Genomic DNA, 125,919 nt, shown 5'->3' on the forward strand with positions numbered 1-125,919 from the left:
ACAACAGCACGTGAAAGACAGATGTCCCATGCAGCTTGTGGCAACTGGACACTGGCAGTTGTCAGTCGGTTCCGATGGACTTGGAGCACAAGATATCGGTCATCGGCCCTTGGTGGTTTTTTCTGGGTCTTCCTGGGCGAGGTCTGTCCTGTACCAGTCACCTGGAATCTGTCAATCAGTCTGTAAGTGACAGAGGAACACCTGAAGACGGTGAGCAAGACTTCTTATGGATTCGCCACCCTATAACCATGCCATGACCCTCCTTCAGTCGTAACGGTCTGCGCTGTGGCATGGTGAACAGGTTGTGAGGCTTAAATACTGTCTATAGCTTTCTTTAAAGGAAACATTGCTACAGGGTGTATGAAAAGTCTTCCACATGCACTCTGTTGTTACGCTTGTTTGAATCAAACCTGATAGTGGTGAGTCTCAGCACCCTCGCATTTCACTGTTTTTGACAATGTTTCGTCTCTCTAAAAGTCGACGAATCTTGAATCAACTGCTTCACTGTATGTTCTAACATGTGTACGTTCATGCAAAATATAATCGTGTTATTATACATCATAATCCAAGTTAAATGTATATTGTAATCAGTAATACACTTGAACAGTGTATCTATCCGGAAAAGGAAGAGTTCAGCATATAAGAATGATATACGTAAATGTACATATGCACACGTTTATAATGCTGGACAATTGACATCCTGGACAGTAGCCATTCTGGACAATTGACATCCTGGACAGTAGCCATTCTGGATAATGACCACCCTCTACAGTTGACACCCAGGAGAGTAGCCACCCTGGACAATTGACATCCTGGACAGTAGCCATTCTGGATAATGACCACCCTCTACAGTTGACACCCAGGAGAGTAGCCACCCTGGACAATTGACATCCTGGACAGTAGCCATTCTGGATAATGACCACCCTCTACAGTTGACACCCAGGAGAGTAGCCACCCTGGACAATTGACATCCTGGACAGTAGCCATTCTGGATAATGACCACCCTGTACAGTTGACACCCAGGAGAGTAGCCACCCTGGACAATTGACATCCTGGACAGTAGCCATTCTGGATAATGACCACCCTCTACAGTTGACACCCAGGAGAGTAGCCACCCTGGACAATTGACATCCTGGACAGTAGCCATTCTGGATAATGACCACCCTGTACAGTTGACACCCTGTACAGTAGCCTCCCTGGATATTTGACACCCAGGAGAGTAGCCGCCCTGCACAGTAGCCTCCCTGGACAATTAACACCCTGTACAGTAGCCTCCCTGGATATTTGACACCCAGGAGAGTAGCCGCCCTGGACAATAGCCTCCCTGGACACTTAGCACCCTGCACAGTAGCCTCCCTGGACAATTAACACCCTGCACAGTAGCCTCCCTGGGCAATTGACGCCCAGGAGAGTAGTCGCCCTGGACAATAGCCTCCCTGGACAATTAACACCCTGCACAGTAGCCTCCCGGACAATTGACGCCCAGGAGAGTAGCCGCCCTGGACAACTGACACCCTGGACAGTAACCACCCTCGAACATAGTGTCATTTTGTATCACATTTCAAATAAACAGAGCTTCTACAAATGATACCAAAGATGTACTCATGGAAACGAATCGGGAAACACACGAAGGTACAAGTGTTCTTAGGTTTCCCTACGAGGTATGTATTACACTGTGAGTGAAATTGAAGGAATAAAGGAACACTTGTACTTTCACGTGTTCCTTTATTTGTTTCCGTGAGTATATCAAATGACGCATGGCTTATGGAACTCTCTATGGATTGATTATAAAAAATATCACATCAATCCCAAAGATGTCGTTGAACCTCTGATCACAATTAACCTACTTCCGTGAGTGACTATCAGGAATGGAAATGCTACTGCAGATTCAATGCCTCGTCTCGTAAATAGCCAAACCCTCTATTAAGTATTCTTTGTTGGGCATTTTAAGTCAGAGATTGCAAATTTCAAAGTTTTGACGTATGATCGGCACTGCGTTGCAATTATATGTATTTCTGTAGATGGTTCCGTTTTGCATTTCTCGGCTAAGAAGTACTTCGTCTGAACTCGCCGGTTTGAAAAGATGTTTCGGTCTGCAAAGTAACATAAATTTAACACTACTCGAAGGACCGTTTATAGACTCGCGTTTTTGATTGCGATGGCACAAATTGTGAACCGAAGCCCCCGGACCCGTGAAGGTCCGGGGTAGAAAAGGCCTTCAGGAACCCATGCTTGCCATAATAGGCGACTAGATTTGTCGTAAGAGGCGACTAACGTGATCGGGTGGTCAGACTCGCTGACTTGGCTGACATTTACCGCAACCGTGACCTACAAGAAGACTCGTATCCCTATCGTACGTCATTATTGCCAAGAATCGTGGCAAACCAATCAAATAGCGCATAGTAAAACGTATTTCAATTCATGAGCATGACTGAACCGTTGAACTTAGCTAAACTAAACCAAGCGCAGTTTGAACATAAACCTTCACCTAAAGGATGAACAACTTTCAACACTGAAACATAAATGTATTTGCAAAGGGACTGACTGTTCGGTTGTTTTGCCAACGGGATGTAGGATATTCTAAGAACCATGTTTGGAAATTCAAAGTTATCTTTCCTTGCTAATAGTACAAGACCATTTTCATCTCCATGCCCGTTTGCGCTTACACAGGACCCAGTCGTAAGATGGCCACGAGAGGAGGACGCCATCCGGCTTGCCGGAATGAAACTAGTAGTTACGAATCATGTCATCGATTCCCCTTTGCGCAGACCGATGCTCATGCTGTTGGTCACTGGATTGTCTGGTCCAGACTTGATTATTTACAGACCGCCGCCATATAGCGGCGTGAAACTAACTCACTCACTCACTCCTGAAGCCCCTCCAGCTGAACGTATGTTGCAGCTTCTGACCTAATTCTGCTCAAAGATCACAGACATGCAGCAGGAGGGACACCTGTGAAGATCCGGGTTCTTCAGCAACCCATGCTTGTAAGAGGCGACTAACGGAATCAGGTGGTCAGACTCGCAGACTTGGTTGGCAGATGCCATCGTATTCTCTTACTGCGTAGATCGATGTCCATGATGTTGATCACTGGATTGTCTGGTCCAAAATCTGGTGGTATACGGACACCTTCATATCACGTGAAAAAAACTGCACTTTAATCTAAATTGATATCAAACTAAACATTAATGAAAAGTAATCAGCATTATCCAATTATATTTTTATGAATTCATGAGAAGTTGGCATGATGCTGTACATGTGGTTTTACAGATCACCAGAACTAAAATACGAAATACACGTATATATCTATATATCTAATAGTTTATTTGATTTTGAATATTATGTATCAAAAAACGTGTTGGTCCCTGCATGACGCTCCACATTAATGGTACAAGAAGGACTGGTCGGCTCGGAGTCAGTATTATATTCCTGAGTGGGGTACTCGTGCTTAACTGCGTCATGTGGTATCTGTGTATAACAGCCCAATACCTTGGCACGTTGGAAATCTGACATAGCAGAGGAGGTGGATAATGTGAGTCGTCAGAGAATTCAAAGTCACAAAGGAATGTATCATGACTGTTTCTTGTCTTACAGCATTCTTACCATCGACACTTTCTCATAGCTTGCCGACGTGACTGTCTCAAGGTCAAATATTTTGGTCAGTGTCGAGTGGTCAGACTCGTTGACTTGGTTGACACATGTCATCGGTTCCCATTTGTGCTGAACGATATTCATGTTGTTGATCACTGGATTGTTTGGTCCAGACTTGCTTATTTACAGACCGCCGCCACATGGACGGAATATGGTTGAATGCAGTGTAAAACTAAACACACTCACTCACTCTGATTGGAAGTCAAGAACCCATGCTTTACCTATGTCTAAAAACTGAAAGAACCTTTCTGGATCGGCTACCAAATGCGCTGAGACGATTGGCTAGCCATGTGTTTAAAATTCGCTCGTCACGCTGAACACCCCGGTTCAATTCCTCACACAGATGCAATGTGGGAAGCCTATTTCTTGTGTCCCCCGCCGTGATTTTACTGGTATGGCGTAAATCCATATTACCCCACTCACTCACGCACTCTCTCACCAGTTTATTCTATTGGGATGTTGTGTTTTCCTTTCTAACTTCCTTTCTCTCATGATACATGGCCATCGATATTCTGTAAATTAACTACATTTTTCAATTGTTTTTTCTTGTAAATGTGCTAGATTAGGCTTTTGATGTTGTATCATCAATTTTACAGTATCTGTTACATAGTCTAGTGTGTCTAAAATTACTAATTACCCTTTAAATTTAAAAATTTGAAACATGTTTCAAGATCGTATAAGTATAGAAAAATAAGCACATATCCCATTACGTCAATGTTCGACCTTTCGAATTCCAGATTTGACCATATATCCCTGATAGATTAAGATTTTTATGATCATCTTTTATTTGATAACAGTGTTTGAAACTACCCCAAAACGTCACATCCATTGCAAGAAAAAAGTTGCATATCCATAAACGGCTTCATCCTCATACAATCTGACATAGACGAGTTTTTTCTCATTCTTCGTTAATATGATAAATAGCACTACAAGGCCACAATACTATTGTTGAAATCCACTTTCGAATAAGTAATTCTTTGAATACCTGTCCTTTGCAGTACACTTTGAGATGAAAACAATTTGGGATATATGCATATATTTTTGCATGAGCTTATAAATGCTGCTTTTGAAATACATTTTGACAGTCTTGGTTAGACTGGATCTTCAGTAACCTATATCTGACGTTATATTGCGACTAATGGGATCCAACGGCTCGTAGGCTTAGTTGATGCATATCTCTGTATTCCATCTGGGACGATCGGTACTCATGATGTCAGTCACTGGAATAACCAGCTTTGTTATTAAGAGGCCTCCGCCACGTAGCTGACGTGCGGCCGTAAACACCAAACAAATACGTTTTGACTTAATACAATTACTTATCAATACAATCCCTGCATCGTACAATTTGATACATAAATTATTTATGTTTCTACGGACAAAATACAAGGACGTTTACCTTAAAACCTGTAAATAGCTATTAGTCTAATTTCGGATCTTAACCATACAATCCAGGGATCAACGGCATGAACATGTTTCTACTCAACTGGGAACCGATGACATGTGTCAATCAAGTTAGCGAGCCTGACCAGCCGATCCCGTTAGTCGCCCGCCTCTTACGACAAGCTTGGATTACTGAAGATCTGTCCTAACCCCGACCTTCACGGGTCCTAGGGCGAAGAACATCCTCTTGAATATTTTTTTATGCAAACTGCGTATGTCTTGGGTACTGTCGGTATCGCGAAATATACGGAACGCTTTGGCGAAATCCGGCATTTACACAGCATTCTTCACTAGATTTCTTTGGAATGGATTCAGTTTCAGCAGAGAGTCTAGATGAATTAATTATTCTCTGATTTTTTCTTCTTCTGGATGCTTATTATCAAAATTTATTATGATATTATCTACAATTTTGTTAGAAAATATTCAGTTGTCACCCAATGTCTTGGCATTTGGGACCGCCTCCATGATATAGTAGTTAGAGTGTCCGCCGCGGAAGGTCGCGGGTTCGATCCCCGGCCGCGTCATACCAAAAGACGTTAAAATATGATACTTGATGGACCCTGCCAGTCGCGCAGCAGTAATGGATACAATAAGGACTGGTCGGCTCGGAATCAGTATAACATACCGTAGTGGGGTATTCATGTCTAACTACGGCATGGTATCCAAGAAAGCTAGTACTAAGAAACCAACAGCAGTCTTGGCTAGTGCAAACAACCGCACATGACACACACATATACGTCATCAAATGAGCGAAGTATTCTCATGTGCGACGTCAAACCCCATTTTGCCTCATCTCTTTCCATTTGTGATGTGTCTGCAGTTATTTATTTCACCAGAGAGGCCATATTAATCATGCTCTGACTTTTATCTTCTTGACTCTTAATATCAAAAATAATTATAATATTTTCTACAAGTCTGTTTGAAAATATTCAGTTGTCATTCAACCTTTTGGCATTTGGGACCGCCTTCGTGGCTTAGTGCTTAGAGGGTACACATAACTTCCATATGAACGTCACCATATGAGCGAAACATCTTGACGTGCGACGTTAAACACTATTTCACCTGATCTCTTGGCATTATTGATGTGTCTGCCGTTATTTATAGCATCATCAGTACAAGAAAGACATTGGCATCCATAAATTCTCAACTTTTATGATTATCAGTTTTACAGCCGTCCAAAGTTTTCATTCTTAATATAAAATGTCAACATGACAATATGCTAATATAGGTGCATTTAGCTTCTCATATGTCAGGACATCACGAATCTTCAATTCAATAAGCCGTTAACATGGATATGTAGTAACAGTTAATTTGTATCCAGCTTCAATGCATCGTTTAATATACCCGTTCAGGGCGTAAGATAGATTAGTATGCTATTTTGGGGCATTGACGTTGGCTGGGCTGTTCTTTTCTGTTTCTTCATCATACCTACTTTGACGTTTGTTATACTGGGGTCACATCGCTGGTTGTTTCAACACTGTGCAATGTTTTCTGCTTTAATCCAGTGGGGGAAAGTCGCATAGTGTTAAAAATGGAAATCCTTGAGTTTGGACGGCCATCTTGGACGCCATCTTCGATTTTCCGGAAAGAGCGCCCCAAACATCGGGCACCCCCTAGAAATATGTTGTATCATGATATTCCCCAGCACTTTGCAAAAATTCATGCTATAATCCGCCAAGTATCTATTTTCACCACTACCCACTGCACTATTCACACTGCTTTGACAAATATCCCCAGCACTTTGTCGAGAACTGGTCACGTTTTCCACAGGTGCACCGAGGACGTTGACGTTTGCTGAGGACTTCACGCTGATACGTCGGCCCGCGCTGTTGACGTCAGGGTTGTCCCACTCAGTGTTCACCGTGGTGGTCACAGCAGTGTCGGTATTATGTCAAAGATAAAAAAGAACTGATGTAGGGCAGTACCGTCCAGACTTCGCTTGTCCTTGTCTCAACCGGCATAACACTATCTTTCCCTTCATATGTCTGATTGGAGGATTAGACGAATTTTCATCCGCGTGGACGCTTCTTCTTAACCTGTATGCTTCTAATTGTATGGTTCGGTGCGGTAGCTTAGTAGTTAAAGCGTTCGCTCGTCACGCCAAAGGCCCGGGGTCGAATCCCGACATGGGCACAATGTTGTATATCACTGGATTGTCTGGTCCATTACAGACCGCCTCCATATAGCTGGAATATTGCTGAGTGCGGCGTAGAACTAAACTCACTCACTTCAATGTGTGAAGTCCATTTCCGATGTCCCACGCGAAATATTGCTATAGTATTGCTAAAAGCAGCTTAAAACCCAACTCACTCACTGATTGCATGGATCCGTGAAGATGCGGTTTAGAATTGGTCTTCATCAACCCATGCATGTCGTAAGAGGCAACTAATGAGATCAGGTGGTCAGGCTTACTGACCTGGTTGACACATATCGTCGGTTATGACGGCACATTGCACAGATCGATGCTCATACTGTTTAGCACTGGATTGTCAGGTCCAGGCTCCAATATTTACAGACCGCCGCCATATAGCTGGAACATTCCTGAGTGCGGCGTAAAATTAAACTCGCTCACTCACATGTCTTCGTATCCCAAATGCGCAGGTGGGCGCCCATGATGTTGATCACGGGTTTGCCTAGCTTGGACTCTTCATATAGTGAATAGTTTAGGTGGCCTCGCTCTTACATTTCAAGTATGTTTTAGGTATGCTAAGTCACTAAATCGGTGAATGAGTGAGTGAGTGAGTTTAATGACGCTTTTTAGCAATGGCAATATTCCAGCAAAATGATTCCGGTCCATTTCACACCAGAAATGGGCTTCACACATTGCACCCATGTGGGGACTCGAACCCGTGTCCCAAATGTGACGAGCGGACGCTTTAATCAGTGAGGAATTTTTGGGAGTAACTCTCATTTAACGATATCAAGCCGTCCATGCTTTTAACACGTCGTTATTTACCTATACACACAACACAATAGTCACAATAACAACTATCTGCTTTCTAACGAGATAAAGTTAGCCAAATCGAGGAGATAAATAAAATCTGTTTGTACATCATTGAAATATTGCCCCAGAAAACGTCACCGCCAAAGTGTTTTGAAAAAGGGAAAAGCAAAGTTAACAAACACGAGCGCACGGCTCCGTGATATAGCTGAATTTGCTGACTGGCGCAAAACGCTAATTTGTTTGTTTATTATTTAACGCCGCATTCACCAGAATGACTTGAAACGACCAAGTCAGCAAGTCTGACCTGATCCCGATCGTAGCCCCACAAACATGTGTTCCTGGAGACATTGTGGTTCTTCTCTCGGCGGCCCCTAGACAAATAAGCTGCTTTTCCATGCACTGATTTACTTACAGGAGTATGTTTACGTATCTTAGTAAATTTACTGATGGTAAGTAAAAAACTGACCATGTAAACGTCACAAAACGAATTTACTCACGTAGGTATATATACTCCTTGAGTAAATTTACACCAGAAGAAAAGTAAAAGTATATTTGCTCCTGTAGTACTTTACTCCAGGAGCAAAATAATCTTGTAAATAATATTTTAGTCCCTGAATGTATACAATTTTAAGAAAACAAATAACTGTTTTGAAACTGAAAAGGAACTTCTGCGATATGGGAGATACTGACTAGCAACATCTGCATTGGGGCTTCTTGTGCTGCTGCCGTTATCAGTTTAAAATTATATGGCACTATTATCAGATATCATATCAAATGAAGTCTATTTATTGGCCATCTTGTCATGCTTAGTCCTGAATCGGAGGAAATCTAGACTTGCTTCATTTAGGACTTTAGCATTGCAGAAGGGCTGGGAGAAAGGGAAATATAGTAATTCAGAGACTGAGACAGACTGTTTGACCCCCAGTGTCGATAATACAAAGAACTGTTCCGATCAGGTAACTCTTGCGTGCGATGGGAAATATATGCATTTTCCAATCTCAGTCTCCCAACGTGTTTGCCTCTGCTGTAGATATGAAAAAGCATTAAACGACGCGAGAAGAGTAGCACTCGCTGAATCGAAAAACACGACAGTTAAGGGTCATTAACCATAAGGAACCAAATACACCCGTCCAAGTAGCAAGATATCTAATGCTGCCCCTCCACCCACGCAACCAACACTCACTGCGTGGGCTGCGAGTCAGATTAAACGAGATATTGCAAGCTCTTAGCAATTGGGCCCTGGTCAATTGTCTCCGACTGCAGCGAAATCGGAGACCGGCTTCGACGCGGGATTTTCATCAAATCGGTTTACCGCAGGCAGGATGATGGTGTGTGGACGGTGTTCTGGCAGCAGCATGGCACGGCTCGTATCCAATAGCAATATTATTTTAAATCCAAAACTCAAAGGTTTTGACGAATGCTTACAATGTCAAACGGCACGGATAGATTGACACCTGGTGTTGACAATGGGTGTTCGGATCCTGCAGGCAACGATGTATGTCCATGTTCGACACATCCATGGTGAGCGTGAAGTGTGAGTTGATGACATCTTGTTCCTTCTCTTTCTCTGGAAATCCAGTATGGCCGCCAGTGGCCCCCGGAAACATACTTTATCGGTTATAAACGTAAAATGATATCGGGGACATCGGGACACTATTTTCTACACGACTGTCTTCTACCCAACCTAAACTAGCTTACGTTAATGGTGTCAAGGAATCCATTTGAGAATTAATCCATTTTAGTCGCCAAGGTGCAACATCGTACATCGGAAATGCGAAGCTGTGAACAGACACATATTGCTTTCTTGGAACCACACTCTCGAGGGCACTTTATTAAGCATATTCGATCATGAGGGAAGACAATGCTATGTAGTGGAGTCGGCAGTCTAGTGGATGAAGCGTTTGCTTGTCACGCTGAAGACTAGATTTCGATTCTCATCATGGTGTATCCCGCCATGATATTGCTAGAGTATTGTTAAGTGCAGCTTGAAGCCATACTCACTAACTCATCTCATGAGCAATATATTGACGTTGACGTTGGACAGCGTGAGTGTTTAAACCTAAGGTAAGTGTATCGGGTGGCGTTATAATCAGTGGCCGAATTGCGCTCCATATCGTGAACGGTACAGTCCCGAATTCAAGCTGCCAAATACGGTTACGGTCAACCATCCCAGGACTCTCAGCTGTTTAACTTCATCTGATTTGTGACGTGGACTCAATGCACATGAACCCACACCACCACTATCGGGACTATCGGACAAAGACCTTTTAAGGTGACACTCGCTCTTGGTACCCAACTTCAGATCAGAAGGACTGCGGTTCGAACCCAAGCACGGGAATTATACGGCCGCTACAGTCATTTCATGACACCGAGCATTAAAACCAGGGGTGACTATTGAGGTTGACTATTGCAGTAGTCTATTGTGACGTAATATTGCTATTGAATAGTCCATGGCGAACAACTATTGCAATACCCTTTTTTGTCTTTGAATTGTCTCATTTCGTGTCTTTTCCCAAATGAAGTTCAAGTAAACAGTTGGAACATAAACCTAATAAAGGTGCAAGTCTGCACGGAACCATCCTGCATTTTACACTGCGTATTTATCAGCGGAAGTCAATTACTAAACTATCGATACACACATACTATCGATGCATTGATCGTTTTGCGTTACTATCATCGATTAAATGTTGTTGGAGACTCAACAATTGCAATCCATCGATAGTTCGGTGCATCGTTACAGCACTAATTAATACCTGAGAGACTCCTGCAGTTGTAGGGGATCCCGGTTAAAACCCTAAGATCTGACCGCTAGACTAACACTTTGTCTCTCAATTCATACATTTGTGATAGTAACAAACTAAACCATATAAATTGAAAAGTAGCCCCAGGGAGACCAGAGATTCAGAATTCCTGAACCTGAGGAAATCTATATGTGCGTCATTTAAGGCTTAGCACTGAAGAGAGGAAGTGGCAGTAGGGAAAATGATCTTCAGGGACTGGGAGACACTCACCGTCTACTCTCTACGATCATATCAGGGTATTTTGTCAAGTCTATGAAGATCAACAGCTGACGTCATATCACCCTTCCTCAACAAACTCATCTAGATTTGGTAACACAATTCCTGTTCAGTTTCTCATTTCTAATTGCAATAACAGCTGATCTGTTTGACGATCCTTTCCCCAGAGAACGATCATACCGATCTCTGCCTTAGCTGACATTTTAATGGAGAACATTTTCTTCATAAAAACGCACAGGAAAGGCAAGGAAATTAGCATGCAGAAAAAAAACTGTGAAGGTCGGCGGTGATGAAAAAAGAAATATTTTTGTTGGGACTAAGTGGGAATGCTATTGCTGTCTTTTGAGTCTTAGACGACGAATGGACAAATGAGGACCACGATTATGTTAGTGTCTGCTCTCTACAGACAGTAGCTTGTCACGTGATTTCGAAACATCCGAGGTCCAAGGCACATACATGTTGAGAATTTAGTGGCGTTTAAGCATCCTCTGTTCCCCATGGTTTTGCATGTATTGGCATCTATTTTTTTATTTTTTTTAAGAAAGGGGCACGACAGTGTCAGATACCATTTACTTAAGGAGTTTAACATATATACTGAACAGCAAAAGAAATGCAAGACTATTTTTGTCACGTTTTTAAACGCTTATTTTTATGAGATTTATTTTTTTAAACTTGCGTTTCTATTGCAGTTCAGTATACTATATTTGGGATTCACTTTGGGTGAGGGTCTGTGTTCGAATCTCGTATGGAACTCTATCCCCAAAAGTACTAGAATCTGTACTTTACTGAGAAAGTATAATTCCCAAATATAACATCATAATGTAACATTTTACCATGTTCTGGTTGTCATTTTGTCGTCATCACAACGAGTTGTGATGTAAGACTTTACACTCAGACATGACGGGGCGGTGGGGTAACCTAGTGGTTAAAGTGTTCGCTTGTCACACTGAAGACCCGAGTTCGATTCTGCACATAGAAACAATGTGTGAAGACCATTTCGGATGTACCCCGTCGTGATATTGCTGAAATATTGCTACAAGCGGCGTAAAACTAAACTCACTCATTCGTTTAGTCATCGCGCCGTTTTAGCATCGATTCGGCGGACGTTTTGTCTATTTTCAAAACCACATTGGCAATTCGCCGTATCACAGTGGTCATTTGTGACGTCATTTGGTTCTCTATTAACTACTCAGACCAAATATGACGCGCCACTCAAAGGTTTCCGTCTTACCTGTGAAACATTACAGCAAAGGTGACAATACAAACTAGATAAGATCTAAGGACATTTATTAATATTCTAAAACCACAATGTTTGTTCACTGGCATCACTGGTTCGACCGAAGCACGACTAACTAATCAATACATTCCAATCAGGAAAGTAGTCCGCTACGATCAGACCGAAGGTCATCAAGATGGCGACAACTTGGAGTTCGATCTCACACATGTCTGAAACACGTTATCTCATATGGGGTCTCATTTTAACGCGTGCTTGTCTCATGTGTGGATTTAAGGGTAAATTCGACAAATTGTACTCAATGCTCGTCTCAATTGGGGAAATTCAGGGTAGAATAGATCCTTGAATCTCATGTTTGTCTCCTTGTATGCAGTGTTCGAAATAACCGCCGACCCGGAGACTCAGCGCCGGTTGCTATTGTGACGGGTCGGCAGTTTCAAATATTGTGACATTCAGTAAATTGTCAATTATTTTTCAACTGGAATGTTTCCCTTCTTTTCTTTATTACCGTTTGGGAATCATCCACGATGTATCATGTTACCACATCTTACAGTTTCACTCCCTGGTACTTCAGTGCTTTGGCGTAGGAATGCCAACACCCGTCTTCGTTTGATTTTGTAGAAACAGTGTGAAACTGTACAGTGTAGTCTATTTTGTTTTTATTAGTTTGACTTTAATCGAATGGGCCTGAAGATTTCATTCAGGACCTACAGATTTTAAAACTTGCAGATAGCAGTAGGCCCTGAACAGGCCAAGCTTTTAGTTAGAGTATTGCAGACACTGCTCGTAGGAAGTCCGGGGTAGAGCAGATCCTTGAACGCAATGCACGTCTACTTGAAGGAAATCCAGGGAGAACAAATTCCTTGTACTCATGTATGTCCACTCGGAAGAATTCCATTGCAGTATGCCAGTATCCTCGTTCTTGTTCTTTGTGCTCATGATTGTCTAACAACGTGAAAACAATGGTTACCATTATCTTCTGTGTCTCCCTGGATACCCGAACGTTCTGTATGTCTCCCGTTAGGATTCCTGGATTTGAAATATTCTGTATGTCTCCCGTTAGGATTTCTGATTTAGAAAAGATCTGTGCGTCTCCCATTAGGATTCCTGAGGTCTGTATGTCTCCATCAGGAGTCTGAGATGTTCTGAGCGTCTCTCTTTAATGATTCTTGGGACCGAAATGCTCTGTGCGTCTCCTGTTAGGGTTCCTGGACCCTAGAATATTTTGTGTTCTTGACGTGAAGCCCGAATTGACAATTGTTGCCCCATGAGGAGAAGTTGATCGTCAGCAATATTGAGTAGATTTGCTACAGTCATACACTGGAAACGAACCCGGGTCTTTGAACTTCTTACAAACTACAGTTTCCCTTTGTCCCAACGTTGGCACTGCAATCCGCATAGTCTGTCTGTGTGACAACACTGGCTGGATGGCAGAGGCCATGACTTAGAGTGGGAGAACATAGCTGTTGAATGTTGGGGAGTTGAAGAGAAGGAGCGCCATATGTGGGAAAGTCTGAAAGTTCTTGGCATGTAAGGTTAACTGAATGATCTTACTGTTTGCAATGATGTTTGTTTCTTCATATGAAGATCACAATCTTCGTATTTAACTGATTATGTCAAGGTGATTGTGAGCCGCGGTCGTTTGCCTTTGTTCCCCTTTCGTCTCTTCGATTGTCCACGAGACTTGAAATAAAACTCTCTTTCTCGATACTATCACTTGTATATGTTTTTTTGGTTTACTCTGCACTTGTCACAGAACATGTTCTTGACATTTCACGTTTATACGCTGCCAGAAGCTAGGGCCTGGACTGATAAAAATGATGTTCTCAGTGATGGGATGAAATACTTTTTAAAAGTGTGTCCTTTCAACGATGTTGTGGAAATGTCACGAGAGTATTAAACATGATATACATGCAACCATGCTATTCAAATGTTGTATTTCTAGAATAGACTGTAGTACGTGAATTTTTGCATCTGTTTAGAAGAAGGAAATGTGCATACAAGCAAGTGAAGAAATTTAGATTCCGGAGACGTTGAGCGGTGACAACGTAGCACGGGCCCGACGTCGGATCTCCTGTCTGTCGGTCCAGTCTCTCTCAACCTATTCTGTGCAGATATCCTCCGAGGTCCAAACATCCTGGCTGACGTGCTCTCATCCGTGGCAGTGCGATCACGCAAATGTAGTACCCGGATGTACCGATTTGGGGCTAACATTAGTGACTCGAGCACGGGAACGGTCATTTGTTATACCTGTTTGGTTGCAGTGCCAACGTTGGGACAGATGCAAACCGTGATATCGTGCTCAATCTAACATTCAGACACCTGGCAACAGAATATTTGTAATCTGCAACATGCATTCTTTCAGTGATGTTTAATCTCGTAGCGTCAAGACGTGACGTAGTGATTTGACCTTGAAACTCCTTCAAAACGAATGCCGATTTCCGAAAGCAATCAGGATTTTTATTGCCAGACAGTGAATGCTCTATGCTGCACAGGTTCAGCTGGAAGGCGATTTCTGTTGCGTTGTGGCTATGCCTTTTTAATCCTTGCAAGAAATCTCATCAAAATCATAATTCTTTACTTGTGCAAATGTGTAAAATCATGTTATCAACACTTTTGTTGCATATTCTGACGATTGCTTGAACACAGACGGTAATTAATAGACTTTTCAAAATACAAAATGCCTATGCGTTTCTTTTTTGATAGTATATATGTCATCGAAACAGAGGAACTGGGGTTGTTTTGGCATCAGACAAAGACTTCTTATATCAACTTCTTCGCTTGCCGAACACAACATTTCAGAGTTAATTCTTACCTCATCTGAAGAAAGGGAAAGGACACAAGAAGTGAAACGCCGTGCTTTTCACCAATAAAGAATATACAAGGTGAATATAAAAATGCCTTCACTCTTGTTCATATTCATCATTTGGAAACGTCCTTCTAATTTCGTGTTTGCACATAAGCAGACCGATCCACTTTAGATAACACGTGAGGCATATGTTCACCGTATTCAAGTCGTTAAAGCGTTCGCATCGTCACGCCGAAACACCGGGCAACGTTGTTCAATGAGATAAGCCAGTTTCTGATGTCATGTTGCTGGATTATCGCTAAACGTGACGTAAAATCATACTCCTAAGGTTTAACTGTGATAAGGGTTTCTGTAAAAAGGTTTCACTGTGATAACAATACACTGTAACAAGATTTCACTGTGGCAAGATTTCACTGTATCAAAGTTCACTGTGGTAAAGGTTCTCTGTAACACGGTTTCACTGTGGTAAGGGTTCAGTGTAACATGGCTTCACTGTGGTAAAGGTTCATTGTAACAAGGTTTCACTCTGGTAGAGGTTTCACTAAAATAACGTTTCACTACAGCAGAGGTAAAATCTGTAACACGGCTTCACTGTGATAAGAATTCTCAGTAACAAGGTTTCACTGCAACAAGATTTCACAGTGGTAAGGTTTCACTGCAACGATGATTAACTGTGGTAAAGATCTCTGTAACAAGGTTTCACTGTGGAAAGGGTTTTCTGGAACATGATTTCAATGTAGTGAGGGTTCTCTGTAACTGGGTTTCACTGTGGTATGTGTTCACTGTAACAGGGTTTTATTGTTGTAATGAATCTCTGTAACGTGGTTTTACTGTGGTAAGAGTTCTCTGTAATAAAATTTCACTGTGGTAAAGACTCACTGTAACAGGATCTCATTGATGTAAAGGTTTTCGAGATTCACTGTAAAGGGGTGTCACTGTTGTAATGGTTCTTTTTAACAAGGTTTCACTATGGCAAAGATTCACTGTAGCAATGTTTCACTGTGGTAAAGATTCACTGTAACAGTGTTATACAGTGGTAAAGATTTACTGTAACAGAGGTTTACTGCGGTAAATATTCACTGTAACAGGGTTTCACTGTGGTAAAGATTCACTGTAACAAGGTTTTACTGTGGTAATGATTCACTGTAACAGGGTTTCACTGTGGTGAAGATTCACTGTAACAAGGTTATACTGATGGTAAAGATTCACTGTAACTGGGTTTCACTCAGGTAAAGATTCACTGTAGCAGGGTTTTACTGTGGCAAAGATTTACTGTAACAGAGGTTTAATGTGGTAAAGATTCACTGTACCAAGGTTTTACTATGGTAAAGATTCACAGTAACAGGGTTCCACTGTGGTAAAGATTCACTGTAACGCAGTTTCACTGTGGTGACGATTCACTGTAACAAGGTTTCACTGTGGTAAAGATTCAATGTAACAGGGTTTCACTGTGGTAAAGGTTCACTGTAAGAGGGATTTACTGGGGCAAAGATTCACTGTAACAGGGTTTTCTGTGGTAAAGATTCACTGTAGCAAAGATTCACTATGCAAGGTTTCACTGTGGTAAATATTCACTGTAACAGAGTTTTACTGTGGTAAAGATTCAATGTAACAGGGTTTTACTGTGGTAAAGATTCAATGTAACAAGGTTTCACTGTGATGGAACAAGTTTTATGGGTGGTCAACTTCTATATTTTCACAATGGCGACGTTTTGGTATGGATTCTTATACCGTTTTCAAACACCTTTAGCTCAGCAACTTCTAAAATGCCTGTAAAACAGTTTAAGGTTTCACTGTGGTAAAGATTCAGTGTAACAAGGTTTCACTCAGGTAAAGATTCAATGTAACAGGGTTTTACTATGGTAAAGATTCAGTGTAAAGGGGTTTTGCTGTAGTAAGGGTTCATTGTATGACAATCAATGCGTCTGAGGAATATGATGAATATCGGTCTAATCGCTGCAGAATTTGCGGCTTTGCGTGACGTTGGCGGAAACGTCTGTCTGGTCAGTCCCACAGATGCTTTAGTGAATTGAAAGACGGTGACCTTGACGATGACGGCAACACGTTATGTTCTGAGCGTTATGTTCCACACAGAGATCCGTTTAGAGCTGACAATTCACACCTATTATGTTGCCTTATTATGAACACGTCCATGCCCACCCATTTCCTCCTCTGGATATGTCGATTTTTATGTAATATCCGTTATACTGCTTATGTCGTCACGCACGGATCCGATCTATACTTTAATGCAGGAAATGGGATTCGCCACTACACCAAACGCTACGTCAACGTTGGAAGAAATCACTGATGATGTAATCGACACCAATGCAGTGCCTGAAGTCAATTACGTTGAGGTGAAACAACATCCACCTAGAGCCCTCTCGGTCGGATTCTGGCAAGACGTAAACGGTAATTTGCGTTTTCGTGATGTCGCAATGTATGTCCTGTGTCACAAGTAAAGGACCCGAAAGTAACAGTCCTGGGTTTCCATGGCGACCCAATATCTCATGATCTAGGACAATCTCTTATGGTACCACCTTGCCCTCGCGAAGACCTGGATTAGAATTTGTCTTCAGCATCGTGTCGTTAGAGGCGACTACCACGATCTGGAGGTGTCGTTCGTTAACTACGTTGACACATGTTATTTCATTCTTATTGCTTAAGGGGCGGTGGGGTAGCCTAGTGGTTAAAGCGTTCGCTCGTCACGCCGAAGGCCCGGGTTCGATTCCTCACATGGGTACAATGTGTGAGGCCCATTTTCTGGTGTCCCCCGCCGTGATATCGCTGGAATATTGCTAAAAGCGGCGTAAAACCACACTCACTCACTCATTGCTTAATTCGATGTTCATGTTGTTGATCACTGAATGACCTGGTCCAGATCGACTATTAACAGACCGGCGTTAAATAGATGACATATTGCGGAAAGCGGCATTAAACGTGAAACAGTGCGTAATTGCGTAATATCTCTTAGTATTATTTCGTCTTGGTGTGATTTTTAAAATTCACTTCGTTTACTTTAAATGGTGTGACCTTGCCCAAGAAACCTTTCAGAAATCTCATCACTTGTACGCAGAAGTTGATCTTCGTTTCCCAAGAAAATGAATAATGCGTCATAAAAGCATCCTCGATAATCTCCAGGGTATGTGGTGTGGAGTAGAGATTTATCGGAATGTATACCCTGGAGATTATCGAGGATAATCTCCAGGGTATGTGGTGTGGAGTAGAGATTTATCGGAATGTATACCCTGGAGATTATCGAGGATAATCTCCAGGGTATGTGGTGTGGAGTAGAGATTTATCGGAATGTATACCCTGGAGATTATCGAGCATAATGTCCAAGATGTTAAATCTACGAAAATATAACCATTTAGTGACGCATTAAAAGAAAAAGTCTAGAATATCTACAATATATTTTAGTGGACAACGTAGAATATGTGTACTACAGAAGCGTAGAAGGGCCACGGTGATTATTTTTAGTCTCATTGTTTCCTTTGTAGTTCATAGTATCTCCTACGAAGGCCGTAGTATCTCCTACGTAGGTCATAGTATCTCCTACATAGGGCTTCGTACTTAGCATCTCTTATGAAGGATTTAGTACTTAGTATCTCCTACGTAGTACATAGTATCTCTTACGTAGACGATATCAAGGAAATAGTAAGTCCTACGTAGGTGATTGTAATCCCCACGTAGGAGATATCAAGTACTACGTAGGAGAGAGGACATTTTTGTTCACCGTGGACTGAGTACGCTTCCGTACCATCCACGTATGCTTTTTTTTTCTTTCTATGGATTTTTTGTACAACCAGGGCCCCGTTTCATAAAACTCTCGTCAGGCTAAGGTCTCGTAACTTTTCTCGTAGCATTCGTACCTCCTATACTGTAACATAGGAAGCAGGAATGATACGAGAAAACTTGCTAGACCTTAGGCTCACGAGAGTTTTGTGAAAGGGGGCCCAGGTTCATAAATCCAGACTCAGCTAATTATTGCATGTTGAGAAGGTACACTTGAGTCCGAGTCCAATAGTTTTGTATTTCTCATTGCCTGATGGTCCATTTGGTAGCTCAAAGAACGCCACATGCTTTCCGTTTCTCTGGTCGCTTTCCATTTATTGCTCTACTTTTGTTGGTCATTCCAACTTGAACGATTCACATTTCTAGGCCACAAATGGAAAATGTGAATCAAATGGACGTGTCACATTTCCAGCTTATCAGCTCCACGTGACCCTTGATATTTTGCAAGTGAAAGGTTATGGCGAACATTATAATCTTATAACAATCTTGTACATAATCCCCAGGGGCATTGAAGAACATCCTGAAACACAACTGAAGGTGAGGTGAAAATGGAATTTAACGTCTCGCTTAAGAATATTTCACTCATATGACGACGGTGATCTGTAACACTACATGTACAACATGAAGCCAACCTCTCAATTCACAAAAAAATATATAAAACTGGATAATGCTGACTTCTGTGTATTAATGTTTAGTGTGATATAAATTTAAATAAACATGTAGTTTGGTTCACATGAAATCGGCATCACATTTCAAATGTTCGTTTTCTCACATTCAAAAATTGATTGAGATTGAGTCCTCGTGTAGACAGTATATATTCATGTAGACAGTATACACTCGTGTAGACAGTATATACTCACGTAGACGGTATATACTCAGGTAGACAGTATATATTCATGTAGATAGTATATACTCATTTAGACAGTATATATTCATGTAGGCAGTATATATTCATGTAGACACTATATATTCGAAATATCTAATATGAACATGGTTGATCATTGGATTGTCTGGTCCTGAATCGATTATTTACAGATTTCCGCCATATAACTGGAATATTGTTATGTGCGGGGTTAAACAACACACCCACAAACATAAGAATGTTTCCTTTACAAGAATTCCTAAACAGTGTATCTGTGAATAATCGAGTTTGGACACGATAGCCCCGTGATCAACAGCATGGTCATCGATCAAGACAATTGGGACACGATGACATGTGTCAACCACGTCAGCATGAACTACTGAAGATCACGAGTGAGTGAGTGAGTTTAGTTTTACGCCGCACTCAGCAATATTACAGCTATATGGCGGCGGTCTGTAAATAACCGAGTCTGGACCAGACAATCCAGTGATCAACAACATGAGCATCGATCTGCGCAATTGGGAACCGATGACATGCGTCAACCAAGTCAGCCAGCCTGACCACCCGATCCCGTTAGTCGCCTCTTACGACAAGCTGAGTCGCCTTTTATGGCAAGCATGGGTTGCTGAAGGCCTATTCTACCCCGGGACCTTCACGGGTCTGAAGATCACGAGGTGGATGAGGTAGCCTAGTGGTTAAAGCGTTCGCTCGTCACGCCGAAGACTCGGTTTCGATTCCCCACATGGGCACAGTGTGTGAAGCCCCTTTCTGGTGTCCCACGATGTGATATTGCTGGAATATTGCTTAAAACTATACTCAATCATTTACAGACATTAATATGATAAACAGACCAAGGCGTAGATCGATGCTCACGCTGTAGATCACTAGTTTGTCTGGTCAAGACTCAATTATTTATGAACCGCCGTCAACTCACCCAGACGACGTGTGTGGTCTACTCCTTCGTAACTAGCGTGATATTTAAAAGCAAACACATATCTGAAATGCACGTGAACACGGATGAAGTACACACCACGTTTTCGGATGGGTGCTTTCTGAAAGTAATGACTGGCGTCTTCTATTGTTTGAATCACGACAATAAATCAGACACCGACAAAAAGACGCCGGATGTTATTGATACCTATTGATTGGTACCTATATCACAGAAGAAGTCGATTCACGAAGGATGAAAAGTATCAGCTCCCAGTCCACATCACAGATCAGACTGTCACATTATGCTATCCAAACGACTTTTGTCAACTCGAAATCTGAATCGCCACGGACTCCAGTGTCGATGGCCAGAGTTTGACGTTCTACAATCTAACACCTTTTGTAGCCTATAGTTACAGCCGGCAGCGTGTGGCGTATTTTCCAATATATCGTCTCTATCTGGTTAGGTATTCATGAAACGTTAATTCAGAAAACATTGTAAATTTATAGCAGATTATTACATTATGTGTAGGGTGGTGGGGTAGCCTAGTGGTTAAAGCGTTCGTTCGTCACGCCGAAGCCCTGGGTTCGATTCCCCACATTGGTACAATGTGTGAAGACCATTTCTGGTGTCCCCGTCGTGATGTTGCTGTAATATTGCTAAAACGGCGTAGAATTAATCTCACTCACTCACTCACTCAGCAGCATTGATGCATGGTGATTCTCAATATGACAGACACACTGTTCAAGGCGCAGATCGATGCTTTAACGATTTAACAGAATTGAGTGAGAGAGTATGGTTCTACGCCGCTTTTAGTAATATTCCAGCAATATCACTGTTTAAATAAATAAATAAATAAATAAATAAATAAATAAATAAATAAATAAATGTAAACAATAGGATATTTTTCGATGACAGTAAAAAATCGAACTAACTACGCACTGACCAACAGAAATTCCATCTAAACCACCCACATGTATATAATATTATATTTGTGTCATATTCTTTGGTTCTTACGCTGACATCGTTCAGCGAACTCTGTATTAGACCAAGCAACAAATCAATAGATGAAAATCCTCAATGAAGCATAAAGTACAAACTATTAAGGAACTAAGAATTGCGTAATTACTGACTGATTATAGTTATTTTTATCGGAGAGACATCGCTCGTATTGCCCGATAATTTAATTGATTCCTGCAAGTTTGGCATATTGAAATAGGAGCATTCCTTTGACTAAATGACAATTATATAATCCAGCCTTTTTTACCGGTGTACATTCCCGTAAAAAGCCATAAACCCGGCCCATGTTCCATTAAGGCACACTGCACAAAATTACACGCACTGTGAGGTTTGAAATGTTCAGTTTTCAAAGTAGTTCGCACATTTCGCTGTTATGTTTACATTTCTGTTATCAGTTACATTTGGCAAATTCTGTCACCTTCTGATACCTTACAGCAATAAATGATCATTTCGTATCGTCAATGGATAACGGATTAGCTAAATCGATAACGCTCGAGAACAATTATTCAAGAGTAATATGACGTAATATCTCAAAGGGGAAAGGAACATTGATAAGTGAATATTTAATTAATGAAATTGTTGGTTTAAAAAACAGTTCAAAACGATCGTCAGACTGTTGAATATAAAGAATATAGAGCGAATTGGGGATTTATTGGAGTAACCTTGAACACAAAGACTTTCTATTGAATATTTTCAGTGTTTAGATAAAAAAAATGTTTTACGTCGCAGCAGTATGGCGTCCCTGTACCACGTTAATTTCCCTCTACTGCCTAGTCCTCCCTCTAATGCTAATGCCTAAAATGAAAATTGTGCACTGTTATCAAAATGGTCGATATGAGGTAAATAAAATGTCGAAATGAGTAGTTTTTTATAACGATGCCAGTAAATGATTTATGCATATATATGTATTTGTACACCCCTGGAGTATATGACTGTGATCTTGCTTTAAGTGTCTAGATTTGCTCAGGTTCAGGTTCTGAATCGCCCTTCTCAACGGACATCCTTTAAAATTTAAATGGATTTATTTGTTACTATCAAAATGATATACGTATATACCTACTAGGCATTCGTCTACTCACAGTTCCTCAAACCTCTCTCGGCGATGCTGAAGCTCAAAATACAATAATTTTTAAGTCTATATTTCCTTAGGTTGACGATCAACCATCTTACTGGGATCTTATCATTTTGAATGGGATTATTTGGTTCTGAAAAATTATGTATAACTCAGTGACCGAGCGTTAGCCCAGATAACCAGTTAGGTAAAATGTTGGCTCCTATATTATGACAGTAATGGGTTTTACAATGCATATTTATGGCAGACTCGTAACTGTGTATCTGTCGAATTTACTAACGAAATAACATTTAAATCAATCTAATGTGTGGCTCTGTATGACATAATAATTATCACAAACTATGGATCCTAATTTATACCCAGGGATTAACTTGGATTGTGGTATGTTAAACAAAATCACTCATATGTTATACATATATGACACATGAAGATCCGGGTTACAATTGATCTTCAGCAATCCATACTTGCAAGAGGAGACTAACAGGATCGGGGGTTCGCTGACTTGTGATATCGTACCTCAATTGTTTAGAGCGGGGTTGATCACCAGATTGTCTGGTCCAGACTCGATTATTTATATTTAACCGAGTGTGCTGTTAAACGACAATCATGTAGTCACAGTTATCGAAGTAAAAAGAAAACCGAATGTTTAGCTTCAGTGTCTGTGCAATATGAAAGTTGTAAATATGCGAAATCGACGTTTTTTAAAGTCGAAATTGATCCATTACAATATATTAGCTTCACACTGAATTTGCCTTTCCATTCTGTAAACTTGTGCATTGAATATAATTTATTGCTCTTTTCTGTCAAAAACCTTGCGTTAATTGAACTATAATAAAACTGATAACCGATAATTGGTAAATACGTTAAAAAGGATGGAAAATGTTGCATTGTACTTTAAGTTTTACGCAAAATTTGAACTAAAAGTAGTCATATTTGTGATGAAATTTCCTGATTTAATAACAAACAAGCAAAATATATTTTGTCTACACAAATGCGTATTTTTCAGTCAGAAAACATCTTTGCAAACGTGCTTCAACAAGTGTTTATTCTTCTAACAGCTCGATAAAAGACAAAGCGGCGTTTTCTCAGGGCAATGAACTTGTGAGCAGCCTCATCCAAGTCGACCCGTCCAACTGACCCACATATTTCATATAGTCTCGGGCAGACCTCCCTCTTGTGTCAAACTGCGAGGGTAGAGGATCTATATCCGGTGACAACATGGCAACCTACCGAGGTAAGATGGTTCCGGACACAATGTCATAGTTGTTGGGGCTTTGAAACGGCCAGTATGGATGAAGTGTGCGCATGTTCCGCTAAACAGCATTATAGTGCAAGTCGAAGTTTTGTGGACGGTTAATTTTCATGAATGATAGCGAACTCGTGACGTCAAACACATGTCAGAGGCATGTGCTATGCCGGCGATATATTATCGGGTAGTTGGGCATGTAACGTCTATTTCCTAAGCCGCAAGTTGTCATAGTACACATATTTGGTAGCGGAGGAAATATCCAGTGGAATCATATGTTTTTCAAGAAGTGCATGTAAAAGTTAACAAAATAATGCCTAATAGCCGGCATCAAGTTTGACCACGTGGGAGACTGAACTGATGGAACTTTAGATGGACTAGTTTAATAGTGACAAGAGGGGAGACGGCTTAGACTGGAACGCCACATTTTTTGTCAAAGCCAACCCACAGTACTGTATACCCCTGGAGACACGTGAACGGAGCATCATGGAGTCATTCGGTAGTTATTGAATTGAATTTGAAGTGAACTGCCTCACAGCTCCTGCCGCTAACTATTCTAATCGTGTTATACTCTCCCCTATTTTGTCAATAATGAACTATTCTTAGTATCACTGCGCCGACCGGCGCTCGTAGTGCAACCCTTTACGACCCAATGTAAGTCATATAGTACTCATTTTCTTTGTAAATTCTCACTACCTCCTTGACTATCACAACATGTTCACTTAGCCCACGTGACTTTTTTCGTTTTTAGAGTTGCCCGATATGTTCAGGCTTTACATCGGAAACTTGTCAACAGATGTGACAGAAGGAACGCTGCGTGGCCTGTTCGAGGAGCAAGGAGTTGCGGTCAACAACATATTGTTGAAAAGAAGCTTTGCATTTGTGGATTGTCCAGATCAAGAAAACGTTGACAAAGCAATAGAGAACTTGAACGGTAAGATGCGCTCTTGCTCGTGCAAATTGAAGCAGTTTTTAATAAAATGTGAACGGGACAAACTCAACTCGTGTGAAGTAATGTACCAAGAACGCCTACATTGATTCAAAATGGCCGGAGTATATGCCTATAAAACTAGATATAATGACTGGTTAGTTGCTAACTGCAAGCTGCATTCCTATCACAAACAGACATATGGTTGCGGTCGTCAGTCATATCACAACGCTCCATTTACAACTGGCACGTGAGCGAGTTGCTCTCGAGCGTTTTTAACCAGCATGTGCGTGGAACGTCATAATGCCACCGGCTCGAATTCTTGTTCTCCCGCACAAACCCATGTGATCATGGCTGCACGACTAGGGTTCCAAATCTTCCCCCATTATATTATCGTGTGTATCCGAACCCCTCTTTGTTGTAGAGACCATGTGGCGTCACCGAAACTGCTTGTGTGACCGTGTCACTGGAGCAAAATGGTGTCAATGTCCTTCACTCATTGCACCGAGTGATTATCACTTGGCTTTGTTTTGGTTCTGTTTTGGTTCTGAAGCTATATAGATCTCATTTTGGAAAAATGTCATAGAATAATCAATGAGAGATGGAGAACACTGCTAATCAGGGTATTAAACACAAGTCTGACCCTTACTCAGTTTTGTTGGCGAAGTATACATTTCTTACTTTATTAACAGTTTAGATGGTTAGGAATGAAAAATCGAATAAGCCAGTGACGGGCTGTTGGGGATGCATATCTGGACTGTTACATTTATTCAACTGTTCATAATGTCTTTCATTTGCTTTCTTGTAAGTTATGCCAAATTCGCACTTCATCAAGTTTTTTTTATTCAGGTGTGAAACAAATAACAAACAGCTGAATCTAAGACTCCGCAACACATTGTCCCCAAACACTGCATCCCATCCCATTTCGGGTCTCCTTTTAGTTCTGGCACTCATCATGTTATAAATTTGTTAAATAATTAGTGCAAAAAAGTGTATTTTGATGAGTCCGGTATCCCTCTTTCCTGCCCAATCCCTCCCCTCTCCCTAAACTCTGGAGTGGAACACACTTTGGGATGTAAATGGATATACTGAACACAAGGGAAATGCTCTTTATCACGAATCTGTAACTTGATACTATGTTGCATATGCACCAGAGGGTGCATTCTATGCCATTTCGTCAAGCTGCATTAGGTAACAATGCATGTGCAGATAAAGTGGTGCATTTGACATGGCTAATGGAGTTCACAATAGTAATTTTGCTGAGATTTCACTTCAAGATAGAAATAAGGAAAGCCCCTTAAAAATGAACTCATGGCTGGTAAGTCCTTTCATTTTCACTGCAGTTCGTAAAATCAAGAGTTATATAACTGGAATAGGTTTTTCTTAACAAGTTCACAAGTTTTGGTTTAAGGTATTGTATATTTAAGTTAATGGCTCAATATGAATGGTTTATCATTTATTTCCGTATCAGTTTTGAAGTGATTCTGGTTATTCTGTCATCTTGCCTTTAGTGACCATGGCAATATCCAGCAAAAACATTGGCATATAACTCTCTATCTGTTACTGACTCTAGTATGAATCTGAATCATGTTAATCATTGTTGTTAACATGCACTGGCTTGAAAAATATACTTGTCAAGTAATGCACTTAATATGTTGACACAAACTTAACTCATTAAACATATTTCAGTGGTTTAGAATTTTTTCAAAATAAGTCTCCTGAAGTTATTCACCACCACCTTTCTCCACCCCTTACTTTTTGTGGATCATGGTCAACATGACTGAGACTAGTAAAAATCCAGTTGGGCAGGGAAATCTTCATTCAATAATCCAACTGGTCATTAAGTTGTTATAAGGTCCTTTTTTGTAAATATATCATTCTCTCAGACATGTTCAGTTTTGATACACTTTTAAATCATTCAAGATTGTGGCCTGATATACATGTTCATTTTGGGAGCTTAATGATGAAACTTGCGGCTGCATTCAAACCTCAAGCTAGTGAATTATTGTGTGGGCGAGTAACACTTAATGATAAACGTCCGTCATCACCAATGAGCTGTTTGCTTGGCTTTGTACTGTGCAGTAATATATCATTAAAAAAGAGCAACACAAATGACTTGTTATCTTGTTGCATTTCAAGTACAATGTTTGAATGATAATTGGAATTTTTAGTTCTAAAATGTCTCAGACATGATATTCAACTATTTTAGACTGACATGTTTTCCCTGTCTTTGAATGTCATTTAGAAGTGTAAATACATAAGAATGAAGATTTTATGGACATCAACTTCTTTATGAGAGAACACAACGTTTCGGAGTTAATGCTTACTCCTTCATCAGGTGATTGAGAAAGGATACAGAGGTGTATTTATATGTACAGGTAAAACAATAACAAAGTAACAAGTGGAATGAGTTAACGAAAGCTAGTATAAACAAGCACTGATAGGAAGCCGATGGTTAAGATAACAATGATGGAAGCCAACGGTAATGCATTACAGTTGATTGGATATGTTTACATAACATGATTGGGGATAAGGATGGAACATGAGGGTTGGTGATGTACAAACACAAGTATGTACTCGGGTAGATAGGCTATACATGAATTACATAGATAGAATGTACACAGGTAGATGAGATCAATTTATCATTATTGACAAATTGATCTCATCTACCTGTGTACATTCTATCTATGTAATTCATGTATAGCCTATCTACCCGAGTACATACTTGTGTTTGTACATCACCAACCCTCATGTAAACATGCTCACCCCCTATCGTGTGTTATGTACATCATCCTATCATGCGTAATGTATCACCATTGGCTTCCATCCTTATCCCCAATCATGTTATGTAAACATATCCAATCAACTGTAATGCATTACCGTTGGCTTCCATCATTGTTATCTTAACCATCGGCTTCCTATCAGTGCTTGTTTATACTAGCTTTCGTTAACTCATTCCACTTGTTACTTTGTTATTGTTTTACCTGTACATATAAATACACCTCTGTATCCCTTTCTCAATCACCTGATGAAGGAGTAAGCATTAACTCCGAAACGTTGTGTTCTCTCATAAAGAAGTTGATATCCATAAAATCTTCATTCTTATGTTTTCCCTGGACTATTTAAACCTTTATCATGTTAAATCTGGCCATCATGACGTATAACTTATCAAAGCAAACTACTTAATTTGGTTGTCATGACTACAGCAACTAAAAATGTTAATGGGTACGAGCGTCAGCTCCAGGATATTCTCCAGAAAAGTATTTCCTTATAGTGTGATTTATGGTTGTCTGTTTAATGAAACACATTACAATATTGGTTACTGCAATGTCAACGTGTGAAATAGATGCTATACTAAAATCCAACTGAGATATAACTTTAACCATTTTTCAAGAAACATGATAAAATCACTGCGTAGTGGAGTCTACTTTGAAAGCTGTTTAAACTGGCATCTATCCAGTCCAATGACATTGCCAACACCGGCATATAATCTCAGTCCCCTCCGTGGCTTGTACGCTTATCACCAGCTCTACAATCTGGAACATTGCATAAACTGGATTGTTTCTTCAGTCCCGATAAGTGCCAGTTTAGACAGCTTCCACTGTATATTTAAAAGATTTAATGCATTGTGGAATAATCCTAGCCAGAAGGAAGTATGATAACAGTAACACAAGTGAAGATTGCCTTTATTGACTTTAGACTTGATGGGGAAAGGGTAATTACTGTAAAAATGCAGAACTGAATATATGTGTTTGATAACCATTTTTGTAAGACTGAAAAGAAAATACTGAAAAGAGTTTTTATAAGAAATTAAGGGTGAACTTCCTTGAAGTTTGCTCATAAAGTATTTTCTGAAGTCCCAATTTGTGAACAGTTAACCTGTGGCAATGACAGGGACCTCCTGACTGTTTTGAACAAGTAGACTCTCTGGGCACTTTCAAACACTTAACAAGATGGTTTGGATAGATAAAGATATCCTCCAATAAATGTATCTAAATGACTGGCATCTCAATCTACTGGATAGGATTCTGCTTCTTTGTAACAATGTCTTAGGACACCATCCAGATCTGTGAGCCATTTATGAAAGGTAATACTTGTTGGCTCTTCTGCTAGAAAATTGATCATGTGGCTGCTGACCTGATTAATGCCATGATTTAATTGAGATGTATTTCTGGCGTAGATCAATTCCTACTAGGTCTAACATGTGTTATTTATTGCAGCGTTGGTAAGTATATACCATAAACCTTAGTCATCACATTGTAGTTGTTGGATTCTTCAAAGAGAGGGTCAAGTTTGAGTAATAAGCTTTCTGCCAACATGTGATTTGAAATGTTTGTTTTATGAAAGTGGTGATTTACACTGAGATCTTAATCTTTTGAAAGAGACTACAATTTGAAATTACTTGATTTCTTCCAGGCTACAACCTTCTTGGCTTTGTTATGCAGGTAGAGCCGTCTGTGTCCCGGCGCAGGTATGTAGCTGGAGTCAAACAGGCACTCCCTTTATAGTCATCTTGTGTAGTCGGTAGCACTAGTATATATGGTGTTGTTGATCTATAGGGTTCTGCTTGATAACAGGTAGATACACAAATGTCATTAACCCAAAGTGTAGGGCATTGTCATATTGGGTCGACAGTTAATTTGAGAGGAGACTGCACAAAAATGTATAGCATTAATGAGTCTGAGACTTAAGCTACCAAGGAGTCCAAAGGCTGAGTCTCAAATCAGCTCATGGTCGTATACGAACATTAAAATTTATAATGTTGCTGAAATGTTTTCAGAGTTATAGACTCGAAACTGTTGTGTTTGGAGTGATTTTTTTTAAGCACTTTATTTTGATTGGTTACCTGGTTACGCCTATAGACTTGACACAATCCTTGCATTAAGGAAATAACCTTTGCTACGTCTGTTTGATTGTACATATAAATCAGTTATTAGTGGTTTATGGTATTCTTGTTGGAACGGTGTTTGTGTCTGTAAGTGCATGGATATTACATGTTGGCAGCACAATGTTAGAAGTTGTGTATGAAATACATTAGGTCCCTTTGGAATGCTGAGTATAAGCTATGTTTGCAATTTGTTATACGTTGATAACACCTGTGAGGTGAGAATGTGGTCTCTGACTTCTGTGATTGTTGTACAGAGTTGGTGATCTCACTGACTGGGTACTGTCATTGTATTTTGATGAAGTGTTCCTTTAGTCATAAACCACTGTTTCATGACCAAGGACATGCAACTCTTTCTTAGTTCGATTTTTACTGGCAGGCACAGTCCTCGACATGTGACGTACGCACAATTTTTGTCTTTGAAAGCATGTTTCTGATTGGATAAATGCCTCAATTTTATGTTATATTGTAAGTAATCTTGAACAGCATTCGATAATGTTCTGATAGTGCAGATGATGGTTTTGAATAATCCGCCCATTTGTTTCAGCCGGAAGACAAATAAAATCCAAATAAAAAATGCTCCAGATCATGTCACAGTTGATGATATTGGCCTCCTAGTCAGCCAGATAGTGGGGAATCCCCAGAAAGTAGAACAAGGTAGATACACATTTTGGACTTGCTTCATGTTTCCACAACGACCCAGAATTCCTTCATAGCATTGTTCTCTGCAATCATGACTTGGGTTTCATAAATCGGTTGATTTGCAGGGCATTATGTCATGATGGCGTGGTTCATTGCATGTGTTAATCACTGGATTATCTGGTCCAGAGTGGATACTTAGTACTGTAGATGGTTTTCATATAGCTGTAATTTTGGGCTTGCAACTTCAACCTTCTTTATTGTCAGTGGTTAAACCGTCATAGGTTTCCATTCCTTGCATCTGCTCAATGTGTGAAACTCATTTCTGGTGTCCCTTGCTGTGATAATGCAGGAATATTGCGACAAAAGCCTTAAACTCATACTTACTCACTCACTGCACACATGCTAAATAGCACATGCCAAACTATGTCTTCATGGTTATAATTTTCAATTGATTCTTCATATTTGTTGAAGAACTTAGATCTTGCGCCAAGCTCACAAGTTTTGGCTGTATACAAAGTATAGGTTTTACGTTTGTTGGAACATTAAATATAAGCTTGTATTTGAAAAGGTCAGCATCTCCACATCTGTCAGTTGTCATGGTAATAGACATTGTTGCATAAGGTTTCTGTCAATATGTCTTTATGGTGTCATTAAAGCTGTTGGCTGTATTTTTCAGTGGGTGCTGAGGGTGCTATGTATGTCACATTTGACTCGCCAGAACAAGCACAAGAGTAAGTGTTTGTAAAGAAAACCTTCAACTCACTTCTTGAGAAAAATAGGCATGAGCTATCCTGCCTCTTTAGTACCTTGTCTACATTATTGTATTACTGATAGTTTTTTTTTATCATTTATCCCTTTTTGTGAAAGATAAGCGTTTGTCATTGCAAATGTCACGGTGTGGGAAAGGGATTCTTGTTCAGAGTTACGGCAGTGGGGTAGCCTGGTGGTTAAAGCATTCACTTGTCATGCAGAAGACCTGGGTTCAGGTACACATGGGTACTTCTCTGGTTTCCTGGCCATGGTACTGTGGGAATTTTGCTAGAAGTGGCATAAAACCGCACTCCCTTGCTCACTTATCAATGTCAGTGCACATGGTCTGGGTTGTTTTTGTGACCTAGCTGATTGCATGTCTGAAAGGCTTCACTTATTCAGTGTGCCACCTGCCACTGACCCAGACACCATTATTTGACACACACTGTTATAAAGCTGGATTATTGTGACGGCTGTGATAAATAAATCTCTGTAATTCTGAGTGAATATCCGCAACATCAGTTATGGCTCCTGATAACTGTAACTGTCGAATGACGTGTTATATCTCAGCTGCCCAAATCAGTGGTCATGGTATCAGTATCTGGTCCATACTTGATCATTACAGACCATAGCTGGAACATACCTGCAATAGTGAATAAATATTGCTGAAATATTTGGGTGCCGTTAAACCACAATCATTATCATGATTATTGCATTATGTTAAATATTTTTATCATGGAAGTTTTATCTTTGCACGAGAACAGAATTTGTTTGTCCCAGTTTGCTGAGACATAATATTGTGCAAAATCTAAGTTCATATTGTGACTTTTGTTCCAGCGCTGCCACAAGATTGAATGGGCGTGACATAGAAGGCAGTTACTTGAAAGTATGTTCACCACTCTTGATTGCTTCATAGTATACTGAACAGCAAGGCTCGTGAAGATCAGGGGTATAATAGGCCTTCAGCAACCCATGCTTGCCATAAAAGGCAGCTATGCTTGTTGTAAGAGACGACTAGAGGGATCGGGTGGTCTGGCTTGCTGACTTGGTTGACATGTCATCGGTTCCCAGTTGTGCAGATCGATGCTCATGATATTGATCACTGGAATGTCAAGTTCAGACTCAGTTATTTAAAGACCACCGCCATGAAACTGTAATATTGCTGAGTGCGGCCTAAAACTCTGACTGAACAGGATAAGAAACACAATTTGTGAAAAATGGAATATCTTAAAAGCATGTAGACTGATATGAATGAATTGAAGACATTCTAACAGTACACTGACCTTAAACAATCTTCTAGCTAGGATCAAATGCATATTTTCTGTTCGCTGTGAAACATTTATGTGAATGGGTGCCAACCCAAAGATAGGCCATTCAGAAGAAATAATAAGATTGTGGTTTAGATTAAATTCATTTTTATCCACCAGATGTAATGTTAGAGATAGTCTTCATGATCACATTTGTATTTTTATACCACCGCTACAAATTAGCGGGGTTATGGAGTGTGCATTCTGTTCGTCCATCCTTCCATCCCAAAACTTTGTCCCTGGCATGTCTCTTAAAGTGCTAGGTTCACACAAACTCCACATGCGTTGATCATGACCCACTGATGTGCCTTTTGCTATTACCTGGCCACAGCATATCACTAACAGTATACATGCCAGGTTCTCCGAACTTGATACTCATGACCCACAGATATGCCATGAGCTGTTTGTTTGCAAGATGTGATTATTCAAAGTATGATGTTAACTTTCCACATTTCATGGTCTTTCTTTGTGTCATATGTACCAATATGTGGCTTATTCTCTATATCCACATGGGTTGTTTTACTCGTGTTTTAAGTACAAGTATAGTTCTGACTGATTCTAAATAGTTAATTTCTTCATTTCATATATGCAAATGGAGGTGTACATGACAAAACTATTATCTTACTTTGTATATAAAGTTTAGTAAAGTCAAGGAGAAAGTTTTGTGAGCTGTGTTCACTTCTACACTTGTTCATTGGCTAGGAGAAGGCAGTAGGGGGTACCTAGTGTTTAAAGCATTTGCACGTCATGGTTATGATATGGGTATTATTCCCCACATGGGTTCTATGTGTGAAGCAAATTTTATGTGTCCTCGGCTGTGACATTGCTGGAATGTTGCTACAAGAGGCATAAAACCATACTGGCTCATTGGCTAGCACATTACTTCGAAGGGAATTCCTTTGTATGAAAATGATCAAATTCCCCCAAAGCAAGTTCTGTTACCTGGAATTGCATCTCACAGCTGGGAAAAAAATGTAAGATGAAAGAAACAATTTGTCTTGGATTTTTTATGCCGGTTTGTTGTATCACAGGTTGAACTCGCAAACAACAGAACACGCCGAGTGAATCGTTCAAACAACAATAACAACTCAGGGATGAATCGGCAGGAGATGCCACTGAGGTAAGTTAGCATCTGTTATATGGGAGGTAATGCAACCAGGATTTCAGGCTGAGCTTGAGGTATATTAAGACAAAAAAGGCGCAGCTTATATTTTTGATTGGAAATAATAATACTTCCAAGGTCCATGGATGTAAAACAAAATTCTTTTGATCGTTTAATTAAAGAATCCAGTTGCCAATCTTAATATGGTTAACACATCAGCTTGGCCAATAAGGTAGCCTTATGTAGTCTTTGAGCAGTTGTCTCCCTTTAATGGCTGAAATGAATTCTATGGTGTATGAATTGTTTGGAAGATTGTGATCAGTGGATACATAACTAAGAATTTCTGACATGAATGTTACTTCTATTTAATCTTCCCAGGGGTTCAAATTTTTTTTTAAAAGTCCCGGACATTGGGCAATGGGATTTTTGAACCCCAGAATGTGTTTTTCCTGTATATGCTTGTTAAAAGAAGCTGTGGAAATGCCAGATTTTTACATGCCATATTATAGTATGAAAGAACTGGGACCCTTCAACATAAGAGTAGAACATAATTAACCTTTCTCCTGTTCAGATCAAATTAGGTTCCTTTAAAAAAAAAGTGTTTTTGTTGTACAAGTCATGTTTAGTCTGGTGTTATATAAGCTCATCCACTAGTGTGAGGAACATGCTTGAAAGTATTTAACATTTGGAGTGGATGTAAGATTTGTCACATTTCAATACTTTGTGTTGGCAGGATAATGGTTGGAAGTGAATATGTTGGAGCCATCATTGGAAAACAAGGTCAAACCATCAAAAACATCACGTCACAAAGTAGAGCAAGGTTTGTTACATGAGCATGTATTTTTCTGTTGAAATGGAATAATTGTCTCTTTGTTAGTACTGATCATTAAGTAACTCAGATTAATTAAGTGTTAGAACTGAATTTAGTTTTGTTGCTAAAACCAAATATTCTGATTGTTACTTGTTGATAAGTTGGATGTTACTGAAATTTTTAATGCTTTCTGAAAATTAGTTTTCTTGTAAACTCAATTGATTTCATCTTATAATCTGTCAGAGTTAAGTTCCTGATTTCTATAATGTGTGTGTGTTGATCAAGTTAATGCATGAACAACTAGTAACTTGTAAATTTACATTCTACAGAGTGGATATTCATCGAAGGGAGAATCACACACAAGAAACAGTAAGTACATCAATTTATTACCTAGGTCTTCAGAGTTCACGAATGTTTTAAGCAACAGGACATTGGTTTCTGTAAGTTTTCAGATGTCTGGCTGACCCACTGAAAATTCACAGGACCCACAGAATGAAAGCTTAACACATATTCTTTATCTAATGTTTCTTATAATTGGCATTGAAATTATCAACAAAGGTAAAGTTAACAAACAGCAAACAAGTGTGATGTGTCACTTCAGTCAAAGTCATTGTGAAATATGATTATAAAGTTGGACATGAGGGCTGGTGTGTGTGTAGACTTCCATCGGGTCATCGTTGAATCTGCCGGATTTGACAGAAGGTCCTACGGTATTTGTCCAGTCATTCTGAAGAGTGTTTCTTAAGATACCTTAGTTATGTCAAGAATTATATTTAGTAACTCTTTTTTAAGTATGTAAGTAACTTGAGTTAGCAGACGATTAATGTGATTCAATGACCCAGGATTCTAGATCACTACAAACTGTAAGCCGTACCTGCCGTTCTACCTGATAAAGTATCTGCATCACTTCAATCTTTTCACTTCATCATTTTTCATTTACAGCTTGTCACAATCAAAGGTAGTCCTGAGAATTGCTCGAAAGCATGTAAAGAAATTATGAAAGTTGTAAGCAAAGAAGCAGAAGCTCTTAACAAAGGGTAAGTGTGGATCATCTGAATTGTTGACATGTTACAGTATTATAGCCTCTCTGGTGTAATATCAAGCTTATTCCCAGCAACCATGTTTCTGCTGTGTGGAGGGAGGTATCATTATTAGAGGATATTTATATAGCGCACATATACACACAGCTATTACATGCTCAAGGCACTGCTGTTTTTCCCTCGATCATTGGATGTCAGTCTGACATCCCAGGGGAGCATACTACAACTCTTGCAGCCGCTAGGGGCACCGAGTTTTTGCAGCTTTACATCCTTACGGGGTACCTATTCATTGCTTTGTAAATTGGGACACATGGTCACAGCAGTTTGTCCAAGTTTCTGTACCTGCAACAAGGTGTTTGCATGCATTCATGTAGCCATCATTACCAGCTGTACTCAAGGGATTGTGACACTGAGAGTCTGGACACAAAGTTGACTCCTCATTTTTTACACCCAGTCAAACCAGTTAAAGATCATGGGTGCTTCTGGAAATTGTTTCAGTGGGTTTTCTTGTTTATAATGTCATCGTAACCAAATGGTGTGGGTCATATTTTCATGATGTTACCTTTGTTTTTCTGGTCCATACTCCGCCACAACATTTAGCTATTCTTATTGCTATTACCTTAAAAAATGTGGTCTTTCATCAGCTTCATGCACTTAAATGTATCTGACAATGTCGTGTAGCTTTTTTACTCTTTCCTTTTTCAGAGAAACGCCACTCAAAATATTGTGTCCAAACAGTATATGTGGACGCATCATTGGTAAAAAAGGTGCAGTCATCAAAAGTTTTATGCAGGAGTCCGATACTCACATAGTTGTTTCTAGGTAAGATTAAATGTGATCATTTATAGACAAACTTGTTTCTTTTTATTTTGATATCTCTACCAATCTGTCCCATTTCCTTTACTGCATATGTTTTTTAATCAGAAAAAGGTCACCAGTCCAGTTCATTTGACAGAAAGCCTTGATATACATGCAAATACATCAGTTCAAAGCACATAACAACGTCAGTGGTAGCATTCTTTTGAGCAGTTAACCAGAATTTAACAGTATGTTCATGCTAAAACTAATATTAATGTCTTGTCTTAAATATGTTGACTTTTTACAAGTTGTCGTTTATCATCCTCATTGACACTGTTTAAGGAGATAGGATCTTTGTCCTTACGTTGTAAAAACAAATCCTGTTTGAGCCATGCTATGTTACAGAAGTTGGACAATGGTAACTCATCTATACAAGATACCATGGTAGCATGGAAAGCAACGTCTTTTAACATTATTTTCATTCATTATTCCCTTGCTATTTTCTTCTTAAGAAGGTAAAATTCTGTTTGCTTTCTTCTGTACCTGCAGTGTCATAACATTCACTCTTGCACAGCTGCATTGCTTAAATTCATACATTTTGCTTGACGAAATCAGTGAGTGATGAATTGTTCTTTCCCTTCTAATTGCACACATCTCATTGAAATCTATTCCAATTCTTTACAGACATCACCATGTGTGACTCTTAACCAAACGTTCCTACTGTGAAATATCTAGCAAAGCTTTCAACATGGTGCATTTTTCAAGGAATAGGCTACCTTGATAGTCCGCACATGCTGACAATATTGGACAAGTTCCCATATTCACTGTTCATTGTTAATGATGTTGCATTGACATAATGCCCTTGCATACAAATTCTGAAATGTAAGTTGCCTTCTACAATATGTAAAAGCCTGTTCCTAGCGCTAACCCCTGATTTGCCCTAACATCACCATTGCAACACATGCTTGCTTGGATCTGACACAGCCTCTCTTCTCTCTCCTTGTTACCAGTGAGGTTTTGTCTGCCTCCAGTCTAACGGATATGAACAATTACTTCATTGATCGAGTGGTCACCGTCACAGGCAACAGTGAGCAGACGGCCAAAGCAGAAGAGCTCATCAGTGAGAAGATGAGGAACTGCATGAACCAAGATGCTCAAAACTATGGGGTTTGTATACCTGGATTTGGGGTTACTTGATTGTCTAATGCACAAGCTATCAGACTGGTTTGTTGCTTGAGCTGCCAACATGAATTTTTGGGTTAAGAATCTGTTTGCCTTGTCTGCCCTGCAGAGAATCATGTTTGTACGGTTGGTATGAAGTGTCAGTTGTTCTGAGAACTTCGCAACTGTTGACGCTTCATTCTGGTTTAGCTCTACTTAGGTTTATTTGGCAGGATATGATCTTTGCATCCAGCTTTAGACATTAGAACTGACTGTAACCATGGCAACAAACAGGGAAGAATGTTTTTCTATGGTCATTTGTGAAAGTAATTTGAGTGTAATAGTCGATGAATCTTGCTGCTGTTAGTAAACCCATTTACCTTATTGAGATTAGATCACTTGCAGGCAGTTATTAGTTATTCTTAATGAAAGGACCACACTCTCTGGGGCAAAATATGCTGAATTGTGTTTTTTCATCAACATGTTCCCTTGCTATTACATGCTTGTTTGACTGATAATCTGTTTTACTTCTACAGCAGCAGATGATGTTCGGGATGCCCCCACCTAACGTACCAATGATGCAAAATATGAACAGTTATCAGGGAATGAGGACACCATACCCAATGATGGTAATAACGGCAAACTTGTCCATTTTTATTCTTGGTCGACAGATGCAGCTTGATGGTTTAAGTGTTCACTCTTCTGCCGAAGACATAGGTTCAATTCAACACATGATTTTGATGTATGAAGCTCATTTCTGGTGTCACATCCCATGATATTGCTGGAATATTGCTGGAATATTGCTGAAAGCAGCATAACAACATAGTCACTCACTCCGTCATAGTAAACGTGGAAGTGTATGAATTCTCTGTGTCAACACAAGCATTTGTGAATCCATTTTGTCTTGTATCAATTTTGGTAGACATTATTACCAGTTTGTAGACTGTAGATTGCACAGTGTCATATCCATACTGCTTGCTGATGTTTTAAAGATCAACGCTTAAGTTATCTGGTCCAAACTTACTTATTTACAGAGTGCCATAACAAGGCTGAGATATTGCTGACTGTAATGTTAGACACAATGTGGAGATGAAAGGGTCGGTGCACTGTTGGTGCATAAGATTCTGATTTATGCACCAGCCCCCAGTAATTGGTGTTTGATGAAAGATATTACTGCTCAGACTGTGGTTATTTGCATGCATCTCTTGTTTAGATGGTATATTTGATGCATTGAGAATAATTGTGACAGTTGACACCTGGGTGTATCATTCTAACTTTTTAATCAACAGGGTAACATGTACCCAGGCCTGTTTGGGGGGCCAGGTCAGCCGATGCAGCAGCAGCAACAACAGCAGCAGCAACAGCCACAGCAACAGATGGAAGTTATCTACCTCTACATCCCAGAAAGCACTGTTGGGGCAGTCATTGGCAGCAAAGGATCCAACATTAAAAATATCATGAGATTGTCAAACGCAAGAATCAAGGTTAGTTCTTAATATAAGTAGTGGGGGTGTGGATGGTGTGACCCCAAAAGTGAGCTTAAAACAGTTAGTAGGTAACCAACCTCGCCCTCTTTCTTGAGCCAGAGTTTTGAACACTGGTGCTGCGTGCAATCAGTGTATGAAATAGCCACTGGCCACTCGCCCCAAGTTATGTTATAAGACATCTTTAATAAGTACAAACTTATGGCTGAATTATTAGCAGCTTAATGCTGAAACCTGCATCATGGCAACAATATCTTATTGTCATCTATTGTGATATTTTTTAGATCTTTTGCATAGTTTCTACATTCAAATTTGGTGGTAGTGAATTATTTTGTGAATTACTGAGCGCCTGACAGTTTTGATTTCAGACAGTGTTGTGATCTCTTTTGAACTTGATGCATACAAAAACTGTCTCTTAGTCTTAGGTTTTCATTTTGCCCTGATAAAAGCATTGTTTTCTAGAGTACTTGAAGATCATTGTCATTACTGTCACATGATGAGCTAAAGTTTACCGCCCCAGTCTGAAATGTAATGACTGATTGGTTGATCTCTGAATGACAGTTATCTTGTTAGATCAAATATTTGAGCAGTATTGTGCATTTATTGTAGTAGGATTAAGACGCTAACATTACACAGTGAAGACATCTTTTTAGGGTTTGTAATTTATTGCTGACGACAATGATTTTGCTGGTCACTTTTTTTAATGTTGAAAAATGGAAATTGTTTTTGCACAATCTTGAAGAAGCCTTGACAGTGGGCACTTAGCATTAAAAAGCATGGAAAAAAGACTGAAAAGCCTTTAAAGGCCTTGAATTTCAAATGAAGGCTTGATGCAGTAAAGATTGTCTGCTAAGTAACATCTGAAGTGTGGGTATTGGTCATATAGATTGCTTACAACTGTTTTTACAAGTTTATTTTAAGAATATGAAGATACTAAATTCCTAGTTTATTCCTTCATTGGTGTTTGGATGGATACAGACTTAGTGAGGTCTACTGCTCTTAAACTTTGGTTTTATCTTATGCTATTTTTGAATTCATATTAAACCTAACATTGCTCAGAAGTCGTTTGTTTATTATTTTTATTAGGTTTACATATATGATCGCTTGTTTTATTGGCCTTAATTTTGCCCAGCAAAGGCACGAAAAAAACTTGAAAAAGCTTTAAATTTTGGTTTTGAAATCCTATGTGAACCCTGGTGTTGCTGCCAAGACATTTGGTCAAAGATATGAAAGAAATCTTGTCTTTCTAGAGAACTGGTGATTTGTCCGAAAATGACAGTAGCTACAGGATTTTATGTTTTCTTAGAGGCATCAATTAAACAGATATGGTTATAGTGGAGTAATAACTTAAACCCGCAGTCAGTATAAGTTAATTATTATGAACTAATTGATAGTTAAAAAGAGGAGCTAATATTAGTATGTAGGTATATAAATATGTAGTTTTTGTCTGAAAAGAATTTCTCTAGTTCACCTGTATCTGAAACTGTTACATGATGAGCTAAAGTTTACCGCCCCAGTCTGATATGTAATGACTGATTGGTTTATATCTGAGTGACATAATTCAAAGAGCTAGACTATGTGTAGATAGCTGTCACAGACCTTAATTAAATAGCATAGACAGTATCCCTTGAAAAGCACTGTTACTCTGCTTTATGCATGGCATTTATGGGAATCTAATGATTGCAAAGGGTGTGTTGTGTTTGATGTGTCTATGTTGAACTGTGGCAGAGTGTCATAGCGAGCTAACTCCATGGAACAGGCATTATTCAGGATAAGTACACAAACAGCTGCTTGTGCATATACATACGTATGCACCTCATTATATAATTACAGAAATATTCAAAATATGAACCCAGTTTCACTTCTGGGTGGGGTTGGATAGTGGTTACGGCATTAAAGACCCAGGATCATTCACCCCCAGTGTGATGACACCTTTTGTGATATTGCTGAAATATTGCTGAAACTAAAAGTGGCAAAAAAACTGAACTCGCTTATTCCCTTACCTCCTGTCTTCGGAGCTTTTTGATTGATATGTGTTTGCCAGCTGTCATATGATGAGATAAAGTTTACCGCCCCAGTCTGAAATGTAATGACTGATTGGTTCATATCTGAGTGACAGTTATTGTGATTCAAATAGTTAAATGACATGCCGTTAGTGTCTTGCCTTATAAGTCACAGACTTCTCAGTACAGTATGAATTCTTGTAGTCCGACAGTGTTGAAAATGTTAATTTGTAATTAAGAGTTAAATGACACAAATGTAAATGATGTACACCATTAGCTGCTGTATTGAACTAGACTAATTATTCAAAGTGTTAGCTTCAGTATATTTCTGTGACTGCAATTCAGTATTGCTAAACAAGGTAGTATTTAATGCTTCTGGGAAATAAATTCTAGTTCAGAATTTTCTACTGTCACATGATAAGCTAAAGTTTACTGCCCCAGTCTGAAATATGATGACTGATTGGTTCATATCTGAATGACAGTTCATTCATTTCTTAAACTCAGAAAATGTTGATGTGAGTGGGTTTGTCAGGTTTAATGTTCAAATTGTTGACTTTAATGGGTGTTGTTCATTCAGGCCAGTTTAAGTAAACTTCGTCTCAGTGTATTTCGTTACACTACATCACTGAGTCTAACAGAACCTAGTAGAGGGTCGCGTCAGGTAAGCTTTGAGCAATCAATGACAGTCCAATCAAATGCGAGACGGTTAAATAGATTTAACCAATCAGACAACGGCTACTATTTAGGGATCGGAGGGACTTTCAAAATATTCAGGTCACCGACACAGATCTCTCCACAAACAAAACTCCGCATGTAACAGTTATTTAACTTGCAGTATATAGGCTTTGGGGTTTCTGTTGACATGGTTACCATTAGCTGATATTTCCGTAAGATAACATCCTTGAATATTGTCAAAAACACTATTTTCAGCGACTGTTTACTCACTGTTGTCATGGCAGTACGTACGCCGTGTGTATCACTTGGAAGCGATCGTACGCTAAATAGCATTCGGAATCGTTCGGGTATAACCTTTCGAGATAAAAAGTTTGTAAGGGATGTGCGAATGTGCACATCCCTTGGTAAGCTGTGTTCTGATTGGTCAATCTCAAAGGTTACCTGACGCGACCTCCCATAAGGTTTTGTTAGACTCAGTGGTGGAGTGTAACGAAAAGTACTGAGGATAAGTTTACTTAGACTGGCATTCAGGCATACAAATTCTGCTGTTAGGTGTTGGACTATTTCAAAATTGAAATATAGCTTTGTTGACATGGTTAATGATAGTGTTTAGTAATATACCTTATGGTTTTGAGCCTTTCACTGAGAAACTATTTCATGATTTCGGGGGTTTTGTTCCTGAGTCTTCAACCCAATCTTATAAGTTCTCACAGCTGACAATGGGACATGTGCAAATTTAATACTTTAACATAGACTTACAAACTATCTCATGAATTTAGTTCCAGCAAGATGTTCAGGTAATTTGGGGGACCTTAGTTTATCCCACCCTGTGTATTGTCACATGATGAGTTAGTTTACCGCCCCAGTCTGATATGTTATGACTGATTGGTTCATATCTGAGTGACAGCGGATACAGTTTAGAGACACTGATGTGGTGTGGTTTTGTCAAATTTTAATGTTTAGATGTGTACACTTTGCTACTTGTTTGCATAAAAAATTCAGCTCTTAAATGTTGGACTATTTCAAACTCAAAGTTAGTGTTATGTTGACATAGTTGATGATAGTATTTAGTAATACACCTGTATAGTTTTTGGACCTTCAACTGAGAAACTAATGCATGATTTGGTGTATCAGAAGAAGTTACGATAACTTTGGGGGGATCTTAGTTTATCTCTCTGTCTGTATACTGTCACATATGAGATTAAGTTTACTGCCCGTCTTTACACGTAATGACATATTGGTTCCTATCTGAATGGCAGGTTTTCATTCGAATAGTTGAACTGTCTTGTGATAAAATTGTTGTTCTGAATCCTCAATGAAAATACTGACTTTGGAAGACTCCACGTTAGTGTATTTGTTCATTGATGGCTTTACAGAAATCCGGTTGAATGAACTTGACCAGTGTCAGTACATAAACAGATGTGATTAATTGAAGTTATGTTACCTACAAGGGGAAAAATATCAGGGTTTGTATTTTTCATGTGATGCCCTAGGCAAAATATGATGTCATGGCGACATCATGCCTCTTCTATGATGTTCTATCTGGGGGTACAGCGGGAAGCCAGCCTTTGTTTAGAAGAAGTTTTGGGTTGATTTTCCTCAATTTAAAAAAACTTGGTAATAAACAGATTATTAAATTCATGCTTAAATCATACTATGTTGCTCGGGAAATTTGGGCACCTGAGTCATAAACATAGTACGACATGGGCACCCACATAGTATCCTCTATTTATTACATTGAGACATTTCTTTAAATTGCACTTTCACCTGCAATGGGTAGTTAAACAGTCTAGTAATGGGGTTTCTGTGACATTTCAAAGTCTCTTGGATCAGAATTAAATTGGGACTGTCACCATATAGTTGGAATATTACTGTTAAACAACAAAGAATGTAATCATGTGCTGTCATATGATGAGATAAAGTTTACCGCCCCAGTCTGATATGTAATGACTGATTGGTTTTGTCTGAGTGACGGCCGTTCTTAATGTTTGACTTGTACAAGTATGACAGTGCAAAGCAAAGCACTTGCCTTTGATGAAGCGTTTTGATAGGAATGTTATTGCACTGAATAACCATTTTAAAATTCATTCCAGGCCTACAAATTAGAACTTGACTTATATATTTCAGACGGAATTGTTTATCACACAAATCCTGTTATACTTGCTTTATATACATCCAGACCTGTGAAGGTACATGGTAGAATAGGCTGTTAACCCATGCTTGCCCAAAAAGGCAACTAAGCTTGTCATGAAAAGTGACTAATGGATTTGTGTGGTCAGGCTCGTTGACGTAGTTGACACGTCATTTGTTCCCATTTGCTCATACTTTGGATCACAGGTTTGATTGTTATAGACTCAATTATTTACAGAGTACCACCATATAGCTTGAATATTGCTGAGTGCGGTGTAAAACTAACCTCACTCACGTATATGCATCCATTCTATGCAACTAAAGAAATGTGTATTGTTTATGCTGTCTTACTTGAGCAGCTTCTGAGAAACCTGCCACAACATTTGTGCCTCCTTCAACACAAGGGAAATTTTTGTGCAATATCAGTTCAGGTGTTTGTATCGTTGCTTCCTGAGAGGTCACATGTATTCTTCCAGAAAACAATTACCTACTGTCACATGATGAAACAAAGCTTACCGCCCCAGTCTGATATGTAATGACGGATTGGTTCATATCTGAATGACAGTTAATTCAATGCTGAAACAATTGAGTAGAGAAAATACTTGCATGCAGAGAAAGGGTTTTTTGTAATTTTTATTCATTTTTTTTTATTTAAATTGTTAATTGATTATAGGTGATAGCTGAATAGTTGAATTTTGGAATATTTCAATGTTATAATGGTCTATTAGTATCTTATCTATGTGTTACAAAAGTGCTCTTTCTTATTCCATTAATGTGAGCGAGAGTGTGAGTTTAATTTTACACAGCACTCAGCAATGTTCCAGCTATATGGCGGCAATCTTAAAATAATCTAGCCTGCACCAGACGATCCAGTGATCAACAGCATGAGCATCAGTCTGCTCAATTGGGAATCGATGGTGTGTCAACCAAGTCAGCAAGCCTGACCACCCAATCCTGTTACTAGTGTTAGTCGCCTCTTACAACAAGCATGGTTTGCTGAAGGCCTATTCTACCCAGGACTCTCATGGTTTTTTTTTACATTAAGGAGCTCACAACCCGTTATATAGGTGTTTCTTCTGTGACTGTTGCAAATCCTAATTTTAACATAGTCTCTGGTATTGATATGTAAGCCTTTTTTTCTTCAGTATTCTTACAACACAGAGTTCTGTATGGCCATATTTGGGAAGGATCCTGGATAGAATTGGCTTTGTGGAAACCAGTGTTGTAAGAAGTGACAAGGGAGACTGCATTTCATTATATCCCAGTTGTTGAAATTATCATGAGGTTGTAAATCACTTGGATTTTCTGCTGTATTTACAGACCTCTTGCGATCTGGGGTTAGAATAGGCCTTCAGCAGCGCATGCTTGCCATAAAAGGCGACTAATGGGATCGGGTGGTCAGGCTTGCTGACTTGGTTGACACATGTCATCGGTTCCCAAATGCGAAGATCTATGCTCATGTTGTTGATCACTGGATTGTCTGGTCCAGGCCTGATTATTTACAGACCGCTGCCATATAGCTGTAATATTGCTGTGTGAGCCATTAAAGTATAAAACAAATGTTTACGCTTAGGAAAATAGTCAGTTTGTTCATGTCATCTGTCACATGATGAGCTCAAGTTTACTGCCTCAGTAGCTGAGAGGTTCATATCTGAGTGACAACATCTGATTCTACAACTTTAAAAAAGTTGATGTTTGAGGGGTGTGTCAATTCTTATTGTTCACGGGTGTAGACTTAAAAGGTTTTTTTTCATCCACTGATGCATACAAATTCAGCCATTAAATGGTGGAAAATTTCAAAATTGAAATAGCTTTTTTGTTCACAAACTGTTTAATATTACACCTTGATGGTTTTCAAGCCCATAACCCACTTGTATCAATTTCTGATGGCTGAAATTTTTGCAAATCCCTTGCCTTCATGTTACATAGACTAAAAAACTGTTTCATTATTTGGGTACCAGCACGATGTTCAGGTAATATGGGCGGACCTTTGTTTATCCCACCCTGTGTACTGTCATGTGATAAGCTATAGTTTACCGCCCCAGTCTGATAAATAATGACTGATTGGTTCATATCTGAATGACATTTCCACATTCGTGTAGTTAAGCTCCACTGTCAGGAACCAGTTTAGGAGACATCAAGGAATATGTTGAACTTCAAAACTACTGTTTAAGTGAATTTGTGATTAGGAGATAAATGATGCAACTCTAAATGATATAGACCATTAGCTGCTGTATTTAACTAGAGTGTTTATGTAAAAGTATTTACTTGAGTATATTTGTGTGATTGCAATTTGGTATTTCTGAACAAGGAAGTATTGAAAGCTCTTACAGGAAATTCATTATTGTTCAGATGGAAATATTTACTGTCATGATAAGATAAAGTTTACCGCCCCAGTCTGAAATGTAATGACTGATTATTTATGTCTGAATGACAGTTCTTTATGTTTGACTTGTCCGGAGATTGACACTGACAAAGCAAATCAGTTTTCATACAAACCTTAGTTGAATAGCATTGGCCATGAGGCAAATCACTTGAAGAGCTGGCAGTTTACACTGCCTGTTGCTTGCATTTTAAGGGTATTAAAGGTATTTAAGGGCATGCGATTTGGTGTTGTTTCCACCCAAATAAGACACATCGTCTGCTTTCCAGGCAACATTTTGTTGCAGCTATCACTCATGTGATCACACTTTTCATTATGCAACCAAACAACCAGTCAAATATGTTCAACATATCACAGTGCATCAGTGTCTATGTTGAACTGTGGCAGGGTGACATAGTGAAGTAACCCCATGGAACAGGCATTATTCAGGACAGGTATGAGCAGCTGCTTGTATGCAGACATTTGTATGCACCGCGTTATTTTAGTACAGAAATCTTCAACATGGAACCCAATTTAACCTCACCTCTGGCCTAGTGCTTAAAATGTTTGTTTTGAAGGCCTGGGTTCGATTCCCCACATGGGTACAATGTGTGAAGCCCATTTCTGGTGGCCCTTGCTGAATATTGCCGAAAGTGGTGTAAAACTAAACTGGTTTATTCATTCACCTTTCTTCTTGGAAAGCCTATGATTGATATGTTGATGCCAACTGTCATATGATGAGATAAAGTTTACCGCCCCAGTCTGATACATAATGACTGATTGGTTTATATCTGAGTGACAGTTAATCCAGTTTTCAAACAGTGAAAAATATTAAGGATATCTTGTGAGATGGACATGAAGATAAGCATATTTCTCTAACTAAGGCATCAAAGATCCACTTGCCTAGTTGTTACTCCTGCTCTGTTGTGATTACAAATATTCTTTGCTCCTCAGTTACAAATTTTCTGCAATCCTCTGACAGCCAGATACTTCAAAAGTTAGAAAACTTGGAGGTTTTGCTGTAGTAAGAAAAAACAAGATTTTCTGCTCCATACTTTGTGTGAAATGTAAGACTTGAGTAGCCACTTCTGATCATGGATCAGCTTATGGTCCAGTCAGCCAGTTGTCTTAAGACTAATGCAGCTAACGGGATCGGGTGGTCAAAATAGATGAGTTTGGGTACCCCAGTGGATAAAGACAGGGTATAAAACTCCACAAAGTTTCATCCGGACCACAGGGCTGGGTATATGTGCAACATGCCGGCCCTGACCAAAATGTGCCTGCCCGCTAAGAAATGCTAATTTTCCTCATATAATTAAATTAAGACTTGTAAGATAATAAGGATTTAAATGTTAAACCCGACCATTGGGCTGTTGAATTTGAGAATCTGGCAGTAATTGTTAAGAATAACCTTTCCGTGTTGGATGAGCAGACAGGCAGGTATTTCAAACACTAACGTGTTTGCTTGTCATGTCGAAGAAGATGTTCATTCCTTACATGAGTACAATGTGTGAAGCCAATTTCTGGTGTCCCCAATATGTTGCTGGAACTTTGCTACCAGCAGTGTAAAACCCAACTTGCCCACCCTCAATTATGTAGACAGCCAGAATACTACTGAATAAAATAAAACCCAAACTTTTAAATCATGTGAAAACTGTTTGTTGTTGTTAGTGTGGTTGATGGGGATCATATGCTTGAAGTGATACATTTGTTTACTCTTTCATCATCAGAAGTTACTTTCATCATCTATTGATTGTCTGCTACTCTTGTTTCATTCAGATCATGCAGGCACCAAAGAACGAGACAAATGGTCAGGATGGACCAGTCCAAATGCCGGCACCACGATTAAATGAACGTAAAGTAATCATCACAGGGAATCCTGAGTCACAATGGAAGGTAGGCATGTCATAGCAGGTGCTCTTTCTTCAGGATGCGACCCATGAAGATCCAGTGTAGCACCCCATGCTTGTTGCAAGAGGTGACTAATGGGATCAGGTGGTCAGGCTCACTGACTTTGTTGACACATCATCAGTTCCCATTTGTGTAGATTGATCCTCATGCTGTTGATCACTGGATTGTCTGGTCCAGACTTGATTGTTTACAGACCGCTGCCATATAGCTGGAATTTTGCTGAGTGCTGCGCTAAAGTCCCTCACTCGTCATGATGCTAATTCCTGGGATGTTTTGTGGGTAATAATTCTTGCTGTTAGTCTAAAAATCTGTGAAAACATTGTTAGCTTCTCACCAAAATATGTTGGCACTTGTTACAATCAAATGAGTCTTGAAAAATGAGCATACAGCTGAGACTAGACTGAAATTCTCTTACAAGTGTAGGAAACACTAAACAAAAAAGTCTATCAATTTCCAAACCTGCGAAGGGAGTCTCTTCAATTTACACTCAATTTGGTAAAGAATCGGTATTCAGATATATCTGAAATTAAGATTTCAAATATTCAGTGTGGATATAAATGAAAAACAAAAATAAATATATGGCATCAAGTAAGACTCGTAGTGGAAGACAGTAAGGTAATTCATCACATTGATTAATAAGCTTTGTTGGTTTCCTTGTAATTGTAATAAATGGATCAGAGTTCATGACCCCTAGTAGGCAGTCCTCTTGGACTTGTAACAACTGTCGCATGATGAGATAAAGTTTACCGCCCCAGTCTGATGTACAATGACTGATTGGTTTATATCTGAGTGACAGTATTGGCAGGACTCAACACTAGACCAAACTGTTATAGTCTCGCCAAATCTAATGCGGTGTTGAATGTTGCAGGCACAATTCTATATCTTTGAGCGAGTGAGAGCTGAGAATATGGTAAGCATAGAAGAGGTCCATCTCAGGTCAGAAGTGATGGTGCCCAAGTCGTCCATTGGAAGAATCATCGGTAAAGGTGGACAAAATGTGAGTAGTTTAACACTGGTACATTTCAGTGTTTGAGGTCTCAACTATTGTTAAAGGTTTATTTTGACAAAACTATTTATATGATGAAGGAAGCTATTATCGATATGCTTCCTTGACAGTTACTTGATGTAGTTGCTCTTGACATAGATTTTCACCTGGTTATTATGGGATATTATATAGCGCACATATAAATAGAACTGGTGCTTGTTCAAAGCACTGGTATTTTTCCCCTGATCATTGAATATCAATCTCAGTGGCACACCATATTATCAGTCTCATCTCCTATGGAGATTATACAACTCTTGCTGCCTGTAGGTGCATATTGCGGCTTTCTCATCCTATTGAGCTATCCATTTACATCTGGGTGGACTGAGACATAGTCACAGTACTTTGTTCAAGTTCACTGAACGTTGCTGTACCTGCAACAGGGTGTTGGCACGCAAGTGTTGCCACCATCTGGTCATAATATTCATGGGTTCATTAGGTGCACAGGGTTGCGGAAGGGGTTGTGAAAACATGAAAGGCTGCACAAGTCGACTCAAGGTTTTACACCCAGTCGCAAGTGGGCTCAATCCAGACACCTTATCCTCTGGATCACTAGCCTATAGCATTAGCAAGCTTGCCCTCTGAGCCCTGTGGTGGGTGTATGACTCATTATTGGGCTTGTTTTTATGGAGCAGTGGGGTAGCCTAGTGGTTAGAGGGGTGTTTCCTCATCATTCGAATCCCTACATGGGTACAATGTTTGAAGCCCATGTCTGGTGTCTGCTGCTCTGATACTGCTGAAAATTTTTGCAAAATGTGTGAAACTAAACTTACTATTAAACTTGTTGAGACATACTGCTGTTTAAGTTAAATGTCTCGCCAGTGTAGCCACTTAGATTGTACATGTCATAAACTATCCAGTTGATGTGTGATTAACCCATTGTTTAATCCTTGCAAATCATCTGAAATTATTCCCCAAATTGTCTGTAATGATCGATCTGGTTTTAAATTTTGAATATTTCTGTTGCAGGTTAAAGAGTTGCAGCGAGTGAGTGGTGCTATTGTCAAGTTGCCAGATGAGCAAGGGGAATGTGAAGAGGTCCCAGTCAACATTATTGGTCATTTCTACGCGAATCAAGCCGCACAGCGACGTATACGCTCCTTGGTAGCACAACAAAGCTCAGGACCTGGAGCAATGCGAGGCGGTCCGCGGAACCCACGACCACAACAAAACGGCAACTAACAAAGACAGCTATATCAAAACTTGCATATACATGGGCATCTAGACACTAAATTGTATTGAATGTTCATACATTATACAGTTGTGTTCTGGTTTGGTGGAAAGATGAGGTGGCATCTTATATGAATGTTACAAATGAAAATATTGCCACTGGAATTGGATCAGGGGAACTTAACTGTATAGGTGTATGGATATTGATTGTACCGTCTTCTGCCCATGTAGATGAACTGCACTGAGCTCGCAGCAATTGAAATGGAGACCGACTGAATTGACCACCTTGCATGACAACCAAAGAACTTTGTTTCTCTCTTCTTGGAGTAATTGTTTAGTTGCACTCATAGCTAGGTCTTTCCCCAAGTAGCTCTCATTTTCTCTCCGTTTTTCTCTCAATGTAAGTGATGAGAAAACTACTCCACTCTTGCAAGTGGAAAATCCTTGTGGCATGGTCTAAGGCATCAAAATGATTCACTATAACTCGTGGCTAGCTATCGGTGGGATTGGCAGCGAGTTGAGATTAACGTTTGATGGTGAATGATTTGCATTGTGCCTCCATCTCTACTGGCAGATGTTATCCAGAAGGCAGGATGGGGGCTTGATGTCCATGTAGATGATATATTTATACTTTATTGAGTTTGAACAAATTTTAGATTTGACCATTGTTGCATGTTTGAAGTATATCATGGTCTTTTTTGTAAAAAAAAATTGAACAGTATGAAAGTTTATTTTTGATACTTGTTGAGATGATTTTTTGTTAGAATTTTTATGATACTATTTGCAGGGTATGTTTCTATTTTGCCCTGTAAGGAGGCAAAATATTGATACAAACTGCCACTGCAGTTAGTCTGTCTCAACAGTATTCACATGGCTGTGTTTGCAATCAGACAGGCCAGAAAAACATTCACTGTTATGCCAGAACCCTCCTAGCTGACCTTGACCTGACTAATCTGTATAATAAGTCAAGGTCAGATAAGGGGAGGTCAGCTGGTGTTGATTCCATCTCTGAAAGATGCCTGACAATGTAGTTGCAATGTCCTGTCTGTATCCTAATGTCTGACTTCCAACGGCAGACCCAGCATCCTGATGCTTGCACACTTGAGAACAGCTCCATTTGATAGCAACTCAACTGACACATGGCGACTGACCAACCGACTGACCGCCTCGGCAGCACATGTGGCTGCTTCTGTCATGGCTATCTGTCTCCAGATCTAAAGGAATGTTTCGCACAGCAGTCAAAGAGATGCCGGTATTGACCGTCTTTGAATGGTGATAACTTGCTTTGAGGAATAGTCCTGTCTGGATGCTCTGAAGGGTGCAGCTCAAAGACGATCAGTAGATCAAAATATATTCTTTTTCCATGAATATGAAGTTATGAAATGAGACCCTATTGTGTCACTGCCTTGAACCTGATTCTAGGAGAAAACGAAAAATCCTATTTATGGGACTAATTTTTTTTATTGGCTTTGAGGGCCAGTGTAATTTAGTATTAAGATGCCATGACAGATTCCAGCTAGATTTGTTTGCCCAATGTTTTGATGCCTTCTTGTGCTAATTATTAGATGTATGTAGACCACCCCACACAAGCCATGGACTCGCACAGTCCAGGGAGAAAATGCAGAACTCTGTGGACTCTCAGTAATGATGATTATGATGATGATTACTATTACAGTTTTTATGCATTCAATAACCTTGTTATGGCGTACTTAACTCTAGACCTGACATATTTCACTGTGTATCGTTCAATAACTCGTCAGTTTATTTTTTTGACTAGATCAGTTTGATTATTGCTGACTCCTAGGAGGTCCCACTGTTTGAAACTGTTTTCTGAAATTGGTTTTGGTGTTGATTCTTACACCTTGCATGGTTAGTCGCCAAGGAAACAGTTTTCCTTTCAAGTTAACCAGCTTGGTTTTCTTGCATTGTATATTATGACAGAGGGATTTGACTTTTTTTGTGTGGACAAATCTCCTCAGAAGTTCCTTTTTTGTTTTTGCTGGGCAGATTACTTTACGAGCCAAGTCTTGGAAAATCTGTGAGGTTTTGTTACCATGTTTACTATATCCAACGTTTACTGTTGTCCCAGTAGTTTGTCGTTTGTACAAAAACTTGTTGCCTCTTGACTATCCCCCGTTCATGTGACAGAATGCACGATTGTTTTACAAAGTTAAGGAATCACTTGTTATTTTCCATACATTTTGCACAAGGCCAGTATTTGAAGTGGGGGAAAGTTCAAGTTTGGTTTTTTGAGCCTTTGACTAATTTCTATATAAAAATTAAGACTCGAATCGGTAATGTTATTTGAGGACAAAGTACATTTTGATTTGGTTTGGAACAGAAAATAACTATTGAATTTTCTTCTTAACATTAACCTATGTTTAAAAGCCACACAATGGCACAATGTGATCAGCATTTTTTGCAAATTATTTCGCAGTTCTACCTCAACCTGAGTTAATGAATAGGTTTCTTTCTTTTTCATTTCCACAGAAGTAACTTTTGACAACTGGCATAGTACCTCCTGGCCCATTCACCACCAGATCACCTACTATAATCCAACTCTTATACAGGATAGTCCCCATAGTCAACCCAGTATCCCTTAGTCCACCCCACCCACATATCCACCCCCTCCCCATGTATTCTGATTGCCAACCAATGTATGTCAGTACCCCTGCGAGTGTGCCCTTCCTCTGCTACCGAGGCTTGGCTCGAACCTAGAACATTTCCAGGTGCACACATCACGTGCCACCACAAGACACCGTAGTAGGGTAGATCCTTCCTGACCAGTCTCCAGTTTACAAGTCTATCTTTGAGTGGAAAGCTGATTTGTTCATTTCTTTCCATGATTTGACATCTGAACTTTTGTCTGACTGTTCCACAGTATTGCATGTATCAGTTTCTGTAGTTCTGCTACACGTACCGACTTGGAGGATTATGAAAAACCCTTAAAAACCTTGGTAGACAATGGAGATGAATCTTCTGTAACTCAAGCTCTGTGCCCCGACAGGCTGACCGACGACAACTCTGCTCGTCTGTCTTTGCTGTAGTTTGTATGCAGCTTCAACAGATCAAACCTGTACTCTATTCATTCTCCTTTTCTACCAGAAAAAAATAAATTATTCTAGTAAACAGTTGTTTTTTGTTATTGCGTGTTGTCGGTGAAAATCATGTGGTTCAGGGATTACTTCATGAGTGCCAGATTTTGTGGAAGTGGGTGGTGGGGTAGCGTTAGCTTGTCATGCCAAAGACACGAGTTGAATTCCCCACATGGGAATAGTGTGTGAAGCCATTTCTGGTGTCCAATGCTATATTGCTGGAATGTTGCTAAAAGGGGCATAAAACCATACTCAGTATTGTAGATGTGATATTCTATGACAAGTTGTAGAGAATAGATGCGAGCAAATACAGATATGTTTCATGTTAAGATTCACAATATCTACAGCACCTAATGATGAATGCTGGATCCCAGGATCCAAGCTTTGACTTCAAGCAACATGAACAAATTAAGTTTGGTTTGGTTGCACTCCGCAATATTCTGGGCTGTATGGCAGCCATCTGTAAATTGAGATTGGACCAGACAATCCTGTGATAGAAATCATGAGTATTGGGATATGCAGAAGTGTCAACCTGGTCTGTGAGCCTGACCACCAGAGCCCTTTTTCTCAATGTTTGTGGCCCACAGAACTTTGATCGTAGCCAAAGTGTTAAGAATGGGCTTGAGAAGTTTGTAGGGCTTGAATGTTTCAAGAATAGCTAACCAGAACCGCAAGTCACCTCATGAGGGTGCTGAAGGCCAAGTATAACCAGGATCTTACCGAGGTGAACATTAAATGAAGGATTGAGTGAATGTTGGGATATAACTGCAACAGTGGATCAAAGTCTTCAGCTGGGTTTTCAAAAGGGACCCAGCCTGCTCTGTAATGTACTTAGGGCTTAGAGAGATGCCAACCTTTATGATTTTATCGTAGTCTCTATGAATTTTGACTTCAAACTATGCCAATATGATTCCACTAGAAATGCTATGAAATTTGAATAAAATGCATTAAAATTCTGATATGTAGTCAAAATCATACATTTTCAACCATGAAATACATTTTTGGACTTCACGTACCTTCCATTCATCATATTAATGACATTTGATCTAGATTGCAAGTAACAAACATAATTTTAGTGAAGCTGATTTCAATTCCTTTGCGATTTGAAACATTTAGTTCCTGCGAAAATAATGTAACCAAGTGACCGTAATATCAGAATCCATCATGATTTTGTTTATTTAGTTGACTACTAATTTTATGGTCAAACTACTAATTCTGAACGTTGAAACTACTATTTGCAACATGTTTGTGTTGGCATCTCTGGGCTTTATCTATATACAAAACAGGACTGCATCTAATTAATACCAACACAAAAGTGAGTGAGTTTACTTTTACGCAGCACTCGGCAATATTCCAGCCATATGGTTGTGGTCTGTAAATAATGGAATCTGGACAATCCAGTGATCAACAGCATGAGCATTTGTCTGCACAATTGGGAACCAATACCAGGCCAACCAAGACGGTGAGTCTGACCACCTGATCCCGTTAGTCACCTCTTGCGGCAAGCATAGGTTACTGAAGGCCAATATTCTAACCCGGATCTTCACAGGTACTAACACAAAAAGAAACTCATTTCATGTAACAATTTTATTGCAGTAAACAATCTGCAAACTGTCATTCTCAAATGTTTACATTGTGAAATATTTACATAATTCTGTCTGACACCATGGAAATCAGGGCCTAGACTTTTAGCTCTCTTTGTGCTAAGCTGGTCAAAGCATTAATTTTCGAGTATCTTAGTGCTATGAGAGCTAAGAAAATCTTGGCCCAGAATTTTTGTTATCCTCTTCCTTGCAGCTATGCCGACCACATCTCTCTCTCTAAAATATTTTGCACTTCTTAGACTTGCCTACAGTCCCATAGTGTCTTTCTGCTGTTCTCAAATTAAAATCAGCATCTCACTTTCTATGCTTCACCAAAGTGAATGCATTCCAATTCCAGGAATTGATGGGTATAAGGACTAGTCTGCTTGGAGTCATTATACTGTCTGAGTGGGGTACTCTTGCTAATTGTGGCATGGTATCTGAGCTTGCACTATGAAACCAGGGTAGGTTTGGGGTAAAACAAACAGCCGCAAATACTTGTGCATGCACATTATCGTATGAGCAAAATATTCTTATGTACCTCCCCTGCAAGCAGACATGCTATGTTCTTAACAGAATACTCTTTACGGAGCCATTAAACCAACTCCACCCATTTAACAGAAGAACAGAATTAGTCAATGTATTGCTGTAAGTCTACTCCAAAATCAGACGCATATTCTAATTCAAAATACTTTTCAACACCAACTGATTCTTTCTAGAATGTACAACAGGACCAGTCATCAAGATAATCATCAATACGTGAGTCCTGACTGATTCAGAGCTCAGTGGTTGTGGAAGTTCAGATAAACTGTTCCTGGGAGGAAGAAAAACGAGGTGCAACAAGCTCAACTGAGTTTTGGCCCTTTGTTGACAGGATCTGTTTGAAACTTTCACAGATGATGAACCTCCATGTAATCACTGAGCAATGGTTTTTCAGTGTGTCAGTTTAACACTGCACTAAGCAGTATTCCACTTCCACCAATAAGGCAGGGGTACATATACCACCTAATCCAGTCATCAGCATCATTATGTGCCAACCAAATCAGTCTGACCACCTGATCTTCTTAGAAATGCCAACCCCAAATTGGTGCAGTTAGGAATCTGAGCTCCCTAAGATAGAAAAAAAAGAATTTTCCTCACAAATTAGGGATCCCTATAAATTGTTGCACTCAAGGAATGAATCTTTTAAGTACCATACTGAAACTGTTTTGCATTTCTCTGCGACACTGTAAATAAAATAAACAGTGCGTGGAATTTATCTGGCAGACAACTCAACTTCCGAATTATTTTATGTAAACAATTTGAGGACTTCTGATCCTAGACCTCCAGTAAGAAAGATGGGTTGTTCAATGACCTTCAGTTTACGATGAATCATCTGCAGGTATTACCCAACTTCCATGAGGAATGTTTTTCAATATGAAAATGTCCTGGGCCTAGATTTTTTAAGCTCTCTTAGTGCTAAGAGGTGATCACCTAAATTTTCAAAGCTTTCTTAGCACTAAGATACTGCTTGACATTAGATGAGCCTGCACACATGTAGGCGGGGCAGGGAATGTAGACCAATACAGATGGTTTCTGAGGTACACGAGGTATATCGGGATTAATACACGCTGACAGTGGCGTGAGCTCAATGTCGCTTCTGTTTAGCACATGTTCAGTAGTATGATATAACAATCAAAACACGATTTGCATGAGGAAATTGAACTTTTCAATATTTAGATGACAGCCTGTTTCCCTCATTTCAAATAGAATTTTCTGGAGGGCATTCCCATATATGCAAATTGGGGTCATTTGTCAGGTCGGGGCTCATCTAATACTTGTCACGCCGTAGTCGAATGTTAATGTATGGCACTTAAGACTATCTTAGCACTAAGAGAGCTTCAAAAATCTAGGCCCAGGACATTTTCAACAAAGGTAACGGTCACAACTGCGAAGGTTTGCTCACAGTGCGACTCAAATTTGGTGGAAATCATACAGACAAATTTATAGACCCGAAACATTTAAAAAATGTATGCAAAACCCTCTTCTACCTCATGCAGAGAACCTCTTCATGGTTTGTTTTGCCAAATTTAATCGGTTAGTTAATTTAAAAAGGGTGTTGTGATTGGTTCGCTCAACTTCCCAGCGTAGACGACTGATTGGACAAAAAGCCAGCAAAAAGGGAGGTAATAAATTTATCGGACTGAGCCGTAGATGCGCCCAGGGTATACTGGAGATTTATCGGAATGTATACCCTGGAGATATCAAGGATGGAAGAAAGTGAGATCATAAGGTTTCGCGTGACTATATCATCTATCAAAATAGAGAGAAAGATGAACTCAATATGTCCTTCCACGTTTTAATGAACACAATTTAATTGAACACTCACTTAGTCTTAGAGTCATAGACATCTCAAAATGCAACAAAATCAATTTCTTAAACCAAAAATTATTATGAGGATAAAACCCAAAATTTCATGGTTTCAAAACGAAATGAAAATGTGATATAAATCAATTTGTTTGTCATCTGGAATGACAACATGTTCTGCTCTGGAAGAGAGCACCACCACAAATTTTATTTGAAGCCCAGCTTGCCATGGAAATTCAAAACATATTTTATTCAGAAATCCAAAATTACCTAAAGACGCCAGTAAACCACCAGACCAATCTAGGTGTCAAGCTTGGTGAAGAATGGAGTTTTCAGTTCTACTCCAGAAAAGATGAATGTGCACAGACAGATGGAGTCCATTTTAATACCGAATACAAAACATGTTGTGGGTAATAAAAGAAATTTATTAGAAGTTTTTAGTGTGTAAAGGAACCAGAAAATGGCATTGCTGGAAAAGGTTAGATTTTTTTCTTTCGGCGCTTTACATGTTAATGGTACCCTTGGCCTGTTCACCTTGTGTCTTCATAATAATGTTCATCCCAGTGTTTGTGCTCTCTCCTTCAGAATCAACTGGAGTCCAAGAGTTCAAGTTTGAAAAAAAATCTTTATAAGCAGCCTTCCGAAACAATATTTCTTATCTATTCTTATATTACTGCCCTTATCCCAAATACACCATTGTGAAACTCACCTAGTTTACATTCTAATCTTAATGAACGCAGCAGATCCCTTTTACAATAACTGATAAAAGTTTCTTCTTAAATTATGCAGATCCCTTTGTCAAAAAGGGCCATTATCCTTCTGTGCTCTTTGTATGCCTAACAAAAACAGTTTAGGATCATGAATATTTTTTGCAGTGGGTAACACAATTTTATAGATATGTCTCCAAAAATATTCATGATGCCTGACCCTCATAGTTTAGTGTATGTACAGTGCAAACACAGTAACTTCAAGGCCCCATTTCACAAAGTGATTCTTGTGCTACGATGAACTCACTTATGACCATAGACTTGGATGTTAATTATGTTAATTAACTGTTGCAAGAATAATTTTCATTAATTCAGTTTTTGTCAAATTGCTTAGGGATAGATTAAAAGTACTTATATATGGTGCTTAATCAGGTGTCACTTGATAACTATTCAGTGTAAGGACAAAAGAAAATTAAGTACACATAGCTGAAGATGCTTTCCAAGATATTTGCCAAGAAAATATAATGACTTCTATTCATTTAATGAAAATTATTTTGGCAACAGTATTTAACATGTAAGTCTATGGAAATTTCACTAATGATGACTCACTTATGGCCAACTACGTATTTTCACTTTGTGAAATGGACTCCATGAAGTGAGACATGAAGTGAGTCAGCCTCCTGATTTCTTATTCTTCACTTGCAGACAGACCGATTATTCCATGATTTGACTTGGTGCTACGTGAAGGAGTCCACTTTAATGGTCAAAGCAACTTCAGGACGCCGGGTAGCCGGACCATCTCCATATGCTTTCTTACGCTCTTCTCTCCTGAAAAGATAAAAAGATCAACCCCTGAAGATATGGGTAAGAATTGGTCTTCAGCAAACCCATGCTTGTCATAACAGGTGACTAACAGGATCCAGTGGTCAGGCTCGCTGACTTGGATATGTCATCGTATACAAATGACATAGATCAATGCTCACGCTGTTAGTCATTGGCTTGTCTTGTCAAAACTTGATTATTCACAGACAGGTGCCATATAGCTGGAATATTGCTGAGTGCAGCATTAAACAATAAATCATGCAGAAAAGATCAACCGTCCATTGTTTCATATTGAGACTGACAATGTTAATGCTCTGATTTAATAAATAAGGGTTGGACATTCTGGGACGTTTGTTAGACAGACAATATCAAAAGGAAAAGTCAAATGATTATTTCATACCATTCCATGCCATTATATTTGATGAATATTCACCGAAAAGCATGAGCTCAAAGAAGCTATGTGCATTGTAAAATTTTAACCACTTTTAGTGCATAAAATAAAATTTTAGTGTCTGTCTTGCATGTGTAGATTTCACTGCCTGACAGTAATGGTTATGAAAAACATTAATTAAAAATAATTTGGGGAAAACTTTAAAACTGGTGCTTACATTAAAAATGTATATATTTTGATAATAATTGATAATCTTTTGCCAAAAGTTCTCCAATAATCAATAGTCGATTTGGTTTCTGGTTCCCAACACTATATTGGGATATGTGAGAAAAACTGAGAAATGTCAAGAGTTGTCTGTTATAAAGACTCTGAAACAAACGCACCCAATATGCACATGCAAGTCCACATTATATGGCAAGGCTAGATTACATTAGACATATGAATGTAATGTAGGAACCGTTATTCTGTATACTATGTTCATTTTATAGACTTGAAATCACCAAGCTACATACATTTTTCTCTTTTCATCAGCAACCCGTTGTATTTCTTCACAGCCCAGGATGTCTTCCTCTGTGCTGAAGTCATCTGTGTTTTCTGGGTCTCCCTGTAGTGTCTGAAACAACAAGCAACAACACTCACTACTTGGGCTGCAACAATTCATGCAGACCCCAATTCAAACTTTCGATATTGACCCTTGATTTGATCAGTCCATTCAATTCTAGTCTTCCTACAAAACACATCAGATTTCGTTTATCCCTCAGAGTTAATGAAACAAAACCTATGACACAGAAAACTTTTTTTTCCCAAGATTTGACTTGGAAATCAGGAATGTAAATGATGAACCCTTTTCAAACAAATTAAACATGATGTTTACACACAGAACAGCACTTTGGCAAAATCTACCAGCAACAATTGCATGGGGGGGGACATGGTGGGCGAGCTGGTTAAGGCGCCAGTCTAGTGATCCAGCGAGGCTGAGGTTTCGGGATCGAGCCCCTCTGTGACTGGGTGTAAAAACCTTGGAGTCAACTTTGTGTGCAGACTCTTTCAGTGTTGTCACAACCCCTAGTGTACAGTACACAATCCTGTGCACTTAAAAGAACCCATGAATCCTTTGGTATACGACCAGATGGTGGCAACATGAACATGTGCATACACCTAGTTGCGGGTGCAGCAATGTGCAGTAAACTTGGACAAAGTGCTGTGACTATGTGTCCCAGTTCACCCAGCTGTCAATTGCGTACCTCGTTAAGACGAGAGAGCCACAATAAACTGTCAATTGGGTACCTCGTTAGGACGAGAGAGCCACAATAAACTCGATGCGCCTAGTGGCAGCAAGAGTTGTATACTCCCCAGGGAGTTGAGATTGAAATACGATGTGCTGTTGAGATTGACATCCAGTGATCGAGGGAAAAAAAACAGCGCCTTGAGCATGCACTAGTGGGTGGATGTGTGCGCTATATAAATATTCTATCTATCTATCTAACAATTCTATACGGAACAGCACTTTGGCAATGTCTGCTCGCAACAATTCTACACAGAACAGCACTTTGGCAATGTCTGCTCATGGCAATGTCTAGCTGATCGTGTGACAACTTGTACTTGTCATTCTCATCTTGGAGCTACCCGCAATCTGTGAAGTAGGGCAGGTTGGTGGGCATCCATCGCATGAGATAGGATAAGTATATAAATATACAATTTATAGTTAAAATTTCCAAATCTTTAAACTTATCCTATCTCACGTTATGTATTATCCCACAGTTGGCAGGAGGGCCACAGATTACCCTCTCACACACTACACACGCGAGGAAGGAGGCCTGGAGAAGCACCAACTCCCGATATGCTACTCCATACTTGTGATGGGTTGCTTCAATAAACTCCTTGGCTTACACTGCACAAAAACTCTAGGGAGTGGACGCTCCCGAATTAATATGGTTTTCAGCCACAAATTTTGCTAGAGCAAAAGGACGCAGTTTGGCAAGTAGGCCTCGCCATCCCACGATTTATTAGGAGACTCCAGTGATCTGGCATGTCCCTGCTTCGGTACTACCCCCTACAGACACCCGCCCAGAGGTTCGTGAAAGAAGGAATAGCCCGGTTGCTCAACTAGTTTAACGTTCAGTACCAATCTCCCCAACTTATCAAAGGTGAGAAAGGACCTAGGAGCGGAACACTTCGAAAACCCTTAGGTAATCGGAAATTCAACGGTTCAACTGATCAGAAAGTAGAGGTCAGTAAGGGGAGTGTCGATCATCTCTGCCTGCGCACAAGACTGGCCATTCAGTCTATCTAACCATGAATATGACAGTGCAATAGGCCCTAGTTCCCTAGGTGAGAATGATCTCCCCCATATGAAAAAATACATAATATTAAGATATGGACATCACTTGATGTGAGATGAGCAAGTACAACGGAAAGATCCCAATCCGGCGGTTGGAATTTCCGTGACTGGTCAGCCAGTTTATACGATCTCAAGAGAGACTGGAGCTCAAGGACAGTAGATATCTTCACACCCGATGATGACGCAATAACTGTGTTAAGCGTGACTAGGTAAGTAGACAGTGTAGAACCCTTCAGCTTCCTAGAGGATCTGAGGCGATGCCGTAGTGGGAGACATTAGGCCTTCATTCTGCAGTATGATTCAAATTTCTTTCACTTGTCATCGTAGATAGATCTCGTGGAAGTATGATGCGCTGTTGTGATAGCAGTTGCAACAAATGAAGAATAACCCTTGGCAGTTAATGACCGTTGTAAATGTGCCAAACGTGCAGATGAAGCGTTAGTGGAGACCAATGAAGTTGATCGGCGTGCAGATGAATCGGTCAGGAAGTGGAACTGGATCTGGTTCTAGAAGATCTACAAACCAATTCCTTGCCAGCCAGCAAGTTACTAACAGTGCCCTGACAGCTGCAGTCAATACATGTGGAGTAGCCATCGACACGGGGACGCTCCTAATCGCTGCACTGCTGACTGCATGTGCACTAAGCGCTGCACTCAAACCAACATGGGAAATAACCACTCTGTGCTCAAACACCCAACCGAAGTCACCCTGAGTAAGCACCGCATCGAACAGCACCGCATCGAACCCATACTGCTGTCGAGAGAGCGACGCTTCAGAATACAGCGCCGCACTGGAGTGATATGGTGGAGGAAGCACTGAACTGAGACTGCCCTGTTGTTGTGGAAGTGCTGCTTTAGAGTGAAGCGCCGAATTGACCATACGTGGTAGAGTGAGCGTCGCATCCAAACAAAGCTGTTGTTGAGAGCGCATCACTTCAAACTGAATGGAAGCGTTCGCATGAAGTGGATGGGAAAACGCCAAATCAATTCCTCCCCTACCACTTAAGTGAATCGCCGAATTGGGCACAATCCACTGATTTGCAACCACATCGTGGCCTTGAGTGGTAGACCGAATCACACTAGAGAGTTTGTGAGTTAATGGATCCGTCGGGTGAATCGATGAATACTGCGGTATTGTCACAATAGACGCCAGACGCAATTAAGGTTGTGGTTGTGATAAAACCACCATATGTGGTGGTGGCGACGATTCATCCGTGAGGCCTCCAAACTACTTGGAGAAAACAATCGTCTCAAATTCTCACTCAGGTATGAGTCCGAGGCCTCATTCAAACAAGAGTCATCAGAAGATGACATATCCCCCCGGCCCCCACATATTTGAAAGGACAAATTATCGGACAGTTACTTATTGTGCTTTTAGACCAAGTCTTAATTGTTTCTATGGAATTAATGAAAAATATAAATGCCATATATCTGTAATCAGAAAAAGTCACCATTTCAAGATCTGCCTTGTATATCTGCCAAGATCTTTTGAAAGATATGAAATGGTTTTCGAAATGTGCTCTGGAAACGAAGTCAGCAACATGTTCATGGAACCGAGAAAATAATTCATCAAAAGAAAAAAAAGGAAATAGCAAAAGGCACCACTTTGGGGTCTGCCACACATATCTACCAAGTAACACTGACAGATATTAAGAAGTTTTTGAGTTCTCCTCCGGAAACGAAACACCCCTCTCACTTTTGATAGTAAGTCAAAAACGTTTCCATGGGAACTGAGAAAATGATAAATCATTAAAACTTGGAAATAGTAAATGGGACCACTTTAGGTTTCAATTGATATATATATATACCAAGTTTTGCTGAAAAATATTGAATGGTTTTTAAGTTCTGCTCTGGAAACGAAGCCCATTCCTCCATTTTGAGACTAAGTCCGAAACATTTCCATGGAAACCGAGAAATCCTGTATATAGCAAAAGGCACCACTTTGGGGTCTGTCACATATATCTACCACGTTTTGCAAAACAATATTGAATGGTTTTTGAGTTATGCTCCGGAAACAAAGCCTGCCCCACCACTAGACTAACACCAAAATGTTCATGGAAAAACCAAAAAAATAAAAATGCCAAAACTCTGTAAACAGAAAAAGGCACAACTATAGGTTGAGATCATTATATCTATCAAGTTTGGTCTAAAAATATTGAACGGTTTCTGAGTTATGCTCCGGAAACAAAATGATTACAGACGGACGGAAGGACGGAAAGACGAGGCGTCGACTATAAAAAGCTTCATCTGCTGACTTCGAAGATGACTGTCTAGCAACTAATTTGTGTTGTTCTTTCCTCGGCTTCTTAGGAGAAGATTGCCTATCTTCTGTTCGCCAACGATCTGTATCAGACGACTGTCTATTAGCTACCTGCCAATACAGAGAAAACTCGTTGTCTAACTCTTCGCAATCCGTACATCTGTTAGACCTGTCACAAATGCCTATGCAAGTTGTGAGGGTCTGCCGCTGAGAAGTTCCTTTTACACTGACTGAAACGTTTACGCTTTTTAGACACCTTCTCTTTAGATCCACCCATGTTTATTCACAATTCCAACTTATATCTTCACAGGGACAACACGCATCCACACTGTGGTGCGACAAGAAAGAGAATGACAAGTACAAGTCATCACGTGATCAGCTAAGATGGCTGCACGAGCAAGATGACTGACAGGTGTCTATGGCGGGGGCAGAGGTCAGGTGGTCAGAGGCCAGGAAGATTTGATTCTACTTAGCTGACAGCACGTTTCCATGCATTGTTGAAGTGAGGAAGAGATGCATAACATGAGATAGGATAAGTTTAAAAATTTACTTTCTCACTGTTTGAAAATAATTTAGATAGATATTCAAACATCGAATTGAAATAGCGACAGTGGTTATCGAAAATCACTGAATGGAATGAATCGTAGCAGCTCTAACTGATACTTTCAGTAATGAAATCAGTTTGAAACATTCCATTGTCCCTTGTTAAAATAAATAAGTTGGGCGTTTTAGGGTATATTGTAGGGTCTGAATCGTTTCTCGAGGATGGAAACAAGGCTTATGTTGAGTTTCAAAATGCTGAGTGACCTGAATATACAGAACTGACATACCCATAATGCAGCTTGTATCAGTATTCTGGTAAGCATGCTGCACTGAGTGATGCTGTCATTGCAGCAGATTTATTTCATTTATTGATTCAGCCAAATCTAAAACCATCTGAATGAATATCATGAACTAGGAATTGAAAGTGCATAATAGTCGTGTTCCGATGATTGAAAATTGATTGAAAGAAGGACCAAAAATATGTATCAAACCCCAAAACATCATCCCCTGTAGGTAAAAAAATCTTGCGATGGCAGGAATTCCTACTCTCTGTACACAATTTTGGGAAGAGAGAATGGTGCTCAATCTGTAGCAAGTGTAAGCATTATGAGCTATCTGACAGTTAACCTTGGTCAGTGTTGTCTCACCTTCACGCCGAAGACATCTCCATCTTGTATGTGATACGGAGCCTGACGCATGCTGTTTTTGTTGGCCCCACCTTTCTTCTTCTTTCCCTTCTGATTGGGTGACTGTCAAACACAAGTTACCATCATTATCACATTATGAATTTGTACAGCCAGTTATTTAACTCATAACTGCTTTATTGTGCAAGACCATGATAGATAGTTTTATACACTGCCATTTAGAAAGTGGTCAAAGGTGACATATGTTATGATTGGGATTACACATTCTTAGTAAAGTACAGATTCTAGTAATTTTGTTGGGTTGAACCCCATCTGGGATTTAAAACAACACCCTCAGAGTGAGGCACCTGAATGCCAGCACACACATTCAGCCACCTGGGCAGGACTCAATCCATCAAAAGCACTAGAATGTGTACTTTAGGAAGAATGTGCAATCACATATATAACATATGTTTGTGCACTTTCTAAACGGCATTGTGTAATCATAGCTTTTGGTCATGGGAGCCATGCCAATTTACACTTATATGACTGGTACACAAAGTCCTTACTCTAGATTACCAGTTGTCCAACTTCCATTTTTGTAGAAGTCATGGTAGCCATGCAGTTTTTCAATATCAAGAAAATCCTTTGACTTGGATATCAAGATTATCATGGCATCATACCTTCTGTTCTTGGACCAGAAGCCACTTGAACTGTCGAGAGATATGCTTGGCAACACTGATTTGCTCAACAGGGAGTGCCAGGAAATCGGCCACAGCCTGCAAGAAGTTGAGTGGCGTGATGCCATGGGAGACATCCCAGATAAACTCCTGCTCCACGTCATACGTCTTGGTTCCTGGAAGCCTCTGTTTGACACTGAGTACAATCTCATTCGAGCTGAAAAGTAGATCATTTGTTTAGTTTCCATTGAAATATTTCTTTAGAATAGGTCTGTGACAATCAGACGCCACAGAAATTATGGTAATCCTCACACAAAGATGGTTTGAAAACCATGGTATTATTTCTGGTGAAATATCAGCAGCCAGGAATCAATCCTGACCACTCCATGTTCTTTTCTTACTTATGTTTCTCTGTAATTTACCTTTCCAGTTACAGCTCCATTAAGATCCGAACTAGAATTGATCTCCAGTAACCCATGCTTGTTGTGAAAGGCGACCAACGGGATCAGGTGTTTCGGCTTGCTGACTTGGTTGACACATCGTATCCAAATTGCGTATATTGATGCTCACTATGCTGATCAGTCAATTTACACATTGTTGCCAAACAGCTGCTGAGTGCAGTGTAAAACAACAATCAAATTCTCTTCAAGGTAGAATAAGGCCAACTTACTCACTCAAAGTCCTGGACATCAGGCCCCGATTTCTCGAAACAAACTTAAGTCTCATTTTTTAATTAAGTTTGAGTTTTTACTCAAATTTGAGTAAACACAGGAAAATTCAAACTCAAACACAGTAGACAATTTCAGTTTGGTGGATAGATTAATTAAATATGTATGGTTTTTATCATCTTAAAAATACAGTTGAGTTAAAATTCATTTATCAAACTCAATTATTTATTAAATTTGAGTAAGAACTTCAGTTTGTTTCGAGAAATCAGGGCCAGTTAAACATTGATACTATTTAGTCAGAACAAATCACTCACTCACTAACTTTCCAGTAATAAATAAATACATATAATCATAAATCATATGACTTTTACCAGCATGCAATAGCCACGCACTCACCTAAGGTTTTCCTCATGAGGAACAATCTGGATAGCAATACTACTTCCTGATGTTACCTTCAGTCGCCTGGAAGCAAGATTCAACCATTCAACAACAGAGAACATCTTCCAAATATGGAATATTAAAATAATGACCTTTTGTTTGGTCATAAAATCTCAGATAATCACATTTCTTATTTTAAATAAAAATGAAAAAATAGGTGGGAGTTATTCAATGTTCATATTTTGTTACAGTCTATATATACCACCCATTGTAACTTGGGAGAACCAACTGCAAACTTTAGGTTGCATATAAATAATCAAATGTTTCTCAGTCACATTTTTTAAAGAAATGACAAGGGCGGTAGGACTTAGTTTTTTAAGTTTTGACAGAAAAAAAGTGATGAGGGAGAATCATATTTTTATTTTTTTTTAAGTTTAGCATGTAATAATGAGTTGGAAATTCAGTCACACTTGTTCTTACAGACATTCATTCTTAGAGTGGACAAATGGATGATTGGGATGTGGCAAATTCAAAATCATTTTTTTAAAATGACAATAAAAAATTGTTACACACACAACTAGAAGTGACGTGCCAATGCACGAGAGACATTTCACTTTTTTCATTTAACCTTATGCAGATGAATTCCATGAGAATCATGCATCAAACTGCTAAAAAGCATGTGCAAATAGCATGCATGTGAACAACTGTGTTTTTGTGTAAAGTTTTGTTAAGAATTCTCACCATTATCCAAACCTATGACAACATTTTCAACATTACAAATCTGGTTTACAATACATCAGTTCACGTGTAAATTGTACCTTTAAACAGTATTGAATATTTTGCAAATAGTTGACAGAAGTAAGTAGCTACATTTACGCTTTTGATGGGTAGTATATCACCTGTCACGATATGGCCGAGATACTGCCAATGTGACATTAAACGTCTACTCACTCACTCACTATACATCTCCAAACGAGAACAGAATTAGAAGATAAATATACTGGACAAAAATTGTTAGGGATATTTGCAAAGTTTGAAATTATGAATAATGATGTATTTATTCACTGACATAAAAATACCCATACCCCTAACTTATTTTGTCCAGTATAGTTCTAAGTGATCCCCCTCATTTCACACTATGGGAAAAAACTTTTACCATCTGGCCTAAGCTATTAGCTTCCAAAACCAAAACCAAATGGGGCTTTAAAATCTTTTATTCCATGAAGTATGGGTTTCTTTAATAATTAGGTAGAATGTTTCTTCTCTTTACAATGTATTGCTTATTTATATATTACGTACTTGTTGATATTCAACCCTTGTACATGTGAGATCTGTGATGATGTACAGCAAATTCCTGTGGAGGGTGGTAATATAGTTGTATGCATCTCTCTAGGGTAATACGGTCTGATGTTACCCGAGCTGGTAGGTTAGGGATAACACTGCTACAAAGAGGCGTACATCCGAGCATATTACCCAAGGGAAAAGCATACAACACATTTATCTTACCGCCATGTTAATATACAAACTATCATTTTGTTTTATTTTGAAGGTTGCTACAGACTATCTAACATGTAAACAAAATGGTGTCTGTCTCTTGACTGGATAATTAAAATCAGTGAAACATATTTTGACAAGCTTAAAACTGCTATAAAAATGGATAATTATGTGCAAATAAAAAATATGCATTAAAAAGTGAAAGTCAGTAAAATAAATGTCTACATAATGAATTCAAAAACAGCTAATCGAATGGTTTTCGAACCCATGGCACTGTATGCATCATGTTATGGTACCATACAATTGTTAGCAATACAGCTTCTCGATGGTGAGTTTGGTGTTTAGTGAAAACTTGGTAGCAAAAATGTGTTAATGCATCACTGAACAATGAAATTAAAGTATATCACATGAAGGTAAGATTTTTGTCTTGTCATGTCTTTGTCTTGTCTTGATAATATAGAAACAACCACTAGCTTCTTGCAACATGTTTTACAGCATAATATCCACCAGAGGGCAAACTGGAGGGTCATACGATAAGTGTATCCCTCATATGAAAACAAGAATGGATTACTGTGAAAATATTGTTCATGGGATCCAACAACAGCAGGCATGGATGATGTAATACCTACCTCAGTGTCTGGGTCAGTCCTCGCAACACCTGACCAGGACGGTGGTCACTGACAAGTCTCACTCGCAGGAACTCGAATGTTGGCACTGGCATGTCAGTCATGGTTGGCAATGTCATGACCTGTTGCTTTAAGTCCTCCAGGGTCGCATCTTTGGATATCTCGACCTCGCCAATCTGGATGGGTTGCTGTACTGTCATGTCAGTAGATGTGGTACTGGCAGATGGAGAGAGGAGGCCTGCAGGACAGAGTGAGTGAGTGAGTAGGTGATTGGTGAGTGAGTGAGTAGGTGAGTGAGTGGACGGTTGAGTGAGATCAGATTAGAGAATGTTGTATTCCATCAAAGATCCTTCATGAGATCAGCATACAGTACCTTGCATTCCATATGAGACCCTTCATGAGATCAAAAGTACAGTAAGAGATTAGAGTTCAGTACCTTGTATTACATCAGAGAACCTTCATGAGATCAGAGTACAGTACCTTGTCACAAGATTGGAGTACAGCAAGATCAGAGTACAGTACCTTTTCATGAGATTGGAGAACAGTAAGATTATGAGAGTCCAGTAACAGATCAAAGGACAGAAAGAGATGAGAGTCCAGTAACAGATCAAAGGACAATAAGAGATGAGAGTCCAGTTAGCGATGAGAGTCCAGTAAGAGATGAGAGTACAGTAAGAGGTGAGAGTCCAGTAAGAGATGAGAGTACAGTAACACATGAGAGTCCAGAAAAAGATGAGAGTACAGTAAGAGATAAGAGTCCAGTAAAAGATGAGAGTACAGTAAGAGATGAGAGTACAGTAAGAGATAAGAATCCAGTAAAAGATGAGAGTACAATAAGAGATGAAAGCACAGTTAGAGATGAGAGTACAGTAACACATGAGAGTCCAGTAAGAGATGACAGTCCAGTTAGAGATGAAAGTACAGTAAGAGATTAGAGTCCAGTAAAATATGAGAGTACAGTAAGACATGAAAGTACAGTAAGACATGAGAGTACAGTAAGAGATGAAAGTCCAGTAAAAGATGAGAGAACAGTTAGAGATGAGAGTCCAGTAAGAGATGAGAGTCCACTTAGGGATGAGAGTCCAGTAAGAGCTGAGAGCACAGTAAGAGATGAGAGTCCAGTAAAAGATGAGAGCACAGTTAGAGATGAGAGTCCAGTAAGAGATGAGACTACAGTAAGAGATTAGAGTCCAGTAATAGATGACAGCACAGGTAGAGATGGGAGTCCAGTAAGAGATGAGAGTACAGTAAGAGATGAGAGCACAGTTAGAGATGAGAGTCCAGTTAGAGATGGAGTACAGTAAAAGATGAGAGTACAGTAAGAGATGAGAGTCCAGTTAGGGATGAGAGTACAGTAAGAAATGAGAGTCCAGTTAGGGATGAGAGTCCAGTAAAAGATGAGAGTCCAGTTAGGGATGAGAGTACAGTAGAACTCCTCCTACACTTGTTATGAAGCTGGGCCACAGTATCAAAGTACAGTACCTTGTATCCCGGCTGAGATCCAGGCCAGCATGCCAGGCTGATCAGCAGAGTTGTGGGGGTTGCTTGGAGTTGGGTACAGGTGAATCGGCAAACGCAGGTAACCCTAGTAAATACAAAACATGGGAATTTAAACCAGTCACTAAAAATATGCCCATCTTTGTGTTTTCATCAGTACATATAACCTACATTCTTGGAGTGTTAGTTTTAACCTCAAATCAATAATCTCAGCAAATTTTACTTTTTTTGTCTGTGAAATAGTTTAGTTTTACTCCACTCTCAGCAATTTTCCTGCTTCATGGTGCCAGTAAATAATGGAGTCTGGACAAGGCAATCCAGTGATCAACAGTATAAGCATTAAACTACATGATGACATGTGTCAGCCAAGTCAGCGAACCTGACCACCAGATCACGTTAGTCGCCTCTTACGACAAACATGGGTTACTGAGGATCAATTCTAAGCCGGATCCTCACAGCTACGTGTAGTAACCTGGTGTAAATGGCACAATTGTCTTACCTTTGGTGGAAGTCTCCCAGGCAAGAGAAGCAAATGATCTCCATCGCTGACAAGACTTTTACCTAGAGTAAGGTCAAGATCATCTAACACCTCTGCCATTTCCCCACACCAGTTGGTCTTCCTCAAGTGCCAGTCATCACCTAGAAACAATTGCTGATGTCATGACTTTGACATTACATGTATTCTTAACCTTGACCTTTTCATGTTTCGTACCCCTCTCGAGACTGTTCATGACTGGGACTTGTTTAAGTGCAAACGAGCAAAGAGATGAAAATAGTCAAAGGAAAGTTAACTCTGAATTTCCACACCTGTCTACTCCTATGCTTTGCATAGTTTAGCAAAGTTTCAAAGCTCAACAGTACTAATATGATAAGAGTTTTGGGTCCAATGGAGGGTTCCGATGAAATTCCTTATCTAACTGGCATGCTGGTCGGCTTAGGGGAATAAACTCAGCAAAGAGTCCCAAGTCACAAGAAGTTAATCACAATTTTATTTACAAAAACGGAATGGCCACAGGGAGTCGGTACAACCCTCTGCGCGGAGGGCGAGAACTGACCTGTGTTGGGAGTCTTAATGCTACTTAACCCTACTGATGAACAAACGGGGTTAGAGACTATTAACTAAAATTGAAACACTACAAAGATTATGATTTAATCTTTAATCCTATTCCAAGTGGCATTGATCTTGTTTGCACATTTACTGGATGCTTAATTGCTTACTCTGGGCTAGATCTTAATGACCCTCAATTGGTGTTTGCAAAATGTTATCCTTATATACGTGATGATGTGTTTATCCCATCAAATCAGTTCAATAAACTGTCTGGACATACCTCTTGTCTTACAGAAAAGTTTGTCTTAACAGCTGAGTCCTTAATACCTCGGGTAAAGATTTATCTAGAACATCTGTGAAATTGTGTGGTCATAACTAATACCTTTTTCAATAGCAAGTCTGTGAGATAAGTTTTACTACTTTTGACTGGTGTCTTTCTCTAAGTTATTACTGATACATGATGAAACTAATATTCTGTATCTATATTTGCCTAATATCTGAATGCTAATGTATTGCTTGTATTGGTTACAATTAATAATGAATTTTGGTATGCATTATTATTTCATGATAACTCCCCTTCTGTCTGTTCATCAATGGAGTCATTATGGTCAGTCCTTTGGTTCTGCATCCATTTTTTACTCAAGTCACCTGACCACTGACAGTCTGGTACTGATAGTGCAATATTCTTTTTGAAGAGAAAATGTCCTCTAACATTTGAACATGATCATGTTTTTCTTATTCACAAAAGCTGCAGCAACTGGGCATCACACTGAAGATGAGATATCAGCTTTAAGTTTCAATCAAGCATCCAGAGATGACAATCCCAAAGTGCACTGGGAGTTTCCATTTAGTTTCAGTTTTCTTAAACATTCACAGCAAAAATAACTTTGTTTCCACTGTTGCAGAAACCTAATGCTTACTTGGTAATGTAGGTTTCTGCTAGGTTTCTGTATCCCGAAACTGACAAAACCATTGTTTCAGCGTACATGAAATGACAAGAATAGCTTGGTGCCGTTCCCCTGGGGGATGATATTTACTTACAGTCTATGGACATGAATTGAGTGTACAGTTCATGTGAAATAAAAACTGAAGTAGTCTCAGTCTCTTCTGAAAAGTAACAAGAAATTTGAAACCCTGATCAAGTAAACAATTAAAACATAAACTTATAGTTATTTACAAATTCAACTCCGAATCAGATGCCATGTTTACTGCCATGTTTGCTTAAGAGGTAACAGGGGCAGATAACTCTATATCGAAGTGAACAAATCTAGTACTCCCTGTATTTTGCACTGCTGAAGTAAGACTGCATAAACAATACACATTTCCTTTGTTGCACAGAATGGATGCATAAAAGTGAGTGAGTGAGTGAGTGAGTGAGTGAGTGAGTGAGTGAGTGAGTGAATTTAGGTTTATGCAGCACTCAGCAATATTCCAGCTACATGGTGACGGTCTGCAAATAATCGAGTCAGTGATCTACAGCATAAGTATGGATCTGTACAATTGATAACTGATGTCAACCCAGCCAATAAGCCTGACCACCCAATCCTGTTAGTCACCTCTTATGACAAGCATAGTCGCCTTTTATGGCAAGCATGGGTTGCTGAAGGCCTATTCTACCCCGGACATTCATGGGTCAGCGCATCTATGCATGAAAGTAATGCAATTACTAAAGTATTGATAGTCACACATACTATTGATGCATTGATTACACGATGCCATTTAGAAAGTGGTCAAATGCAACATATGTCATATTTGGGATTTCACTTTCTTAGTAAAGTACAAATTCTAGTACTTTTTTCGGTTGAGTCCCATCCGGGATTCGAACCCGCACCCTCAGAGTCAGGCACCTAATCGCCAGCACACAAAGTCACATGTAAACCAAATCAGCGAGCCTGACCATCTAAACCTGTTAGTTGTCTCTTATGACAATCAAATGTGCATTGGGAGTTTCGCCTTTTATGGAAAAGAAATCAAATAAATCCTACCTGTAAAACTTGCTTGTTCCAACATTTTCCTCAAGCAGTCTCTCACAGTATCTGTCTTCTCCACAGTGATTTCAATATCTGGGAGGTCACTTTTGGGGTCATGGGGTGTGAAGGTCAAGGTTATCTGAAACAGATTGCAGTAACATAAATAAACCAGAAACAAGTACCAAACCCTAATCAACCAAATAATGTTATAAACTCAAGTATCATACTATATCTTCATAATGCATTATTTAAAGGTCACATGCAACCAAAAAATCAAAAATAATTAAAACACAATTATCACTTACTCATGACATATGATATATATTGCTGCTTGTTAAAAAAAATAAACAAAACTATAAGCGTACAATCGTGATTCAAAAGTGCAATATTTTGTACTTGGGCTTACTTCCCTCGAAACGAAGCCCTCGGGAGACCAAACCCAGTCAAAGCGGGTGGGCGTGCACTCAAGTGTAATGACGGCTTCCGATTGGCTGGTTCATTTGCTCATTGTGTGTTCAGAAAGATGATGTGTTTGATGGCCATCTTAAAATTATGGCGAGTCACAACAAAGTAAGATTCTTTATGGATAACAACTTCTTTTATTGTACTTGATGCATTGTTTCAGTATGGACTGATATACCACTGTCAAAAAATAATCACATACACTAGAAGAAGTTGTTATCCATAAAGAATGTGTATAGAGATGGTGGGTTTTGTAAATACATGTTCTCTGAATCTGCGTTTGATCCAATAAAAAATCATCTCAGTAGAGATGGTAAACTAATGTGTGGCTGGAAACTGTCATTCGTCCAAGTACAAAGCAGGACTTAAAACTGACAAGAGTTTGCACCAGTTTCCGTCAGATTGCAGGCTTTTTTTCTCATCATGTTTTTGTCAACTCTATAGGTTGAATTGGCATTTTTGATGATTGATGATTTGTTTCTGTAAGTGCAAACCGAAAGGTATCAGAATCTGCAAAGTTGTGTTTTACGTTGCACGTGCCCTTTAATATAAAATATTGCAAAATCCTAGTAAATAAATACATCCGTCAAAACATCGATAACAGCTCCTCATATGATTACTTATATCATTGAATTTTCAGTCCCTTTTGACAGCAATGTGATTTGCAAGATTCAGGAAAAGCATGGTAAATATGTGGACCTCGCATTTGAAATGTCTCGCTTGCATCCCAAGTACACTGTCGTCAGGCTCCCCATTGTTCTCAGTGCCCTTGGTTTGGTACCTCCTGATCTCTTGGCGCAGATCAGGAGAGTGCCCGGGTTCTCCACCGGTAGCACAGCCCTTCTGACAATCTGGGTAATGCAGAAGGCTGCAGTGTTGAGGAGCTTCCATATTCTCCGGAAAGTTCTTGGTGTGTTCAACAAGGCACTGTTTCCTGGGAGAAGTCCCATTCACTGTCTAGGCTGCGTGTAGACGGGGCGAGGGCCCTGAGCTGATGATGAGCTTTACCTGCCTGACTTTGCCAGGATCACTCAAACCCTCTCTGCTGCATATGTATCTTAATCTGTAAATAATAATAATAAAGACAAGTCTTTGCCACAAACATGGCAATGTACCCCATCACTAAAGAAGAATGAAATATTCACTACTTTTAACTGTTTCCTCACGCACAAGATGCATGAAATGACTTGTGTCTGGATAATTACCCAATGTAGGCTGTCGACAAAATGGAGGATGCTGGTTGCAATATTTATGGAATACTGCGTTACCATAAGTTCAAAAAGTGGACAAAGTGTTGTGGTCATACTTAAAAAAGATCATGGTCTCCCAAATCAACTTGTGTCTGCCTAATTCCCCAATGTAGGCTGTCACCTACAGTGTTCCCAGAAATTATTGAGAAAATCTTTGCTTTTTTTTCTAATGATGCTAAGATTGGAAAAAGGGCTTTCACTATGCACTAAGCATACTAAATAAGGGAGACAACTCTCGAAGGCTTAGAAGGCAGCTCAAGAGTTATCTCCCTTGTCTGAGCAGACGGCTTCCTGTGTTGACATGGCAGAATTTACAGCAAGAGAGAAAAGAAAGCTCATTCTAGATGATTTTGAAAGGGGTGAGGCTGATGCTAAAGTGTTAGCTTGTAGACATGGTATTCCTCTGTCTACAGTATACAGAACTTTGAAGAATATTCAAACAGGAACCGGGATAGAGCACAAAGCAGGGGCAGGTCGGCTTAGGAAATTCAGTGTTGTGGATCGCCGAAGACTTGGGCAGATTGTGAGTAGGGGCAAATTGAAAAGTGTTGAGAACATCAGAAATGAAATGATTAGCAGAGGAAGTCTTCAGGTATGCAATGAAACAGTTAGGCAGGAATTACAGAGACTTAATTTGGTGAAAAAACGTGGAATTCCCTCGCCGTTGATGAAAGATGCACAAAAGGAAAAACGTTTAAACTGGTGTCGGGCTCATGAAAATCAAGATTGGGATAATGTTTTCTTTTCGGATGAAAGTTCTGTTTGGCTTTTCCCTAATTGTGTGAAAATTTGGACCAAAGATACTGTCAAACCTATCTACCAGCAACCAAAACATAGCCCGAAGTTTCACATGTGGGTGGCATATCAGCTCGCGGAGTGACGCCATTGTGTGTTTTCACGGGAAACTTGACAAAAGAAAGATACGTTGACATTCTAAATGGTCACCTTCTTCCGACAGCACAAACATTGTATGAAGATGACTGGATTTTCCAGCATGATAATGACCCAAAACACACTGCGCGCTACACAAAACAGTGGTTGTCGGGCGAAAATGTTCAAGTTTTAGACTGGCCCAGTTACAGCCCAGACCTAAACCCAATTGAGAATGTGTGGGGAGTCATGAAGGACAGAATAAACCAAAAGGGACTGAGAAATATTGAAGATATGAAGGCCGAGGTGGTCCAATATTGGGATACCCTGTCACACGATTACCTACAAACTTTGATGGGTAGTGTGCCTAGGCGTATTCAGGCATACATTGCTGAGCGAGGAGGTCTAACAAAGTACTAAAACAAGACTGAGACTGTAAAAGGATGATGTTTTAACATGTTTATGTAAGTAAAACGCCAGAAGTTAATAAACGTAATGAGTTACATGACGCAACATGATTCTCAATAATTTCTGGGAATACTATAACTTGAAGACATTGGGTACAACAATTCATGAGATATTACGTTAACAAGTGTTTGAAAAGTGGTCAAGAGTTGCGATGATCTTGCAAATAAGGTCATGGTCAACGTAATCAACTAGTCTCTATGCATTCCCCCATTGAGGACTGTCACCAAATTTGAAGACATTGGGTACAATAGTTCATGAGATATCATGTTAACAAGAGTTTGAAGAGTGGTCAAAGAGTGGCGGTGATCTTGACTATAAGGTCACGGTCAACAAACTCAAGTAGTTTCTGCACATTCGTCCAATGTAGCTGTCAACAAATTTGAAGACACTGGGTACAACAGTTCATGAGATACTGTGTTACAAGAGTTTGAAGAGTGGTCAAGAGCCATGGTGACCTTGAAAATAGGGTCAAGGTCACTCAAATCAACTGTTGTCTGCATAATCCCCCAATGTTGGCTGTCATGAAATTTGAAGACATGGATGCAACGGTTCATGTGAAATCGTGATAACAAGCAACAGGACGTACGGATGGATGGATGTACAGACGCTGCTTAATACATAGTCCCCAGTTCTGCATTGCGGTGGGGGACAATGATGAGGATGATGATGAGGGTGATGACCAGCATTTTAACAAGAATTTGGCAAACTTCGCAACATTTGGAAATCTTTAGATGCTAGTATTTCCGTATTTCACACCAGATGTAATGCCTTTGCCGTGAAATGGCAACCCCAACAATTACAAATTAATGTGGTGCATCTTAATACTAAGGCAAAGGCTTCAGTATGGCAGTATTTTGAGCTGGAAAATTTCACATTTTTTATGGCAGGGATAATGGAGGCAAAGAATGATCTGAATACCACGAGTGGCGCTTAAAATGTTGAATAAAACATATTTCACGTGAGTAATTATTGAATATGGGGTAGGAAATCTGAGAGCACAACCAAAAGAGGAAATGGGAGTGTACCTTTCATGGTGGTGATATTTTATTTTGACATGAAAAATATTTTTTGATCTGAAGTGAGGGAAGTATGTTGATAACCTTTGCTCGCTTCGCTCACATATACCTACACTTGTCATATTCTCAATGCTGTGCAACCCCATTTGCGCTACAGTTTGTCTGTGTTAGACGGACAGCTGATACCTACGAGGACAAGAAACAAGTCTCTGGCAATCTGTAGCTACAAGGTACGGCTTGTCAGTAAAATATTTGGGGGTGTAGTCAAAAGTTTATCGTTGGCTGGTTCATGATAAACTGCTAGATTTGAACATTACACTAAGGACAAATGCCAAAATATACATGCATCCTAAAATATTATTGAAATGCTCTGAGTTGAAATAAAAGGTCTTTGATGTGGATAACGATGATAATATTGATGCAGTATAACTTAATATTGTTCAGTACATGGACGGAAAAAAAGAATCTGTAACTGATAATGCATTAATTCATTCCTTCATCGTACAGGACCTCAGCAAAGATGGAAGCCCATGTTGATGGTGTCATTGACAGAAAATCTAGTAAAACAGCATGCCCGGATGTGTTGACAGTAATCAGAGCTACGGAGTCAGAAGCATTGCCGTCAGCAGCAGCTGCATCAGCTGCATCAGCTTTGACAAGTACAAACCAGAGTGATGGCAGCACTGCGTGGAGAAATGAATGTGATTTTATACTGGTTGTGAAAGATGGCGAGGTCTTGTTGCTCACATTTTGAGTTTGAGAAAGCTTTATGTCACCATGATATAATCTGATGTTATATGTTGTTGAAGATAGTAAAGAACATGGAACACATGTCCTGGTGCAAGTTCTCCCGTGAATTTGTCACAAAAGAATTGTGTGCAAATCCTGCTCCACTATGGTGGGGTGACCGTTCTTCTTGAACTATGGGAGGGCAGCCATTCGGTGGAAAGTATGGGATGATTTAATTGTCATTCTCAAACTATTGTAGTGTTGGCAAATGGCTGCACCTATCCAAATGTCAACAACATTCATGTAACTGTGTTTTAACTCTGTACATTGTCAAGAAAGATGTGAAGAATGACCCGCAGGCTTGAAACTACTGATCTAACCCAAATTGTTTTGAATTGACATTTCAACTCCTGAATCTTTCAGGAGCCCACAAAGAATGGTTTTGAGTAGGACAAGGTTACGACCTCAGCCCTCAAACCTTTGAAGTGACATGCTAATGAGCAGCAACTTCGGTTTGGAGTGAATATATATGTCAATTAGTCCTTACTTGATCAATTTAAACTCAGTTGTAATGGAAAATGAAGTGGCCACATTTGAATACTAAAACGTTTAGTTCATAATTAAAAACAAACACATTAATTTTTTTCAATTATCTCAACAAAATGACACCATGTGAATATAACTAAAATTGTGGTTTTATTAGAATAGCAATAACTGCATTGGTTGACCTCATAGATTGAAGGTCAAGGTCATAACGCTAAGGTATTCAAATCAAGGGGATATCAGATACTGATCATCATACTTTCTCTAACAAAGATGAGCATGATTTAAAATAGGCTGGGGCATACTTATCTTCACATTGTTTAATGTGTAGAGAGGCAGTTACAAATTAAAAAATGACATTTATTCAGTGATAACGCGGGGTCACTCAACCATGTCACATGATTACTTTCATGATATGGTAATCAAAGAATATAGTCACCTTGAACTTCAAGACAGAGCAAAATATATTTCAAACAATATTTGAATGAAAAACATACAGGTTATAATTAAAATATTTTTTACAAAATGTAGTGTTTTTTCACAATTCACAAGAAATGTGTGTATGAGAATTGTCCACATAACTAAATGGTTGGTTGTTTAATGCACAACTTGCACAGCATGCCAGGTTTATGGCTGAGGTCTATTAATAATTTGGACTAGACCTAACAATCCAGTGATCAACATCATGAGCACTGACCTATGCAATATATCACAGCATGGAAATTTACAGATCCTTACTAGATTTTTTGCAGAAAGTGCATTTTGCAGAAGGGATTCAAATAAATTGCGGAATATTTTCAGCCGACGAAGTAGTGGTGTTCTGATGATCGAAAATACTTTAAAAATGATCGAAAGGATGAAAAATAATGATTGATTAGAAAGAAAAAAATATTTTCTATTAATTTGTTGTTTTAGTATAACACACACAGTGACTGAATGAAGCAAACTAACAACTGAATTTAACAAATATTCATGAACAAACACGCATTCAACAGCGTAAAGCTATGTGCATTGTATTCACAGTTTCGTATTCATCACTAAGGTAAATATTATTGTAACCTATGAATAGATTTTACATCTACTGTGAATGTATTGAGATATACTGATAAATATTTGTTGTAAATGTAAACAGAATAATTACATTAACATTTACTAAAACATAAACTGTGGAGAGTCCCTTAAAATTGGTGGTTACATAAAAAATATTTAGACACATATTTGATACGTCATTTACCATAGGTCCTTTGATAATCACAATTGCTTTGATTTCTAACTCTAAACACAAACACACTGATACCATGACAAGAAATAAAAGGTGAAAAACCTACTTCCTCAACCCATGATGTTATCAGACACAGGGAAGTGAAGGATCAGGCTATTTCATAAAATATCATTTGCACAACAATTTAAATAAAAATTCAAAAACCTAAACATAACATATGTGCCTCAATATATATAATTCACATCATACCAACATAAATTCAGTAAGCAATTGATAATTGTGGTGCTATTGTACAAAACATATTTGTGATTTTGTGTCACAGTCATTGATAAAAACTATGCTGATGTTATCAAGAACAGGAGTTACCTCCCTTTACTATTCAGCTAACAAGTATAATTATATTCCCAATACCCAGTAACATCATCATGTTGGTTTACGAGGAGGGCTATGCTGTGTATAACACTAAAAGGAATAACACAGGAATGAAAATAAATATCAGTTATCAAGCAGGATCTAAAATATCGATAGTATATACTGATGACAACTTCTTTAATTCTAGAGTATGACTTATTTTATACTTGAAAACGATACAAAAACCTGTTTTGAAATGGCGTGCTCTAGAATTGTACCAGCTTATAAAAATGCCACTCAGAGAAATCTAGAAAATTTCTTCGGGCATGGTACGTTCAGAACTGCATCAACTAGTGGTAATGACGTACTCTCAAATTAAGACCTAAACTTACTTGTTAGGCAAGGGTATAGTTAATAATTAACTAGTTAATTCAGCAAAGATGCTTACCTACTTTCACTTTGTTTGGTATCTATTCTTTGTGATATATCAAACCACCTATCTTAAGTGGTCCTACAAAAATCTGGGTTTAACGCTAAATAACTCCCAGGTAATGACCTGGGATCGCTCTTCTCCCCTGGTCAAGGACCACGGGGAAAATACAATCAGCAATATGTTAATTTACATGCATTTGAAGGCATATTTTCAATCAAGTTCAAACTATGGACAGGCTTATATAATATACATGAATTTGGCCAGTCAATGTTAATGTCTGTATTTCACTATTCATAAGATATTGAATTCACTTTTCACAAAGTATGTTATTAATATTAAATTGTGGTTTATCATTCTTTTAAATGTCATGTCACACAAACTGGATATTTGAAAAAATAGGCTTCATAGGGTTGGTGACAGAGTTACCCCCCTTTGATGGCTCAAGTGATTAATACGTTTATATCGGTTGTACACGCGGAGAACACATATGAGTTGAGCATGTACACTTATTTAATATTTGATCAATGAATCTGTTAGCTGAAGTCAGTGAGTACGCTTTTATGCTGCTTTTAACAATATCCTGGCAAAATCACAGCAAATGAGGATACAAGATACAGACTTTCACCTGAGACCTTATGATAGATTATTATATGGTCTCTACTTTCACTTGGTCCCCCTGTGGAGGGGTTGGGGTCAAGAGGTGGGTTTTTACCAGTACTTGGGCAGGGATGAGTCCAAATATTCTAAATGGGAAACCCACCCCCTATCACCCTACCCTACTCAGTTACTCACTATGTTAATTCCTGACATCAAATTTGTAAGAAATGGCAATATTATATTCTACAGCTGGCCCTAAAATATTAAGTTTTCCAATGCCTTAGTCATGTATTATTTTCAAAAGAAATGACTGTAATTAATTAAGTCTAAATCTGTGACTGTGCCACCTTTAAAGCATGATGGAATAACATATTACATTATTTAATCTATGGTCACATGATCAAAGCGGGTCTGGGTATTGAGATGGGTGCCCTGCTCCAACTCATTATCCACCCCTCCCAGGAATCCCGGTTACCCATCCCAGCCCTAACCAGTATGGGGCTATTTCTCCTCTGCATCCTGGAAAATATGTAACACTCATACACTATTTAAGCGTTTATTATTTAGTGAGCAATTTTTAGGAGCAGACTGACAAATTACTGAAACAGAAAATGAATTTCATTTGATATTTTAAAACAAAACCAAAATCTATAATACCCCTCTCTGTATCATGATTTGTTTTGGACAAAACAGGTCAATGACTCCCTGAGACACAAAAAGAATTCCATTTGATATTGGAAAATAAAACAAAATTAAAACAGGTTAATATGGGCTTTGAGCTGAAAGACGCTTGACAACAATTCTGTTTTTGCATTCAATAAAGGTGATGCAGCTCAAGTACTTCAATTAACTTGTCACACAATGATTCATTCCTACCTGGTTTGTTTCTGGTGCTTTACCAGGCTCTAGCACCAGGCAGACGTCACCTAGCAATCCAGCTTCATATACTGTCTGCTGTTCATGAACTGAAACAAATAAAAATTATTTAACGTTTCTTTCTGAAAGAGATATATGAAACAATCTAGCTTTATACCTAGATAAATAACAATTATCAAAATAATAACTTGACGTTTTTCAACTTTTCTATATAAAAGCAATAGGTGTAACAATCTTAGACAGCAATATCACGGTCTGGATACCAGAAATGGGTTGCACATGTCATACCAACGTTGGAATATGAGTTTATTTTAAGAAATCAGGGACTGGTCTCAAGAAGGACAACTGAATGCCATATCTACAAGGCCATGTCATCACTGAAACACAGTTTGCAGTCTTAATGATCTGAAACAAAAAATCACGTCAATACTGCACTCCCAAAACCAATAATGAATCAAAAGTTCTTGCGGGGTAGCCTGTGAGGGTGGGGCATCCCTTCCTTAATTGTGTACTATATACCAGGAAGAAGTAAAACAGAGTTGACAGTGAGGGTGGGATGTTTGGAGTCTATTCTTTATTTATTTATTTCTCCCCAAGGGGAGTGGGCCGGTCCTGGAGGTACTGCAATACCAGGTCAACCCGTGGCAAAGGCGGAGCAAGCCCCTGACTCTTCGCCGAGTACCAAAAATCAGTTTAATATCGATGTCCCCCAATGGGGGACGTATCAGATATTAAGCTGATAAGAACAGATACTACACTTTGATCTTAGCCAAAAGGCCGAGAAGCGATACCGATGTAACTCTGGATTTTTCTTTTACACCAGTCCCTATCTTAGAAATCCAAGGTGTTGTGATAGTTCTCAATACAGGTAATTAATTCCCACAGAGAGACATAAATTTCAGAATAATACCAGTATAAACTTAAGTATACAATCTACAATGTGGTTTATTCTAAAAAGTATTAAAACGTCAAGTAAGTGAAGTATTTCCTCATATAACTGAGTCTGTCTGTATATATTTCAGTGACAAAGAACGTTGATCACAGGTCAGTAAAACTGGTTCTGCGCATGACCGGATATACTGTGCTATAAATAGCTGTACACAACATGGGGGAGCATCTAGATTAGGAGGCGGAGAGAATAGAGGTCAGGGAGAGATCAAAGGCTGTGAGACACATGTGAGGAGACAGTATGATTTAAGGGGGTGGAGGTTAGGGAGGAGGAGGGGTGCAGGAAGGGAACACTGCCCAGCTGACACCAACTCATGCACTCAAGTTCACCTGCTGGACTGTCAGGCAAAGTCAGGAGATTAAACAGCGCAACACCACCTTGTCTCTAAACTATGCTTGCAATAGGTGGGCCCCTGAATATATACAATTTTGGGAGCAACAAATAAAACCATTTAAATTAATAATGAGCCCTAGTGAGTTGGCACATTCTGAGCCTGGGGAAAACTAGACCTCCTTCACTTAGGGCTTCAGCAATGCAAGGAGGCGATAGGCAGTGAGGCAATTAATGTGGTTCAGGGACTGTGAGACAGACTACCTTGTCTCAGACCTCGACTGACACTTAGTCCATGAAATATGTAACCATGATAGAAACAACTAAATGAAAACTGAAAAAGAACCCCGGCCAGTGAGATGGGAGGTCCTGATCTGGGAGGAAATCTAGACTTGACTTCATTTCAACTGAATGTAATGTATATTGTTACTTCAAAACGGTCTGCAAAACTCTAAAATATAGGTTATACTTAGGCGCTTGCTTCCCTAAAGTGTTTTATCAAAGAATGCTCTTGCGACAGGCTTTGTTATGTATATATGGCTATTCACTATGACCTGGGGTGGAGAGATAATTTTTATCTGATGCACATGAGCTGACCACAAGCAAAACTGTTAAAACATCATGCGTGGCAACTGTGTTTAGAAGAGCGAACGTAAAGTAACCACCAATAAGTGTGTTAAGTAAGTTCTGACAGAATAAATTATTTAGCAATTCTGTTTTCCTGGTTGTATATCATTACTTCTGTTGACACCAGACTTGTCAGCTTGGTTACTTACAGAATTATCTTTAACTAAGACTGTTACAGAATTTGTTTGGACCCTGACACCCTCAAAAAACTGTATTCATCCCTGGTTTATTATTCAGGACTAATCCACTTTAGGGTTGGATGGTGAAACCCTGACACCCTCAAAAAACTGTATTCATCCCTGGTTTATTTTACAGGACTAATCCACTTTAGGATTAGATGGTGAAACTCTGCTACAGGATTGTTTGTACACATCTAATCCAACAGCTGGTAACCATGGCAACTTAATCATCTCTCCTGCCTGACATAAGGTACAGGTGTACCTGATAGTACAGGACTACAATAGAGGGCATAAGGATTTGAGTAATATTAAGGAAAAGAATAATTTCACCTTCCAAACAAAATAAAAATACATCACTACCTCAAAATGTTAAGTAAGTAAGAAAAGACAATAAGATCCAGAGGAAATGTGTAGACATTTAATCATTGTATTTATTTCTGGTAGGCAAGGGTTGTAAGAATGGGGTATATTTATTCAACACCAGCAATGGGCAGGGAAGGGCTTGCCTGTGAGGGTAAAGAATCTATACTCTGCTTATATATTCAACACCTAGACAATGGGAACTGATGTAATGCCAGAGAGGGTCATTCATTCATTCATTCGTTCGTTCATTCATTCACCCTGGGGAAGTGGGCAGATGAGGGAAGGGATGGATTGTGAGGGTGAGGCATCTATACACTGCATATAGATTCCACACTCACACAATGGGCAGGGAGGGGGTTGGGCTGTGAGGGTGGGGCATTTATACACTACAAATTTATTCCACACTCACACAATGGGCAAGGACGGGGTAGGCTGTGAGGGTTAGGCATCTATACACTACATATTTATTCCACACTCACACAATCGGCAGGGAGGGGGTAGGCTGTGAGGGTGGGGCATCCATACACTACATATTTATTCCACACCCAGACAATGGGCAGGGAGGGGGAAGGCTGTGAGGGTGGGGCATCCCTTCCTTAATTGTGTACTATATACCAGGAAGGGGTAAAAACAGGGTTGCCAGAGAGGGTGGGATATTTGGAGTCTATTCTTTATTTATTTATTTCTCCCCAAGGGGAGTGGGCTGGTCCTGGAGGTACTGCAATACCAGGTCAACCCGTGGCAAAGGCGGAGCAAGCCCCTGACTCTTCGCCGAGTACCAAAAATCAGTTTAATATCGATGTCCCCCAATGGGGGACGTATCAGATATTAAGCTGATAAGAACAGATACTACACTTTGATCTTAGCCAAAAGGCCGAGAAGCGATACCGATGTAACTCTGGATTTTTCTTTTACACCAGTCCCTATCTTAGAAATCCAAGGTGTTGTGATAGTTCTCAATACAGGTAATTAATTCCCACAGAGAGACATAAATTTCAGAATAATACCAGTATAAACTTAAGTATACAATCTACAATGTGGTTTATTCTAAAAAGTATTAAAACGTCAAGTAAGTGAAGTATTTTCTAATGTAACTGAGTCTGTATATATTTCAGTGACAAAGAACGTTGATCACAGGTCAGTAAAACTGGTTCTGCGCATGACGGGATATACTGTTCTATAAATAGATGTAAAGCACTAAGGGCAGTATATTGAGGTGGGGGCAGTATAACGAGGCAAGTGAGAAGGACCGGAGCACAGGGCATCAACATGATAACAAGTCTGTCCTACAGCTGTGAAACAAATTTATCCAATCCAGCCTGTGCATGTCTTTATTTGGTAAGTCTAGATTACTGAAGTTTCAAGAAAGTTTCTGAAAATGAAGGCCCTCTTGCCTAATATTTTAACAACTTTTGTGAAGCTAATAAAAGAAGTCAGTGTTAATCAAGGGTCAAGCTATCAAAGCCCATGAAGTGTAAAGCTGGGGAAATGGTGAAGAAAGTCCCATTTTATCATTTTTTATGAAGATAATAAAATGACTTAGTGTTTGTCTAGGGACATATCAAGTAAACCAAACAGAAGTGAGGAGATGGATTGAAAAATTTCAGATATTATTTAGGTGTTAGAAACATGTAAATTCAATAGGAGGAAAGTAGACAAGGATACACTAGTAAAAGACACAATGTGTAGTTTGGCTTAGAGACACTCTATACACTCAATGTTCAACTTTTAACTAACATCTGCTGGGCGGAACACATAACACCCTGCTTTTCATTTTATAAATTTTTTCCATTTTTGTCTACAGATCCAATTTTAAAAAATGTCTGTTATATCTCATTGTCAAACATAATAACATAAGATTTCATCAATATGAAAAAAAACTGTCATTTCTAACACGAGGGGTTGTGGGGTAGTGGTTAAAGCATTTGCTTGTCCCACCGAAGACCTGGGTTTGATTCTCCACATGAGTACAGAGTGTGAAGCCCATATCTATGTCCCCCGTCATGACGTTGCTGGAATATTACTAAAATCGGCATAAAAGAATCTGAAACATTAAATTTCTTGTTTTATGCCACAATCTGCAATATTCCAGCTCTATCACTGCGGTCTGCAAATTGTTGAGTCTGGTCCGGACAGTCCAGTAATCAACAGGATGAACATCAATCTATACAGTTGGGATATGATGTCATGTGTCAACCAAGTCAACATGTTGGACCACTCGATCCCATCAGCTGTCAGTTATGACAAGCACGAGTGGCGGCAGATGAATTCTAACCCAGATCTTCATTGGTAGAGAAGCCGAAACCCAAAAGTCCTGTATATTGCTACACAGCAAAATCTATGAGAGGTTAACATATGTTTAAGTGCTAGACAAATTAGCTATGTACTTTTACTATTTGATTCATGTAAAACAAGAACATTTCAAATCTCAAATCCCTCCAAATGAGCATTACTGATTCCACAGAACTGATATCAACAACTTAAAGTAAGTTACATTTCCCTGACTACATATCACAATACAGATGTGCTTGTGTTGGGAATCAGAAACCAGATCCACCATCAATTATCCCTGGATTGTGGTGAATCATGACTGAAATATATTTATTGCAATCACCAATATGATGGGTTTTCCCCAGTTTTCTAATTGATATTAATGTAATTATTCTCTTTATTTATACAACACCAATTAATCAGTATATCACAATGTGTTCACAATAGGTGTATAATTTATTCAAAGACAAGTTACAGTAATATTTAACATAATTACAAATACGAAACTATGAATACAATGCACATACCTTTACACTGTTGAGTGCATGTTTGTTCATGAATATTTGTCAGATTTAATGGTTAGTTTACTTCATTCAAGTATGTTATACTAAGACAACAAAATTCTGATTAATCGAAAATGTGTTTTTCACAAACGATAATTATTGTTAATCCTTCCATTGATCTATTTTGGATCATTGGAACACCACTAATATGTACAGTCAATTCCTAGATGATGATGTTTTCAAATTTACCTGCCTGACGGTTGGGTTAAAATTTAGACAAGTTCATATGAAGATATATTGTGGCAGGTAAGGTTTGGTCTGGCTGAAATTATTTGGAGTTTCATACCCTGCGTACTATCAATTCATAGTTCATGATATTTATTCAGATGGTTTTAGTTTTGGCTGAATCAATAAAATGAAATAAATCTGCTGCAATGACAGGGTCACTCAGTGAAGCATGCTGTACCTGAATACTCATACATATATTAGGCTGTATTATGGGTATGTCAGGTCAGTATATTCAGGTCACTCAGAGTTTTGAAACTGAACATGAGCCTTGTTTCCACCCTCAAGAAGGGATTCTGACCCAACAATATACTCTAAAATGCCCAACTTATTTATTTGAACAAAATAAATTGAATATGTCATTCTGATTTCATGATTGACAGTAACAGTTAGAGTTGCAATGATTTGGTTCCATTCATCAAAAATCAATTCTGATGCACTTGTTTAGATTATCAATAACCATTATCACTATTTTCATTAGATATTTGAACATCTACTTAAATTATTTTCACACTGTGAGAATATAATCTTGGCTATGTCTCATGAGGTTTCAAGGGCTGAATAAGGTGGAACATGATTGGTTTGAACCCAGACTAATTATCCAGTGAGAATTGCTGTTGTAAGACACTGCCAGGTTGATATTAAACTTCACATGAAAAGCCTGAATCACCTGAACTCTGAGAATTAAATGAATCTGATCTTTTTCCACCTGTATGAAGAATCAAACTAAAAATGGAGAAATCATGGGTCGAATATCGAAAATAGCATCAAATCAAGGTCTGGGCTAATCATAGCAGCCCTTGTAACAGTAATTTACTAGTTAATCTCACATTCAACAGAATGATAGATGAGATCAACAGAAAGCGGACTCACGTGGAGGTCTCAGACCAAGTGTTGCATGGTCTACACGAAGACGTCCTCCATCAAGGAGGCCATCTTCATTAAAACTGGAAACCGCCAAAGCCTTAAGCTCACCAACCGTCTGAAAACAATGATACAGAAAAAAGTAAGCAAAGAAAGTCACCTGAAAACAGTAAAAAAGAATGTTTACTTGGCACAAATTTTGATGCAACAATATTTACAGCACTATCACACCTTTTCATTGTTTTTTAGGTGCAGTGTATTTTATATGTTCTGTAATATCTACTGTGTAATATACCATTATCAACCAGAATACAATCGACCATATCATATTCTACAGTACATTTTATTATATGACGGGTAGATTTCTGCTTTTGTGATTGGCCCACTTAGTCACAACAGCTTTGACGCAAAGCGATGTCAACCTTACAACCACCCAAGCACCTCCTGTAGCTTAAAATGTATTTGGGGTAGTCAAGCTGTGAACTCTGCACTGTGTGCATCACGCTAGATAAAGAAGCAACAGATGTCTTTTAGTCAATGCGACTGTGTTGGTTAAGAGTTAAGTCCCATCTGCATCAAAATGGCAGACAACACCACACTACGAAGATTCAGTACTTTTGTCATATAATTAAACACTTACTGACTTTAGTTCGGTTGATCAAATGATCTATCAAACTTGGACATTTGGTATTCACCTTGTCTTCACCTCTGTGAATATCACATGTCCAAGGTTGATAAATCATTGGATGAACCTCAGCAGAAGTCAGTAACTGTAAAATATAAGTTGTTCACTGGCTACGAGGAGGGCATGGTTTGATGTATCCTCAATATTTGTTTTGGGTATCGGATTGTACACTTCAGCCAGCCTGTGAATAAAATGATTTAGATCTTGCATCTTGCTGTTTTTCCTGCAGGTACTGTGTTTGTAAAGTCGCCGAGGAAGAATTCCCATCCTTATATTCACAGGGACTATTTTTGAGCGTTTTGTCAAAGTATATTTATTGGCATACGATTCAAATCTTTTTGCAGCCATTGCTAGATTTTGCAGAAGACACAAGAAAAACAGATTTCGAGTTATCTCCCTCCATCAATTTGCATTCACAAAACATCTGTAACTTCTGTGCATCATGCGTGATTCAAAGTTATTCGAGAGAAAGAGGTACTAAATGAGTTGCCATTGGCAGCAGGGTACATTGAAATGTACCTTACTTGTAAATGGGGTACATTGAAAATAACAGAACAGCACTTAGCCAAAATGAAAACAACATTTATGTGTGAGGTAAGATAATATGTAGATCAAGAAAGTGATTTCCACCCTCAAGAATGACATTCCATCCATACTGTAGATGTCACTATGTTCAAGCAAAGCCAGTCAGCACTTACCATGCCCTGCGTCACTTGTATTTGTCGTGTCCAACGGCACTCAGTCTGCAGTAGAGATAAAGACAGCATACAAGGATATTTGGTTGTCTACGTAGAGTTAACATACATTCAACAAATTAAATACAGTGTTGTTTGTCTGTTGTTTTAACATTGTACTCAGCAATATCCTAGCTATGGCAGTTCGTAAATAATCAACTCAGGACCAGACAGTATGGTGATCAGTGAGCATTATTACCCAAAAGAAGTAAATGAACATCAAGTTTTTTCACATCTCCATATTTAGTCTGTTATGGCTGAGGGTAATGCCAACAGGAGGAGTTCCTATACTTGTCTGGTTACAAGAATGTTTTTGTTGAAAAGGTTAATCTCTCTTGAAAAAAGGTGTATGTGTGTGTGTTTACTTTGCGCTATGTCGGTTTACAGCAGTTGGTTTACTTGTTTATAGGTCACATGCAGATTCTGATACCTTTAGGTATGCACTTACAAAATCAAATTATCAAAAATGCACATGCAACTTTTGACGCTTGGTGATGATAAGTGATGTTGAAATTGTGATCCACTTTTGTGGACGAAGCTATTAAGTGAAATTTTAAGGAATGACTCATATACATTGATTGTTGTTACATAAAATGGGGTGAAATGGTTGACCATTTCTAAGTCATTTCTGTCATTTTATGAAATGACAGATTTCACAATGTGACTGTAATATGTGGGTCTTCTGCATATCAGGAAATGAACTGGCCAATGAAAATGCATCCCCCTCTGGATCAGCCTATGAATGTCATGGTGTTTGAAAAATGCAAAAACAGTAATAAAGAAATTGTTCATAGAAAAAACATTCAAGAGAAAATCTGAAAGTCTATGAAGAAAATCCAGTGAACTGTTCTTGAGATATCTTGCTGACAATCCTAAGATGCTGATTAACATGCTGAAATCGTCAAAGTGTCGCTGTCTCTGTGACCTTGAAAATTATGTGAAGGTTACCCAAAACGATTGGGACCTGCTTGGTGTCAGATAAGGAAGATAGTGAAGGCTTGTGAGATATCAAGGGTGAAACATTAAAGTCCTCTTGTGACCTTGAAATAAAGGTCAAGGTGACCAAATCTGACTGGGACCTTTCGCATACTCTGATGAAGCTAGGTGCAAATATGAAAAGAATCTATTCAACGGTTCTTAAGATATTCCAATTCAAACATAGGTATGAGTCTCATACGGTGTTAGGCTAAATGCGAGTCAGGTGATAACACCATAGAGGTAATACGTTAAGAGAACAGATAATTAGAACAGACCTGAACACATCTGTTTTCCACAACAACAGTAAACTGCCTCTCCTTGCTCACAGCCATATTTGTTGTAGCATCACTGAAATAAATGACACATGAGAGAAATGTGAAAAACTTTCGAAAACAAGGCTTGAAACACCTTTCACAACCATCTACAATCACACCAAAGTTTTCAGTACCTTGAAGTTTTCACATCAAAATAATATGTGACAGTAGTAAAGTATGGAAAGACTACAGAGTAAGTGGATATTGGCATGGATCCATTAGCCGTAAGCTCCGACTACACAATGCCATTTAGAAAGTGGTTAAATGTAACAGGTTATATTTGGGATTACACTTTCTCTGATGAGTACAGATTCTAGTACTTCTGGAGGGATAAGTCCCATCCAGGATTCGAACACACACTCTCAGAGCCAGGCACCAACTTACCAGCACACAAAAGGCTCACAAAAAACAATTTACAATACACATGTTTCACATCTATGATACCTTTGTTTAACAATACTAACACAGTCTTTCTTGTTATCTTGTTATCAGTTTGTTTAAATCTGCATCCAGTAGTCTGAATAACTGAGTATGGACTACATAATCCAGTGATCAACAGCATGAACATCTATCTGTGCATGTAGGCTACAATAACATGTGTCAACCAAGTCAGCGAGCCTGACACCACCTGTTCACCTTATCTTCCTCTTATGACAAGCACGGGTTACTGAAGACCAATTCTTATCCCAGATGTTACTTGGTGTCTAAGTGAGTGAGTGAGTGAGTTTAGTTTTACTCAGCAATATTCCACCTATATGGCGGCGGTCTGTAAATAATCGAGTCTGGACCAGACAATCCAGTGATCAACAACATGATCTGCGCAATTGGGAACCGATGACATGTGCCAACCAAGTCAGCGAGCCTGACCACCCGATCCTGTTAGTCGCCTCTTACGACAGGCATAGTCGCCTTTGGTGTCTAAAGTTCGCTGAGTTTAAGTATAGAGACAAACAACAACACAACACAACAACATGGCAGCAAATAAAACCCACTTTTTCTTTGTCTTGTCTTCAGCAATGATATTATCTCCATCTTGGAAGTTCAGAACAGCTAAGGGCAGGGACACATCCTCATCATTCAGAGATAGAAAGGCAGGAGACAGTTCAGATCCAACCATCTTCTTGAGAGTCAGATCCGACTCTTGTATTCCAGTTAAGGCACAAACAGATGATTTGAAGGCAGCAAACGATATGTCTTTGGAAAACCCGCAGCTAAACTTTGAGGGGTTGCCGTAGATGATAGTCAGATAGATGGGCTCACATTCAGGACCAGTAGGGATAGAACCCCCTCCCACCTGTAAAACAAAAGAAAGCTAACGATTGATTGCATGTTGGTTCACACCACAAAGTAAAGTCATATCACTTCACCTTGTTGATTAACAACAGATGACTTACATCATGAATAAAGATCTTCAGCATTTGGCAAAATGAAGCTGGATGCATGACAGCAATCGAAAGAAGAGAATTATTTCTCAAAGCCAATACCAGATTCTGTTAAATACATTGAGACCTCTGTGCTGTTGTAAAAAACAACCTTAGCTAAGATCAACCTTAAACACTAAGGTTAGAGTTACGATCAAAAAAGATATGCCCGCTGCACAAAACAACCTTAGGGCAACCTAACCTCGGACTCCGACATTAGCCGTATCCTTAACTAAGGCTGAACTCTTCGGCGCTGGAGAAATGGAAGCGTCCCTAGTTACCACATGAATTACCTCCCCTGCTCGCACCTGCAGACGACAACAACGTAAGTGTCTGAGCTGTCAGTCCTGTCTCTGTAGACTCTCTGTTTCCTCAAACTTCTCTCAATCTTGTTGTATAAAAAAACCAAAACAGCCACCATATTCCCTTCCAGCCTTCGAGACGCTAAGGTTGGGTCAGACCAACCTTAGTTATCAACCTAAAAATTAAGGTTAAGGTTGTTTTGTGCAAAGGGAGGCCAACCTTAGTAAAGGTCTAAGGTTGTAATCTTAGTGATAAGGCTGTTTTGAACAACCAAGCACTGGTTTCATTAAGATCTGTGAACCTACCCATGAAGGACTTAAGGCAGATCTGAGTGAACTTTAACTGCCCACTCTAAAGGTTAATGGGATGCATGCAACAGTTAAAAGTCACATTTCTCTCAGCTTTGAATTTTTAACTTTTCGGACAGGGTCTCTGAAATTGCTCAGTACGTAAAGTATTACAGCAATAAAATAACATTGTAATTTCATTTTGAACTGCATGTTAATGTTTTCAGCTGAAGAAACAGTGCTGTGGTGCAGTCACTGCAGCTGGCTGTACAGAAATGTACAGTGTTGCCTCCCTTAGCTGTACCTGGATTCAGTCATAATTCTTTACATCATAATACATCTTAGCAACGTAGCCAATATCATCTACAAATGAACCGTAATATGAGAAAATAATAAAGTACACACCAGTTCACCATCCCACACAAACAGTTTGGCACTGTTGTCGATGTTCAAAGAAGAAATCAGTTTCTCAGGTTCATCTGAAACAGAGGCAGGTAAGTAAGTGACCAGAGGCACCATATACAGTAAAACCTGACTAAACTGGCACCTTACAGGACCGAAAAAAAAATATATCAGTTTAAACAGGATGCCATATTAGACAGTGGCGATCATTTTCCAAAATGGCTGCCATTTACACTTCTCAATATCTTTATCTCTTTAATGCTTTTCATCTTTTATAATTGTGCAGCAAATGAATCTCCTACAAAGATTCCAAAATTTCATTGTGTAAATTTGTTAACCTATTTTCTTGCAAGGAGTGATAGATGAATAAACCATGGGAATATTCAGTCCAAAAGTTGAGTCATACATTCTGTGTCAAGATAAAGTCTAATATATTTCTATTAGCTGTTCACACTGAGAAGATTCAAGACATTAAGTGCGATACTAGATGCCTAGAATGTGGACATCGGTAGATATCATTAAAAAACACCCAATACTGAAAATCTAATTCATGTATCCTTTTTCATGGCCGTGATCTTTGACCACCAAGCAACAAGTTGTCAAAAACACACAAAGCAGCAGTGAGAGTGTCCGTGTGTTCTTACATCATCAACATCCCCATTATCACAGGACTGCTTAATCAGCTCACCTGAGACACAGTCATACAGGTGATATCCAGCAGGTAAGTCCCTCATTCTGTGCAGCGTCAACTTCTCTGGCACCAAATTCCCTCCCACCTGGAAAAGTTAATTTCATACATTAAGTATAGGCAAAGTTTTCAGAAAATATTTTGAATGGTATCAGATGTATTTATACTTTCATTTTTGTTTTACAGATTTTTGTTCTCAGAAAACCTAAAGGCAGAGGGAAAAAATGCAATAAAAGCAAAAGCCGCTTGAGTTTCCATGTTAACTCTTTTGTTTTGTTTATATCAGTTAATAATAAGCTGAGTGAGTTTTAGGTTTAGGCTGATTCCAAAATTAAGATTTTATTTTTTGATTGGGGAAATTCTGATTTCTTATGCTTGAAAAAATACAACTGGCTGATCCATAAAGCAAGAAATAGTAGGTTTGGCCTTAGGGAGTAAGACATGCATGTTATAAGTTTGCATGTTCTTGTCTGTCAATGTCATCTGTGAATGAAAGGAAATACTGTTTTTATGAAATTTCAGGAATAGCTATTTCAGAATGTAAACATCAGCAAATATGAATTTGATTTGTTCAGTGTAATGACAGTTAAAAACTTCTGATGTTATGTCAACTTATGTGAAAGACTTACTCACAGTTAGAATTCTACTTGATAGTCGAAAGATCTGTTGTTTTCCCAACTCAGTCATATCTATCAATATCATAAAACTTCAGAGTATATCTGATGATATTACCATATCTTTATTACCATATTCTGTGTTTAGAATTTGATATTTCCAAGTTTTACCTCCGCCCATGAGCATTTTTACCATCAATTTCCTTATCAAAATGTTCTCCCCTAAAGCCACATATTGGTACAACAGTTGACTTTAACCACTTTGTTCAACTCACAAACTATCACTTGTTTCAACCAGAATTGAGACTCAAAACAAGGATCCTGTCAACAAAGGGACATAACTCCATGTCAAAATCATTTCTCTTTATGCTTCCAAACCACCTGTGCTCAATAAAGATAAGGACTAGGAATCCATGATAAGGAATCAACAAAACGTATGTCCTACCTCTCTAACAGACACCAACAAGTCTGCCACGGATTTCCTTCTGTCAATGGTAAGCTCTGAAAACTTTCCACTAGGGTGACAAAGCTTGAGAGCCCCCTCCTTGTAGTGATAGTGGGGCTCAAAGTGGAGCTGGACATTGATTGTGTTGACCTTTGCATCATACTCTTGTCTGCAAACAAATTAACAATGTATACTTTATCTCCACATAGTCACATGCAGTGCCACAAATGAAGCAGATTTTTAACTTTTTTTTAGTGCAACCTGGCTTGCAACTTTTACTACACCACTGAAGTTTTTGTTGCACTATAAAATAATGTCATTGTTTCTAAAATGTAACATAAATGCTTCTTTAGCAATTTTTGTAACAAGTACTTGTATCAGATACATTCAACAGAACCAGATAAATAATTTGCATTACTGTCATCAAATTGCAATTATATGATTATTTATTTAACTCACTCCATCACTGGAGTTTTGTTTACACTTATCGTCACCAAATACCATTTCTTGATTCTAAATAATGTTTTATCAACCAACGAAAATAGGTGCAAGGTAGACAAAAAGGGAGGTAACTCATATGACAGAAACTACACCTCCTACCAGTTCTAATGGGCATGAAAACATCCCTTTCATCAAAAAGGTTTTTATGGGTTTAGTTTGCATATGAATAGTTTTCAAACATAACTGGTCATAGTGATGTCGATATTGTGAACCTGACTCCAAGGCTGAGTTGTAACATCCTGAGTGGTACATTACACTCTGTGTTAAAGCCAATCAAATTGTCAAAGAGACATCAAAGACAGGTAATTCGAGATTGTTAAAACCTTAGGGATGGATTGGTGTATGATTACAGAAATGCAACCCCTTGAGACATTGAGGTTCATATAATCGCCTGGTATATTCCATTTGAATCCAGAGTGGACTGATCAATTGCAACCTAACTAAAACAAAACAATACACATAAAATGCTCAATGAAACGCTGATCATAATCAAAACATCAGACCAACTCAGAGATTTTTTTGTAGAACTTAGCCCTGAAAATAAATCAATTTTTTTATTAAGAAAAATATTGATGCAGTTCACAATTTGTTACGAGGTACAAGTGCAATGAAAGGGACAGTAAGGTGTTTGAGAAGTATGTGCACAAGCGCTGACAAAGTTATTGGTTCATTAATCTGTGCTGTGCTGTCTCCATCCTTTCTCGCACATCTGGCTGTCCCTTTCATTTGTCAAACCACTTTTTTTTATATTTAGCGCTGAAATTCTGCAAAAAACTTTGGTCTGATGAGTATCACATATTTATTAGTTTAAGAATTAGACAGCTATTCACTGGTCCACTTTTCGGTCAAACGGACTGTGAAGACAAAGCACATTTCTCCACTCACCTCTCTTTGGCTAGGTTGTCATTCTCTTGGAGGATGTCTGCAAGTATGTTGTCTGGAATCTGGTAGCCAGGATTCCCATCAGCTAAAGTAAAGAATGATGACAGTGGAGACAGTGTCATGCTGAGTAGAAGGACAGCATCATTTTCAAAATGGCCGGTCAGTTGCCAGCTTCAAGCAGCATCATAGCAGGGACTTTGAAAAATGGAGATAAAACCTTATCTATGCAGAGTTTTAATATAGAATGAATGAGTGAATGTAGTTTAATGTCCCTTTAAGCAATATTCCAGCAATATCACAGCTGGGGACACCATGTAGGGAACTGAACCCTGTCATCAGTGTGATGAACAAATGCTTTAATCACTAGGTCACCCCAACTGTCCTTTAAAATGTAACTTGCACATAGCTTTGTTCTTGGTGAGTGAGTGAGTGAGTGAGTGAGTGAGTGAGTGAGTGAGTGAGTGAGTGAGTGAGTGAGTGAGTGGGTGAGTGAGTTGAGTTGAGTTTTACGCCGCACTCAGCATGCTTTTATACTGTATTTGATGGCTAAAACAGCAATAGAAGTCATGTAGGTCACAAATGATTGTTACCTTTGAAACACCAACAAGCAAAGGTAAGGTAGTTACAAGCTTTGGGTATTAAACAAGGTGAAACTGGGATTCAAATGTAAAATCAAAACATCCCACTATGGGACACAGCTTCATCATACTGAATGATCTTAAGACAATTGGGCATCCAGGTCCTGTTGTCTAACAGCTAACAAACATTGAATCAATGAATAGTGTATGTTTATTATAACATGCAGCTTTTGTGTAACAAATGCCACAAGTGGTGAGAGATGCCTGCTAACACGTGCAGCTTCAACAAATCAAAAACTAATCATAGGCTGAGGTGAAAACTCACAGTTGATACTCTTTGGGATGCCCTACAGTGAGGGGTGAATAGATGTAGCTCAGACAAACAATCAAATGTCAAGTGTAGGAACCAACACCTCTCTTGTTACTCTTTCCGATGCCCTTCAGGAAGGGGTAGAAAGATGGAACTCGGACAAACAATCAAATCTCAAGTGTAGGAACCAACATCTCTCTTGTTACTCTTTCTGATGCCCTTCAGGAAGGGGTGGAAAGATGGAACTCAGACAAACAATCAAATCTCAAGTGTAGGAACCAACATCTCTCTTGATATTTTTTGCGAAACCCTTTAGGGAGGGGTGAACAGAAGCAGATCTGACAAACAATCAAATGTCAGGTGTAGGAACCAACACCTCTCTTGATACTATTTGGGAAACCCTTTAGGGAGGGGTGAACAGAAGCACCTCCGACAAAGCAACACCTCTCTTGATGCCTTTTCTGATGTCCTTCAAGGAGGGGTGAACAGAAGCAGCTCTGACAAACAATCAAATGTCAAGAGTAGGAAGCAACACCTCCCTTGATACTCCATTCAGGGACGATGCATATCAGTGAATCAGTATAATTTACATTAAAAAGAAACAACCATCACATCAGTGTGGAGCCATGTGGACCTACCCTCCTGTGTTCTTGACTTGTGTTTTCTTCGATAGAACAACATGTAGGCACTCTCTCTCCCCGAGAAGTGGCGCTCGATCTCTGTCACGGTGATGGGCGATACTCGGGAATCGTCAAAGTTAAACCACCGATATCCCAGTGGAGGGACATCATTGCTGGAGGGCCTGTACAAAATAACACAACATAAAACACAGCCATAAGGCTCTGTAGCTTGCCTTCAATACAGAAATAACAGCTGGAAAGATCAGATCAGATCAGAATTCAGAGAACATGTTTTAGAACCACCATAGTTAGGGTCATTCATACAAAGTCTAATTTGATATATGTCTGGCATGTAAGTTAATGACAGATATTGCTCGCTTAAAGTTCAGTCAGAGTGAGTAGTGAGTGAGTGAGTGAGTTTAGTTTTATGCCTCACTCAGCAAATATTCCACCTATATGGTGACAGTCTGTAAATAATGGAGTCTGGACCAGACAATCCAGTGATCAACAACATGAGCATCGATCTGCGCAATTGGGAACCAATGACATGTGTGAACCAAGTCAGCGAGCCTGACCACCCGATCCTGTTAGTCGCCTCTTACGACATAGTTGCCTATTGTGGCAAGCATGGGTTGCTGAAGGCTTTTTCTACCCCAGCACCTTCATGGGTCTAGTGAGTAGTGAGTTGTTATGTCTGACAATGTTGGCAGGTTATTTTGGATATGTAGTTTATGTAGCAGTGGTAAGAACTGTCAACAAAACTAAAATTTTCCCAACTCTTAATGGATTAACAGACTTGTGACTCTGTGTATCCTTGTTATTTAATGATGATGGCCAGGCCAATTTTATTCTTGTTTCATGGATCTGTTGGTCATAATTTTTCAAAAATAAGGAAAAAAATAAAAATGAATTTTCCGCAGACAAAATATGAAATCCTAATATTTTTACCAGTCAAAAATGTAAACTTACAACAAAAAATTTTAAGATTACTGTGTTGCTTCACATACACTTCATAAATTGCCAAAAGTAAAATACTTTTACTATTCAAAAGGAATTTTACCTCTACTGATGACCTTTTTGTCCCCCTAGTGCCTTCAGGTTTTCTCAGGAAAAAAATCAGTAAAATGAGAAATAAAATTGGTCTGGCCTGAAAAGCAAACACCAAAATGGAATGTCACTTCCAAGACTGCGAAAAATGTATACAAGAAGTACAAAACAGAATTAAGAAGTTGCATGTACTTGTGAGGCTTCCTGTGTTCCTGGGACTGGATGCTGGTGGTGTCATGGCCGCCGCTGACGTCTGCTACAGCAGGATCTGTGACCACTTCCCCTTCTGTGACTGAAGAACCAATACCAGTGTCTGGGAATAACGACACACTACTTGAGTCTGTCCCAGTAGTCATACCATCTGTCGATGGAGGTTTGCTACCAGCCAGCATCACCCATCTTGTGTCAGGGTTGTACCTGATCTGACCCCTCTGCTTGCTCAGGTACTGAAATAATTTCCATGCTGCTTATTTCAAAAGAACACAAAAGGCATCCATTAATTTCATCTACTTCAACTTGTTGCAAAGAGAAGCAAAATGATATTCAAAGTCAGGTAGGTAGAGTTAGAATAATTGTTTTTACAATAAAATATATATCCCTTGAGAAATCAAGTCTTGTGGGTTATACTCTTAATGACTTGTCTAGCAACCATAAAGAATCCCTGATGAGGTATACATGTACATCCAGCTGAGTAAACCACAGATCAACATTCGTTGACAATATCCCTGATGTTGTCTGTACCTTGGTGAGTGTTCCGTGATTTTTCTTGTAGCGCTTGTTCCATGTGACACCAGTCTGCCTGCTGATTTCCTGAAGTAATCAAACACAACTTCAATAACAGAGAATACACAAGACTGATGCCCACAGACCAGAAATACACATAAGATAATTTTGTTTGTCTGTTCTTTAATGCTGCATTCAGCAATATTCGGTAAAGCCAGAGAATCTAGTGATCAACTGCATCAGCTGACATGTGGTAACCCAGTCAGATAGCCTGACCACCAGATCCTGTCAGTCACCTCTTACGACAAGCATGCATTACTGAAGACCAATTCTAACCCAGATGTTCAAAGTGGCATACATTTCACGCTGACATTTTTAAAGCAGTGTCATACTTGAATATGTAATGAGGTTATATAAGTTATCACATCGTGTTGAGGGAAATAAGGGGTTTCATCAGTCCCGAGTAGGGTTGAAGACAACCTTACAATGCAACCTTACAAGGGACTGATAAAACCCTGTATTTCCCTCGACACGATGTGATAGCGCATTTACCTTGCTGAATGTTTTCACTCAAATCAAAACAAAACAACAAGCATTGAATCCACTTGTGTTTATATACATGAGATGCCACTGCTTGACCTCAATGCACCGCACATCACTAAAGGCTTGTCGATGCACGCTTCTCTCACTTCATATCGTTACTGAGGCGTAGCGGCGTGAAAGACTTTCATACTCCCACTCGCAGATCGTGATGGATGTACATGGTATTTTATCAGAGTCACATGGACCGATCAAAACTAGACATTCTTACATGAGGCCCGATAATGTTTAATCTAGCTGTCCTTTAACATTGTGATGTATATGCCTGTTATTAAACAAGATTAAGACAAAATCAAATTTGGTTCTACTTTGCTGTTAAGTGATAACTCCTTTGATGTACATTGTAATGGACAGTACCAGTGAAATAGTAACAAATTGCTCATAGCTTCTTCTTGTTACACTTTGCAAGAAACCCACAAAGTCTTGCTGCATCACTGCAGCACTGTTGTTGCTGCTGATGGTGCCACTGCCTCACTAGCTCTGGTTACCATGGCAACAGTTAATACTCACTGATCCCAGCTGATCCACTGGCATGGCCTGGTTTGGATTCTTCTGCAGGATGATTTCAATGAGCTCCGCAGGAGAGTTGGTTTTGATCAACTCTACAGCTCCTGTTTTGCGCTTCCCAACAATCTCCACATCAACCTTACCCTAGAACAGTCAAACATTGGAGCTGCTGTCAATCAATATTTCAGTTATTGTCAAACAATGTGACAAGTCACTTTAAAACAATGTATCAGCTATTGTCAAACAATGTGATCAGTCATTGTCAAAATATTGTTTGGCAATAACTGAAACATCGTTTGGCAGCAACTGACCACATTGTTTGACAATAACTGATCACATTGTTGGACAGTAAGTGATCACATTGTTTGAAAATAACTGAAATACTGTTTGACAATGACTGGTCACTTTGTTTGACAAAAGATTAAACATTGTATGACGGTGACTGATCGCATTGTTGGACAATAACTGAAACACTGTTTAACTATGACTGAAGACATTGTTTCATAATAGCTAAGACATTGCTCAGTTATCATCAGACAATATTTCAACTATTACCAGACAATGTTTCAACTATCATCAAAGAATGTTTCAGATATTGCCAGACAATGTTTCAGCTATTGTCAGACCATGTGATCAATTATGATTAAACAATGTTTCATTACAGTACCAGGCCCTTCATGAACATGACAGCCTAAAAACATACTAAACCTAAATATTATTCACATTGCAATCACTGTCAGTTTTCCTTATCTATTGTTGAGCCTCATGAGCATACAAGCAGTTGCCAAATGTTCATACCATATGCTTGGACAACAGTAATCACAGAATTAATCAGTCTTAACTAATACTATCATTCAGTGAAATGTACATATGCAAGAAAGACACTAGAATTGTAATTAAACAATAAAGGTGGTTAAAATGTTACAAAGCACATAATTTATGCCGTTGAGTGCCTGTTTATTTGTGAATATTTGTCAAATTTAATAGTTAGTTTACTTCATTCAAGTGTGTTATTCTAAAAAAAACCAAATACGATTAATCGAAAATATGTTTTTTTACAACTGATAATTATTGTTTATCCTTCTATCGAGCAATTTTTTATTAATTTCTATCATCGGAACACCACTACTTACAGGATGAATCCAGTGGCCCAGGTTGTCGATGTCTCTAATGTAGGCGTGGTAGTGACCTCCATATGCTCCGCCACGATGTATCACCACAGAAAACAACTCATACTGCAGATCGTCATCAGATTCTGACGTCTGGACATAAAAAAGATAATCTTAAATGGGCATGAACTATTAGTTTTGGTGCTAAACATGCCACCCCTACCTTTCTTGTTTGGTTTCTTGAATAGTCACATCCAGCAGTATTCAAGCTATGTGACAATCATGACTAAACCAGTGAGTGATACTAAAAGCATGAAAACGCTATTTGTTGGCACACTATCACCACTATCACCATCCATTAGGTTGACCCTTAACCAGTGCCTCATATTTCAGCAAAGTTTAAACTTGCCCCATAATACAATCAGTGTGTGCAAAAAAGCCACTGGCCCACTAGCTGGCTTTTGAATTTTCATTTGGTCAATTTGTAAATATATCATGCAATCTGACTTGTTATGGTATAACTACACTTATAAATCATGCAAGATTATGGTCTGATAAAAATGTTTATCATATTATCAGCTTAATGGTGACTTTCTTGAGCATAAACAAAATATTTGAGACATGTATTTCTTACTTGTTTTTGATGGTATTTTACCTTTCGTAATCTTTTCCTTTTTTCCCACACTCAAATTTCGGACTAGTGAAGTATTTTGTGGACTAGTAACTTTCAGGCATAGCTAGCCTGACTGGCAAGCAAAATGTGGAAACCAGTTCACACACTGAATACAATATAACACAACATCTTTCATAGAACAGCACTGGGGATCTACTGCAGTCTATATCATCACAGGGTGACAGTAACCATGACAACATACCTTCTCCACGTAGGGTTTCATGTTCAACTCCTTTGGGAACGTAAACTTCCCTGTTTCCTGCAACATGCAACAACATCAAACAACATCAGACAACTGACGACCTTAAGTTTGTTTGTTTGTTTATTGTTTAATGCTGTAAACAAGCCAATCCAGACAATTCAGTGATCAAGAACATGAGCATCACTATACACAACTGGAATATGATGCCATGTGTCAACCACGTCAGCAAGTCTGACCATCCAATCTCGTTAGTTGCCTCTTGTCACAAGTATGGAAACATTCTGTGTGTAATTGTTTCATGTCATATGCCTACATACAATAAAGAAATGAAAACATATACAAGAAAATACATGTATATGCAAGTACAAAATACTTTGGGTAGTATGTACAGGTTTTTGAGAAGCATTTAGAAGTTGGTATTCTAATATAAGACAGAATGTTACAAATGTTACCAGTGTATGAAATACCGTCTGCCTTGCAGCCCGCTGCTTGCTAGTTACATTACGGGCTTACAACTTTATTTTATAGCCAGCCCTATGGGCCAATCCTTTTTTCATGTGTATATATTTTACCATGACTACGGATGATATTTTGAAAATTGTTTACAATGGTGGTGGCTAGATGACGTCTGTGTGTTTAGTTCACGATCAGTCAAACCGTAACTTCCACAGATCAGTCTACCTACACTAAATGTGATTGGTCTAAAGAATACTTTCAGTGACTGAGCTGTTTTTGTTACATTTGTGGTTGCGCATGTTTACTTTTCACAAGGAGTTTTAAAAATCCCCCACACTAAGAGCACGAAGAACATGTAGAGACCATCCTTGCCAAAGATACTGACCATTCTGACTTTGCCTGTTTGTCACATTCACATGACAGTGAAACTAAATGAATCAACAGGGACCACCAAGTTATGCTTTAAAAAATTTGCTTTTGCATATGTTGAAGTTTACTGAACAATAAGTAATTCTTTGATAACAGTATCTTAACATCTCACCCCAGTTTCCTGTTCTTAATACAGGGCTGGTTACATGTTCACAGGGGCAGTAACATTTTTCAGTTATCAGCCCAGTGGACTTCCTGGGTTTTTTTTAGGAGTTTCATACACTGATGTTACTGGATAATCGATAGAGGCCACTGTGTCTGATAATGAGTCACCTGACATGAAGGGGCTAAGGAATAGCCCAGGAACGTTGTGCAAATAAAAAAGAAGTTGACATCCATAACATTTATCTTATGTACTATGTACAGTGTTGTCAGACAGGGTTTGTACACATTATCAGCCATCAAATTCAGGATCTTCTAATAGTTTTTCAAGGCCCAATCATCAATTTCTGAACTGAAATTGTAACACATATGTAACTCTGTCATTGCAAGGTATATTTATGGACTAGTTTCCTGCCAGATAATAACATGATCAATTTTATGATTCTTCAAAGGCATTTAGAAGTTGGCGTAGCAATAGAGGACAAATTTTATCGATAGCAACTTCTTGAGTTTATTTTCACGACAATTCGGGGCTTATCCTAGCATTTGTACATAAATGTAAGAGGGGGTCGGGAGGGGTCACTCACATTGTACACGCTTCTCCATAAAATTCATCATTAATTCTGAATGGTCCCTTTTAGGGCGGAATGATATAAATATCAGGCTTTTTCTAGTTTGTATGAACCCTGTTGCATAACTGGGACTTGTTTCAGTTTGCCATGCTTATTTGTACACAATCAGAAATCAAGGGATCTGGAGACAAAGAAAAGACTTATCACAACCTAGCTCTGACTGTGTTCAGAACACATACCTCTGGGATATCTTCATGTTGTTTGTGGGGATTGGTTATTGTAACTTAGTAGTATGGTGGATTAGACTGGTATCAGGACTGAACCATATTTTGTAACTGTATCAAACTCTAGTGAAATAACATTTACACTCCTTCACTTAAGTTTGACATGCATGAAATTCTTGGGTTGCTGAGATAAGTATCTGCTATGGAGAAGTAGGTATTACACACAATCATTCATCACTTATGGCCAGACATTGGTGGGGAATGTAAGATCAAGTCTCACCTTGAATCTCTGCATCTTCTGAAAGTCATAGCTGAACCTCAGCAGGGAGATGGTCAGAATTTGAGGAAGGTTGCGGATCTTGGCACCCTGGAATAGTCAAGTGTGAGTGAGTGAGTCTGTTTTTACTGAGACATAACTGACACCAAAAACAGGCATCACACATTGTATCATGAGGGGAATTAAACCAAGGTCTTCCGCGTGATGAGCAAACGCTTTAACCACTAGGCCACCCTACCATCCATAGTCAAAGAGAGAGATATCTATATGAATATACAAAATCACTGACACCACCATATACAGTTTGTTTGTTTGCTATTTAACTCTGTACTCAGCAGTGTTCCAGCTACATGGCGGAGGTCTGTAAATAATCGTGTCAGAACCAGACAATCCAGTGACCAACAACATAATCTACACAATACTGGGGTACCATAGTGCGTCAACAGAGTCAGTGAGTCTGACCACCCAATCCCCTTAGTTGTCTGTTACGACAATCATGGGTTGCGAGAGACCAATTCTAATGCAGATCTTCATGTCTCAGTATATACAGATGTGTATGTACATTTGGGATAGCCCTGTGATCCATCTTAAGATCTAACTACCCACATTCTGCTCTCTGGCAGCCACTCAATCTCCTAGAACAAGGAGGTCCCCCCCAGTTATGAATTAACCTCTACATGGTGGGTGTCCCATTGAAATGTGTCATACCTTCTCAGCATCCACAAGTTTCTGGCACTGCTCACAGCGGTACTGGTTCTTGCCGTCCATCACCTCCATGGTGCAGTAGAAGCTGTTGAGTGCTGTCTCCAGGCTGTCCATGCCGCTGACAGACAGGGTCAAATCGAGGAAGTCCTCCTGGAACATCAAAAAACATTTGCTAGGCAGTGTTCAAAATAGTTCCAGATTTTGCTAGCCAGTCAGGCAAATTATGCCTGAAACATCCCAGCCCACAAAATAATACATTAGCACAAAATATGAATGTTTGAATTGGTTTCATCTTTAAGCTGCTGATATGACGAACATATATATCAGGCCAAAAGCTTGCATGATTTAGAAGTGTACTGTAACACGTCGGAAAGAGTGATATATTTGAAAATGACCCTTTGAAAATTCATCACCCTAGTTGGGCCAGAGACTGAAGATTTATTGGCCAAAATGGATATTTACTAGCCCCAGGCTAGTGGGCCAGTGGCTATTTTGCACAGTGTTGCTGGGGGTTTGTTCCAATGCATTTGTTAATGTTAGTTTAATAATGCTCAAAAATATTCAAGTTCAATAATGGGGCATGTAAAAATGTACATCAGACTGACTACAGTTTTTACACCGCTTTCAGCAACATTCCAGCAATATCACAGTGAAGGTTTACACCGCTTTTAGCAACATTCCAGCAATATCACAGTGAGGGTTTACACCGCTTTTAGCAACGTTCCAGCAATATCACAGTGAAGGTTTACACAGCTTTTAGCAACATTCCAGCAATATCACAGTGAAGGTTTACACCGCTTTTAGCAATGTTCCAGCAATATCACAGTGAAGGTTTACACCGCTTTTAGCAACATTCCAGCAATACCACAGTGAAGGTTTACACAGCTTTTAGCAACATTCCAGCAATATCACAGTGAGGGTTTACACTGCTTTTAGCAACGTTCCAGCAATATCACAGTGAAGATTTACACAGCTTTTAGCAACATTCCAGCAATATCACAGTGAAGGACAAACGAAATGACCCTTTACACATTGTAACCATGTTGGGAATCGAACACAGGTCTTTGGCAAGGCGACCCCACCAATTTTGTTGTGTTATGACATACTTGTGATCGATATCATGAGCAACATCCCAGACAGTGGTCAGTACATCTTGTATCCAGAGTAGTATGTGTATTAACGGGGTGTTTTACAATTAGTCAAACAGAAATATTGTAAAATGGACATGATGACATAAATCAGCAGTTTGCTTTTATCTTTGTTTTTTTCATTATTTTGTTCACATTTAAATGACTGATTACCGGTACACTTATGCCACAAAAGGACATGACTGTGAGAGAATATTCTAATGATGTAATGACCAGTGTGAGAAATAATAAACAACACTTGGAATCCAGACTACCTAGATGATAGTTTACAAGGCATTTTATAAACAAATTGTAAGATTTTAATACTTCATGTATGCCACTGCGAAGATACTGTTGAGATAGGGATCGTATCTAAATCTTTTTTTATGTGAGTGAATTTAGTTTTACGCCTCATTCAGCAATATTCAAGCAATATGGCAGAGGTCTGTGAACCAGACAATCCAGTGATGAACATAAGCAATAATAATTCATGTCAACCATCTGCAAGCCTGACTACCTAATGCTGTTGCCTCTTATGACAAGCATAGGTTACTGAAGATCAGGTCTGATCGGGATCTTTGTAAGTGTAGTTTGTAGTTCTTTGTAATGTGTCTTGTGGAATACTCACCCTTCTCTCACTGATTTTCCCACATTCCTTGCATATGATCTGCAAACAAAATACATATTTATGAAGGAAAGAAGTCAGACACCAAAAGCCATCTCAATAACTTTAGCCTTTTTTATTTACCTTAGGAAACATTTCTGTGGCAAGATGTCCTGCCTGGGGATGTTCATAGACATTTACCTAGGTGATGATGTTACCATGGCAACATTTGTCTCATTGACTATGTTCTTGAGACTACACAAACTTGATTGATGTTGCCATAGCTACTGGTATGTGACTGGCAATGCGTCCATGACAACATGTACCCCAACTGGCTATATTCTTGAGACAACACAAACTTGATTGACAATGTTTCCATAGCCACAAGTATCTGAGTGGTAGTGTTTCCACAACAAAATGTACCCGACTGAGTATATTCCTGAGACAAAATGTACCTGTTGGATGTTTTCACAATTTACCTGATTGACGATATTTCCGTGGTAGAGTCTCTGAATGAGACTTTGCCCTGACGTCCCCACCAGCGAGTCTTCAATAGCACAGAACAGGATCCTGTTGAGTTCCTGCACGTCATGCTGCTGGAATTGCTGCAAGTAATGAGTGAGTGAGTGAGTGAGTGAGTGAGAGTGAGAGAGAGAGAGAGAGAGAGAGAGAAAGAGAGAGAGAGAGAGAGAGAGAGAGAGTGAGTGAGTGGGTAGAGAGCAAGCTTTTCATGCAAGCTAATCTTTTCGCAACCAAAATAACGGACACCAGAATATGAAATTTTATAGTGCCAGCTTCCTGGCACAATACACAATGCATTCATATTCACGCCCTACTGTATTGAGCTGTCTTTGTTTTATCCCTGTAATTCTGACTGCCAGCTTGTGGAACAAGAGGCACAATCTTCTACTGTCATTTGGTATGATGTGTCCATTAAACCTTTTGTTTTCAGGCACAGACAATATCTCAACCAGGCTGTCCCCTCACTTCCACTCTAGGAATGTAAACATTAGCGGTGGTATGACTGATTGAAATACTCAAAGATTGGTCAGGGTGACTAAATGACCAATAATTGAACTCAAACAATTTGCATTTTTTGCAGTTTGCGAAAAAAACACCAAAGAACTACATGTTTTTCTTTTATTTATTTGTGTGCATTAACAAATATCACAAAAACATTTGTTTACTGACACCAACCAATTACGGACCAATCATAAATCATGAGATTTGAACCAATTACCAACACTAGTAAACACACTCATCAACATGTACTTGGATCTGCCTACCTCGTTGTTAGTCCAGCCAAAGGACTCTGTGAGTTCAGTTGTGGACACACTCTGTAGGTCTAGAAGGAGCAGACGGGCAAACAGGCGTTGTAGCTGCAGTGGGATCACTCGCACCTGAAGGAAAGAAACATACGATACCAACAGCGCACTTTGTAAAGTAGGAGTCATGAACACATGAACCACTAACTTGCATCCTTAAGTGATACTGACTCTGGATGCATCTACGGCTTCGCCCCCAAATGTTATTACCTCCCTTTGCTGGCTCCGCATTCTCACAGTAGCCAATCAGCTAAGCAGCAGTTACAACTGAGCTTGCCTGTGTCAACAACGGTAGTGGTTACAGCTGTGAAGGTTTGTCTGTAGTGTGGCTCAGATTTAGGGGAAATCATAAAGACAGATTGATAGGTCCAAAAATTTTTAAAATACATGCAAGAACTCCTTCTACCTCTATCAGAGAACATGTGCATAATTTGTGTTGCGAAGTTTAATTGGTTGGATAATTTAAAAAGCAAACGTGAGTTGTGATTGGTTCACTCAAGTTCACAGCGTATACACTTGATTGGATGAAAAGCCAATTTATCGGGCTTAGCCATAGATGCATGCAAGGTATAGTGGAGATTCATGGGAACTTATACCCTGGAGATATCGAGGATGACCACAAAGGTTACGGGTTGGTAATAGGCCTTCCCAGGATTTGAACCCAGTACCAACAAGGGCTTCAACATATCACACCTATTTGCATCCGAGGCACAGAAATGTTCCCAAAATAATTCAAACACAACCGACTCTTCCACTGTTACCTTGGTGCCAGGTTTATCTTTGTCTTCCAGCCGGCCAAGATCTGCCTCGCTCAGTTGAAACAAGGATTCTGGAAACAGAATTGACATTATATACTATCAAGTGATCTGTATTATAAGGGTAACGCTATTTTTCAAGGCATTATCATTTGCAGAAGCCTGAGGTCTTTCGTTAACTGCCCAATGAAGGAGGGCAGTTGAAAAGACCGAGGACTTCTGCAAATGATAATGCCCTGAAAAATAGCGTTACCATTACAATAGCTAAAATGAATAGAAATTTTAATAAAATAAGAATAAAAACAGCAGCATCGGTTTAGAAGCATTTACTGCCAACAACAAAACGACTGATGTCACTGACACACGTTTACAATTATAGACATATCATAGAACAACACAGATGACGTCACTGTTGACCTTGACCTTTGCTCATACTACCAGCCGCCATCAGTTTTCAGTGATCAACAATGTTAGACTTCAAGTTGATATTTTCATTGCTGTATGTTGTCATTTATGGTACAATTGTTATGGTTGGCACAGGCAGCAAAGTGCATAATGGCACAGGCACATGTGACGAATGTGAGCCAGATATATGGTCAATAATGAACCCAAGTTCAAACAATCTGTAGGTGATTGAACTTCAACAGCTGAGTTACTTATGACGTCACCTAACAATGGGCTTGATAATGGCCCGTCGTCAAGCAGTTTGAGGGCATTATCAAGTTACAGTGGCCCACTCATTTCTGATAACGTGCGGTTGTTTTAATGATAATTCTATCCATTTTAGCTATAAATATTCATATGTTGAAGTTGATGCTGTATACTTCTGGAGTCAGGGTGACAAAGCATAATAAATGGCTCTTGCACAGGTGGAAATAACATTAAAATTCCTACAGTACGCCGGGACAGCTGCACATGTAAAATCATTTGTCCTGATAATTTTTCCACTAGACCAGCCTAGTTTCTTGTTGATTTTTTTCAATAAGAAACTTAATTATCATTGGAAAGTGAACTGGACACAGGTACAGCGTCAAGTACAAAATCTGCTAGCCCGGCAGAAAAATCCCCTGGACTGGGACGTCGGGCAATCTGTTATTTCCACCCCTGTCCTGTAGTAACATGTGTGAAATGGGTTGTCCATCCTTCTGAATAGTATTGTAGCAGGGCGTGGAGTCAGCTTGCTGATGGGGATAACCTCTTTGGTCATGTGGACAAGGCATCCAACTTTGGATCAGAAGGTCCGTGGTTCATACTCACAGAATGGGACTAGGAAATTTTATGGCTTCTACAGTATTTCACCTACATCAAGGCATGTCTACCAAGCTAATGTGTGAGAAACACCTAAACTTATGCTGTGCACAGATACTTACTGATTTCACGAAACTTCAAAAGTCAATAATGTTTTTTACTTCTTTTCAAGATCCGAATTTGTGTAATAGCAGAATTCAACCTTGCATGACAAATGGGCATAACTCGGTACAGCAAACTATCTTGCATAAAACTACTTGATAAATATACCATGCTCCCTTTTTTGTCATTTTGTTCTTTTATTTCGTTTGTTGTTTAATACAAAATTACATATTAACTTTATTAAATTAACTTTTGAAATATGACGTGACTACCATCCCACATGGAAAGTCAAAGAGGATGTATACAATCACCAAAGACTTAAAATTGTGAACCATCTGGAATAAGAACTTATGATGTAGCAAAGAACATTTCAATTCTAAATAAAAAATTGACTCCATTACTTTTACAAAATTAATGGCTCTGTGTTTAATAAGGCAGATTTACAGAAGGGCAATAGTAACATTACTGTAACATCAATAACAACCACAAGGAGCATTTTATCCCAGTAAAGGATATGTCTGTTACTTCAATTTGATTAAATTGAACTACAGTCCTATTATTCCAGAATGTTCGTGGATAGTCTCAGATCAAATTAATTACAGTATCATTATTTCAAATTCATACGTACAAAGTACAATAACATTTAGCAGATTGGATAATAGTTGACTGTACTGCCCTTAAACAATTCAGATTTATGAAAATGACGTAGATTTTTAGATCACAAATGAAATAGCTCCCAAACTAGATTATGAAAGATTTTTAAGTGACTGTTTTCAATTTCAGTATGTAGAAATCTGTCCAGTTAAAGCTCATCTAAGGACAAGACATTGTTTCTGAACACATAGCGTTGGATAAATGTTTTTTACCTAAAATGTTCCTCTTTAATTAGATGCTATGTATGTTTTATGACTGAACTTCCATGGGGTTTGAAAGTGTTTGTCACTTTATGATATTTTGTTTCATGTGTATCCTGTGTTCCTAAAGTCTGCTTTCAGTTTCACATGGTTTGTTCAATATCTGCAAGTTCATTGTATTCTATCTTGGACTGCACTTGCTGGAATCTCTTCTTATAACACTTTCAGGTATTTCAGTTTTACTGATTCGAAGAGCGTATACCGATCTTGTTCGCTTGTTATATTTTCTAAAGCTTTCAATTCGGTTTGAATTCCTGTTGGTTTTAAGCAGGTCAACATGTTACCTTGGTAAAATACATATTTCCCTCTTATACCACATGATTTATTTTTCAGTGTTTTAGTGAGCCATTTGCTCTCTGTTTTAAAGAGAAAGTGATTATCATCAACTTCTAGTTTCTTTTCAAAGTCAAAGAAATATTCAAAGAAAAAATGTCTTCAATATGTTTATGTTACCTTGAATAATATAGACCTACCTCTGAATTCCGGTGTTAAAAGTAAAGTTTGCAGGAGCGAGTTCAGATAACATGTCGCTCCTTGATTGGCGATACCGGCCAATTTACATTGAGATCTGGGTGTTTTAGGTGCACCACCTTTCTCAGAACCGAAAAGAGCTGTCTCAAGTGTTTCAAAAGCACCCTTCTCTTCTTCAAATAAGTTTCCTAACATGTTGATAGAACTCGTTTCCGACTGAACAAGTATGAATTGTCTTCATTGGCAAGTCACTTCTAAACTGTCATCACCATATAATCAGTTTCTAAATGACACGACTGTGATGACTACATGTGTTGCAAGTGTCAGCCATTATGCCGGAAGTAAACAATGCTGAGATGAAGGTCAAGGTTAGAGTGCACAGCGCACGAAATCTGAAATAAGAGTTGAACATACGCTTTGCGTGTGGTGAACATCAAGTGGGCCGGTTAAGCGATAACACTGTAATACCATGTTCACTTTACATGTACACCAAACATTGTGCGAAATGGTCACTAGCCATAGCCCGCTAGCCCGTTACTAGTAAAAATACGCTCGATCCAGTAAATCTCCAGAGTCACAAACCCGACTGGCCTATAGATAGATTTGGTGAAGTTTCATGGGGATATCCCTCTATGACTTATTTAAGTTATTAGAACACAAACAAGATATTTCAGAAATTCAGACACGTAGTACCTTATTTGATGTTACTTTGCCATTCTGGAAACTTATGCTTAGTTCCAAACCCATGAAGGTCCGGGCTAGAATTAATTTACAGTAACTCATTCTTGTCGGGTGTTCAGGCTCGCTGGCTTGTTTGACACACGATTTGTTCCTGTGCAGATCGACATTCACGCAGTTATTTACCCGACTGCCTGGGTTAGACCCTTTTATATACAAGTCGCTGCCATATACCTGGAATAGTACTGAGTGTGGCGTAAAACTAAACTCACTTACTCACTTAGTTTCTACCTTTACATTTCGGGCTAGTGAATCATATTTTATGGGCTAGTAAGTTTCAGGCATAACTAGCCCCACTAGCTAGTAAACTTTGGAAACTATTTGGCACACAGATACCACACCAAGACACATCGACAATATTGCAGCCATATCGTGACGAGAACAATCCAAATTATATCAATAGTAAAATCAGACTGAGAACGTGAAAACATGTCATCGAAACACCGTAAAGAGGGCAACAGGCAGTTAGGGAGTGAGTGAGAGAGTTCAGATGTACGCAACATTCTTTCTAAAAAGCGACATTCCTGGGCCTAGATTTTCTAAGCTTTCTTAGCGCTAAGATAGTCGTAAGATAATATGAAGGTATGACACTTATGACTATCTTAGCGTTTCTGAAAAGTCACATTTGTTTCAAACTCATATTTTCTCATAAGCGAGGAAAATACCATAAATTTGTAATTTGTTTGTTGTTTAATGCCACACTTCATTTTGCCAGCTCTATGGCGCCAGTCTGTAAATAACCGAGTCTCTGGATCGGACAATCCAGTGTGAACAGCATGTGTATGGATCTACATGTGTCATCTAAATCAGCGAGCCCGACCACCTGATCCCGTTAGTCGCTTCACAGGACAAGCATAGGATGCTGAAGACAAATAGTTAGGTCCTCATGGATACACTGAACGTCTACATTAGTCACAAAAGGAAAGTGTGCATTGATACACCGTTTCATAAAAATAACGAAACGTTTCCATTTAAATTTTATCAGGTGGATATTGAGATCAAGATGGCACAAGAAGGTTTCATGTCCATGACGTTATGAGTCAAGATGCGAGGGACCGCTGCCACATAGGTGAAACAGTGCTGAGAGTGGCGTTAAACAACGAACAATCATAATGCGGATCCGGAACAAGCATCGATGTAACTCAGTACAACAGAGTACATCGCAGACATGGGGTCTATCAAATGGGCATGCGGCTTTGGACAGATCCCCGGCAATGATGCTGCTCAACACGAGGTATCAACAAACGGTATCAACACTGTATCAACACCCTGTGTCAATGCACAACATCAAGACTTCAGTACCAATGAAATGCAGGAACACGAAGGAACAATGTATTTTACTTCAATTCTTTATTTCACGAATCAATAACTGAATATACAAACAATAATAAGTTACATATTTCTTTGAATTTGCAATATATACTACAAAGTGATATTAAAATAAATATTTCATATGTTATGCAACCGTTGATCATTATGTTAAAATTGTAAACTTTTAATAAGAGAACATGTATAGATATTGAATGATAATTGTCAATCATTATCTTCCAAAGTGTAATAGTTTCACAAATTTCAGGAAATATAACAGTTTTTTCCTGTGTTCAGGTCTTCTCGATGTCCATTCCTTAACACAAACATGGACGTCACTTTTCAATGATATATCTTTCATCTAAAAGGACTGAGTCATTTGGAAGAGACAGTTGTTTATGAATATTCACCCTATTTCATTATACTGATGGGCCAACAGAAGCCAGCAGGCAGGCAGGCAGGCAGGCAGGCACACAGGCACGCACGAACACACATGCACAAACAAACGTTATAATGATTACACGATGCCATTTAGAAAGTGGTCAAATGCAACATGTGTCATATTTGGGATTTCACTTTCTTAGTAAAGTACAAATTCTAGTACTTTTTTCGGTTGAGTCCCATCCGGGATTCGAACCCGCACCCTCAGAGTCAGGCACCTAATCGCCAGCACACAAAGTCAGCCGCCTAGCCCGCTCAGCCACCGCGACTTCCACAAAATGAAAGTCGGACAACTGGTAGTCTAGACTGCGTACTTTGTGTACCCCTCTGATGAGTGTAAATTGGCACGGCTCCCACGGCCGAAAGCTATGATTACACGATGCCATTTAGAAAGTGGTCAAATGCAACATGTGTCATATTTGGGATATTACGGGCTAGGCGGCTGACTTTGTGTGCTGGCGATTAGGTGCCTGACTCTGAGGGTGCGGGTTCGAATCCCGGATGGGACTCAACCGAAAAAAGTACTAGAATTTGTACTTTACTAAGAAAGTGAAATCCCAAATATGACACATGTTGCATTTGACCACTTTCTAAATGGCATCGTGTAATCATAGCTTTCGGCCGTGGGAGCCGTGCCAATTTACACTCATCAGAGGGGTACACAAAGTACGCAGTCTAGACTACCAGTTGTCCGACTTTCATTTTGTGGAAGTCGCGGTGGCTGAGCGGTCTAGGCGGCTGACTTTGTGTGCTGGCGATTAGGTGCCTGACTCTGAGGGTGCGGGTTCGAATCCCGGATGGGACTCAACCGAAAAAAGTACTAGAATTTGTACTTTACTAAGAAAGTGAAATCCCAAATATGACACATGTTGCATTTGACCACTTTCTAAATGGCATCGTGTAATCATAGCTTTCGGCCGTGGGAGCCGTGCCAATTTACACTCATCAGAGGGGTACACAAAGTACGCAGTCTAGACTACCAGTTGTCCGACTTTCATTTTGTGGAAGTCGCGGTGGCTGAGCGGGCTAGGCGGCTGACTTTGTGTGCTGGCGATTAGGTGCCTGACTCTGAGGGTGCGGGTTCGAATCCCGGATGGGACTCAACCGAAAAAAGTACTAGAATTTGTACTTTACTAAGAAAGTGAAATCCCAAATATGACACATGTTGCATTTGACCACTTTCTAAATGGCATCGTGTAATCATAGCTTTCGGCCGTGGGAGCCGTGCCAATTTACACTCATCAGAGGGGTACACAAAGTACGCAGTCTAGACTACCAGTTGTCCGACTTTCATTTTGTGGAAGTCGCGGTGGCTGAGCGGGCTAGGCGGCTGACTTTGTGTGCTGGCGATTAGGTGCCTGACTCTGAGGGTGCGGGTTCGAATCCCGGATGGGACTCAACCGAAAAAAGTACTAGAATTTGTACTTTACTAAGAAAGTGAAATCCCAAATATGACACATGTTGCATTTGACCACTTTCTAAATGGCATCGTGTAATCATAGCTTTCGGCCGTGGGAGCCGTGCCAATTTACATTCATCAGAGGGGTACACAAAGTACGCAGTCTAGACTACCAGTTGTCCGACTTTCATTTTGTGGAAGTCGCGGTGGCTGAGCGGGCTAGGCGGCTGACTTTGTGTGCTGGCGATTAGGTGCCTGACTCTGAGGGTGCGGGTTCGAATCCCGGATGGGACTCAACCGAAAAAAGTACTAGAATTTGTACTTTACTAAGAAAGTGAAATCCCAAATATGACACATGTTGCATTTGACCACTTTCTAAATGGCATCGTGTAATCATAGCTTTCGGCCGTGGGAGCCGTGCCAATTTACACTCATCAGAGGGGTACACAAAGTACGCAGTCTAGACTACCAGTTGTCCGACTTTCATTTTGTGGAAGTCGCGGTGGCTGAGCGGGCTAGGCGGCTGACTTTGTGTGCTGGCGATTAGGTGCCTGACTCTGAGGGTGCGGGTTCGAATCCCGGATGGGACTCAACCGAAAAAAGTACTAGAATTTGTACTTTACTAAGAAAGTGAAATCCCAAATATGACACATGTTGCAAACGTTATAATATCATCCCAGTCTCCCTCCCCCAACCCCGACCTTCAACCCCGAACCCGACCCTATACCCCACCCCATCCCACCCTCACAGGCCACCCCAATGTCTATTTCTCGACTGGTTTCTTCCGCTTCGCCGCCCGTTCTTCCTCCAGCCTCTTCACCTTCTCCTCCCACACCTGCATTTGATGTTCCGCCTTCATCTTCTTGATGAACTGACGACGCTTCTTCTCGTCCTTGACAAGTTTGTGCTTTATTTCTCTGTCCAGTTGTTTCCGTTGTACTTGTTCCACCAATCTGAGAAGACAAGGAAGTGTGTTCAGAGTCAAATCGTGTTGCATTCAACATGCATTTCTCTTTGATTAAATGTTGTCAATGCTCTATTAACCTGTAAATATATTACAGTCTAAACACTGGGAAAAAATATCCTTGAAACGTGATGTCACAGACTGTTTGGGGGAAAGAATGACATCTGTTTTACACCCTCGTGGTAGGTTTTACCTGTCAAATCTGCGTTCATCAGCCTTCTGTCTCCTCCTCTCAGCTGTGTAGAAACATCGAACTGGGATTTGCTCCAGACGTCGGGGTGGTTTACCACGGGGAACGACTCCCTCCACACCGGGGATAGAAAAGGCCACTCCGCCGCTGGACTGACGGTCGGGGACCAAGCCCTCATCTCGTAGCTGTTGGAGAATCTCCGCACTTGACAAACGGGGTGTGGGTCGTGTCACCTGACACTTGGCGTAGTACATCTCATGAGGACAGTTAATCTTGCCCGTCAGAGCCTCTTGGGTAGATGTTTGCCTGAAAGGCGTAACCTTGGTCTGTTTACATCCCATGGCAGCACAGATACGTCTTTCACACTGCAAGACTCCGCAGTAATGACCAAGACAATGACGTGACGTCATAAATACATGACGTCACAGACAATGAACGAATGTCAGTTCGTCATCGTTACCGGCTCCCTTTGCGCATGCTCACTTACGTTTATTGGGATATGTACGAGACGGGGCCATGGCCGAAACCAGTTTGCCTTCTCAAGAAGATATATGTGAGATCGTATTCCACCGAACTTGAGTCTGTTGCTCTGAGTGAGTGTGAGTGAGTAAGTTTAGTTTTACTCTGCACTCAGTAGTGTTGCAGCTATATGGCGGCGCTGTGTAAATAATCGAGTCTGGACCCTATAGCACTGTAATACCATGTTCACTTTACATGTACACCAAACATTGTGCAAAATGGTCACTAGCCACAGCCCGCTAGCCCGTTACTAGTAAAAATACGCTCGATCCAGTAAATCTCCAGAGTCACAAACCCGACTGGCCTATAGATCTGGTGAAGTTTCATTGGGATATTCCTGTATGACTTATTTAAGTTATTAGAACATAAACAAAATATTTCAGAAATTCAGACACGTAGTACCTCATTTGTATTTGATGTTACTTTGCCATTCTGGAAACTTATGCTTAGTTCCAAACCCATGAAGGTCCGGGCTAGAATTAATTTACAGTAACTCATTCTTGTCGGGTGTTCAGGCTCGCTGGCTTGTTTGACACATGATCGGTTCCTGCGCAGATCGATACTCACGCAGTTATTTACCCGACTGCCTGGGTTAGACCCTTTTATATACAAGTCGCTGCCATATACCTGGAATAGTACTGAGTGTGGCGTAAAACTAAACTCACTTACTCACTTAGTTTCTACCTTTACATTTCGGGCTAGTGAATCATATTTTATGGGCTAGTAAGTTTCAGGCATAACTAGCCCCACTAGCTAGTAAACTTTGGAAACTATTTGGCACACAGATACCACACCAAGACACATCGACAATATTGCAGCCATATCGTGACGAGAACAATCCAAATTATATCAATAGTAAAATCAGACTGAGAACGTGAAAACATGTCATCGAAACACCGTAAAGAGGGCAACAGGCAGTTAGGGAGTGAGTGAGAGAGTTCAGATGTACGCAACATTCTTTCTAAAAAGCGACATTCCTGGGCCTAGATTTTCTAAGCTTTCTTAGCGCTAAGATAGTCGTAAGATAATATGAAGGTATGACACTTATGACTATCTTAGCGTTTCTGAAAAGTCACATTTGTTTCAAACTCATATTTTCTCATAAGCGAGGAAAATACCATAAATTTGTAATTTGTTTGTTGTTTAATGCCACACTTCATTTTGCCAGCTCTATGGCGCCAGTCTGTAAATAACCGAGTCTCTGGATCGGACAATCCAGTGTGAACAGCATGTGTATGGATCTACATGTGTCATCTAAATCAGCGAGCCCGACCACCTGATCCCGTTAGTCGCTTCACAGGACAAGCATAGGATGCTGAAGACAAATAGTTAGGTCCTCATGGATACACTGAACGTCTACATTAGTCACAAAAGGAAAGTGTGCATTGATACACCGTTTCATAAAAATAACGAAACGTTTCCATTTAAATTTTATCAGGTGGATATTGAGATCAAGATGGCACAAGAAGGTTTCATGTCCATGACGTTATGAGTCAAGATGCGAGGGACCGCTGCCACATAGGTGAAACAGTGCTGAGAGTGGCGTTAAACAACGAACAAACATAATGCGGATCCGTAGCAAGCATCGATGTAACTCAGTACAACAGAGTACATCGCAGACATGGGGTCTATCAAATGGGCATGCGGATTTGAACAGATTTTTCATTTTTTGAACAATCATGCTGCTCAACACGAGGTATCAACAAACGGTATCAACACTGTATCAACACCCGGTGTCAATGCACAACATCAAGACTTCAGTACCAATGAAATGCAGGAACACGAAGGAACAATGTATTTTACTTCAATTCTTTATTTCACGAATCAATAACTGAATATACAAACAATAATAAGTTACATATTTCTTTGAATTTGCAATATATACTACAAAGTGATATTAATATAAATATTTCATATGTTATGCAACCGTTGATCATTATGTTAAAATTGTAAACTTTTAATAAGAGAACATGTATAGATATTGAATGATAATTGTCAATCATTACCTTCCAAAGGGTAATAGTTTCACAAATTTCAGGAAATATAACAGTTTTTTCCTGTGTTCAGGTCTTCTCGATGTCCATTCCTTAACACAAACATGGACGTCACTTTTCAATGATATATCTTTCATCTGAAAGGGCTGAGTCATTTGGAAGAGACAGTTGTTTATGAATATTCACCCTATTTCATTATACTGATGGGCCAACAGAAGCCAGCAGGCAGGCAAGGCAGGCACACGGGCACACAGGCACGCACGAACACACATGCACAAACAAACGTTATAATATCATCCCAGTCTCCCTCCCCCAACCCCGACCTTCAACCCCGAACCCGACCCTATACCCCACCCCATCCCACCCTCACAGGCCACCCCAATGTCTATTTCTCGACTGGTTTCTTCCGCTTCGCCGCCCGTTCTTCCTCCAGCCTCTTCACCTTCTCCTCCCACACCTGCATTTGATGTTCCGCCTTCATCTTCTTGATGAACTGACGACGCTTCTTCTCGTCCTTGACAAGTTTGTGCTTTATTTCTCTGTCCAGTTGTTTCCGTTGTACTTGTTCCACCAATCTGAGAAGACAAGGAAGTGTGTTCAGAGTCAAATCGTGTTGCATTCAACATGCATTTCTCTTTGATTAAATGTTGTCAATGCTCTATTAACCTGTAAATATATTACAGTCTAAACACTGGGAAAAAATATCCTTGAAACGTGATGTCACAGACTGTTTGGGGGAAAGAATGACATCTGTTTTACACCCTCGTGGTAGGTTTTACCTGTCAAATCTGCGTTCATCAGCCTTCTGTCTCCTCCTCTCAGCTGTGTAGAAACATCGAACTGGGATTTGCTCCAGACGTCGGGGTGGTTTACCACGGGGAACGACTCCCTCCACACCGGGGATAGAGAAGGCCACTCCGCCGCTGGACTGACGGTCGGGGACCAAGCCCTCATCTCGTAGCTGTTGAAGAATCTCCGCACTTGACAAGCGGGGTGTGGGTCGTGTCACCTGACATTTGGCGTAGTACATCTCATGAGGACAGTTAATCTTGCCCGTCAGAGCCTCTTGGGTAGATGTTTGCCTGAAAGGAGTAACCTTGGTCTGTTTACATCCCATGGCAGCACAGATACTTCTTTCACACTGCAAGACTCCGCAGTAATGACCAAGACAATGACGTGACGTCATAAATACATGACGTCACAGACAATGAACGAATGTTAGTTCATCATCTTAAGCTGGTTACCGGCTCCCTTTGCGCATGCTCACTTACGTTTATTGCGAGATATGAGTCATTCTCAAACGTTGCAGCTATTTGGTGTACAAAAGACAACATAATTCACATACAAAATAATCAATCACTATTTTCACAAATGGCCAACTATCAATAATATTTGAGGCTTAATTGTGTTCAGTATTGTCATGAAGACTAATTAAACTAATTAGATGAAAGCCATAATGTCTTTCCTGTAACAACAATACATTGATACCGAAAGATATTGCATTGTAAATTCTACCTTACCTGTTATTTCATTACACACGCTTAAAAATTCAGTTCTATAATTGCATGTTAATGAAAACCTGATCTACACTCTGTCAGATGAATAAGTGAAATCTGCTGGTACTTTTCAATGTTCTTGATATCCCCTCAACTGTCTGTCATAAAAAATATTTCACTGAAGGCGATTTGAAGAGAATGTTTTGATATTTCTGATTGATTCTGACAATGTACTCTTTAGATCATAGAATATTTACTTTCAAGACCAATTATATGAAAGACAGTATCGTTATGCCAAAGACACTCTATGTTATTGGGAAGAAAATACGTGAAGTAAATTTGAAAAACTATTTAATCGTAACAAACATCTTTGATCTATCTGTAATGAAAGAAAGTGTTCTTTGCGTGTTACCCTCACAAGTATAGTAAATGTTACATGTTATATCAATATCTCCAAATAAGGTGACCAACAATGACATGTTTGTTACAGAGAAGACAACTTGATTGTATATTTAGTTAGGATAAGAATACATCAGGGGCACTGATGATAAGAAAGGTTCAAATCAATCAGTTTCTAAAAGTATTGTTTTTACCATACTTGTAGACCAAAACACATTGTCTATATTTCAGAACTTTGCCTATTTGTTAGCCTAAAGGCATGTCTGTGTTACTGGAAAGACATTTCAGAACAAGTTAATGGAAGACAAAGAAGAATGAAAAAACTATAGACTTCGTGCTTTAAATAAACAACAATCAAATTAGCAGTTACCATCCATCTTGAAACTTGTTTCTTTCAGAAACTCAGGAAAAAAAATTAATGACAAGTTTGACAGTATTTGTCATGAATTTATGAAACTGTCAGACAGGTTTACAAGTAACAAATGTATCAAAGTTTGGATCACCATCCTCAAACTGTCAAACAGGTTTACAACTAACGAAAGAATTTTTGATGGCTTCCATCATTATCATAACTGTCGGTTTCCTATCAGTGCTTGTTTATACTGGCTTCCAGCTTTTGTTAACTCATTCCACTTGTTACTTCGTTATTGTTTACCTGTACATATAAGTATAGCTCTGTACCCTATTCTCATTCACCTGATGAAGGAGTAAGTTTAACTCCGAAACGTTGTGTTCTCATATAAAGAAGTTGATATCCATAACAAGTCTTCATTCTTATGTAATTCATTTCTAAATGCCCTTCAAAGACTTGAAAATCTTACGAAAATAAGTATAGCTGCATTCAGAGGTGAAAGTGTAAAACATGTTTCAGTTTCTGCATATATACACCTTAGATCTTTATCACAATTAAGCTGTTAATTACATTGACATTAAAATAAAAAGAATATGTGACTAATCAAGATATTTTTCTTTGAAATAACACTGCTGGTCTTTCCAGTAACAAAATAGCTGTTACAGAAAAGACTGTTATTTGAGAGACAAATTGCAAAAGTAAATTCAGAAAAAAATGACTATTCCCTTTCCCATTTAAGACTATATCCTTGTGTTGTAATTATGTTTCCAAATGCAGAGAGAAACTCACATTTTTGGAAAATTGTTTGTTTCCTTTCTTAATTGATGTTACTTAAAAGACATCCATACAAAATACTTGCAAATGTTTACCTTTTCTACTTGATTTTCTTCAAAAGTTTTGTCTTGAACTTAACGCCACATCTTTATCACTCTCAACCAGACGTTGTTAATGAGCATGATAGGGAGTTTCACTTTCACAAGATGAGAGATCACTGATTATTTCATACTTTTATGGAACTGTTACAGGAAAGACATTTTCTTGTATACAAGAGAAAAAAATTGTTTTTTGCTTCAATTTGTCATACACATCCGCTTGGGTGGTCAGAATTATATGTTGTTCGTTGAGAGAAATCTCTTTAAATGACTGTTTACATTAAATGGGGTTAAACTTTTGTAAGAAATGAACCAATAAATTCACATATATAACATGACTCACAATACTGACTGGTGGACATATTTTTCAATGGGGAAAATTTTATTTCAGCTATGATTACATGTTTCTGATGCAACCGACTAATTGCTTGGATAATAGGTGTATGGCCCTTGTATATGTAAACGTAAAAATATGCAGTAGTGTCAGAATTTAAAAACAAAATGGATTCAGATGAGTGAGGAACTGCTGCTCAAAACGTAATATATATGTTTCTAAGTAACTGTTACACTCTGTACAGAATTTCTTCAATTGTCAGGGATGTGTAATAATCATAAGTTCTCGATAAGGAACTTCCAGGGGATGCTCGTTCGCCGGAGGTGTAGCCCCGATTTTTTTACATTCAATCGATGGTTGTATAGGAAGTATTTGTAAGATTTTAATGTGGCAATAGTTAAAATTTACCATAACGGCTGATAACATATAAAAAAAAATCATTACTTCACCGATGCTACGACATCCGATACTTGCTCTGTCTCGTGTTCTGTCGTAGGAAATGCCGTGACAATATACCGACATTTCATGGCGTTTTCCCTGATATCTTCTATCGTGTCAGTTCGCACTGCATTTGGAAATTAAACAACGGATGCCTTTCTAAACTAAAAATCAAAGCAAAACACGCGTCTGTTAATGGCTAAGGAGACCACGGCAACGCGTAAGCTGGGTTCTGTCTTTACATGTAGCAAGTTGTCGCAGCGCACATTGACTCGGGAACCAGACCGGAAGCGAGACGTTGGACCGTCGCTTATATCGAGAGTTATCGCCCCTCGGAACAGAAAAGATCGCCCATTATAAGCCCTGAACCAGGTTCACATAAGTGTGAACTTTATTAATATATTATCCGTTGCCCACGTGTCCATGGACAGGTGAAGAAGAGACTAGAATCTGTCTCGAAACGTTGTGACCTTGTATAATAAAGAAGTTGAACTATAAAGGACTTTTAGTTTGATTCCTCCAACTTCCTTGTCTTCTCAGATTGGTGGAGCAAATACAAAAGAAACAACTGGACAGAGAAATAAAGCACAAAATCGTCAAGGAGAGTTATCGCCCCTCACAACAAAAAGATTGCCCATCATAAGCCCTGAACCAGATTCACATAAGTGTGAAGTTTATTAATATATTATCCGTTGCGCACGTGTCCATGGACATGAACATATATGTAGTTTCGCATTATGATGTTTGGAAAGTTTCCCCGACATGTTTGCTTTTGGAAGAATAAATTAGTGATCACTTCTCTCTTCCAGGGTGGGTCTCAGAAGCAACACAGAAATAGAATCACAATGACTTTGAGACCATTGTGACATCATCTGCTGCCATGTCGTCACACACAAAAGACATCACTACTGCTTGACAAGCATTAGATGAGCCATGACCTGACAACTGACCCCAAATTTGCATATATGGGAACGCCCTCCAGAACATTCCATTTGAAACAAGAGGGAAACGTCTAAATATTGAAAAGTTCAGTATCCCTGTGTGTTAACATTAACAATTGCAAAATAAAACAAACAGGAAAACTCATGACATAGGTGAACTGGTTGAGCTGAAAGTCTCATGTGACCTCCAATAACTAAGACCCTTAACTACAATGTCATCACTGACGAGAACAATCAAGTTTATATCAATAATAACATAAATCAATTGAGAACGTAAACAAATGTCATCCAAACATGGTGTACCGTCTTTCTTGTAGGCCCCGTAATGTGTAAACAGGGTAACAGACAGTTAAGGTGTGAGTGAAAGAGTTTAGATGTACGCAACATTCTTTTAGCAACATTCCTGGGCCTAGATTTTCGAAGCTGTCTCGAATTATATGGTGCCAGCTCCATGGCGGTGGTCTGTAAATGACCGAGTCTCTGGATCGGGCAATCCAGTGATGAACAGCATGTGTATCGATCTACGCAGTTGAGATACGATGACGTGTCAACCAAGTCAGCGAGCCTGACCACCTGATCCCGTTAGCCGCTTCATAGGACAAACATAGGATGCTAAAGACAAATACGTGGGTCATCATGGGTAGACTGAACGCCTACGTTAGTCACAAAAGGAAAGTGTGCATTGCTAAATCCTTACAAAATCTGAAAGCATAAAAATAATGAAACGTTTCCATTTAAATTTTATCAGGTGGATATTGAGATCAAGATGGCACAAGCAGGTTTCATGTCCATGACGTTTGAGTCAAGATGCGAGGGACCGCTGCCACATATCACCATCAGGACCTGTGCATTCGTGAAATGGTGACTAGATTTTTAACACCGATCTTACATTCGTCACCAACACAAGTACGCAATCACTGCAAATGCAGGTGGACATCACTGCACCTCTGCAGGACAGTGGTTCCAAGGGGTGATAACGCGGGGACCGCTGAGAGTGGCGTTAAACGCACGATATCAAGACATCAGTACCACTGAAATGCAGGAACACGAAGGAAAGTCTTTAATTCACGAATCAATAACTATACATACAAACAATAATAAACTATATTTTTGTGGGAATTTACT

The 125,919-nt window shown here is 39.3% G+C and overlaps 4 protein-coding genes and 10 non-coding genes across 20 annotated transcripts; 9 read left to right on the top strand and 5 right to left on the bottom strand.

The window, feature by feature from the left end:
* Positions 1-23,827: 23,827 nt before the first annotated feature.
* On the top strand, positions 23,828-53,345 carry LOC137256631 (insulin-like growth factor 2 mRNA-binding protein 2). 7 transcript variants are annotated; one of them, XM_067794528.1, is made up of 17 exons: positions 23,828-24,003; positions 24,767-24,949; positions 29,360-29,414; positions 30,376-30,485; positions 31,147-31,201; positions 32,058-32,106; positions 33,559-33,647; positions 34,363-34,449; positions 34,770-34,809; positions 35,383-35,477; positions 36,186-36,302; positions 37,289-37,445; positions 37,976-38,068; positions 38,729-38,923; positions 47,873-47,989; positions 48,873-49,001; positions 50,016-53,345. In XM_067794528.1, exons 1-17 carry the CDS (start codon positions 23,988-23,990, stop codon positions 50,226-50,228), a joined length of 1,800 nt encoding a protein of 599 aa, XP_067650629.1. In that variant the 5' UTR covers positions 23,828-23,987; the 3' UTR covers positions 50,229-53,345. The 7 variants fall into 7 exon arrangements, with proteins under 7 accessions (XP_067650629.1, XP_067650632.1, XP_067650633.1 ...); XM_067794531.1 differs by having other exon boundaries at positions 37,979-38,068; XM_067794532.1 differs by having other exon boundaries at positions 37,310-37,445.
* LOC137256659 (small nucleolar RNA SNORD31) lies at positions 39,411-39,483 on the top strand. The gene has a single exon (XR_010954584.1). It is a non-coding gene; the product is annotated as a small nucleolar RNA SNORD31 (small nucleolar RNA).
* On the top strand, positions 40,408-40,480 carry LOC137256656 (small nucleolar RNA SNORD31). Its single transcript, XR_010954582.1, has one exon. It is a non-coding gene; the product is annotated as a small nucleolar RNA SNORD31 (small nucleolar RNA).
* Positions 40,969-41,041, top strand: LOC137256658 (small nucleolar RNA SNORD31). Its single transcript, XR_010954583.1, has one exon. It is a non-coding gene; the product is annotated as a small nucleolar RNA SNORD31 (small nucleolar RNA).
* Positions 42,437-42,507, top strand: LOC137256652 (small nucleolar RNA SNORD31). Its single transcript, XR_010954578.1, has one exon. It is a non-coding gene; the product is annotated as a small nucleolar RNA SNORD31 (small nucleolar RNA).
* Positions 43,504-43,575, top strand: LOC137256653 (small nucleolar RNA SNORD31). The gene has a single exon (XR_010954579.1). It is a non-coding gene; the product is annotated as a small nucleolar RNA SNORD31 (small nucleolar RNA).
* Positions 45,743-45,814, top strand: LOC137256660 (small nucleolar RNA SNORD31). Its single transcript, XR_010954585.1, has one exon. It is a non-coding gene; the product is annotated as a small nucleolar RNA SNORD31 (small nucleolar RNA).
* LOC137256654 (small nucleolar RNA SNORD31) lies at positions 46,822-46,894 on the top strand. Its single transcript, XR_010954580.1, has one exon. It is a non-coding gene; the product is annotated as a small nucleolar RNA SNORD31 (small nucleolar RNA).
* LOC137256655 (small nucleolar RNA SNORD31) lies at positions 48,727-48,799 on the top strand. The gene has a single exon (XR_010954581.1). It is a non-coding gene; the product is annotated as a small nucleolar RNA SNORD31 (small nucleolar RNA).
* A 3,873-nt stretch (positions 53,346-57,218) lies between the features above and the next one.
* LOC137255747 (ubiquitin carboxyl-terminal hydrolase 40-like) lies at positions 57,219-112,759 on the bottom strand. Its single transcript, XM_067793256.1, has 31 exons — positions 112,412-112,759; positions 109,681-109,748; positions 108,881-108,994; positions 108,074-108,199; positions 107,619-107,657; positions 105,867-106,013; positions 105,162-105,248; positions 103,099-103,155; positions 102,248-102,376; positions 101,118-101,258; positions 100,026-100,094; positions 99,477-99,730; positions 98,256-98,419; positions 96,733-96,814; positions 95,347-95,515; positions 94,288-94,375; positions 93,603-93,676; positions 92,179-92,480; positions 91,148-91,220; positions 89,859-89,903; positions 88,485-88,593; positions 82,105-82,193; positions 73,303-73,426; positions 70,769-70,908; positions 70,255-70,357; positions 68,776-69,010; positions 66,671-66,736; positions 65,610-65,823; positions 64,951-65,052; positions 59,673-59,773; positions 57,219-58,775 (listed from the first exon to the last, which is right to left on the bottom strand). The coding sequence occupies exons 1-31, from the start codon at positions 112,602-112,604 to the stop codon at positions 58,685-58,687; spliced, it is 3,795 nt and encodes a 1,264-aa protein (XP_067649357.1). The 5' UTR covers positions 112,605-112,759; the 3' UTR covers positions 57,219-58,684.
* Positions 82,701-82,893, bottom strand: LOC137256650 (U2 spliceosomal RNA). Its single transcript, XR_010954577.1, has one exon. It is a non-coding gene; the product is annotated as a U2 spliceosomal RNA (small nuclear RNA).
* On the bottom strand, positions 85,246-85,438 carry LOC137256649 (U2 spliceosomal RNA). The gene has a single exon (XR_010954576.1). It is a non-coding gene; the product is annotated as a U2 spliceosomal RNA (small nuclear RNA).
* Positions 112,760-117,057: 4,298 nt separating the features above from the next.
* LOC137256500 (uncharacterized) lies at positions 117,058-117,812 on the bottom strand. The gene is made up of 2 exons (XM_067794335.1): positions 117,453-117,812; positions 117,058-117,248 (listed from the first exon to the last, which is right to left on the bottom strand). Exons 1-2 carry the CDS (start codon positions 117,788-117,790, stop codon positions 117,059-117,061), a joined length of 528 nt encoding a protein of 175 aa, XP_067650436.1. The 5' UTR covers positions 117,791-117,812; the 3' UTR covers position 117,058.
* A 2,534-nt stretch (positions 117,813-120,346) lies between these two features.
* Positions 120,347-121,079, bottom strand: LOC137256485 (uncharacterized). The gene is made up of 2 exons (XM_067794322.1): positions 120,742-121,079; positions 120,347-120,537 (listed from the first exon to the last, which is right to left on the bottom strand). Exons 1-2 carry the CDS (start codon positions 121,077-121,079, stop codon positions 120,348-120,350), a joined length of 528 nt encoding a protein of 175 aa, XP_067650423.1. The 3' UTR covers position 120,347.
* Positions 121,080-125,919: the final 4,840 nt, after the last annotated feature.

The sequence above is a fragment of the Haliotis asinina genome, chromosome 11 (assembly GCF_037392515.1).
Source record: "Haliotis asinina isolate JCU_RB_2024 chromosome 11, JCU_Hal_asi_v2, whole genome shotgun sequence".
NCBI lineage: Eukaryota > Metazoa > Mollusca > Gastropoda > Lepetellida > Haliotidae > Haliotis > Haliotis asinina.

Bases quoted from the DNA above. Each gene is read 5' to 3' on its own strand.
- LOC137255747 (XM_067793256.1), bottom strand. From the start codon at position 112,604: ATGTTAGGAAACTTATTTGAAGAAGAGAAGGGTGCTTTTGAAACACTT. The intron at 107,658-108,073 runs GTAAATTGTGAA...TTTTGTTTGCAG, and splicing joins ACGGAAATATCGTCAATCAG to ATCATATGCAAGGAATGTGG. The intron at 96,815-98,255 runs GTAGGTCCACAT...TCTTTACTTTAG, and splicing joins CAAGTCAAGAACACAGGAGG to CTGATGGGAATCCTGGCTAC.
- LOC137256500 (XM_067794335.1), bottom strand. From the start codon at position 117,790: ATGGGATGTAAACAGACCAAGGTTACGCCTTTCAGGCAAACATCTACC. The intron at 117,249-117,452 runs GTAAAACCTACC...TTGTCTTCTCAG, and splicing joins GATGAACGCAGATTTGACAG to ATTGGTGGAACAAGTACAAC.
- LOC137256631 (XM_067794528.1), top strand. The intron at 36,303-37,288 runs GTAAGATTAAAT...CCTTGTTACCAG, and splicing joins ACTCACATAGTTGTTTCTAG to TGAGGTTTTGTCTGCCTCCA. The intron at 37,446-37,975 runs GTTTGTATACCT...TTACTTCTACAG, and splicing joins AAGATGCTCAAAACTATGGG to CAGCAGATGATGTTCGGGAT.
- LOC137256485 (XM_067794322.1), bottom strand. From the start codon at position 121,079: ATGGGATGTAAACAGACCAAGGTTACTCCTTTCAGGCAAACATCTACC. The intron at 120,538-120,741 runs GTAAAACCTACC...TTGTCTTCTCAG, and splicing joins GATGAACGCAGATTTGACAG to ATTGGTGGAACAAGTACAAC.